General features: G+C 32.7%; 6 protein-coding genes and 1 long non-coding RNA gene across 11 annotated transcripts; all 7 read right to left on the bottom strand.

The window, feature by feature from the left end:
- Positions 1-10,759: 10,759 nt before the first annotated feature.
- Positions 10,760-17,579, bottom strand: LOC123226815 (receptor kinase-like protein Xa21). The gene is made up of 4 exons (XM_044651331.1): positions 16,901-17,579; positions 16,393-16,614; positions 11,387-11,426; positions 10,760-11,162 (listed from the first exon to the last, which is right to left on the bottom strand). Exons 1-4 carry the CDS (start codon positions 17,577-17,579, stop codon positions 10,760-10,762), a joined length of 1,344 nt encoding a protein of 447 aa, XP_044507266.1.
- LOC123226814 (putative receptor-like protein kinase At3g47110) lies at positions 16,406-18,769 on the bottom strand. The gene is made up of 3 exons (XM_044651330.1): positions 18,077-18,769; positions 16,901-18,041; positions 16,406-16,614 (listed from the first exon to the last, which is right to left on the bottom strand). The coding sequence occupies exons 1-2, from the start codon at positions 18,767-18,769 to the stop codon at positions 17,631-17,633; spliced, it is 1,104 nt and encodes a 367-aa protein (XP_044507265.1). The 3' UTR covers positions 16,406-16,614; positions 16,901-17,630.
- An 8,143-nt stretch (positions 18,770-26,912) lies between these two features.
- LOC123227981 lies at positions 26,913-27,988 on the bottom strand. The gene is made up of 3 exons (XR_006504581.1): positions 27,629-27,988; positions 27,460-27,531; positions 26,913-27,361 (listed from the first exon to the last, which is right to left on the bottom strand). It is a non-coding gene; the product is annotated as an uncharacterized LOC123227981 (long non-coding RNA).
- A 303-nt stretch (positions 27,989-28,291) lies between these two features.
- On the bottom strand, positions 28,292-29,242 carry LOC123226813 (LRR receptor-like serine/threonine-protein kinase RGI5). The gene is made up of 2 exons (XM_044651329.1): positions 28,615-29,242; positions 28,292-28,515 (listed from the first exon to the last, which is right to left on the bottom strand). Exons 1-2 carry the CDS (start codon positions 29,240-29,242, stop codon positions 28,292-28,294), a joined length of 852 nt encoding a protein of 283 aa, XP_044507264.1.
- Positions 29,243-56,058: 26,816 nt separating this feature from the next.
- LOC123227978 (probable LRR receptor-like serine/threonine-protein kinase At3g47570) lies at positions 56,059-57,052 on the bottom strand. The gene is made up of 2 exons (XM_044653152.1): positions 56,917-57,052; positions 56,059-56,411 (listed from the first exon to the last, which is right to left on the bottom strand). The coding sequence occupies exons 1-2, from the start codon at positions 57,017-57,019 to the stop codon at positions 56,074-56,076; spliced, it is 441 nt and encodes a 146-aa protein (XP_044509087.1). The 5' UTR covers positions 57,020-57,052; the 3' UTR covers positions 56,059-56,073.
- A 38-nt stretch (positions 57,053-57,090) lies between these two features.
- Positions 57,091-119,944, bottom strand: LOC123227977 (LRR receptor-like serine/threonine-protein kinase EFR). Of its 2 annotated transcripts, XR_006504579.1 has the most exons (6): positions 119,369-119,944; positions 119,150-119,221; positions 118,907-119,050; positions 118,515-118,806; positions 118,068-118,427; positions 117,097-117,783 (listed from the first exon to the last, which is right to left on the bottom strand). XR_006504579.1 is itself a non-coding variant. In XM_044653150.1 (3 exons), exons 1-3 carry the CDS (start codon positions 119,775-119,777, stop codon positions 57,467-57,469), a joined length of 1,911 nt encoding a protein of 636 aa, XP_044509085.1. In that variant the 5' UTR covers positions 119,778-119,935; the 3' UTR covers positions 57,091-57,466. The 2 variants fall into 2 exon arrangements, 1 of the variants encoding a protein (XP_044509085.1); XM_044653150.1 differs by lacking the exons at positions 117,097-117,783; positions 118,068-118,427; positions 118,515-118,806; positions 118,907-119,050 and adding an exon at positions 57,091-58,896 and having other exon boundaries at positions 119,369-119,935.
- A 502-nt stretch (positions 119,945-120,446) lies between these two features.
- Positions 120,447-139,745, bottom strand: LOC123227976 (receptor kinase-like protein Xa21). 4 transcript variants are annotated; one of them, XM_044653148.1, is made up of 9 exons: positions 138,996-139,744; positions 138,528-138,890; positions 126,871-126,942; positions 126,628-126,771; positions 126,165-126,527; positions 125,703-126,065; positions 123,436-125,415; positions 122,571-122,932; positions 120,447-122,433 (listed from the first exon to the last, which is right to left on the bottom strand). In XM_044653148.1, the coding sequence occupies exons 1-8, from the start codon at positions 139,663-139,665 to the stop codon at positions 122,571-122,573; spliced, it is 4,317 nt and encodes a 1,438-aa protein (XP_044509083.1). In that variant the 5' UTR covers positions 139,666-139,744; the 3' UTR covers positions 120,447-122,433. The 4 variants fall into 4 exon arrangements, 2 of the variants coding, with proteins under 2 accessions (XP_044509083.1, XP_044509084.1); XR_006504577.1 differs by having other exon boundaries at positions 122,514-122,932; XM_044653149.1 differs by lacking the exon at positions 120,447-122,433 and having other exon boundaries at positions 122,734-122,967.
- Positions 139,746-144,179: the final 4,434 nt, after the last annotated feature.

Here is a 144,179-nt window from a genome sequence, read left to right as displayed (position 1 = left end):
ATATGGATGTAGCTAATATGGATGTAATAAACAACTACAACATAAATATAAAAGTGATGCAGAAAACATGTGAAATATGACAGAACTCTTCTTTTATTAATAATTTATATGCAAGATATACAACCCTTGAAACCAACAAAGCGATTGGTTTTTAGGGCATATTCTAACAATCAACATAAACCATAACATAAATTTTGATTTGTTTATTAACCATGAAAAATAAGTTAGCATCTGCCACTGAGTTTACACACTGCTGAGTAAAGCTTGTCTGAGCTTTTTATATCAAATTTTCGAAGTCTATCTCAAGCCATATAAAGCTTTTGTAAGTTTACATAGTTTGATATAAAAGAATCAATAAATCCCTATGGTTAATTAAGGGTAGACAACTAATGGTATACTTGATTGTGTTTGAAATATCAAATTGCATCATAATCTTAAAAATGGATTTTCTAGGGAGATAAGATATGGAGCTGAAATTGATGACAGAAGGAAGAAAGTTAGGTTTAGTTTAAAGAATGAAGATTAGTTTGAATCTTATATAAGTCGAATTAAGAGTCTAATCATCAATTGTCTAAAGGCCCAGAAAATGTTGAAAAAAGGTTGTACTCACTACATTACTAAAAAAGTAACCAAGAAAAAGAAATCAGGTTCAAGAGTGGATAACACGCCAGTAATTCAAGAAAACCCTGATGTGATCCTAGAAAATTTATCAGGATCGACACCACAGAGAGAAGTAAAGTTAAACATAGAGTTGGCACTAGATCTGACACATATATCTAAGGCACCTTACATAATGACCCTAACAAAACTCCAAGAGTTGAAGAAACAGTTACAAGAACTATTAGATAATGGGTTTATTAGACCAAGTCACTCACTATGGGGAGCCCCGACTCTATCTGTGAAAAAAAAGGATAGGTCCTTATAGATATACATTGATTATAGAAAGTTCAACAAAGTGACCATCCAGAACAAGTACCCTCTCCCCAGGATTGATAACTTGTTTGATCAGTTGAGAGAGGGGGTAAAGGGCATCGATGTTCTCAAAAATTGGCTTGAGGTCAAGTTATTATCAAGTGAGGGTAGCTGAGAAGGACATCCTAAAGATGACTTTTAGAACCAGATATATACATTATAAATTCATAGTAATGCCTTTTAGATTGACAAATACCCTAGCCATTTTTATGGATCTGATGAATACAAGATTACCTTGATAAGTTTATTATGGTATTCATTGATGACATCTTGATATACTCAAAAAGTAAAGATGATCATGAGATCTACCTAAGGATTGTACTTCAGAGGTTAAAAGAAAAGAAATTATATGTAAAATTCTCTAAGTGTGAGTTTTGGTTGGATAAATTAACTTTTTTGGGGCACGTGGCATTAGTTGAAAAGGTGTTTGTGGATTTAAGTAAAATAGCTGCAGTAGTGGATTGGTAGAGGTTGAAAACAATTAAGGAGGTTTAAAGCTTCTCAGGTTTAGTAGGTTATTACTGAAGATTTGTCAAGGGATTTGTCAAATTAGCTAAGCCTCTGATTGTTTTCATAAAGAAAGAGATACCATTCCATTGGACAGATAAGTGTGAGAGAAGTTTTCAAAAGTTGAAGCACAAACTAACAACAGGCCCGAACGACGTTACCTAAAGATGAAGTGGAATTTAAGATTTACATAGAGGCTTTTTATAGTGGTGTTGGAGTAGTGTTGATGCAACGAGGTTGAGTGATTGTCTAACCCTGAAAATAGTTAAACAAATTCAAGTCTAGATATCCCATAAATGATCTGGAGTTAACAACTATAGTCTTTGCACTAAAAATTTGGAGACATTACTTGTATGGGTCCATTGTAATATCTTCACGAATCATAAAAGCTTAAAGTACTTCTTCACTCAGAAAGAGTCAAACATAAGACAACGTATGTGGCTAGAGTTGGTGAAAGATTATGATTGCGACATCAAGTAGCACCTTGGTAGAGCTAATATGGTTGTCGACACCATAAGTAGAAAGGTATACCTATCATAGATTTTCACTCAAAAGGAGATTCAAAGGGAGCTTAAGAGGGAGCAAATAAATTGGTCACTAGAGTATTAGTAAGATTTGAAATAAAGTCGACTTTACTAGAAGAAGTTCGCGTAAAGCAATCTTTGAATGAATAGTGCCAACAAATGATCCAATGGGTTAAAGATGGCTCTGAGAGAGATTTTGAAGTTGAAAAAGAAGTTGAGGCAAAATATATTAACCAAAGCCTATAGTTCCCTTTATACAACTTATCCCAAAGATGTAAAGATGTATTTAGATTTGACAAAGAGTTTTTGGTCATTAGGTATGAAAAGAAATATTGGGGAATGTATAGCTAAATGCCTCATGTGCCAAGGTGCTTAGCAGGGTTGTTACAACCATTAAGTGTGTCATAGTGGAAATGGAAACAAATCTTTATGGATTTTATTATAAGGCTTCCAAGGGTATAAGGGTATCACACTCTATAGGTCATAGTGGACAGGTTGACTAAGACAACCCATTTCTTACCTTTGAAGGATACCATTTTGACAGATTAATTGGGTCGTATTTATGTAAGAAAGGTAGTCAGGCTTCATGATATACCCAAGACCATAGTTCATATAAGGATATAAGATTCGCATGAGCCTTTTGAAAGAGTCTTCAAAAATCCTTGGGTACAAACAAAACCTTTAGAAAAACTTACCACCCTTAAACATATGGTCAGATGAAAAAGGTGAATGAAGTGGTGGAGGATATACTAAGAACTTGTTGCTTAGATTATAGATTGAGTTGGTTTGAGTTACTACCACTAATAGAGTTTGCCTATAATAATAACTACTTGACAATAAACCAAATGGCACCATACAAAGCCTTTTATGGATGGAAGTGTTATTCTTCTTTGCACTAGGTTAAGATTGGTGAAAAAGATGCATTAGCTTAGAGTATTTGGCTGGAGATGACTCAAAAGATGATCAATAATAACAAGAACATCAAAGGAAAGATGAAATATGCCCAAGACTGATAGAAACATTATGTCGACCAAAGACGACTTGAGCTTGAGTTAAACATGGGTGATAGAGTTTTTATCCGGGTTACCTCTTTCAAGCATGTCATAAGGTTTGGAAGGAAAAGGAAGTTGGCTCCCAGGTTTATTGACCCTTATGAGATTGTAGAGTGGGTCAGTAAAGTAGTCAACAAACTTGAGCTTCTAACGAGTATGGATATAATTCATAATGTATTCCATGTCTCGCTATTGTGTAAGTATATTGGAGATCTTTCACATGTGTTAGGAGTTGAGGACATTGAGTACTCAGATGACTTGAGTTATGAGGAGAGACCAATGCAGATATTGGACCGATGAGTCAAAGAGCTTTGAAACAAGTAGATTTTGTTAGTCAATCATGCATTTTAAAGCATAGGCATGCGTGATGTCTTCTTTAACTAAGATTGTAATACCCTCAAATACGTTTCAGGGGCATTTACGTCTTTTAACCTTGTTTTGAGATACTTCCAATTTTTTTTAAATATATATATATGTTATGTATGGGTGCATTTATATAAATATATATATGTAAATAAATACAAAAAGACAAAAAAAAAGAAGAGAAAGAGAAAAAAAGGAGATAAAGCTTAGATAAAGGGAGAGTAAAGTCAAAAAAGGCATCTCATCCCATTTTTTCCATCATTTCCGTCCATATTCCAGCAGCCACCATTCTTCAAGCTTTTTCTTTGCTTTCTTGAAGAAAAAGGAAGGATTTGAATGAGGTTGGAAGAGAAGAAAGAAAAGAAAAGAAAAGAAAGCACTTGGGAAGCTTTGGTAACCAAAGATCTCCTTCCTTCTCCTTTTATCTATGTTTATATGCATGTTATGTGAATATGTTAGTGTGTTTTGATATTGATTTAAAGTGATCTTGGTGATAAAGGAAGCAAAACAAAGAGGAGGAAGCCAACTTGCAAAGATTTGGCTTGAAACAAGGTAAGGGATATCATCCTTGATATGTGACATGTTTTAGGCCTTTGGTTCCTTGGATATATGTTATAAATGATGATTTTGATGTTGAGGAATATTGTTTTGCCATTTGGGATGTCTATGTATATGATTTTGTTCATGGCAGAAAGTTGCATAATATTTACAGTTTTTGCCACTGAGTTCGTCCCATGTTTTGGCTGCCTTATTTGATGAATTATGAGTTATATTATATCTTTTTGAAAAGCTCTTTGAATCCTCTTTCCAATGATATATAGCTTGTATGAATTAAAGATCATTTGGACTGTTAAAGATTTGTATGAACCGAAAGGACTGGTTTACTAAATAAACAGAGGAGACAGTTTTGTCACTGAGTTTATCTCACGTTTTGACTGCCTTATATATGGAATTATGAGTGCTATTATATCTCGTTGGAAATCTCTTTGAATTATAGCTTGCATGAATTGGGAATCATTGGGATTGTTAAATATTGCATGAACCACAAGGACTGCTTTATCAAATAAACAGAGGGGGTAGTTTTTGCCACTGCCTTTATCTGCTGTTTTGACTGCCTGATTGAATGAATTATGAGTGTTATTATAGCTTGTTAGAAAGCTCTTTGAATCCTCTTTTCAACGATATATAGCTTGTATGAATTAGGAACCGTTTGGACTGTGAAATTGTATGAAAAAGAAGGCTGCCCTGTCAAATGAACAGGGTTGTGAACAGTATTTCACAGTTTTGGAAAGGAAAAGAAAGAAAGGAAAGGAAAGGAAAGGAAAGAAAAAAAAAAAAAGAAGAGAAAAAGAAAAGAAAGAAAAGCAAGAAAAGGTTGGGACTCAAGATTTAGGGGTCGTCCCAAGAGTAATGTCTGATGAGTTATGAATAAATTTAAATGGAAGCAAAATTAGTAAGATATAAGACCCGCATGCATGCTATAAACTATGAGGGGACACTTTACACTATACCGCCCGCAGTAGGGCACGTTCGCAGTAGGACACGTTCGTAGTAGGATATAGACCCCCAGTAGGGTTCGCTCGCAGTAGAGCTCAATTCAGATTCAGAAATAGTGTAGTAAAAGAAAAAGAGCTTGAGCTTAGAAAAGTGTCAAATCCCTATAGTTAGCTTCCAGAAAGTATCAAATAAACACCAGATGAGACAAAGTATGACCCAAATAGTAAAGAGTGAATTAAATTATCCCTTCAATCTCTTATAGAGGTTGAGTCCCAAAAGTGAGTTAGAACAGGAAAAAAAAAAGGATAGTTTACTTGATTCTTTCCCCTTACTGAGTGTTCTTATCACTCACTCCCTTTTCTTTCCTGATTGCAGGTACAGGTGATCAATGTAGCTGCGAGGCAAGGTCAGGTCAGTGTAGGTAGATCCGGCTGGAGCAGGTTATCTCTGGTTTATATTACATGCATACAGTGGCATGTTCTTATCGACTTTTGACTTTTTGAGATTATGGTACAGTTACATATGATTACTCCTTGTTTTCAGATACTTTCAGATAAGTCTTCATATGAGTATATACATTTTTTGTTCGCTTCCAGATTTTCAGTTTTCTTGAAATGCTTCCTAAACACTTTTAATGATGCATTTATTTTAAAGTATTTTTAAAAAAAGAAAAAAAAATATACGCTTCGAATATTAATTTGTAACATTTCTCCTTCGATGGGTAGTACTTCTAGGGAGGGATGTTACAAAGATGCACGATGAGCAACATGCATATACATTTGTAGCAACCATAGGTAATTTCAAGGATAAATTAGTCATTTCATGTCTTTCTAATTGACCCTTGTTGACCGTGGACTTAAGTAAATCGGAATTATATAGGAAAAGTTAATTTTAACACTGGAACGGATGTTCATAGGTCCATGAACGTTTAGGCACGACTCTCCATGTCAACATATTAGATAAGAGCCACATATGAAATTTTAAACAAAGGATCGAACAATTCCCCGTGGGTGGAACGGTTATTCATGCCGTTATGGAAATTGCATTTAAAAGTGGCATGTTTTCACATTTTTGGGAGATATTCCAAATGCATCAAAACCAAAAACCTAGAGAGAGTTTCTTAACATCAAAGAGAAGAGATTAACCCTTCATTTGGCAACCACTGATGGTGAGTTTCGGTGACTCTCCAGGCGATTAAGAGAGAGAAGAATAGGCATGGCTATGTCTATTACAACAAATAACTCAAAAGACAAACTCATTCCACAATGTTTGGAGTTGGAATTGTTTTAAGCTAAAAAAGATCACAAAGAACAATCAAAAGGTCGAAGTCCATTCAAACATAGGGATTGATATTAGTGTTTGATACAAAAGGCTGGAGTCCATAAAGTTTTCCAATTAAAATCAAACAAGTGATGTTAAGTGTCCAACAAGTACATTCATAAAGATAATTGTATGCTCACATGTTATTTTGCTGACAAGAATTCGAGCCTTCTCAGCATGTTTCAGATTCTTTTGTGCTCTTCTACCAACACTATATCGATTTTCATCCTATGGATATGAGAAAGGAGAAAGAAAAGAATGAAATGAACAGAATAACAGTTTATTACTTCAAATAAATAGAGTAGCCACATTTCTTCCTCAGATGCCTGTTCTTGTTTCTCTACCTTGTCCAAAATTTCCTTCCTGTTTAAAAGACAATGATCATCCATGCTTGAAATTGAAGATTGGACAAATCAACATTACCTATGGAGACCAAAATAACTAGCCATTATAACATGGAAAATATCTACTTAAGAATTTCAGGGCAACCAAGGCAGAAAGTGACATTAGGTTATGTAATGAAAGCCTAGAATTTGAACAATACATATCATAAATGAAAAAAGATGAGAAGAACTCTTTGGTATAAATAAAAAATGTTGACTAAACACCACATGTGAAAGTTTTTCATACTCGTAAGTGACAAGATAAAATGTTCTATGTATAAACAAATTTATTGTTAAAGTAGCTATAAGTAAGAGATGGAACACATAAATATATTTGTGATAAGCTAACATTATGCTAATTAAAACTATAGATTAGTGCCAGAAATTTCAAACTCGTATAAAAGGTTAGATGTCTTCCAGGAGCCCTTATTTCGATAGTAGAAGCATTGATAACTTTCCATCACCAAAACTTTGAAGTACAGTAATGTGTTCAAAACTTTCTGACAATGAGAATCATATGTCCTTATAATTTAAACAAGCCGGATTCTTTCTTAGGCTCTTCTACTAAAATTCATGAAGCAACAACTCCCTTTCAATCTCTTCAAATTTAACACTCAGAAGACTTTCAAGGATTTAAGTTCTTAAACTAAGCAGGGAAGAGTCAGAAATTGAAAGGAAAATTGAAACCTTGGACATCAAGCCAAAAGTAAAGTTAACAAAAAGCATAAAACAATTAGTTCAAAAAAAAAAAAGAAAACACAAATCGGGAAGAAAGACTAATATGTGGTACATACAAATTTGAGCACTTAATTACTAACCAACTAACCCATTATCATTAAGTAAAAATCTCCAAAAAAAGTAAGACAAACTAAGAACATGTTAACAACTGCGTAGAAAACAACTTTGAATTATTCAACTCCAACCTTCCTCTTTAATTCAAACAAGAAGAACAACTCCAAACATACTTCATAGCTTTTTAACTTTGTCTTCAGTTAAGATTTTGGTCAAGATGATAGTTGGTTGGCCTACAGTTTTGCAATGCTGCAATTTAATTTCTCCTTTAGCAACAAATTCCTTGATGAAATAAAACCATGTCTCCGTGTGCTTGTTTCTTCCTCCATAAACTAGATCCTTTATGATATTGTTAGGATTCCAGTTGCAAGGTATGAGACTTAGATCTCATATTAAAAAGTATGAGTTTCTAGTGTGAGATTTATATGACTTTAGGCTTTCCAATCTCAATAGCTAGCTTTTGAAGTTTGATTTTTCTAAAATTCATATCATTTGGTATCAGAGCCAGCACTATCTTTCTTTGTTGCAATTGTACACCATGTTTCCTAGTTACAATAGCACGACTTGGGTGGTGACGTCGACATTGCAGTGTTTACATAGGGCTAGTAAGGAGGTATGAGACTTGAATCTCACATTGGAAAGTACAGACTTCTAGTGTGGGTTTATATGGCTTGGACTTTCAAATTTCAATAGCTAGTTTTTTAGGTGTAATTCTCCCAAGGTTCATATTAGATATCAATGGAGGATTGTTGCCACAAAAAATTGTTGTTGGTTTAACCTGCCCATGCTTCAAATCCTACAATATTCTTCTAATCCAAACTACATGACAAGTTATGGTTGTAGCAGTTATATATTCTGCCTCCATGCTAGATAAGGCTGTGACTTATTGCTTCTTTAACATTGATGAAATAGCTTAAACTCCAAAACAAAAAATATAGTTAGTTGCACTTTTCGTATCATCTATATAGCCAGCCTAATCACCATTAGTGAAGGTTAGAAGACAGTTCTTTGCACTGTTCTCACACCCGATACCATAATTGATTGTGTTGTTCACTTGACATATCTCAGAATTCTTTTGGCTGGTCCAAGATTGTGTTTGCTTGGGCTATGGATGTAAGTAGAGATGAGACTTACAACAAACATGAGATCTAGTCCCGTGTTTGTCAAAAACATTAGTCCTCTTATCAGGTTCTGAAATATGTTTCATTTGCCTTTTCTACTCCATCTTCTAAGAACAACTTATTATCTGCATTGAGAGGAGTCTTGACAGCTTTGCAATTGAACATACCAATTCTCTTTAAGAGATCTGTGACATATTTCCTTTGACATAGAAATATATCACTTGCATCTTGCACAACTTTTAATCCAAGAAAATAATGCAATGGTCCCATATTTGATGCATCACCAGATATCATTTAACTTATATTTCCTTTTCTGGGATACTAAAACATTAAAATAATCTTGCATGTCAATATAAATTCGGCATTAGTAGTTTAAAGATCAAATCTGTGAACTAATAGCCCAACCATATTGCACTGGCACATAAGTAGTTTATTAATGCTAATTACCATCAAGCCACTTTTCTTCCTTAGATGCAGCTTCCACTTCTCTACCTTGTCCAAAATTCCTTTAGGCTTAAAGCTTCCTCTTTGGCTTTCGCTATCTGATCATCCATGCTTGAAAGAAGATTGGACAAATCAACGTTGCCTGTGGAGACAAGTTTTAGCACAATAATCATGAAGCAATTCCAGGCTAGTTCTAAATGAATAGTGTGCGAATAGCCGTTTTCAAATATACAAAATTAGAGTCTACTTCTGAATTTAAAGAAAAACAAATAATTTAAAATCGTTTAGAATGTATTAAAGTTGTGAATCCAACCTTCTGTAGAAAGAAGGAATCTATAAAAGAAAACATTTTTAGTAAAATATATCCCTATATACAAACAAGAAGTAAAAACCATATTATTGAAACTGGAAATAAAAATTATAAATTGAACCCAAACACATAATTATTACTATAATTACAACTGCTCCCATTAAACAGGAATTTCTACAATCTAAAGGGCTACATGACTCTAAACCTTCATTCTACCTTCACCCAGGGGTACTTTAGGACTACTAACCATGACTTTGCTGCACTAAATGTCAACATCTCATAGTCAGGGTGGAGCTTAAAAGAAAAGAGACTATATGTTCCAAAGAAGTGCTATTGCCATGAACCAAGAAAATTAATTAATAAAAGTAAGCCAACTACTGCAAAATTGAACAAGACTTATAACAACAGGAAGACAGCAACCTCTAGTTTAAAAAAATTGGTATCATGATCAACGAAATCTGGCCATTAATTATTAGCAGTGTAGCAGACTAGACATTCCGTGGATATTGACTAGTTAAAAAATCAAAGGCTTGCAAAATTGAGAATGATTACCTTGATGTTCGCCAAAAGATTGCACATCCATCAATGGCATTTCCAGTTCGCATCTATAGAAAACTAAAACAAAGTTACACTCTGACTCTCGACAAAATAAAATATTTTTTCTAGTCTTTAAAACATCTAACTGTTATGATTAATGTCTAAGCTAGTTGAAAATGAGAGTATCAAATTCCCCAACTCTGACTCTAGATCTTCTGGGTTAGAAAACATAAGAAAATAAGGCAAAGATTGCATTTCAAAACTCGCTTTCCAAATGACACTATATCCTCTAATCCTCAACTCTGACTCTAAATCTTGAAATTTGTCAACCTTCTGAAAAAAAAGGAATTACAAATTGCTCATTATTAAAAAGGATAACATATTTACACATATTTGAAACAAAATGCAACCAATAAATTATGCAGAATCAAAATCATTAAGCATTAACAACTTCAATAATTCAAAGTTCGTAAATCTACAACAGAACAAAGAAAATTGCCAAAACAAAAAGAAAAGCATAAGAGAATAGAAAAAGAGGTCTTCATGAAGTAGCAGGTTGAAAACCTGAAAACACATAATGTCAGCCGATTATAATCCAAGTTCAAATATTATGCTTCTCTTCCTCCACTCCCAGTCTACCATGTGACGCGGTATGTGATAGTAAAGTTTGCCCCGGTGATCAATAGAAATGTAGTCGGCCAGTAAATTATATGAGGGAATTATAAACTGTTCTGTCAAGCAAACGAACAAACTAACAAAGGCAGACCAACAACTGGCTTTACTTTTGAAATGAACCATTAACACACTGAAAAAAAAAAATCATCTTTTGCACTAAGCTAAACGGTGTAAAATTTGAAGTTTGAACAAAAACATGCAAATTTATTTTTTCCCAAATTCAACATACGACAATGACAAAGCAAGAAGAAAATTACCAGAATTAGGTGGCGGCGGCACCTTGGCATACTCCCACGTCCGATAATCCAATGGCTTGCGACGGTGGGTCTGCACTGCTTTCTGGGTCGTCTGTGTCGTTGCAACGTAAATCTGAGCGTGATATATTAGCTTTCGCACCCGCTCTGATTGTAATGGTATTACGAAAGCGGTCGGGTCGTACCAGGGGTCTAAAGAACCTCACTTGAAGCTCAGCACCGGTGTTGTTTTCGAAAGTGGTAAGGCTTGCACCCATGGCTATGTTATCACACATGATAATATTAGGAGTTTTGCTTGGTTTCTTTATAGGCTTGCATAAACACGACGATACAGTTAGGAAAACCCTGAAATATCCCTTACATTCTCCAATGGACTCAGCTACCTCCCTTAATTGATGGATTTGAGGGTAACTGAGACAATTACAAAATATGAAAGGGGTGTACAGGAAGGTTCTCCGAAGCTTGGGCATGTGAAGATTACTGTTCTACGTCTTTCTTTTCAAAACTACTACTCTCTGATAGGAAGAATTCTCAACATGTTGAAGAAGGATTAAATTTTAACTGAATTAAAAATAAAATAATATGTAATTATATAATAATACATTTGTGAATTGTATGAAACTCAGAAGTCATACCTGTAATCACTAGCAAGGCGCAAGCCAGATTTTGGGAATACTGCATCATATATATTACTTAACAGATACTATGCTTAATGATTGAATTATCCTAAGCTTCCACTAGTTTAATAATATTAATTTTATCATACAATATGTGTCATTACCAAGACAATATGGGGCCGTCCGCCACATGATTTACAAGGAGGATTTAGGGATAAAAGTAAAAGGCCAAAAGTCTTGTTCCCACCCAAAGTTCGGTGTAATGTCACACTCCTATAATTTCTAACTTTGAAAAACCTAAACTCTCATTTATGAATAAAATTTCATTAAAATCTTCAAATAAAATTAAGGACAAAATTATCATTTAATAAGAAAATTTAAAAAATTAAAATTTTATCACATTTTCACCCTGAATTTGAAAACTAACAATTTTCTTCCACTCAAAGTTGGAAAAGTACTAATTTCCCATTTTTCGATGACAAAATCCACTTTGACAACTTTCTCCGAGATTGGCCATCTTTCTCTAGTGTGCATTGTCACTCTCGACAAGAAAAGGACTGATGAAATCAATTAAATCTTGTAGGACAAAAACGAATATTAGTCGAAAGTCTAGGAATCTCGTTCATCTTCGACCACTATCGAGAGACTTCTCAGTAGACCTCATACATAGTTAGCAAACTAAAATGAAATGAGTGATGGAGAGGGTTCATTGTTGAACGATGGAAAGGGCAACAGATCGAATCAATGATGAACCCATCTTTGATTTTTTTGATCTGTTGAGAATTGAATGAAAATTAAGATGCCAATGAACGACAAAAAGAGCGTCGATAGGGAGAGACTGAGCCAATCTTTGCTAGAGAGATGAAGATGTGAATGGATTTTGGTCATTGGTGGAGATGAAGATAAAAAGAAAACCCTAGTGGAGAAGAGGTAATTTTTCAAAACTTTAGTTTTTGAAAAAATTTGTTATTTTTTAAAACTAAGGGGGTGAAAATGAGATAAATTTTATTTTAATATTATTTATTAAATGATATTTTTACTCTTATTATTGATAGAAAATTTTAACAGAATTTGGATGATAGGCGGTGATGACTTTCTTCACCTTCAAGCCTTGCCTTGACTTTCGAGTGTTTTTGTCAATATTTAAAAAAGGGCAAAAGGACTAACTACCACCTAAATTTTAGTCTAATTTCAAAATCATACCCATGATAGATGAAAAATTCAAACACCAATCCATTGACTAATTGCCATCCAAATTTTCAGTTAGAGGTAGAGATAAAATTGTTATTTTGCCCATAAACCCTAAGACCTTAAAATTTATATCATTCCCTCCCCCCCCCCCAGGTTTTAAAAACAAAGAGTCATTCTTCGTCGTCACATCTAGACAACGTAACGAAGGATGATGAAGTGTTATTCTTCGTCTCTTCTTTTCGGTCTAGACAATGAAGGGTCGTTCATCATTTGAGAAGATTTTCGCTTCTTCCCGATCATTGGTCAGTTTCCTAAGGCATCCACATGAAACCTGGAAAGGGGGGAAAGTGAATTTTACAAAGTTTAATAATGGGGGGTAAATGTGAGTTTTCAAAACTAAGGGAAAAATATATAAATTTTCTCAGTTTTAGGATTTATAGGTAAAATAATGATCTTACCTCTGTTTCTAATTGAAAATTTGGATAACAGTTAGCCTATAGATAGATATTTGAGTTTTTTATTTGTCATGTATATGATTTTAAATTTAGACTAAAACTTAAGTAGGAAATTGTCCTTTTCCCTTAAAAAAAATTGTTCATTCGAGAGCTTTTTTTTTTTTTAAATTTCATTTGTGTCAAGCTACTTTTAAATTTTAATTAAATCACATATGCTTGACCGATTAGAGATCGAAGTCATGTCTATTGAGAATAATTACCTTGATGTTACCCCAAAGATTGCACATTCATTCTCGGTTGACATTTGAAAACTGAAAGAAGACGGTGCTAAAGATGCGAGATTGGTGGAGAGTTTAAGTTTAAGTTTTATGTGGTGTATTAAAATAATATTTTAGATTTATTTATTTTAATAATTATAAAATTTTATGTTTTATCAATTCAATATAATTAATTAAATTTAAAAAAAAAAGATTTAACTCAAATGAAAATTCTTGATAAAAAAATATTGGAGAGATAATTTGAGTAGAAAAAAAAGGGAATTTCCAAATATAAAAGTTAGATAATATATCAAGATTAAACTATTTATTTGGTTTTGTCAACTCTAAACGAAGGATGTGTTTTGTTTAGGTAATCTTTAATTACCAAAAATAAAATATTATCACAAGATAGATTATATTGAAGATTATTAGGTATAAATAATTACTATATTTGATAAAAATTGATAGATATAAATAATATGAATAATTATTGTATTTGGTTATATAATTATATTTAATAGAATTTTTTAATAAATAATTAGACGTATAATTTTGTTTTTTATATTTATATTATGTTTTAAAAAATTATAATTAAGTTAATTTTATTAAATAATATATATTTAAAAAATAAATAATTTTAATAAAGTTAAACCATATTTTTTAATTTAATTTGATTTAATTTAAAATCTAAAATAATTTGGTATGAATTGAAAATTTTTTAAATTATTTTTTTAATCTGGTTTAAAAAAATTTTGGTACCTCCACCAAACTGAATATTATACAACCCAGAGATGATCTAAATAGGCTGACATTTGTAAGAGAACAATGCAAAAGAAAAATCACGTGTTGTAATGATGAGACAGAAAAAATATTTACACAAAATTTTGAACAAAAAGAAAAAAATTAACAGGAAGATTAAACCCTAATTTGAAAGTAAAACGAAAAAGAGAGAGAAAAGCATTCTATTATTCTAGAATAAGAGACAGGAAGAATGTTATTAAAATGAGAAAAACACGTCAACTACTACAGATATTTGGGTCCTTCTAGATAAAGCAATAGAGATCACTAAAAAATTAATAATGTATTATAATATTTGTTATACTTAACGTTATAAGAATGTTTGATAGCATTTTAATTATATTATTTATATTAAACATTATGAAAAAAATAATAATAAAAATTTTTGGTGACATTTTTATTAATATATATATTAAAAGTCCTTAGCATTAACAAATTTTCTTATATTTTAACTCACTTTTCTTCATGTTATTTATAATTGCATAGCTTAGAGACGCTAGTGGATTGTGTTGGACTGATTTTAGCATGATCCATTATATGTATGGGTCATATCGGGCTCATTATCGACATAGTCATAGATCTTCATGTTGACCCAACTTGCAAAATTTTATAGACCCATGACTAAGTCCTATGGTTGTGTTGTGTCATGCTGGGTTCTTAACACCTGGACCTGTTAATTACATACAAAAAATAAGTAAAAAACAATTAATAAATTTTATTAATTTAATTTTTTTTTCAAATTAATACAATTGAGGATCGTATATTATAAATTGATTATCAAAATCACATTTTGTTTATATTTTTAAATAATATAAAATCATTTTATATTACTAATTGTAGTATCTAATTAAAAAAACTCTTTATTTTATTTGTGACTCTGTGATGAATTTATTTTCTCTAACTACCTCATTTCTTCTTGATTTATCTAATACTTGAGTTGGGATAAGTGTTTCTTATACACTCATCTATTAAGTAAAACCAAGTATCTCGCATGCGTGGTCATTCAACAGTGTGCCTTCTTGTATTTTTGCTGTATATGATACTATTACCATCCTCTTAATGTTTATTAATAACATAATTTTTATTTTTATTTTTTAATTTTGTTAATTATTATTATTTTTTAGAATATTTTGATAATGAAAAAAAATTAATATATTTTAAACTAAAAAAAGTATTCAAATAATTAAAATGACTTTGCTTTTGTACTCTTAATTAATTAAAATAACAACTACACTCCTGTAAAAGGAGAAATCAGTCCGTATTTTTCACTTTTAGGGGTTCAGGAGTTGCGTGGAATGCTAGAACAAATTCATGAGGAAGGCAGCGATATTAACGGAGAAACAAAGGGACAGAAATTATAACACCAATCAATCCAATTCTCATCAGTGTTAACAAGATTCTCATTAAGTTCTTCCATGTGCCTTTCTTTACCTGGACCACGCCTAGCCCACGATATGGTGCCAAAACACCCAATGTCATGATGTCAACCCAAATGTTCCCACCTTCCTTCCTCTCCAGCCGACATGCAATTGAACCGACACAGATATCGCTATAATATGCTGACTGAGCAAGAAAATAGTCACAAAGATGATGCATTAAAATAAACAAAAAGAATTCAAGATAGCAAATCCAATCATGCAGGCATAGATACAAATAATGTCAAAAAATGTGCTTCAAGAACCACCTACACATTATTACTTTATGATGGGCTGGTTTAAGGAGAAATCAATTGAGAGCTGCGCTCTAAAATCGATCCAATGCCAATGACAAACCATCCAATATTTTTTTTCCCAAAATTTACGCTTCAGTTGATGATTCAGATGGAAAAGTTTTTTGTGTTAGCTTTGTCGGTTGGTTTCATAGTTTGATTTTGATTTTGATTTTGGGAAGAGGAATCGTCTTCCCAGATGACGAAGATGAGATCGATCAATCTCATCTTCGTCGTCTGGGAAGATGAGTCGTCTCGTCTTCATCTGGGAAGACGATTCCTCTTCCTAGACGACGTCTCTAGACGCTAGAGGGGTTAGGGTGGAGGTGAGGCAAGTCGTTGAAGGAAGGATAGCCATCAGGAGAGAGAGACAACCAACGATGGCATCGAAGAAGGTGATCAGATTTTGAAACAAAACCCCTAAGGGAAAAATGTGATTTTTTTTAAACTTAGTTTAGGGAAGAAAAGTTAGTTTTTAAACTTTTAGGGGGGAAAATGAAATCATATTTAAGTTTATTTTTAATATTAAATATAAAATAACGATTTACCCTTAAAATTAACAGATTTAAACGATTATAGATGGGTAAATAGGATTTTCAAAGATAGATGACATACATTCTTTCTTGCTTGAGAAATGTTCATCATCCCTTATAAACAAATTTGTGTCCACTACTTGCGTCACTGTGCTGCATAATGATTCACCAACCCACCTCCTTAAGCTCATTTCTTCTGTAAACATTTCATTTGTTGGCTTCTTTTTTGTAAATGTTTCCATTAGCATGATACCATAGCTGTACACATCTCCTTTTCTAGATACTTTTCCTTCTCTTCCGTATTCTGATCATAGTAATCATGTATGTGCATTTGCATTGCCACATATTTAAACAGTAACAAATCAAAGTTTAAACAAAAAAAAATGATAACAACATGCGGAGAATATAGAGGTATTGAACTATCGCTTGTTTTTATTGAAGAAACTGAATTTTGTTTTTTTCTATTGAAAAAATCAAACTTTCAATTCCTTTAATATAAAAATCTAAGAATCAATAAGTTTTCAATTGAAAAATAAAATTCGATCAATTCAATAGAATAAGGTGATAGTTTGATATAATGAAACAATTACCTGGTGCCATATAACCAATGGTCGCAAGGGTTTTTGTTTGTGTCATGGAGTCTTCCTCACCTAAGAGCTTTGAAATGCCAAAATCACTCAAATGTGCAACCATATTTTCATCTAGTAGGACATTGCTTGGCTTTAAATCACAATGAACGATTGGGACTGAATAGCCAAAATGGAGATATTCCAAAGCTGAAGCAACATCAATCATTATATTCAATCTATGAGAAATGTCCAAAACATTGATCTTCTCATAAAACAACAATTTCCCCAGGTTCCCATTAGGCATGTATTCCATTATCAAAGATTTATATTCACCATTTGAACAGCTGCTGATGATTTTGACAAGATTTCGATGACGAAGACTTCTCATTACTTCACATTCAACTTCAAAACTTGTAAGAGCTCTTTCAAAATCCAAGTGGAATACCTTTACTGCAATCTCCATTCCCTCATCTAATCTTCCTTTGTAAACTGAACCATAACTTCCTTTGCCAAGTAGATTGTTCTCACTAAATTCATTTGTTGCCCTCATAAGTTCCAAGTAAGAAATTCTTCTCCATGTTCCTCCTGGAAAGATGTCAACATTGGTAGGTGGCCTTGTTCTCTTTTTTCGGATCATAAGAACTAGGACAACTAAAACGATTGCAATGCTTGTTGGTAGAAGAATCGACAGGAAAACCATTTTAGTCCTCAATTTTTGAGGATTGCTTTTTTTGCATGGTGGAACTTGTAGTTAAGGAGTTCCACACAATGCAAGATTCCCTATAAATGACTTAGCTGAGAAATTTTTGAAAGACCCTCCTCTGGGAATTTCGCCACTTAATTGGTTGAAAGATAAATTTAGATATTTGAGATATATGAGTGTCTCCAAAGACTTGGGAATCAATCCAGAAAGGTTGTTTCTAGATAAATCTAAAAGTTCCAGGCTTTTCATGTTGCCAAATGTTTCAGGAATGGAGCCTTCTAATTTGTTGTACTCTAAGGAGAGAGATTGCAGATTTTCTAGGCTTCCAATGACAATTGGAATCTCTTCTGAAAAAAGATTCCTTGACAGATTTATAGCTATGGCAACCTTAAGATTTTCGATGTCTAATGGAAGAAATCCATCCAGAAAATTTGATGACAAATCTAAGTACAAGAGATCCTTAAGATTCACAACATTGATGGTATAGAAAAAGTTAACCTGTTTGAACTTAAAGACAATATTCTCAGTGTAGTGAGATTGCCAATACATGCAGGTATGGCTCCATAGAAATTGTTTCCACTCAAATTCAACTCATTCAACACATTTAAATGACAAAATACATCTGGGATGAGTACTTCAAATTTATTATTTTGAAGATACAAACCTTGGAGGCTCTGCAATCCATCCATGGTAACTGGAACTGGTCCAGTTAATTCATTATCTTGTAATTGTAGTTTTAGCAATTTTTTCAAGTTTCCAATTTCTTTGGGAATTTTGCCACCAATGTTGCAACCATTTATGTAAAATTTTTTCAAAGAAATAGAAAGATTCCCTATGGAACCTGGAAGGACGCTATTTATTGGATTTTGGTCTAATGCTAGAGCTCTTAAACTCTTGCAATTTGTCAAATTGGAAATAAAGCTCAAATCAGGAGTAGATATGAGGTAATTATCTCCTAAATCTAGTATCTCAAGGTTTTTTAAATTGCCAAATGTATTAGGAATGAAGCCTGAGAATGAGTTAGATGAGATATCTATCCAGGAGAGCTTGGAAGCATTGGTGATGAAATTGGGAAACAGCCCACTAGAATTATTCCTCCACAAGTAAAGACCTTTAAGGTTTGGAAAGTCTGCAACTGATGGAAGAATTCCAGAGAGTTGATTGCCATATAATGAAAGTCCTTGCATTGTTGAAATGTTGAATACAGTAGCTGGGACAGAGCCAACTAGCTGGTTATGTGCAAGTACCAAGTGCTCAAGATTGTGAAGATTTCCAATTTCATATGGTATCTCACCTAAAAGTATGATAGCTCAATTTGTAAATCGAATTATTTTAACATCATAATATTTTCAGCTTTAAACACAAAGTTCATTATGATTTTGCACATCTTGACAACTTTTTAATTGACAAATTATTTAATTAATCTTATCTTAACATCTGCAAATGATCTAAGATGCTTATACATATCAAACAACTCCTTTATGTTTCAGTAATATGAGATATAATTAGAAGTGTTACATTTATAACAAAATGAAATAAATTTATAATAACATGAAAGTTTTGAGAGAGTTTTATTATTTACCTGTTAATTTGTTCCAACTTAGATATAGATCCTTGATTAATGTCCAGTTCCCAATTTCTCTCGGAATATGTACTTGCAATTGGTTGTTCGACAACAGAAGAAAACGAAGCATTCCACATAGCCCCAAGCTGTTTGGAATAGTTCCTATTAAGTTACTATTTACCAGAGATAATACCTCCAGCTTTGCAAGATTGCCAAGCTTTGTTGGAATTTCTCCTACAAAATCATTATAAATAAGCAATATATCCTAGCTAGTAAATACAAAATGGGAAAAAAATTATATGTAAATTATATGGTTATAATACGACGAATAATGAAACATACATTTATAAAAAAGGGCCCTTAAAATTTGTATGCGAGAAAAGTATGGAACGTGTATATATTGGTTTAATACGACACATCGTTAATAATATGTTTTTAAAAATACGACAATATCATAATAATTTTAATATTTTTCATGAATCTCTTATTGAAAATCAATATAATAATTCAAATGTAAAGTATTTAATTAACTATTAAATCTAATATGATATGATACATGATAAAAAATTTTTGTACAATAATTAATGTATCATTTAATTGGAAAAAGTAAATAAATTAATTAGCTTGGATCTCAGACTTCAAATTAGAGTGAATTTTTGTGTAGGCCATAGGGAAAGAAAATATAAAATTAGGGTTGGGAATTAAAAAAGAAATGTTGTTGGATTATTTTTAAATGGCAGTGGTATTTTCATAAATATTTGAAAATGAAAGGGACAATTTTGTATTTTAAATTTAGCTAAAAATTAAAAATTACGGTAAAAACATAGCAAATGTAATATACAACATATAATTCACTTTGATACGAGAAGATCATAAAATACATGTTTAATATATTATGGGTTTAAAATTTTTTTTAAACTTGTTTAATATACAAATAATATGAAAACAAGAATAATATGTGAATAATATATGTGTTTACTGTCTAGGCAATATATTATTGAATGACAAGGAATATAAAAAGAATATCAGTAACAACAACTAAAACAAAGCTTCATATAACATACCTTGGAGTTCGTTGAATCCAAGAAGGATCTCTCTAAGTTGAGTCAAGTTTCCAATTTCTTTCGGAATGGCTCCTATGAAATTATTGTGTGACAAGGATAAGTGTTGCAAGCTTCTGCATTTTGATAAGGTCGATGGTATTTTTCCTTCAAACATGTTAAAACGCAAATAAAGCAGTTGCAAATTGGGAATATCAAAAATGCTTGCAGGGAGTTCACTTGATAAGCTGTTATTACTCAAAACAAGGTATTTCAGTCGACGTAACTGAATGATTCCTCAGGGAGAGAGCCATAAAAGCTGTTGTTTGTGATGTCTAGCCTTGCAAGGAAAGATAAATTTCCCAGTTGAGGAGGAAGGGTGGCTGTGAGACCCAAGTGAGAAATATTCACAGCTGTTACTCGAAGGTAACGAGCACCACAAGTTATGCCTTTCCAATGACAAACAGAAGAACTTGTGGACCAATTGCTGGCCAACAAATTGCTTGGATCATGGCTTATACGAGCTTTCAGGGCAAGAAGAGCTTGTTTGTCTGTGGAAATGTCGGTTAATTGTGCATGGACGAAGGAAAGTGTCGAAAAATGAAGTAAGAAAGCTAAGAAAATGCAGAGAAATAGATTTTTCTCCATGAGAGCACAACTTAGATTTGTCAAGTGTGATCTTGGGGACCTGTATAAGTGCATAAAAATGATACTTATAAAGAAAACATTGACGTGATTATTTCCAGAACCCCAACTTGAACTTTGTCTTCATCTCTCTTATCACCACAGTCTGTACATATTAGTCAATTTCTACTAACACCTCCAAGTCGTTTTGCCCAACTTACATGCCCCTTCCAAGAGGTTTTGCAAAAGAAGACAATTGAAGGAAACGGTGACATTTCTGTTTCATTTAATTTTTCATAACTCTTCACATGGCTCGGTCGAAATCTATTGACTCATTCTTGAGATATTTTTTCTCTCTTTGAGGAAACTCTTTCTCTCCACAATCCAAGGCGAGGATCTGCAGATCAGACAGTATTTAATCAATATTCTTGTAGTTATTTAAGTGTAATTGAGATGCATTTTGACAGTTGTTATAGATCTATCAAATTATTACGGTTTTTTCTACCAAAAACATCTAATTTTGTATTTTTATTTTTTGTGCACATTTATAAAAAGATATTGAGGTATTTTTATTTTAAAGGAATTGTTATCTTCCAAGATAAATGAAAAAAAATGAAAAATATTGCGCCACTTCCAAAGAAAAAAAATGAAAACAAATGCAAAAGAAGACAACCTAAATTAAACCAGGATGTGAGATGAGAAGAATATAGAAAAAATAAAAAGCAAATTAGTTTAATAGAACGGTGCCCTTTAATGTTGAGAAGGCGGAAGTTTGGTAACAAAGTAGACGTTCCTGCTTTATTTCATTTTTCATAACTCTTCACAAAGCTTTATCAAAATATCTTGACTCATTCTTCAGATATTTTTTATCTCTCTAAGGAAACTCTTTCTCTCTACAATCGAAGGTTAGGATTTGTAAATTAGACGGTGTTTAATCAATATTTTTGACAACTGTTATTGATTTGTTAAGTATTTGTTATGTAAAATATAATTTGATCTTATTCAATTTGATTTAATATGATTCTAAATTGATATGATTCTGAATTTTTATATATTATTTTTCTTATTTCATAGGATTAAGATTTCATTTCAAATTACATTATAATATTATATATTGTATAATTAATAAAACCATTAGTACAAACAATGTGTACAAATAATGATATGTCATTATGTAATTGAATATTATTTTATTACTAATTTAAAACTATCTAATCACATGATAACATGTTATTGTTTGTGCACAAAGTTATGTATATTGTTTATACATGTAACATTACTCTTCTTCAATAATATTAATTCATTTCACAACCCAATTCACAATTCTTTATGGTATCAAAAAGGTTAATATCCTTCTGTATCTGTCAGTTTTTTTAATTTGTCTTTTTCCCCTAGTTCCATATTTTCCCTGTTTTAAAAAACCTACTTTTCCCGCTAGTCTAGGATTGCACATTTTTCTTTTTACCCCTTTTGTAACCACCCTCCAAACATTTGAAATGTTACAGTTTCACCCCCCATTCTTCAATAGTTAGTAAATCTCTTTCTAGCGACATTCTTCCTTTGTCTTCAACCATCTTCTCAATCGAAACCAAGCTGATGTCAGCCCAGTCTTTCTCTTTGACTCTCTTTCTCTCTTAATGCCACCACAATATATGTGTTCCACCTTTCTCTTATCACTATCATCAGATGTCTTTATTTCTCCCCTATTTTGCCATGAGTTCTTTCAGAATCACACACTTACTTGCCTCATTGGCAACATCCTCCCTCTCTATTGTGCCACGTCTTAAACCACCCTTTCATGCAATTGAGCACCTGCTCTTGCTGTGAATTCTTCCCTAAACTTTGCCCCTCTTCTGACTGAAAAACATGTGAGACCTTCTTACCTCTCGTTCATTGTTCTGCCGCCATCAACTTTGTCCTATCGGTGGTTTTCCTTCTTATACTGACAACGTCCTAACCTTTCTCTGTCCTCGGTTTTGATAGGCTTTTCATTCATCAAACTTGACCAAATTGTCTATTCATTGTTCTCATCTTTGTGGTTGATGGTTGATTCTTTCTCCACCTTTGTTGTCGTTGTAATCTCTATTTTTGGGAACCATCCTTGTTTTTTGATATGGTCCAACAATCTCTCATATCGCAACTATATTTACCAAGGGGTTGTCTAATGAGTGCTTTCTCTTATTCTATCTCCAACTACAACTCCGAGAGCTCTCACTGCAATTATAGGGGAGTGTTAAATAAAATATATTTTGATCCCATTTGATTTGATTCTGATTTGATCTAATTCAATATGATTCTAATTTGATATAATTCTAAGTTGATATAATTTTGATTTATTGTATATTATTTTTTATATTTCATAGGATTAAAATTTCATTTTAAATTACATTGTACAACATTTCTTCAATAATATTAATTGAGTTCACAACTTAATTCACAATTCTTCGGTTTTAAGTTGTACATATAAACTCTTGTAATTTTCTTTGTGATAATAAGTTTTTGAGGTATTTTTCAATACATATGTGGTTTCTAAGCTATTTTCCCTCTGAAGTTTCCGTGTTATGCCGTCAAAGCCTCTAACCTATGTCTAAAATAGATGTTGTTCATATGCCAATGAACAATCAGAGTATGTTGAAGAAAAATGCAACATTTGGACCTTTTGTATCTCAAAACTTGTCTGAAATGGGAGCTTTTATAGTCTTAAGTCTACAGGCGGTAAACCCTAAGTTGCCAAAAGACAATTATCGCTATAGGAGACAAGCATTTTTCTCGGTTGTACGCATGAATGTTCGTCACCTTTTATAACTGTGAAAGATGATTCTGTTTTAAACTTTATTAAACAACCTAATACTCAATATGCTAATTGGAAGAAGAATGATCAGTTACTTAAGAGTTGGTTGTTAGCCTCTATTTGTGAAAAAATGTTTAGTTTGATTTCAAAATGTACAACTTCTAATGACATTTGGGTTACATTACAAAACCGTTTTGTTGTTGAATCTAAGGTTAGAATGACCCACCTAAGAAATTATCTTCAGTCTTTAAAGAAAGGTTCTACTATGTTAGACAAATGAAAGAAATACATGATGCTACAGTTGCTGGTGATTAGTCCATTACAGAAGTTGAAATTATTAGTTTCATAGCAGATGATATTTGTCTAGAGTATGATCCTGTTGTTGTGCATATCATGCAATAATTAGATACATTAGGAGAAACTATTACTTTGTCAGAAGCTAAATTTTTGTTGCAAAAGTATGAACAAAGACTGAGTAAAAACTTTGCTTATTTGTTTGAGATGAAAAATACGTTTATAAATTTGGAGAAGAAATCAAGTGGTTTTAGTGTTGAAAGTAGTTTAGTACTGGAAATGTAGGAGTGTATCATGCAAATACTAGCACAAATATTAATCTATAGAAAAAAAATGAGACATAATGTCTTTAGGAACAGAGTTTGGATAGTAATCAACCAACCACAGGTAGAGGCACAGGTAGTTTGCCAGTTGTGTGGGAAGAATAATCACGCTACTATTCAGTGTTATCATCGTTTTGACATTACTTTAACTGGTAGGGTTCAAAATCAGGCTTCATTCCCACACAATTCACATCGTTTTGACAGTCACAACCATTCAACTCACATCCTCACCTTACAAATCCTACTCATAAAAACACCACTGATAACATTGCTAGGTCTAGTAATCAAAGTCATTTAGCTCATCCAACAATAGTGACAGTATTCTAAAAATCACGAAAATGTTGCTTTGCATTTCAAAACTTACTAGAGATAATGATGTTATAGTAGAGTTTAACTTTGAATATTATTTTGTTAATTAAAGGCACGAAGACTGAAACTAATATCAATTGTTTACTACTCCTGGTGGCAAAGCTGGTTTCAAAAATCATTCATTGTCATTGTTTTTAAATAAGCAATGTCAGATTAGTGCAATTTAATGTTTTTCACACTAAGTCCGTGGATTTTCCTATTTTATAAAGAAGACTTGATCCAAGTCTTTAAACATTAAAAAAAAACAATAAAACTAAGTATACTCACTTGGAATACACACATAGGTACACACTTAATATATGTCATCATGTGATTGAATAATTTTGAATTAAAGATAAAGTAACACCTAATCATGTGATGACACATATAAATGTGTTGTGTATTTGAAATAGGTATGTATAGTATTACTCTAAAAAAATGTACGTCAAATTCTAAATCTTTCTATTAAAAATGATGATAAAACTTTCTCTTGTGTTGATCGTCAATTTAGTAAACAACATCAAATTTCTTTTCCACCCTTCTTATCTAGAAGAGTTTCTCCCTTTGAACTAATTCATAGTAACATATGGGAACCAGATCCTAGGGGTACAACTAGGGGTTTTAGGTACCATATTCATCTTCTTAATGATTTTTCTAGATTTACATGGGTTTTGACTTTGAAAAGCATAGTAAAAGTAAAAGGTTTTTGTTGAACTCTTAGATATTTTGATGATAACAAAAACTAAGTTAAAATGACTAACTTGGCCAGGGCATGACTTAGTTCATGACCTAATCAGACAAAACTTGAAATATATAGATTCCTAAGTCATGCATGCCTGTGCACAATTCATTTTGGAGTCATACATGCAAATGAATGGGACCATGTGTGCTTCCTGTATATGGCCCTAGACTTTTTTGTATTCATCAAACATATCATGCACAACCATGCATGCTTGATACACGCTCATGCATAGCTCATTTTAGGCCAGTCACAAGCAAGACTTCCCATGCACAAGCACCCACACACACTTCAACTAAAGTCAACATGGGTTTTGGTCAACATTTCATGAACGCTCGTGCAAGCAAAAGATGCATGTAATATCTAATACTTGTTGTTATTATTATTATAATAATATTTTTTAATAGGAAAAATTATGTTTTGGGATGTTAAATATAGAAAATAAAATTTAATTTTGAAGGAAATAAGTTAAAACTTCCATTTGAAGGAAATAGATGTACTTTTAATTTTAATATTAAGAACGACAAGATAAACTTTAATTTTTGTAAAAGATTTAAATAACCAACAATAAGAATAAGATGTTATTTATAGTGAGAGATTTAAATGACAAAAATATTTAGGGATGATTCCTTCAAATTTATTATTTTGAAGATACAAACCTTGGAGATTCTGCAGTCCATCCATGGTAACTGGAATTTGTTCAGTTAATTCATTATTTTGTAATTGTAGTTTTACCAAATTTTTCAAGTATCCAATTTCTTTGGGAATTTTTCTGCTAATGTTGCAATAATTTAAATAAAAATATTCCCTACAGAACCTGTAAGGACGCTATTCAGTGGATTTTCGCCTAAAATCAGAACTCTGAGATTCTTACAATTTGTCAAATTGGAAAGAAAGCTCAAAATTGGAGTAGATGTGAAGTAATTATATTGTAAATCTAGTATCTCAAGAAATTTTAGATTACCAATTGTACCAGGAATGAAGCTTAAGTATAAGTTAAATGAAATATCTATCCTGGAGAGCTTGGAAGCATTTGTGATGAAATCGGGAAAGGGCCCACTGATAGGGCTGGATTCGAGCCGAGAGAAGCTCGAGCTCGGCTCGGTTCACATAGAGTTGGCTTGAGTTCGAGCTTGAGCTCGGCTAAGACTGGCTCGTTTCGGGCTCGACCGAACTGAGCTTGACTCATTTTTCGTTATCAAAACGACGTCGTTTTGTATCAAAAATTTTAATTAGAAAATCTGACGAGTAGCTTGAGCTCGAGCTCGACTAAGGCCGGCTCGTTTCAGGCTCGGTTCGAATCCAGCCTTACCCACTGAAATTATTTCTCCACAAGTAAAGACGCTCAAGGTTTGGAAGCTCTGCAGCTGATGGAATAATTCCGGTGTTTTGATTGTCATTCAATGAAAGTGCTTGCATTGTTGAAATGTTGAATTAGAATAGCTGGGACAGGGCCAACTAGGTGGTTATGCGCAAGATTCAATTGCTCAAGGCTATGAAGATTGCCAATTTCATATTGAAAGACTCCAAGAATTAGCAGAAATCAAAGTAGCCAAACAAGAAATGAAAAAGAAAAAACAGAGTAATTGAACGAAAGAATACACCAGTTACTGAATATTCCACCACACTTTTTCCTTAATCAATTTAGGTTTTTACACAGAATTTATGCAACAAATCAGCTGCCAAGCTGGCTATCTAAATCAGCACAGTTGAAACATAACTACTTTAACTAATCAGACCTAAACTCTGGAACGCCGTTTGATCTTTATCAAAAAGCTATGACACTTTGAAGTGAGAAAAATAGAAGAAAGAAGAAACGAAGTTAGGGGAAAGTACAATATCTTTTCAATCAGCAGTTTAACTGAAGCGTCCGGAAGAACCTTCTTTCTCTTCCCAAAACGCACAGCATTTGTTAAAAGTTAATATGGGCTGCAGCTTTTGGACTGCCACGCCTCGGCAACTCCTGCTCACGTCTAGCTGGCCTTCGGAACATCAGCAGAAATGGGCTTCAAGGAGACTCAACTACATTTCTAGTTTAACACATACAGTATCTCACCTAAAAATATGATAGCTCAAATTAGTGAATTGGATTATTATAACAAAACGAAATTAATACATTTTAACACGTTAATTTGAGAGAGGTTTGTTATTTACCTGTTAAGTTACAATTTCGCAGTGATAATTTCTCCAGTTTCGCAAGATTGCCAAGCTCTCTTGGAATTTCTCCTACAAAATAATTATAAATAAGCAATTTATTTTTGACTGACAAGGAATATAAAAAGAATCAGCAACAGTAACTAAAACAAAGTTTTATATAACATACCTTGGAGTTTGTTGTCTCCAAGATAGATCCCTCTAAGTTGAGTCAAGTTTCCAATTTCTTTGGGAATTTTGCCACTAATGTTGCAACCATTTATGGAAAAGTTATCCAAAGAAATAGGAAGATTCCCTATGGAACCTGGAAGGATGCTATTTAGTGGATTTTCACGTAAATTTAGAGTTCTTAAACTCTTGCAATTTGTCAAATTGGAAAGAAAGCTCAGATTAGGAGTAGATGTGAGGTAATTATATCCTAAATCTAGTATCTCAAGATTTTTTAAATTACCAAATGTATCAGGAATGAAGCCAGAGAATGAGTTAGATGAGATATCTATCCAGGAGAGCTTGGAAGCATTGGTGATGAAATCGGGCAGCAGCCCACTGAAATTGTTCCTCCACAGGTAAAGATCCTCAAGGTTTGGAAAGTCTGCAGTTGATGGAAGAATTCCGGAGAGTTGATTGCGATATAATGACAGTGCTTTCATTGTTGAAATGTTGAATACAGTAGCTGGGACAGGGCCAACTAGGTGGTTAGATGCAAGTACCAACTCCTCAAGATTATGAAGATTGCCAATTTCATACGGTATCTCACCTAAAAGTATGATAGCTCAATTAGTAAATTGAATTATTTTAATTCATAATAACATAAAGTTCTGAGAGAGGTTTATTATTTACCTGTTAATTTATTCCAGCTTAGATATAGACGCTTGATTAATGTCAAGTTCCCAATTTCTCTCGGAATATGTTCTTGCAATTGGTTGTTCGACAACAGAAGAGAACGAAGCATTCCACATAGCCCCAAGCTATTTGGAATAGTTCCTGTTAAGGAATTATTTACCAGTGATAATACCTCCAGCTTCGCAAGATTGCCAAGCTCTGTTGGAATTTGTCCTGCAAAATAATTATAAATAAGCAATATATTATTGAATCACAAGGAATATTAAAAGAATATCAGTAACAGCAGCTAAAACAAAGTTTCATATAACATACCTTGGAGTTTGTTGAATCCAAGATAGACCAGTCTCAGTTGAGTCAAGTTTCCAATTTCTTTCGGAATGACTCCTATGAAATTATTGTTTGACAAGTTCAAGTGTTGCAAGCTTCTGCATTTTGATAAGATCGATGGTATTTTTCCTTCCAATATGTTAGAATTCAAATAAAGCAGTTGCAAATTGGGAAGATTATCAAAAATGCTTGCAGGGAGTTCACCCGATAATTTATTAAAGCTTAAACTAAGGTATTTCAGTCGACGTAACTGAGCGTATTCCTCAGGGAGAGAGCCATGAAAGCTGTTGTTTGTGATATCTAGCCTTGCAAGGAAAGATAGATTTCCCAGTTGAGGAGGAAGGGTGGCTGTGAGACCCAAGTGAGCAATATTCAAAGCTGTTACTCGAAGGTGACAAGCACCACAAGTTATGCCCATCCAATGACAAACAGAAGAATTTGTGGACCAATTGCTGGCCAACAAATTGGTTGGATCATGGCTTATACGAGCTTTCAGGGCAAGAAGAGCTTGCTTGTCTGTGGAAATGTCGGTTACTCGTGCATGAACGAAGGAAAGTGTCGAAAAATGAAGTAAGAAAGCCAAGAAAATGCAGAGAAATAGATATTTCTCCATGAGAGCACAACTTAGATTTGTCAAGTGTGGGCTTTGGGACATGAATAAGTAGATAAAAATGATACTTATAAAGAAACCATAGACGTGATTATTTCTAGAAACCCAACATGGACTCGTCTTCATCTCTCTATATATAAGTCAATTTCTGCCGACGAACACAAGAGAAGGAAACCGTGATATTTATCTTTCAGTTAATTTTTCATAACTCTTCACATGGCTTGGTCGAAATATGTTGACTCATTTTGAGATGTTTTTTCTCTCTTTGAAAAAAGTCTTTTCTCTCTAGAATGAAAGATGATGATCTATAAATCAGACGGTATTTAATTAATATTGAACAATAAATGATATACTTTGACAGTTGTTATAAATCTGTCAACTGTCAAAGTATTAAGTCTTTTTCCTTTGGAACGGAAGACATCTAATTTATAGAATCGACTTTTAAATTTTCTAATTAAATAAATTAAATTGTTAAAATTTTTTAATTGAAGAGACTTAATATTTACTATTTTATATTAAAAGTATCATACTTCCAAAACAAAATAAAACATACAATCTTAATTATGTTTTTTAGTATCTTCGATTTTTTTTAAAAAATCTGAAAAATTGGTTCTTTCAATTGAAATATTTGAGAGTTTAATTTTTTAATTGAAAAGGTAAATAAATTTCGACCCCTTTATTTAGAAAAAAAAATGATAATTCGATACCTTCAAATGTTTTATCTCTTTTTATATATGTTATATTGATTATTTGAGGTATGTAAAATTGAGTGTGGTGTCTTTGTAATATTGTTCTATTATTTAAATTTTCCTTTTTATATATGGCGAAGTTGAGGAAAACAAGCAATGAATTATGTGTAAAATTTATAAATAAGAAATATAAAGAAATATTATTAGATATTTAAATTAAGTGAAAAAAAAACATTAGATGAACATATATATAGGTAAAAAGATATTTGGGGATTTTTATTTTAAAGGAATTTTCATCTTTCAAGATTAAGAAAAAAAAAACAAAGAAATAAAAAATATTGCCCCACTTCCAAATCCCTTCCAAGACGTTTTGCCCCACTTTCAAGTCCCTTCCAAGACGTTTTGCAAAGGAAGACAAACTTAATTCAACCAGGATGTGAAATGAGAAGAATATAGAAAAATCAAAAAACAAAGTCAACCAGGATTATTTCCCTTCAGCTTCTTATTTCAGATTTAATACGGCATTTTCAACCCCTACAAAGTCGTCTCTTCATTCTCCATCATTTCCAATTTTGACTGGACATTCTTCATCTAGACATACTCATTTCATACATGGTTGAATATTGTTTAGGATTTGATGAATATAATATTTTTCGCTTAACAATTGAATTAATTCTTCAAGTATTATTTTCTCTAAAATTTTAACTATTTTTATATCACATCTAACATAGTCCGTTATGTCTTCATCACTTTTGATCTATTCTCTTTCATATCGAACAAAAACATAACCCATTATTATTGATCCTACAATGGCCAATAGTGATAACAAAATTTATCAGAAAAATTCATATTACACTGTATCAACATTATCGCCTTTATTTGATGAGCAAAAATTCAATTTACCGATTTTTTTAGGTAATACGGATTGTAATGTTTTACAGTTTCAAACTTTCAAAGGGAGTTTGAAATACATGATTTATATGGTTCTAGGGGATTTAGAGTTTTATGGTAAAATATCTATTAATTACATCTATTCTAGTTACATGTGGTCCAAAATTTTACTTGAAATCGTAATTAATAATATAAAATTTATCCCTTACTTCATATCTATTATACTTGTTCCATTGGAACTCTAGATTTCGTAACTAATAGTATCTCACCTAAAAAATAGATGAAATTTATAAAATATCAATTTAATCCCCTAATTTTTGAGTAATATTTCATGTACACTTTAGATTGGCAAATATCATTTCACCCCATACATTATCTAATATTTTAATACTCCACATGATAAAATATTATTTCACCCTTAATATTATAAAATTGAAATACCCTTTATAATTTTTTAATATTACAATTTTAAATATAGTTCTATGCAAGTATTCAAAATATCACATAATTAATGGATAAATAAAATTTTAGGTTAAAATTCACATAAATGCCTTGGTATCATAATCTGATTTCCTTGTGGAATTCAAAAACCTTATGTGAGACCATTTTAAAAATATTTTATTTATTTTTGTGGATTTACACCGTGTTGCACCCTTACAATTCCGTGTACTTACCAGTACGGAATTGTGTTGGTGACCCCATGTGGAATTGACCAATTCTAAGCAAGAATTATGTTCCAGCTGCCGAGCGGGTTTGAATTAAAAAAAAAAGAAACTTCCTAAACCACTATTAAATGTCGGTCCTAATGATCTTGACCGTCGGATTAAGGCTGATTTTCCCATGTCTATCATTATAATGCAAGTTATCTTAATCATTCTTCACAAATTTATGCCGTGTAACAACTCTATTCGGAAGCATATTTTTAGTGGTAATTATCTCCAAATATCATGTTACGTGCTAATAAATATTTAAATTAACAACACCCATTTAATGTATGTGAATAAGTAACACCATATATTTATTGTTTGACTAAAAGACTTTTTCTTACTTAAGTTTTAGCTAAATTTTAAAAATATACTCATAATAGATTAAAAATCTAAACATTCACTTATTTGTAAACTTATATTAAAATTACATTTAAATATAAGGATAAAATTATTATTTGATAATAATATTAAAAAATATATAATTTTATCTTATTTTTCCTTTAGGCTTTGAAAATTAATATTTGAAAAGTGACTTTTCTCTCTCAAATCCGTAGTTTCGAACTTTGCTAGGCAATGACTCCTCACCAATGGAAGTGATCAAATTTTAAGTTTGGTATCTTAAGGGAGAAAAGTGAATTTTTTAAAATTTAATCATGAGAAAAAACTGTTAGTTTTTTAAACTAGAGAGGAAATTGAGATTTAATTTTTTATTATTTTAATATTATTAGTAAAATGATGATTTTACCTCTAAATTCTAATAGAAAATTTATAATTATGTCCTAATAGAGTAAAACTTGGGTAAATATTTAGGTTTTTCAACTGTAACAATTATATATTTGTCATTTTATCAAAACTTGGATAGAAAATAGTCATTTGGCCTCATTGATGTTAAGTAAGTGTGCCAGAAGGTGTTCCAAAAATGATTTTAGCAAATAAAATTAGTAATCCTAATTAGCATAATTTTATAAAAATTTAACTAAGACAATAAAATAATTATAGCCATATATGTAGCTTGGCATGTTGATCCACTCACCTCTTCACCTGCCCTGCCATCTCTCCTATCTGCAATTTTAGAACAAAGAACATGGTGAGTATAAATAGTTGGTATGAATTCATGATTTTCCTTCTATTGGTATTCCATATCAACCTTCCTCAGCAGAATCTTACTATCAAACGTGTTCTCGACGCATCTGATTAGACACCTATCTCAAATGTCTTCTATGCCTTTGTATTGGATGAGACATCCATCTTAGATAACCCCTTACACCCATACCTAACGAATTGGACATACACCTCAGGTGTTGTTTATTTCCCTCATGGAGATGGCCTGAAGGGATGTCCCTCTTAAACGTCACTTACATTATGATTCTCCATCGCGTAAAATTTTACTTCCCTTATTAAGAGCTGAGACATCTCGTCAATTAACCTATGTATATTCAAGATCAAAACGTCTCATCAATTGGTCTTTAACTCATAACCGCTTATACACATTTTATTCATATACGCAATTTTATCAATTGAATTCAAGGAACGACCCACTCAAGAAGGCACAATTCAAAGTAGTAAATCCAATTACAAAAATCTTGCATTAATTCTCCTAATTTTTTTTTTCAGACTCTCTCACGACATTCATGGCATGGTGTATTACTAGAATTTGAAATTTCACATGGTGCAGGTGCACCATAACATGTGTGGGTGCACAGATGCCACAAAACTCAAAAATATTCCACATACCTGTCACTGTTACTGTTCACAGGTAAACAAAAAGGAAGTTGCCGCAGTTTCCATTTTGCCAGGCATGTACACCTTCAGCCATGGCGTGCACGCCACCTCACAGCCAGTGTGTGTGCTGCAGGGCTGGGCGAAAGGCCAACCCGACGAGAGAAACGCATGGCGACGCTCAAATGGGTGCCAATCGTGCACCTTGCTATGAATCTGATTCCTAACGGCGTCAGACGGTGATCCAGCGAGGACATCATCGCGCGATTTCGGTGCATGAATCTGTTTAGTGGTCATCACCACGCATTCCCGACACCCTGATTTTGAAAGCCATATTTATAGACCCACCATTTTCTTATATAAACATTTAATCACAACATACTATATTCAATCCTCATGGCAGCCAACGAATCATCCAAGCATGTGAATTATGATTCGTCCGCATACATGATCATCCGATATTTGAATATGGGTACATGCATATAATTAAACCAAGATTTGAGCAATTACACATAGCATCAAATAATAGGAAATAACTAGAATACCCCTTACATTCACCCAAGGGTATTACATTTCCTCTTAAAAGTATATTGGCCTCGAAATTCATTGGAACAATTAGGGAAATCTTCACCTTATGTCCTCTTCTATCTACTATATAGCTTCCTCAATTTGATGATTTTGCAACTGAACTTTCATTAGGGGAATTCACCGTTGTTTGAGTATCTTGCTCTATTAATCCACAATCCAAACTAAGCGTTTCTCATATACCAAATTGTCTTCAATCTCTACATCCTTGAGTCTAACTACTTGAGATGGGTCACCTAGACACTTGCGTAACAACAACACATGAAACACATTATGAATATGCTACATGCTTGTTGCCAACGCAAGTCGATAAGCCACCCTCCCAATCCTCTCAGTGATCTCGTACAACCCAATATAGCACGATGCCAACTTTCCTTTTCTGTTGAATCTCATGACAGGCTGATAAGGGGCAATCCTAATAAACACATGGTCATCGATCTCGAACTCCAAATCATTCCTCCTCTAATTGGCGTAACTCTTTTATCAATCTTGAGCTTGTTTCATCCTTTCCCTACCCTAATTAGCCTTACCTAATCGATCATTTGCTCGGTCATCTCAAGTCCCAAAGCCCTGGTTAACTCATCCCTCTCTCTAATCTTGTCCTAGTGCAATAGTGATAGACATCTCCTCCCATAAAATGCCTTGTATGGAGCCATCTGTATAGTTACTTGGTAACTGTTATTATAGACGAATTCCATAAAGACAAGACGTTAATCCAACTTACCCCATGATCCAAGCAACACGCCTGTAGCATATCTTCAATCATTTGATTGACTAGCTTCGTTTGACCATCCGATTGGGGGTGGTATGTTGTACTGAAAGACAACTAGGTACCTAATGCCTTCTGTAGACCTTGCTAGAAAGCTTAAACAAGTCATGTGTCTCTGTCCAATATGATCTTTCTGGGTACCCTATGAAGCCTAACTATTTCTCCAACGTAGATTTGTCCTAACTGATTCGCGCATATATTATCCCTTACTTGAATAAAGTGTGTCGACTTGGTTAATCGATCCACAATGACCCACAGGATGTTAAATTCACCTCTAACCTTTGGTAGTCTAACTACAAAGTCTAGTGAGACTTCTTCTCATTTCCACTTGGGAATGGCCAAAGGTTGTTATAACTCTGATGGTTGTTGATGTTTAGCCTTGACTTGTTGACAAACCATGCGCTTTGACACAAAATATGCCACTGCTTTTTTTCATACCAAACCACCAATAAGTTCTTCTTAAGTCCTAGTACATCTTTACACTCTCGGGGTGGTTGGTGTAAAGTACACTATACACCTCTGTCAGAATTCAAGCCCTCAAGTCATCACTTTAAGGAACACTACTCTATTCATGAACCTCAAGACCCTATTAACCACTCAAAAATTCGGTTCAAGTCCATTAGCAACCTTTTGCGCCATCTGTACACACCACTCATTAGGAACAACTCCAAACATAATATTTTGGTCAAGATGATAACTGGTTAGTCTTTAGTTTACAATGATGCAATTTAACTTCTTCTTTAGTAACCAACTCTTTGATGAAATAAAATTATGTCTCCGTGTGCTTGCTTCTTCCTTGGTGAACTGGATTCTTTGTGATATTGTTAGGATCCTAAGTGCAAGGTATGAGACTTGAATCTTATATTGGAAAGTATATAATTCTAATGTGTGGTTTATATGATCTTAGACTCTTCAATCTCAATATCTAGCTTTTGAGGTGTGACTCTCCTAAGGTTCACATAATTTAGTATTAGAGCTAGTACTACGTTTCCCAATTGCAATCGACCACCACGTTTCCTAATTGCAATCATGCGGCATGGATGGTGATGCCAACATTGCAGTGTTCAACCAAGGCTAGCACATTGGAAAATATGGGCTTCTAGTATGGGTTTATATGACCTTTGACTCTTCAATCTCAATAGTTAGTTTTTTAGGTGTGGTTCTCCTAATGTTCATATTAGATATCAATGGAGGATTGTTGTCACAATAAATTGTTGTTGGTTGAACATAAATCCTACAGTATTCTTCTAATCCAAACTACATGACAAGTTATGGTTATAGCAGCTATATATTCCGCCTCTATGCTAGATAAGGTTGTGACTTGTTGCGTCTTTGAGATAAATGAAATAACTTCAGCTCCAAAACAAAAAATGTAGTTAGTTGTACATTTTCTGTCATCTATATAGCTAGCCTAATCATTGTTAGTAAAGGCTACAAGATAGTTCTTTGCACTGTTCTCATACCTAATACTATAATTGATTGCGTTGTTCTCTGGACATATCTTATAATTCTTTTGGCTGCTCCAAGATCATGCTTGCTTGGACCATGCATGTAAGTAAAGATGAGACTTACAACAAACATGAGATCTACTTGCGTGTTTGTCAGAAACATTAGTCCTCCTATCAAGGTTTTGAAATATGTTTCATTTGCTTTTTTCGCTCCATCTTCTGAGAAACAACTTATCATTTGCATTGAGAGGAGTCTTGGCAGCCTTGCAATTGAACATACCAAATCTCTTTGAGAGATCTGTGACATATTTCCTTTGACATAGAAATATCTCACCTGTATCTTACACAACTTTTACTCCAAGAAAATAATGCAATGGTCCCATATTTGATGCATCACCAGATATCAATTAACTTATATTTAATTTTCTAGGATACTAAAACATTAAAATAATCCTACATGTTAATATAAATTCGACATTAGTAGTTTAAAGATCAAATCTATGAACTAATAGCCCAACCATATTGCACTGGCACATGATATAAATAGTTTATTATTGGTAATTACCTTTTTATATTCATCAAGCCACTTTTCTTCCTCAGATGCATGCTTCCACTTCTCTACCTTGTCCAAAATTCCTTCCGGCTTAAAGCTTCCTCTTTGGCTTTTGCTATCTGATTATCCATGCTTGAAAGAAGATTGGACAAATCAACATTACCTGTGGAGACAAGTTTTAGCACAATAATCATGAAGCAATTCCAGGCTAGTTCTAAATGAATAGTGTGCTAATAGCCATTTTCAAATATACAAAATTAGAATTTAAAGAAAAACAAATAATTTAAAATCGTTTAGAATATATTAAAGTTGTTTATCCAACCTTTTGTAGAAAGAAGGAATCTATAAAAGAAAACATTATTTGTAAAATATATCCCTATATATGAACAAGAACTGAAAACCATATTATTGAAACTGGAAATAAAAATTATAAATTGAACCCAAATATATAATTATTACTATAATTACAACTGCTCCCATTAAACAGGAATTCCTACAATCTAAAGGGCTACATGACTCTAAGCTTCACCCAGGGGTACCTTAGGAGTACTAACCATGACTTTGCTGCACTAAATGTCAACATCTCATAGTCAGGGTGGAGGCTGAAAGAAAAGAGTAATTGATGAAAGTAAGCGGTATTGCCATGAATCAAGAAAATTAATTGATAAAAGTAAGCCAACTACTGCAAAATTGAACAGGACTTATGACAACAGGAAGACAGCCAACCTCTAGTTAAAAAATTTGGTGTCATGATCAACGAAATCTAGCCATTAATTATTAGCAGTGTAGCAAACTAGACATTCCGTGGATATTGAATAGTTAAAAAATCAAAGGCTTGCAAAATTGAGAATGATTACCTTGATGTTCGCCAAAAGATTGCACATCCATCAATGGCATTTCCAGTTCGCATCTATAGAAAACTAAAACAAAGTTACACTATAACTCTCGACAAAATAAAATATTTTTCCTAGTCTTTAAAACATAAGATTACACATAAGAAACAAATTGCAACCAATAAATCATGCAGAATGAAAATCATTAAGCAATAACAACTTCAATAATTCAAAGTTCGTAAATCTACAAAAGAAGAAAGAAAATGGCCAAAAAAGAAAAGCATAAGAGAATAGAAAAAGAGGTCTTCATGAAGTAGCAGATTGAAAACCTGAAAACACATTATGTCAACCGATTATAATCCAAGTTCAAATATTATGCTTCTCTTCCTCCACTCCCAGTCTACCATGTGACGTGGTATGTGATAGTAAAGTTTGCCCCGGTGATCAATAGCAAGGCAGTCGGCCAGTAAATTATATCAGGGAATTATAAACTGTTCTGTCAAGCAAACGAACAAACTAACAAAGTCATACCAACAACTGGCTTTATTTTTTAAATGAACCATTAACACAGAAAAAAGAAAAAAAATCATCTTCTACACTAAGCTAAAGGGTGTAAAATTTGAAGTTTGAACTAAAACATGCAAATTTATTTTTTCCCAAATTCAACATACGACAATGACAAAGCAAGAAGAAAATTACCAGAATTAGGTGGCGGCAGCACCTTGGCATACTCTTATGTCCGATTATCCAATGGCTTGCGACGGTAGGCTGCACTGTTTGATTTTGATTTTGATTTAATATATTTTAAGTGAAAAAAGTATTCAAATGATTAGAATATCTTCACTTTTATAAAACTCAGTTGTTAAAACAAATGTACAACATAAACATTATAAGAAAATCCTTGTAAAAACGCTTCTTCTCAACTAAAGTTTAAAAAATCAACATAAACATAAACAAATGTATTTAAAAATTCATTATATTTATCCTTCTCAATTTGAAAATCTCACAATTTCATCTCACTTAAAGTTTAAAAAATCAATATCCATACCAAAGGTTAGCAAACGTTTCATCATCCAGATTTAGATCATGAGTATCATCCTTCGAAGGAAAATACTTTGTTATCCCTAGGTTTGTGGTAAAGTTTCTGGTGGTTGGGTTTAGAATGAAGACTAATGATTGTGGTATGGGCGGAGAGGTGAAAAAAACCCTTAAAAATTTGAAGAGAAAAAGTTTAAATGAAAGTTTGAAAATATGTGAGTGTTTACATTTTTGAATTACTATTAATGTATTTTAAAATTAGGATAAAACGTGGATAGAAAATCTCTGTTGGCCTTTCTGTCTTCATAAGAATCTAAATTCCAGACGTTTGTTGAGCCACGTCATTCATTGGGGTCCTTTTTTTTAACTTTTGTGTCTTTGCCTTGGGAGGGGTTGTGAAAGTGGGGTCAGAATTCTTTTGTGGGATATTGTGATCACATCTTTGTCAACATTCTTTTCAATGTTGGGGCCGCCTGCCACATGACATATAAGTTCCACACGGTTTTTTTTTTTTTTTTAATAAGAATCTAAATTCCACACTTCTCCTTTTTTTTTTAATAAAACTCTAAATTCAACACGTTGAGTCACCTCACTCATTGGGGCCCTTTTTATGGTCTTTGCCTTGGGAGGGGCCTTCGAAAGTGGGGTCAGAATCTCTTTTATAACATATTATCATCATTTCTTTGTTATCATTCTCTTCAATGTTATGCTAGTTGAAAAGAGAAAAAACCTATGAGTCCGAATGTTGCTGTCTAAAAAGTTAAATATTTATATTTTGTTTATTTTTTAATTATTGGAATTTTACAGCTTGAACTTTATTAGTTTAATAATTAATAATTAATAATTTTAAATTTAATTTTAACATAATTAAAATATGTAGGATTTAATATCATCTTAATAATATTATAAATATTTTTAAAATTATAAATTATGTATACACCTCATTACATCCTTATTTCTCAAAAAATAAAATAATTTATAATAAATTACATGTTATATCATACGATTTATACAATATATCCATCAATTTTCGATATGAATGCATAATTTTCGTTTGTTTTATATTATATCAACGGTGCAGATGAGAGCGGCAAGGCCACATCTGTATAAGACAATAAAAGAATCACAAATTAAGCCATATGGGCAAATTCACTTAACAAACAAAATTTGAAAGAGCATAGATAAATATACCTTCATGCAAGGTCCTCTAAACCCCCTCCTGCGAAGCATCCACATCCCCTGATATGACGGAGACATCAGAAACATGATCAACGAAAAAGAAGAAAGTGAGGAATTATTTTTACAAACTGGATGCAGAAACCAAACCGTTTTCGGCTGCCCCGCATGACCAATCTTCCATCTTCATTTATGCTACAAATGACTCTCGAGAATTCAATGACTTGGCTTGGAGGAAGCAATGCCATGCTAGCCCTAACTCCATCGATAAATATCATTATAATCTCTTGCCTTTCTGGGTCGTCTGTGTCGTTGCAACGTAAATCTGAGTGTGATATATTAGCTTTCGCACCCGCTCTGATTGTAATGGTATTACGAAAGCGGTCGGGTCGTGCCGGGGGTCTAAAGAACCTCACTTGAAGCTCAGCACCGGTGTTGTTTTCGAAAGTGGTAAGGCTTGCACCCATGGCTATGTTATCACAAATGATAACATTAGGAGTTTTGTGTGGTTTATTTATAGGCATGCATAAACACGACGATACAGTTAGGACAACCCTGAAATATCCCTTACATTCTCCAATGGACTCAGCTATCTCCCTTAATTGATGGATTTGAGGGTAACTGAAACAATTACAAAATATGAAAGGGGTGTACAGGAAGGTTCTCCGAAGCTTGGGCATGTGAAGATTACTGTTCTACGTCTTTCTTTTCAAAACTACTACTCTCTGATAGGAAGACTTCTCAACATGTTGAAGAAGGATTAACTTTTAACTGAAATAAAAAAAAAAAATAATATGTAATTATATAATAATACATTTGTGAATTGTATTGAAACTCAGAAGTCATACCTGTAATCACTACTAGCAAGGCGCAAGCCAGATATTGGGAATACTGCATCATATATAACAGATGCTATGCTTAATGATTTTATTATCCTAAGCTTCCACTAGTTTGATAATATTAATTTTATCATACAATATGTGTCATTACCAAGACCATATGTTGAGAAAATTAGTTTCAGGAGGCCGTGCAACCTGCAGTTTCTTTGTATGTGAGGCCGAGTATATGTTTAGTATAGAGCACCAAATTTTACAACATACCCTATGATTGTCACTATCTTACGATATACGATACGTATCATAAAATATAATGAACTAATACAATATAATGAATGTATTATATGATACAGTTTATATTTTATGATACGATACATATTATTAGTACGAATGGACATATCTTTTTTTTAAATGTAATATAGTAGAAATATATATAAAAAATTATAAATTTTTAATAATATTTATGAAAATTTTCAAAATGATAATATAACAATTAAAATTTTTTATTGTTTTATTATTTTATCTTTTAAAAATTGCATAAAAAAATATATGATATAATACATAATTCAAGTACCATATAATAGACTTAGTGCATGAGATGCATAGAATGGAGTTGATTATAAATAAGATTATAATTGTGAAAGAAAGCGACAGAACCCACTTTAAAAAATGATTATTTTTATGGTATTTAATAAAATCATTAAAAATTATGGTAAATCAGATGTATAAGAATATTTGGTATTATTTTTATTATATTAAGTAAAAAAATAACATTTTTTTTTTATGATATTTATCGTAAAAATCACTGGCATTCATGAAAGTCAACAAATTTAATTTTCTTCTATCTAAATTCCACACGTTAAGCTACCTTATTGGGCCTTTTTTATTTCATTGCATTGGTTCCAATATGAGTTCCGAGGCCTTGTTAAAGTGGGTTCAAATGAATGTCTGATTTTGTCAACATTCTTTTCAACGTTAGGGCCGTCCGCCACATGATTTACGAGGAGGATTAGGGATAAAAGTAAAAGGCCAAAAGTCTTGTTCCCACCCAATGTTCGGTGTGAGGTCAAACTCATATAATTTCTAATTTTTAAAAACATAAACTCTTACTTATGAATAAAATTTTATTAAAATTTTCTGATAAAATTAAGAACAAAATTGTAACTTTATAAGAAAATTTAAAAAATTAAAGTTTATCACATTTTCCCTTCTCAGTTTGAAAATTTAACAATTTCCCTTTACTCAAAATTTGAAAAGTAGTAATTTTTCTCCGCTACAGTTAACTTAAAACCATCTCATTTTTCAACAATAAAATCCACTTCGACAAACTTCTCTGAGACTAGCCACTTTTCTTCGGTGTGCATTGTCACTCCCAATGACAAAAGGATCGATGAAATCAATCGAATCTTGTAGGACAAAGACAAATATTAGTCAAAAGTTTGGGAATCTTGTTCATCTTCAACCACAAACGAAAGACTTCTCAGTAGGACCTCGTACATAGTTGGCTACCGAATGAAACAAGTGACGAAGAGGGTCCATTGTCAAATGATGGAAAGGGTAATAGATTGAATCGAGCTTTGATTTTTTTTTATATGTGGAGAATCGAATGAAAATGAAGATGCCAATGAACGACAAAGAGAGCGTCGAGAGGAAGAGACTGAGTCGATCTTCACTGGAGAGATGAAGATGTCGACGGATTTCGGTTATCGATAGAGATGAAGATAAAAAGAAAACCCTAATGGAGAATAGGTAATTTTTTAAAACTTAAGTTTTTGGAAAAAATTGTTATTTTTTAAAACTAAGGGGTAAAAATGAGATAAATTTTATTTTTAATATTATTTATTAAATGACATTTTCACCCTTATTATTGATAGAAAATTTTAACAGAATTTGGGTGATGGGTGGATGTTTGGATTTTTGAAAGTTAGAGGGTATGAGTTTAAGATTTCTATTAACTTTGGGTGGGAAAAGTCTTTTGGCCAAAGTAAAACGATGACTTTCTTCACCTTCAAGCCTTACCTTGACGTTTGAGTGTTTTTGTCAATATTAAAAAAAGGGGAAAAGGACTTTCCCATCCAAATTTTAGTCTAATTTCAAAATCATACTTACGATAGATAAAAAATTTAAATACCCACCCATGGATTAATTATCGTCTAAATTTTCAGTTAGAGGCAAAGATAAAATCATCATTTTACTATAAATTCTAAAACCTTGAAATTTATATCATTTTTTTCCCAGGTTTCAAAAACGAAGCGTCATCCTTCGTCGTTGCATCTGAATGACTTGACGAAAGATAACAAAACGTCATTCTTCATCTCTTCTTCCCGATTTGGACTATGAAGGGTCATTCTTTGTCAAAAAAAAACCTTCACTTCTTCCTCATCGTTGGCTAGTTCCCTAAGCCACCAAAGATGAAACCTGAAAAAGTGGGAAAGTGAATTTTTTAAAGTTTAATTATGAGGGGTAAATGTGAGTTTTCTAAATTAAAATGGGGAAATGATATAAATTTTTTAGGTTTTAGGATTTATAGATAAAATGATGATTTTACCCTCACTTTTAATTAAAATTTTGGATAACAGTTAGTTCATGGATGGGTATTTGAGGTTTTTAATCTGTTATCGAATTTAGACTAAAACTTGGGTAGAAAATTGTCCTTTTTCCCTTAGAAAAAATTGTTCATTTGATTTTTTTTTTTATTTCATTTGTGTCAAGCTATTTTTAAATTTTAATTAAATCACATATGTTTGACTATTTAGATATCAAAGTCATGCCGTACTGAGAATAATTACCTTGATGTTATCCCAAAGATTGCACATTCGTTCCCAATTGACATTTGGAAACTGAAAGGTGACGATGCTAAAGATGAGAGATCGGTGGAGAGTTTAAGATTAAGTTTTTTTTTTTTGGTGTGTTAAAATAATAATTTTGATTTATCTATTTTAATGATTATAAAATTGTTATTAAATTTTATATTTTATTTATTTAATATAATTAATTAAATTTTAAAAAGATGATTTAGTTGGGATAAATTTTTTTTGATAAAAAAATATTGCAAGGATAATTTGAGTAGAAAAAAAGAATTTTCAAATGTAAAAGTTAGATAACATATCAAGATTAAATTATTTATTTGGTTTTGTCAACTCTAAATAAGGGTGTGTTTGATTTAGGTAATCTTTAATTACCAAAAATAAAATATTACCACAAGATAGATTATATTGAAGATTATTAAGAATAAATAATTATTATATTTAACAAAAATTAATAGGTATAAATGATATAAATAATTATTATGTTTGGTTGTATAATTATATTAAACAAAATTTTTTAATAAATAATTAGACGTATAACTTGTTTTTTTAGTATTTATATTATGTTTTAAAAAATTATAATTAAGTTAATTTTATTAAATAATATATATTTAAAAGTGAATAATTTTAATTAGTTTAAACTATTTTTTAAATTTAATTTGATTTAATTTAAAATCTAAAATAATTTTGTATGAGTTGAATTTTTTTTATTTTTTAGTCTAAATAGGCTGATACTTGTAAGAGAACAACACTGAAAAAAAAAGAAAGATAATGCATGTAAGAATGAGACAAAGAAAAAGTACTTACACAAGATTTTGAGCAAAAAGAAAAAAATTAACCAGATTAAACCCTAATTTGAAAGGAAAATGAAAGAGTGAAAACATTAGATTGTTCTAGAATAAGAGACAGGAAGAATGTTATTAAAATGAGAAAAATACGTTAACTATTATGGGGTATTAAAAATTATTTTGATAATCTATTTTTTATTATTTATATTATTTTATTTGATTTATAAATAACAAAAATTTTTAGTAATATTTTATTACCAATAGTGGTGTGACAGGTAATATAAAAGATAATCTGATTACCACTCAACTTTAAGTATTAAAATATTACTAAGATAATTTTAATTTTATTATACTTATATCCTTATTTATTAATTTTTTTATGATACAAATAATCTTATTTTCAATTAATATAATAAATAACATTAAAAAATATTTTAGAATAATTATACCTAAGAGTATTTAAATAAAATAATATATTAGTATTTTTTATTATCTTTAACTAAATACAATAATTATTTATATTTATCGAATTTATAAAATTTTGTCAAAATAATAATAATAATTTATATATAATAATATTTAAAATAATTTATCAATTTTGATAATAAAATATTATTAAAATTAAACGCCTTTGTGTAGAACAAATTCATGAGAAAGGCAGCGATATTAACGGAGAAACAAAGGGACAGAAATTATAACACCAATCAATCCAATTCTCATTAATGTGCCTTTCTTTATCTGGCCCACGGTATGGTGCCAAAACACCCAATGTCATGGTGTCAACCCAAATGTTCCCACCTTCCTTCTTCTCCAGCTGACATGCAATTGAACCGACACAGATGTCGCTATAATATGCTGACTGAGCAAGAAAATAGTCACAAAGATGATGCATTAAAATAAACAAAAAGAATTCAAGATAGCAAATCCAATCATGCAGGCATAGATACAAATAATGTCAAAAAATGTGCTTCAAGAACCCACCTACACATTATTACTTTATGATGGGCTGGTTTAAGGAAAGATCAACTGAGAGTTGCCTGCTATAATCGATCCAATGCCAATGACAAACCATTCAATATTTATTTTTTCCAAAAGGCCAAAGGACTATTTCCCACTTAAGGTATGCTTCAAGCTCAAGTTTCTACCCTTTATCTTTGATAATACAAAATACCCACTCATAAATAGTTAAAATTAACGGAACCCTAACCCCTTGAAATTTTATCTCTTTTTGCCCACTTAAACTTTAAAAACTAAAAGTTTCCCCTAGTCTAAAGTTTAAAAAATGGCAGTTTCATCCTAGGGTTTCGTTTTGAAATCTCTGACATCATCTTCGACTCCATTGCCCGTGGCCTCTCCCTCCCGAAGTATCCTCTTCCTTTAGCGGTCTTTTTCCTCCCATTTGGATGTCCGATCGGTGTCAGAAGAGCGGTGGAAGACGAAGAGCTTCGTTTTCCCAGAGGTCTTCTTCTGGGAAGACAATCATCTTCCCAAACGAAGACAACAACTTCGTTTTCGTCTGGGAGGAGAAAGAGCTTTGTCTTCCTCGATGAAACTCTTCGTCTTTCACCACTCTTTCGACGCCAATCAGACGTCCAAATGAGAGGAAAGAGACTGTCGAAAGGAGAGGATGCTTCGGGAGGGAGAAGCTACCGGCAATGGAGCCGGAGATGACACCAAAGATTTCAAAACGAAACCCTAGGTTGAAACTACCATTTTTTAAACTTTAGGTTGGGGGAAACTTTTAGTTTTTAAAGTTTGGGGGGGCAAAAAGAGATTATATTTTAGTTTATTTTTAATATTATAAAAAAAATAACGATTTTACCTTTACTATCGCTAATTTTAACTGTTCATGGGTGGGTATTTGGTATTAGCAAAGATAAATGGTGGAAACTTGATATTGCAGCATACCTTGGGTGGGAAATAGTCCTTTGGCCTTTCCAAAATTCAGGCTTCAGCGGATGATTCAGATGGAAAAGTTTTTTGTGTTAGCTCTGTGGGTTGGTTTCATAGTCTGATTCTGATTCTAATTAGGATTAGTTATTGGGTACATATTTTGGAAGCTTATTAGCTTCAACTGAAACACACAACAGACACAAAGCTAATCTCACTTTTACAAACCACACCTGGGACACGGACTCTATGGCCTCCATGAAATAATTTTAGCAGAAGCTTGTCCTGACACCTTATCTATAAACTTTGCAGACAAATCTAACAGAAGCAAACAATGCATGATTTGAATTCCTACTGTCATAATCATTGAAAACAAAGAATATACAATAAAGAAAAGGTTTTACCTTCTGCTCTGAAATAAAATTGTATAATGGACTCTGTCACAAAATCGGAAATGTTGTAGTAAGGGCTTCGAACTCAGAGCCTCTATAAAGACACGAGTTACAAAGCTAACTGAAGGTTTACTCGTGACATAATAATTAAGGCAAATGCACCTAGCCAGTTTAACTGATATGGGTGTAGATGTTAGTTCAGATCATACCTGGAGGCTGGCAAACTTAATTTTCCCTCTTTTGGGATTGTAAAGGACATGAATGTTACATGTGACAACCTTGCTAGAATCTATTGAACTGGAAATTTGATGATACAAACTAATGAAATGGTATCCCAACAACATTTGGACAACATTTTTGATGAGACTAACCCATATATGTTTTCATCAGTAATGTTTCTAATCAAACAGATCAACATGATTGAGTTGTTTTGATATCTAATAAATTATAACGTATATGAATTATTCGGGTTGGATTCAATTCGATTTAGGTTGAATTCGATTATCAATTTAGCTCAACGAACTCGAAATGAGCTGTCTTATCTCTGATCTTATACCCAAACTCGAGCTGTATGTTTTGGAGCACCTCTGTTCCACATCTAGTTACTTATAGTTTTTCTTTTTCTTATTTTGTTTATTGGGTTTTGCTTTTTCTGTTGATTTACTTATTGTCACCTTTGTATCCTTTACTTTTTAAATTTTACTTAAATTCGGTTGTTGGATTCTAATTTTGAAAACTGTTGGACATAGTTGGGAAGAATTAAATAAAAGTATAAGAAGATATTAGCAATTGTCTTACCAAAAAAATAAAGATATTAGCAATTAATATTTGTATTAAATGTTAAATACAATTCCTCTTTAAAAAAAAAAAAAATCGGAAGTGGAAGAAGAGAGAAAGAAATATTAAAATAAACGTGGCTCTCTTCCATCCATACAATTCCTCTTTAAAAAAAAAAAAATCGGAAACCTGGGGAGAAACCAAAAAAGGAGCCATCCATGACCTAAAGAAATGGATCAAGTAGCCTCTAGCTTGAGTAACAAAAGGATAAGTAGATATGAATCAAACTAAACCTAAATATCTCTTAGCTTAAGTTTAACTCTAATAAAAAATAGTTAGATTTGAGTTTGTCAAATCAAATTAAAAGTGGCTTGATTTAGACTCAAACAAAAAATAATTTAACTCAATTTAGTTCAAATTTATAACTTGAATTAATGTTTCAAATTTATGACTCTATTTTGAATTGATGGCTTAAATTTATGACTCCTTGATAAAACGATATTATTTTACCCTAATAATAGACAAAATCATTTATTCGAGTTATAAATTCCAACCGAACTGAGCCACGAATTTGAATCATAGATTCAAGCTATGAATTGAGCCATGAACACAGTGGGTGACCAAAAGTTTGAATCTTTGAAGATTTGCCATAACAACAGAAAAAATAAGAAACATTTTGAGTTGGATCACTAAGAAATCATGAAAGGAAGATCTGGGAGTAAATAAAAAGAGGGTGGCATTTGTTTATGTTTTTGTTTCGGTGGTGATGTTAAAGTTAGAGATGGGGATAGGGAGAGAGGAAATGAGTTTCTTAGGCAAGTTTTAAAAATATTGGAAAACATTAAGATTATAAAATATTAAAATCCTAAAAGAAAAAGGGTAAAATAGTCATTTTAGAAAAATCAAACAGAAGTCTTTAACATAAATGGATGATGGGTGGTGGGATTTTGAATGTTTGAAATTTAGCGTGTAGAAATTGTTATAAATTTAGCGTGTAGAAACCTTGGGTGGGAAAGAGTCAGTTGGCCCTTCCTGGGGCGGAGAGAGAACGTTGAGTCAACACATTAGATTCGGGAGTGTGCCTTTTGTGGAAAGACGGAAAAATATCCAGCATCTGATGTTCGTACAGCGGTATCCACAACTCCTTTGCGGGCTCCGTAGCAAGAAATGATATATTCTGTTAACGACAGTCCTTCGCGTAAATTTCTTTGAATGGGTAAATCAATCATAAATCGAGGGATTATCTTAAAAATATATTATTAAAAAAATTATTGAATATAAATAATTATTATGTTTGATAAAATTTAATAAAATTGATAGTATAAATAGTTAATGTATTTAGTTAACGATAATAAAAGAATACTAATAAATTATTTTACTTAAACATCTTTGAATATAATTATTTTTTAATATTTTTTATATTATTTATTAAATTAATTAAAAATAAATTTATTTTTATCTTAAAAAATTAATAAATTAAAATATAATTATAATAAAATTAAAATTATCTTGAAAATATTTTAATACCTAAGGTAAATATAATAATCAGATTACCATCTATATTACCTGTTATGTCAGCATTAATAATAAAAAATTACTATAATATTTTATTACTAACAAATTAAACAAAGAAATGTAAGTAATAAAAAATAAATTACCAAAGTAATCTTTAAAATACTACAACCAAACGACCCTTTTTAGTAAAATATATCCCTATATAAATACCATAGACAGTCTAAATAGCAGTCAAATGCAATTTGATTTCATCCAGAACAGAAAAGAGTGAAAGCTCTATAATAAGTGCATAACAAAAAATAGATACTTCAATTAATTCAGGTTAGATTTAATCAACTCCAAAATAGGATTAAGACCTGAACCTATCAAGTTGATGAGAATAATCTGTCATGCTGCATCACTTTCTACATCCATATGAACCCCTCAGTAGATTTCTTCAAGCTCATTTTGCCTCTTGAATACCAACTCTTTCATCTTCCTGGCTTTCAGATTATTTGCTCAACAACATCTAGAGCAAGGCATCCTTGTCTCACAACTTCGTCAACCGAGGAAGAAGCCAAACTAGTAACATGGTCAAATTTTCTTTGCTCAATGATAGGTGTCTCCGAGACGTTCCACAGCTTTATTAATGCACTAGCTGGACCTTGAAGCTATACCAAACAAAAATATCCAAAAAGGGGAAAGACTTATAGTGCCATCTGATAATTTGTAATTGCAAAAACAGAAATACACTATCTAAATAGAAAAGACGGTGAAAAAGCAAAGGAAATAAAATAAATAAGCCCCCACAACCATTAAAAATTATTTTAAAAAAAAAGTATGGGTCATCAATTGAACAAAACTTATTCATATTTTCATCAACAAACCAAAATAACTAGCAATTACAACACGGAAAATATACACTTAAAAATTCCAAGGCAGAAAGTGATGTTAGCTTATGAAAAGAAAGCCTGGAAATTGAACACCACAGATTACAGATGAAAAGAACTCTTTGGTTTTAATAAAAAATATTCAGAACTACAGATTAGTTGAATAAAAGTCACATGAGTTGTAAGGGACAAGAAAAACTGTTCTATGTATAAACAAATTTATTGTTAGAGTAACTATAAGTTCAGGATGGAACACATAAATATATTTGTGATAAGCTAATATTATGCTTATTAAAACCGCATATTATTGCCAGAAATTTCAACCTCATACAAGAGGTTGGATGTCTTCCATGAGCCCTTATGCTGATAGCAGATGCATTGATAGCTTTCCATCACAAAACTTTGAAGTACAGTAATGTGTTCTAAACTTTCTGACAACGAGGATCATATGTTCATTTTTACTTAAATTCATTTAAATTTCCACACTATGCAGAGTTGTCCTTATAATTTAAACAAGCCAGATTCTTTCTTAGGCTCTTCTACTAAAATTCATAAAGTAGCAACTCCCTTGACTTTTAGGGATTTTAGTTCTTAAACTCAAAATTTACACCAGCATAACCAGGAAAGAGTCGGAAATTGAAGGAAAAACAACAGCAAAATAATGCTTAATGTAAGAATTTGCAAGACAATAAAGCTATATCATAAGACAGCGAAATTACCACTTCAGAACCCAAAATATTAATCAAAGAGCGCAAAAATTTCACCCCAACCATGCTGTGAAACACAACAAATATATTACTTTTTCTTCTTTGGAAGTTAATGTTGAAGTATTTATCAAGTGAATGGATTGCCACAAATCTCCTATCAACTAATCCAATCAGAATGCCAAGCAAATAACTCATTGAATGTAAGAGAGACTTTTAGGAAAACGGAAGCGGGAATATTAAAAATTTGAAATTATTCTCCATCCAGATAGATTTGACCGATATAAAAAGTTACATAAACTGGAAACTGAGTCAATAATATATGCAGCCGATTAACAATAAATGACCAAACAATTCTATTTGTTGAGAACATCAGTTCTGTATACATTAAACCATGAGTATAGTTTATTTTAATGAACTTTTCAATAATTTCTCCTAGAAATTAAGATGAATAGATTAAAACAATGAACTGGGTAAAAGATGGTTACAGTTCACAACCTGGCATGTTTGAGACAAAGCCACCCCTATTCTCAACGCTTTCACAAATGAATGCAAGACAAAGACACTTATAAGTGAAGTCTAATACATCTGAGCATATATGCATCTGTCATTGCTAGAGAGGAAGCAACATTAGTATTCACAAATCAAAGAGGTCGTAGATAATTTTATATTCTGGGCGTAAAAATAGTGAATGCCCAATCCAAACAAAACACTCATTTTTAATACCCTAAAAATCGAAAACTTCTACATCAAGCCAAAAGTAAACCTAACAAAAAGCATAAAACAATTCGTTCAAAAAAAAAAAAACACAAATCGGGAAGAAAGAGAAAAAACTGCTATAAAGCACCAACACAGCTACTTACCGGCGAGTTAAATGACGATTGAGACAACGTTTCCACTACGCAACAGTTAAATGACGTTAGAATGAAGATTGAGACGGTGATTGAAGCCACAAAGGCAACCAACAGTGACGAAGATATGAGGTTTTCTGTCTGGCAAGGAAAAAATGGGGAAATTTTTTTTAGAAGAGAAGTGAACTGAGATATAGAGGAGTGTCGCCTCTTCACTGGCCAGGGAGAACGAGCGGTCTGCTGTTAACATAATGGCATAAGGGCGTGTTTTGTGGATGATGATTAGAATGAAGATTGAGACGGTGATTGTTATTTGATTTTTTATTTAAATAATTTATATTTGAATGTTATTTTTTATGTCATATTCAGTAGGAGTGGATATAAATCGAATCAAATTGAGTCGAATTTGAATACTTTTTAACTCAAATTTAGTTTAAATAAAAAATAGTTTAATTAGAGTTTGATTCAAATTCATCGAGACAATTTTGAGTCATAAAGCTCATACAAGCGGATTGAAGAAGCCCGAGTAATTTGTCAAATAAGGCATGTCCTAAACAGTGATGCCATAGAGAAAAAGGGAGGACACTAAAAGCAGTAAAAGCAAACATTGACGATGAGAGGTCGAATGATAAGACACGGTAGAGACCTCAATCAAGTGGATATTAAAAAAGAAATTGTCTAGTGCGTAAAAAAATAGCTTTAAAATGAGATGAATAAAATAAAAAAACATAATTGTTATCAAAGGAAAATTTAGAATTGAGATTTAACTTAAAGTTTAAATTTTAATATTAGATTTATTTGAGTTTAAATTCTGATATTGGATTAAATTTTATCTACAAAGCGTTTATAAATATCTGAAAAATCATTTGTAAACAATACACAAGAAGTCATAGAGAAATACATATGGTTTATTTGGTTATTCTTCCCTTCTTTATTCTACTTCTTAGTTGTAGCCCTTGTTTTCTTTTATTAATCATATTCTACTCTACTCAAGGCCCTTCCTAACCAACTCAGAACTCACTTCAAATGACCACTTCAATTTCCTCCACCCAATAAATATCGACTCTCCCTCTACATAACTAGACGTATAGTTAACTACTCCTTTGCTTTACCTTGTCATCTCCTTTCCTGTTGTCAAAAAAATTTTGATGGTTCGTATGGAAAACACTTCTTATTTTTTTTCTTGAAGTCTAACGCCTTATGTCTATTGTGGATGGCCTTGAGCCTCCACCAACACAACTTTTGCCCCTCCCATCTAACATCAATCCATTGTCAACCTTTCCCATCTCTAATCCCGCCTACACAACTTGAGTCACACGTGATTAGACCGCACTTGGTTGGTTACTTGCAACTTCTTTCAAATCCATTATAACCCAACTATCAAACCACACTATCTTTGTATTTGTTTAGTCTTACCTTGCTACGTCATATGCTACTCAATCTACCGCTCGAGCTGCATCTCTTTGAATACAACTTCAAGCCATTCTAAAGGGCAATCAATCAGTTACAAAGTTTATACAATAAGCAATTTTAGTTAGTGATCAACTTCAGGCAATTGATGAACCAATTTCTAACATTGAGTATCAAACCCACCTCTTCAGAGGTCTTGATAGTGAGTTTTTGCTGTTACCACTGTCATATCTGTCCATACCCAAATCCAACCACCGATAGCATATTATAGGCATTAATGTTGGATGCCATGGTCTTTCTTAGTGACCAATCTCAACACATTTCTCTCTCATGTTTTTATTTGTTGGACTCTCAACTTTCTATAAGAACCACTCACAAAGCACTTATTTTTTCTTTTTAACCTAACTCTAATACACCATCTTCAAAATATAAGAAACATTTCACTCAAACTTGGTGAAAAATAAAGACTGATTTTTATTTTTCTACAAAACAAATAGTGACATTAACTGCAAAAAGAATTTGACCACTTACTATCAGACTAACCCATTATTAATAACTAAAGAATCTCCAAAAAAAAAAAAAGTAAGACCAACTAAGAACATGCTAACAACTACCTTGGAAACAACTTTGAATTATTCAACTTCTGTAATAGTTCATAGGCTATTTTCTCCTTTGATATTTACCTTTTATGGTATCAAAGCCTTTGACCTACGTCTAAAAATGGATGTTGTTTATACACAAATGAACTATCAAAGTACGTTGGAGAAAAATGCAACATTTGGACCTTTGTATCTCAACACTTGTCTCAAGTGGGAGTTTTCTAGTCTCAAGTCTATAGGCGATAAAATCGAAATTGTCAAAAGACAACTATCGCTACTAGAGTGCACAAATCTTGTTCTTAGTAGGTGCTCATGAGTCCGACAATTCCAATCAATATGTCACATCCCAATTCTTTCAACACACAAATGGGGTCATCATACTTCTAATCGGATATTATATAATCGAAGTTCTTCTTCTTTGTTTTGTACATATAAATAACAACAGAACCTTGACTCTATACATAGATATAAATAGCAACAGTCACTTCCATACAAGCAAGTTCCAAAAAAATTTTCCTTCTTGAAATGTTCTCTACTTGATATACCATATAAATTTTAGGTTATCCCTTGGGATATAGAATTTTGTATAAGGATAACAACATCTGTAGTTATCGAATAATTGCCTTTTTCTATGTGAAACATTTTTTTTTTTAAACATTGAACTTTTACAATTTCTTATTAAGTTAACTAAATTTTCATTTTTTTTTTCTATTGAAGGAACTCAATTTTCATGATTCTTATTAAAGGTATTAAAGTAATCATCTTACTTCCAAAACAAAACAAAACAAATGATTATAATTGTGTTTATTAGTAATTTCAACAAAAAATATTGCAAGCTTGATCCCCTCCATAAGAAAATCCAAAAATTTGGTTCCTCTAATAGAAAAATATGGGAGTTTGGTTTATTTAATTGGAAAAAAAAAATTTAATCCCTTCAATATCTGCCGTTTTATAATGTAAATTAGCTCTACAAATAATCCTAATTTCAAAGCTATCCTTCTAGTCTTTAAAAACCATATTTCAAAATTTATTATAATTTTAAAAGTTCTTTTACCAAAAACTTTTATTGGTTGAATTGACAACTACTTCATCAATAAAGCGCATGAACACATGTCATGTTGCATAGTTAGTGGACAAGGCCCTACTCCCCGGATGAGATTTGTGGAAAGGATCAGGAGGCTAGTTAGAGATAGAGGGGCTGACCTCTCAAACTTCCCACCGCCGAATGCCAATAAAGCCAGTGCTTGGAATTGGGGCCTGTCGAACTGCATCTTCAAGTGTTGAGGCTTCAGCTCTTTGGAGGTGGCAGCCTTTTTGCTAACTGGGTATTTTTTTTCAGGCGCTTCTCCTTTCCTTTAGCTGGTTCCAACTTGGGTGGTTTCGTGCGGGTTGCTCTGGTCTTTTTGAATGAATGTCCCTCTTCACCGCCTCATCTCTTCTGCTGCTGGACTTTTTATGGGTTCTTCATCCTGCGTTCTCTGTTTTTGGCCTGTTTCCACCTCATGGTGTGTTTTCAGCCTTTTCTCTGAACTCCCTGGTGGTCTCTGGCTTTCTGTGGTTCTCCTTTGCATCGGCCTAGCTTCTTCCAATGTGTTCTTAGGTCCTGTGGAGGCGCCGTTATGCTACTGGTCTATTTTGGCTCGGGTTGGCTCTCTGCAGCTGCTTAGTGCTGGAATCCTCTCCTGTTCTTTTGCCTTTCTCCTCTGGAGTCCCTGATCCCTGCATCCCTCTCCCCTGTTGGTTTTCTCCTGCATTGGGGTTCATTGGATATGTTGGCCTTTGTCTGCCTTACTACTGCCGAATTTGTGTTCTTAGCTGCCAGTTTTGCTGGCACCTTCCTATCCTTTCTCTCCCAGAGTCTTTCTTGTCTGTCCTGGAGCGTTCCAGCAGTGTTTTGCGTGGATGGTTCTTGGTTGTGGTTCCACCTGGTGGTTTGCTGTCCTGTGCCTAGTTCAGCTTCGCTGTCTGAGTTGGTGTCCTCCATACCCGTTGCTGTGCCATCCTGATGTTTGCTGCTCTGTTCTTGCTGGAGCTCCCATCCCCGGAAAATACAGTCTGCATCTGCTAATCTCCTTATTTGTACTGCTGCCGCCCCTGTTGGTGGTTCCTGAGTGCTGCTTCTGTTCTTGTTGGTCCCGTCGTTTCTGCTCTCTGTTGTTGCTGTTTCTATCTTTTGGTGGGAGGTGCCTCCCTGGTTCTGTTTGTTTCGGCTGCTGCATCTGTCCTTCTACTTGTGCCTTCTTCTATTTTTGCAAGCTGCTCTTTTTGGTTTCTGGTGGGCAGTTCTGGTGGATTTCTTGGCTGCCTGGTGTGTGAAGGAGCTGGTGTTTCTGTGGCTTCCTAGGCATAGAGGATTGTTGTGTAAGTGAACTGTGTGGATCCAGTGGGCTCCCTGTAGTGTGGGTTTGAAGTGTTGTTTGATCGTGATTGTGTTGATCTTTATGTTGTTTCTCTAAATTGGTTTGATGGGCTCCTTGTAGTATGGGTTGCAACTGATTTTGCTATCCTCCATCTTGTGGATGAACTTAGGTTGTTTGCCCCTGGCTGGTTTTTGTTAAATGTATATATATATTAAGTATCCAAATAATAATAATAATAGACACTATAATTCATCTCTAGTGAAAATAGGAAAATTTCAAAACCCCTATACTTTATCATTACTAAGATCTATCAAATTAAAAAATTCATTGCAAGAACTTGTTTTTAATCAAAGTTGACCTTATAACATGCATATACTTGCCATCAAACTCATGGCAGAGGTAGAAGGTTGCCAAACTCAGGCTGTCTCATTGAAAGGACGTTGGCTAGCCAGTTCTTCCATTTCTATCTACGAATCAAAAGTAATTATTCATAGTTAAATAACATATCATAGACAAAAGAAAAGATTAAAGGTATGTGACCGATAACCTAGATTACAACTTTATTCTTATTGAAAATAGAAGGAAGTTAGCCTAAATTCAAAACCCATTTGCCTTTTCTTGTTTTGATTTATGCAAGTTGGGCTTTGATTTTGATGAGTCTTGTCACTACTTCTTTCATGGTAATCCTGTTCAGAGGTGATTCTCTTGTACACTCCAAAGCCAAGCTTAAGACAGACGACACACATTCTTCCTTGCTTGAGAAATGTTCATCATCCCTTCTAAGCAAATCTGTGTCCACGACTTGCATCACTGTGCTGCATAATGATTCACTAACCCACCTCCTTAAGCTCATTTCTTCTGTAAACATTTCATTTGTTGGCTTCTTCTTGGTAAATGTTTCCATTAGCATGACACCATAGCTGTACACATCTCCTTGTCTAGATACCTTTCCTTCTCTCCCGTATTCTAATCACAATAATCATGTATGTGCACTTTCATTTCTACACATAAATAGTAACAAATCGAAGTTTTAACAAAAAAAATTACAACAAATGAAGGTATCAAACTATCATCTATTTTTATTGAAGGATCTAAAGTTTGTATTTTTTTTAATTAATATAATTAAACTTTCAATTTTTTCTGTTAACAAACCAAATTTTCAAATTTTTTTATCAAAATGACTAAACTTTTACTATTTCTTATTAAAAATACCAAACTGAGGACGTTGTTTTCAAAATAAAACAAAACAAAATAAATTTAATTGTGTTTGTTTAATACATTTAATAGAAAATATTGAAGTTTAGTTTTTTATATAGGAAAATTTAAAAGTTTGGATCTTTCAATATAAAAATTTGAAAGTTAAGTCTCTCAAATAAAAAACAAACAAAATTCGATTGTTTCAATAAAACAAGTTGATAGTTTTGTATCTCCATATGTTGTCATCTTAGAAAAAAAAAAATGAAACGATTACCTGGTGCCATATAACCAATGGTGGCAAGGGTCTTTGTTTGTGTCATGGAGTTTTCTTCACCTAAGAGCTTTGCAATGCCAAAATCACTCAAATATGCAACCATATGTCCGTCTAGTAGGACATTGATTGGCTTTACGTCACAATAAATGATTGGGATTGAATAGCCAAAGTGGAGATATTCCAAAGCTGAAGCAACATCGATCATTATATTCAGTCTATGAGAAATGTCCAAAACATTCTTCTCATAGAACAACAATTTCTCCAAGCTCCCATTAGGCATGTATTCAAGTATCAAAGATTTAAAGTCATCATTTGAACAGCTGTTGATGATTTTGACAAGATTTCGATGACGAACACCTCTTATCACTTCACATTCAGTTTCAAAACTTGTAAGAGCTCCTTCAAAATCCAAGAGAAATACTTTCGCTGCAACCTCCATTCCGTCATCTAATCTTCCTTTGTAAACTGAACCGTAACTTCCTTTGCCAAGCAAGTTGTTCTCACTGAATCCATCCGTTGCTCTCACAAGTTCCTGGTAAGAAATTTTTCTCTATGTTCCTCCAGGACAAAAATCAACATTGGTAGTTGGCCTTGTTCTCCTTTTCCAGATAAACAAAGACATAAGAATCAGGACAACTAATGAGATTGCAATGCATGTTGGCAAAAAAATCAACAAGAAAACCCTTTTAGCCCTTGATTTTCGATGAGTGCTTTTTTTGCATGGTGGAACTTGCAGTTGAGGAGGTCCACACAATCCGAGATTCCCGATAAACGATTCAGTTGAGAAATTTTTGAAGGACCCTCCTCTAAGAATTTCACCACTTAGTTGGTTGAAAGATAAATTTAGATATTTGAGGTATATGAGTGCCTCCAAAGACTTGGGAATCACTCCAGAAAGGTTATTTCCAGACAAATCCAAGAATTCTAGGCTTTTCAAGTTGCCAAATGTTTCAGGAATGGAGCCTTGTAATTTGTTGTACTCTAAAGAGAGAAATTGTAGATTTTCTAGGCTTCCAATAGCAATTGGAATATCTCCTGAAAAAAGATTCCTTGAAAGATTTATAGCTATGGCAACCTTAAGATTTCCAATGTCTAATGAAAGAGATTCGTCCAAAAAATTTGATGATAAATCAAAGTACAAGAGATCCTTAAGGTTCCACATAGTTGATGGTATAGAAGTTAACCTATTTGAATATAAAAACAAATTTCTCAGTGCAATGAGATTGCCAATACATGCAGGTATGGCTCCATAGAACTTGTTTCCTCCCAAATTCAACTCATCCAATTCAGTTAAATGACAAAAAAATTCAGGGATGAGTCCTTCAAATTTATTATTTTGAAGATACAAACCTTGGAGATTCTGCAATCCATCCATAGTAACTGGAATTGGTCCAATCAATTCATTATCTTGTAATTGTAAAACTATCAAGTTTTTCAAGTCTCCAATTTCTTTGGGAAGTTTGCCACTAATGTTGCAACCATGAATGTAAAAATATTCCAAAGAAATAGAAAGATTCCCTATGGAACTTGGAAGCATGCCATTTAGTGGATTCTCGCTTAAGATTAGATATCTTAAAGTCTTGCAATTTGTCAAATTGGAAAGAAAGCTTAGATCAGGAGTAGATGTGAAGTAATTATATTGTAAATGAAGTGCTTTGAGATTTTTTAAATTACCAATTGTGCCAGGAATAAAGCCTGAGAATGAGTTATATGAGATATCTATAATGGAGAGCTTGGAAGCATTGGTGATGAAATTGGGAAATGGCCCACTGAAATTATTTCCCCACAAGACAAGACCCTTAAGGTTTGGAAGCTCTGCAATTGATGGAATAATTCCGGAGAGTTGATTGCCACACAATTGAAGCATTTGCATTGTTGAAATGTTGAATATAGTAGTTGGGACAGGGCCAACTAGGTGGTTTTGTGCAAGATCCAACTGCTCAAGACTATGAAGATTGCCAATTTCATACAGTATCTCACCTAAAAATATGATAGCTCAAATTAGTGAAATGGATTATTATAACAAAATGAAATTAATTCACTTTAACACGTTAATTTGAGAGAGGTTTATTATTTACCTGTTAAGTAATTATATGGCAGTGATAATACCTCCAGCTTCGCAAGATTGCCAAGCTCTTTTGGAATTTCTCCTACAAAATCACTATAAATAAGCAATATATTATTGAATGACAAGGAATATAAAAAGGATATTTGTAGCATACCTTGTAGTTTGTTGTATCCAAGAGAGATCGCTCTAAGTTGAGTCAAGTTTCCAATTTCCTTCGGAATGGCTCCTGTGAAATTATTGAATGACAAGGATAAGTTTCGCAAGCTTCTGCATTTAGCTATGGTCGATGGTATTTTTCCCTCGAATATGTTAGAACGCAAATAACGCAACTGCAAATTGGGAAGATTATCAAAAATACTTGCAGGGAGTTCACCCGATAAGCTATTACGACTCAAAACAAGGTATTTCAGTCGACGTAACTGTGCGTATTCCTCAGGGAGAGCGCCATAAAAGCTGTTGTTGTTGATGTCTAGCCTTGCAAGGAAAGATAGATTTCCTAGTTGAGGAGGAAGGGTGGCTATGAGACCCAAGTGAGAAATATTCAAAGCTGTTACTCTTGAGTGACGAGCACCACAAGTTATGCCCATCCAGTGACAAACAGAAGAACTTGTGGACCAATTGCTGGTCAACAAATTGCTCCGATCATGGCTTATACGAGCTTTCAGGGCCAGAAGAGCTTGTTTGTCTGTGGAAATGTCGGTCACTTGTGCATGAACGAAGGAAAGTGTTGAAAAATGAAGGAAAAAAGCTAAGAAAATGCAGAGAAATAGATTTTTCTCCATGAGAGCAGAACTTTGCTTTGTGAAGTGTGGGCTTGGTGAAGTGTAAGTAAATTAAAATGGTACTTATAAAGAAACCATTAACATGATAATTTCCAAAACCCCAACTTGATCCTGTCTTCATCTCTCTCATCACCACTGTCTCTATGTATTAGTCAATCTCTGCTAACACTTCCAAGTCCCTTCCAAGACAATTGCAGGAAATGTGTTGACGCATTCTTGAGATATTTTTCTCTCTTTGAAAAAACTCTTTCTCTCCATAATCAAAGATGAGGATTAAACACCGTCTAAATCAGAAGCTGTTTATTCAAGTGTAATCAATTGAGCAATAAATGATATATTTTGACAGTTGTTACGTTTTCTTTTTCTTTTTCCTTCTAATGAAGGCATCCAATTTGGTAGGGCTGGATTCGAGCCGAGCCGAGCTCGGCTCGCAGCCAGCTCGGGCTCGGCTCGGCTTTTTAAGGGCCGGCTCGAGTTCGGCTCGAGCTCGACTCGAGCCGAATTCGGCTCGGCTCGAGTTCGGCTCGTTTTCAGCTCGGCTCGGCTCGTTTTTTATATCAAAACGACACCGTTTTGTATATATATATGGATCAAAACGACACCGTTTTGTATAAAGAAATTTTTAAAAAATATACCGAGCCAACCCGAGCCAGCTCGGGCTCGGCTCGGCTTTTTAAGGGCCGGCTCGAGTTCGGCTCGGCTCGAGTTCGGCTCGTTTTCAGCTCGGCTCGGCTCGTTTTTTATATCAAAACGACACCGTTTTGTATATATATATGGATCAAAACGACACCGTTTTGTATAAAGAAATTTTTAAAAAATATACCGAGCCAACCCGAGCCAGCTCGGGCTCGGCTCGAGCTCGATCGAGCCGAGCTGAGCCCGGCTCGTTTCGGGCTCGAACCGAGCCGAGCCGAGCTCGAGCTCGAGCTGGCTCGGCTCGAATCCAGCCCTACAATTTGGTATTTTCATTTAAAAGATGTAATTTTATTTGGGAAATTGAAAATTTTAGCACTATTTTATTCCGTGTATACAAAATTATCACCTATCCTAAAACTTTCACAAATATACCACAACAATACTCACCTTTCCCAAAATACCCCTCTTCAATCTTTCATGCACAAATTCTCTCTCTTCTTCTCTGCAACATTTTTCTCTCTTCTTCCTTTTCTTCCAAAGTGATAAAGAAATCACTCTCTCTTCTCCCTTATCTTCAAAAACAAAAACAGGAAGGAAAAAACCGAATTTTTCAAATTAAGAATTTTTCACACTAAAGAATTTAAAAAAAAAAGGGAAAAAAAAAAAGCAACCTACAAAGATAAAAAATGACCATCAAAGAAATGACCATCTAAGATGATCATTTAGCAGTATTTAACTGGAAAAAGATAAAAAATTGGTATTTAAGGATTTGACTAAAAAAAAATTGGGCATTTAAGTGAAAAAAAAAAAGATTGGCGTGAAAGTTGCTGGGTAACGCCGACCCTTAGCATATTAATAATTATATATTATATATATTATATATTTTAATATATAATAATAATGTCAGGGTTAGCGGAAACGCCAACCCAGGCTTTATATATATATATGTTATAATATTATATATTATGCAATATAATATTCAATTATTTTATTATGGAAATTATATTATTAATATTATAATATAAATAATATATAATTATATAATATAATTATAATATTCTAATTAAAAATATAATATAAATAATATAATATATTATATAATTATAATTATATATTATAATATATTAAATATAATCTATTATATATTAAATATAATATATTATATATTAATATATAATATAATTATATATATATATAATTAAATAATTATATATATATAAGTCAAGGGTTGGCGGAATCGCTAACCCTGACAACAATATAATATTATATATATTATATTATAATTTATATTTTATATAATATATGTAAAGGGAGTCTGAAGCAATGGGTTGGCGATAAGGAAAATTAGCTTGTAGCATTAACGTATGGTGGGCCCACCCTTTATAAAGCAAACCAAGTGGTGTGGGAAAGGTTGGCATACGCCAACCCTTGGCGTTAACGCCAACCGTTAATAATTCTCAAAATTTTCAGTTTGCTTTTTTTTTTTCCGTTAATATATTATATAATTATATAATATAATTATAATATTCTAATTAAAAATATAAAATAAATAATATATTATATTATATTATATTATATATATTTTACTATGTATAATATATTATATATTATAATTAAATATTATAATATATTATATATTAATATATAATATAATTATAATTATATAATTAAATAATTGAATATTATATTACATAATATATAATATTATAACATATATATATATATAAAGCCTGGGTTGGCGTTTCTGCCAACCCTGGCATTATTATTATATATTAAAATATATAATATATATAATATTATAATAATATAATATAATATATTTTAATATATAATTATAATATTTTAATTAATATATTATATAATATATTTATAATATATAATTATATATATTATATATGTAATATATAATTACCAAGGGTTGGCTTGGGGTCGCCAAGGGTTGGCGATGCCGCCAACCCTTGGTAATATTAATATATATTATTATATATAATATAATATATTATATATAAAATATTATATTATATATAACATATTATAATATAAAATATTATAAATAATATTATAATATATATAATATTATAATAATATTATAATGTAATTATATAATTATAATATATTATATATTATAGTATATAATATATAATATATTATATAAATATAATAATAATAATATTATATTATTATTATAATATTAATATGCTAAGGGTTGGCGTTACCCAACAACTTTCACGCCAACCTTTTTTTTTTTTCACTTAAATGTCCAGTTTTTTTTTAGTTAAATCTTTAAATACCAATTTTTTATCTTTTTTCAGTTAAATAATGTTAAATGATCATCTTAGATGGTCATTTTTTATCTTTGTAGGTTGCTCTTTTTTTTCTTTTTTTTTTAAAATTCTTTACTGTAAAGAATTCTCAATTTGAAGAATTCGGTTTTTTCCTTCCTGTATTTGTTTTTGAAGATGAGGGAGAAGAGAGAGTGATTCCTTTATCACTTTGGAAGAAGAGGAAGAAAAGAGAAAAATGTTGCAGAGAAGAAGAGAGAGAATTTGTGCATGAAAGATTGAAGAGGGGTATTTTGGGGAAGGTGAGTACTGTTGTGGTATATTTGTGAAAGCTTTAGGATAGGTGACAATTTTGTATACACGGAATAAAATAATGCTAAAATTTTCAATTTCCCTTTTATATTTACGTTTTTTCTAATAGTTATAAAGCACAAGAGAAGGACAATTTTGTGTATTATTAATTTATATATAAATATTAATATATTGTTACGTAATTACATATTATTTTATTATTAATTTAAATTAACTTAATTATATTATAATATATTCAAATGGTATATATTTAAATATAAAAAATATGCATACAAAATTTTATTGATATAATATTTTATTTTTATGATAAACAAGAGATATTATTAGATAAATAAAAATTATTATTTGATATTTAAATTAAATAAAAAAAATTTGGTGAACATGTATACGTAAAAAGATATTGAGACATTTCTATTTAAAAGAAATTGTTATATTTCAAAATAAAGAAAAAAAATGAAAAATATTAATTCTATATAATAGAAAATTAATAAAATTATCATACTGATTTTGATTTGGTGTGGCTTGGTGACAGGTGTAATGCAATTACACAAATAATGATACCTGATAAGAAAGAAAAGTAATTAAATGAAATACCATTAAGGCTGGTATTAGGTATGTATGATATGATTAATTAAATGAAATGCGAGTCTTTTACCACTTTCTCTTTGCCCCACTTTTATAAAAAAATAAGCATCTAAATTGAAATTCCACAAAGTGATCTAGCGAAGAGACGAAATTGGTGGAAGGAAAGACTAGCTGATATCGACTTCTCACCAACCAAGCTCTCTCCTTTTCTTGTTAAACTTTTATACTTACACCATGCTTTAGTAAGAATTATGAGTTCTGATACTCCAAAAGCTACATGTTCTCTGGCATAATGAACATCCAACTCTCATCAAATCTAAAGTTGGTTTGAAAGTAACTCTATTATCCAAAGTACCCTTAATGTATCTCAAAACTCTCTTACAAGTTTGCCACTGCCGTTGTGAGAGTGCCTTAAAAAATTGGTTAAATTTGTTTACGAAATAAGACAGATTAGACCTGATTAATCTGAGATGTTACAGTGCCCCTATATAATATTGGATTTTTAAACACCTCACTATATAATATTGGACAACTCAATTGTGTTTTTGTAAGTAAATCAGAAGCATATTTTGACTGACATAAAATTAATAAACAAATCACCAGTTTTGTGAGCATTCCAACCAATAAATAACTCAACATTCCTAAGTTCTTTATAGCAAACAACAAACTCATAAATGATATTAGCTCCTAAATATATCCCCTATCAGTTCCAGTCATGAGTATGCCATCAACATAAACCATGACATAAATTTTGATTTATTTATTAACCAAAAAAAATAAGCTAGCATTTGCCACTGAGTTTACACACTGTAGAGTAAGGCTTGTTTGAGCTTTTCATATCAGACTTTCGGAGTCTGTTTCAAGCCATATAAATCTTTTGCTAGTTTACATAGCCTGATCTAAAAGAATCAATGAATCCCTATGGTTGTGTCATATAGATATCATTTTTAAATTCTCTATTTACTTGCCCAGTTAACATCCATCTAATAAGCAAGTCAATCAGAATTAAAATTACCCTAATTATGACACATTTCCATATTCATTAATTATAAGGAAAAACAGTATAAAGAGCTTTTATAATCATTATCATAAGGAAAAACAAGTATAAACATTTTCATATTTATCAATCATAAGGACAAACAAAATTCATCATTTTTCATAAAATAATCTTAAATGAACCTATAACTGTTACTCATAAATAGAATTTATAAAATTTATACTTAGATTTCATCATGTAATGTCACTTGTATCTTCAGTAATCTAATTGTAGACTTTTTATCATTCATATTCATATGGGTCTTGAAATGAATATGAGATGTACATCCAATCACACCATCATTTTATATTTTGCCGATATAAGATTTGCATAAGAGTGTCACAAGCTAGTTTTGATTTGTCTTACATTATAACAAACTTAGTCAAATTTTTATGGCACCTTCGCGGTTGCATTGGCAAGCTTGTAAGAGTTTTGAGGTATATTAAGGGTACTCTAGATTATGGTTTCTTTCAAACCAATTTCAGATTTAATATGGAAGCATAAATATTTTGTGTTTATATTTTTTACATATAATTAGGTATTATTTTATTATTAATTTAAATTTATTTAATTATATTATGATACATTCAAATTGGATATATTTAAATATAAAAAATATTTATACAAAATTTTATTGATATAATATTCTATTTTTATGAAAAACAAAAGATATTATTAGATAAATAAACAAATAGAAAAATATTATGAAATATTTAAATAAAATTAAAAAAATGATTTGATGAACATATATACGTAAAAAGACATTGAGGGATTTTTACTTTAAAGGAATTGTTATGATTCAAGAAAAATTAAAAAAAAAAAGAAATGAAAAATATTAATTTTATATAATAGAAAAACAATAAAATTATGTGTATTTATTTTAGGTATATAAATATGTATATACTTATATGTGTCATTATATGATTGGATGATCTTAAATTTAAGATAAAATAACACCTAATCATGTGATAGCATGTGTAAATATATATATATTTATATATCTAAAATAAATACGTATAATATTTCTCAATAGAAAAAATAATAATAACAAATCAAAATTAAATCAAATAGACGGATATCTTCAATAATAGAGGAGCTCTAATATGCCTTATGTTATGAACAAACTTAGCCAATTTTTAAATGCACTCTCACAGCTGCAATGCAGGCTTTTCAGGGAGTTTTGAGATACATTAAGGGTACTTTTGATTATGGATTTACTTTCAAACCAACTTTAGATTTGATATGGAAAACGTTGATTGGGCTGATAGTGTAGCAGATAGAAGATCTAAGAGCGGTTTTTGTGTGTTTTAAGGGTAACAAATTGGTTCAATGGACTTTTAGAAAACAGATTGTAGTAGTTCTCTTTCACAGAATCTGAGTATAGAGCATTAAGCCAAGTAGCTGCAGAAGTGGCTTGCATCAGGAATCTATTGGAAGAAATTCAGTTTCCTTGCGCTAAGCAAGATGCCTTGTGGCGTGATAATTTAACTGTTGTTGGAGTAATTGTTATTCAATATGTTACATTTGAGAATCAGAATTCATCAATAACAAGTATTCTCACTAAGCCACAAACCACTGACAGATTTGTAATGGTTAGAAATAAATTGAACATCAGTAAACATAGCAGCAGTATGTGTTCAGAAGAAAATAATGAGACTGATGGAGTTGTAACAGAAGAAATGCAGCATAAAACTCTACTGAAGAAATGGAAAAGTTGGATGATGAATAAGGCAGGCATCGGAAGAGGGAAAGAAGAGAGAGTGTCCTCCTATAATAATATTCATATTTGCTTTTTTTTTTTTTTTTTAGGTTGGTAAATATATTTGCTTTCACTTTAGAAAAGAACTTATATAATATATATATATATATATGATAAAATTGAAGGGAGAGAAAGAGAGAGAGCTTAGTTGGTCAGAAGTCAATATTAGCAAGTCTTTCCTTGCGCCCTTTCCGCCAATGTAGAATTTGTATCTCTCCGCTAAATTGCTTTGTGGAATTTCAATTTAGATGTTCCATTTTTTCTAAAAAGTGGGCCAAATATTCTTACTAAACCACAGACCACTGACAGATTTGTAATGCTTAGAAATTAATTGAACAGTAGTATGTGTTCAGAAGAAAATAATGAGACTGATGGAGTTGTAACAGAAGAAATGCAGCATAAAACTCTACTGAAGAAATGGAAAAGTTGGATGATGAATAAGGCAAGCATCGGAAGAGGGAAAGAAAAGAGAGTGTCCTCCTATAATAATATTCATATTTGCTTTTATTTTTATTTTTTTAGGTTGGTAAATATATTTGCTTTCACTTTAGAAAAGAACTTATATATATATATATATATATGATAAAAGTTAAACGAGAGAAAGAGAGAGAGCTTAGTTGGTAAGAAGTCAATATTAGCAAGTCTTTCCTTACGCCCTTTCCGCCAATGTAGAATTTGTGTCTCTCCGCTAAATCGCTTTGTGGAATTTCAATTTAAATGCTCCATTTTTTCTAAAAAGTGGGGCAAATTGACTTGCAAATGGGATTAGAGATTGATTAATAAAGAGAAAGTGGTAAAAGAGATAAAGACAAATTCGGATTTTGGAAATAATCATGTTGTTAAGTCAAGATATTATCCATTTTTTATTGACAATTCATTAGTTTTGTTTTCTGAGTTTATTTGTCAAATCTTAGTTTTCCACTATATATACACATCTAACGTCTTTTGACTTAGATTTGTGGGTGATACTGTCTCTTTTTAAGTATCAATAGTTGTGTAAATTACTACTAAAATTTGGGATGGGAATGAGTTTAGTATTGGAAATGTAGGAGTGCATTATGCAAATACTAGCACAAATATTAATGAGTAGAATAAAGGAAACATTATGTCTTTAAGAACAAGTATGGATAACATTCAACCATCCATGAGTTTTTATCTCAAACGAAGCCGAAGACGACTAATTTTTGTCTGATGAAGACTTCTCGAAGGAGCCTTTATTAGACGAAGACTATTCATCTTCATCTCTAATGAAAACGGTTGGAGAGGAGAGGGAGAGTGGTTGGGAGGGAAGATGGAAGGGAGAGAGCCAACAAATAGTCGCTAGAGATCAGATCTGGAAAATGAGGGAGAGAGAAAGGGTGAAACTGAAATGTTTTATAAAGTTGGGGGGCAACTGTAAGAAAAAGATTATAATTTAAAACCCTAGACGTGGAGGGGAAAAGACAGTTTTTAAATCTGGAAAATATGAGATTAGTAGGTAAAAATAAACATTTCATAACTTAAGGGTGATATTAAAATATGAGTTTAAATATTTCTAAATAACAATTTTACCTCTGACAAAAGTACCAAAATTTAACAAATGAGTGAATGTTTGGATTTTCAAAAGTTAGTGAGTATGAGTTTGAGTTTACAATAAACCTTGGACGGGAATAAGTCTATTGGCCTTCTAAAAACTAATTTCTTATTTATATTTATTTGGTAGGAGAAATTCCAGAAGAGCTTGGCAATCTTGCAAAACTTGAGATTTCAATCTTTGATAATTTGATACTTTTAAATACTGCTATCCTTCTTTATAAATGTTATTTGGATTATTTGAGGTGTGTGACATTAAGCATGGTGTCTTTGTAATATTGTTCCATTATTTTATTTTATTTATTTTTATATATGGCCAAAGTTGAGGAAAACAAGCAATAAATTATCTCTAAAATTTATAAATAAATTATGAAATTATATATGCAATGAATTAAACGTTTATCTAAGTGCATTTTGTAATGTAGAGAATTATATATGGGTAAATATGTCATTAGATTTACAAATAATCTCAATTTAATAAAATTATGTGTACATACTTTTGATACAAAAATATCTATACACATGAATGTATCATAATGTGATTGATAATTTTAAATTAATGATAAAGTAATACCCAGTTACATATTAATACATTTATGCATGCATATATTTGTGTATCAAAATTGTACACACATAACATTGCTCATCTCAATTTCAGGAGCTAATCTTATTAATTTTGATTTGGGGTGGGCTTGGTGATGTGTAATGTAACACTAATAATGATACTTCAAAAGAAAAGTAGCACCCACAAATCCAATCACCAGAAATGTTAGGTATGTATGAACATGAAATATTAAGATATAATTAATTAAATAAAATGTGGGTCTTTAAACTATCACCAATTTTTAAATTGGAAAACTCAAAACACAAAACTATAATGAGTTGTCTATTAAAAATGGTTTGTCTTCCTCTCTTTCACCACTTTTTCTTTATTAGTCAATCTATAATCTCATTTTCTAGTCCCTTTGCCCCACTTTTTATAAAAAATGGAGCATCTAAATTGAAATTCCACAAAGTGATTTAGCAAAGAGACAGAATTGGCCGAAGGAAAGACTTGCCAATATTGACTTCTCACCAACTAAACTCTCTCTTTTTCCCGTTAAACTTTTATACTTAAACACCATGCTTCACTCCATTCATATTATATATATATATATATATATATATATATATATATATATATATATATATATATATATATATATATATATATATATATATATATATATATATATATATATGAAAATAAATATAATTATTATTGATAAGATTATTGTGATTATTATTATTATGGGACAACAACACTCCTTTCTTTCCCTCTTCCAATGCCTGCATTATTCATCATCCAACTTTTCCGTTTCTTCAGTAGAGTTTTATGCTGCATTTCTTCTGTTACAACTTCATTAATCTCATTATTTTCTTCTGAACACATACTACTGCTATGTCTACTAATGTTCAATTTATTTCTAAGCATTACAAATCTGTCAGTGGTCTATGCTTTAGTGAGAATTATGAGTTCTGATGCTCCAGCTATATGTTCTTTGACATAATCAACATCCAACTCTAATCAAATCTAAAGTTGGATTGAAAGTAACTCCATTATCCAAAGTACCCTTAATGTATCTCAAAACTCTCTTACAAGTTTGTCACTGCTGTTGTGAGGGTGCCTTAAAAAATTGGCTAAATTTGTTTACGATATAAGACAGATTAGACCTGATTAATGTGAGATATTACAGTGCCCCTATATAATATTGGATTTTTAAACACCTCACCATCTTCTACAAACAATTCCGTTCCTGCAACTAGGAGTAGGACAACTTTTGCACCCACTCAATTGTGCTTTTGCAAGTATATTTTGACTGACATAAAATTAATAAACAAATCACTAGTTTTGTGAGCCTCCAAACCCAATAAATAGCTCAACATTCCTAAGTTCTTTAGAGCAAACAACAAATTCATATATGATATTATCTCCTAGATATATCCCCCATACTCATTTTTATTTCTTAGTACACACAATCATAATCTAAATGTTTGGGTTCCTAAAATCTAGACTTTGATACTAGCTGTAACATCCCACCCCAAAAGTCTTATCTTTTGGGGTAAAGTGCTACTATATCTAATCATACATGTTTCATAATCTCAATATACATCTATAACATTCCATCCCGAATATCCTATTATTCGGGGTTATAGCACTACTACAATCTATTATGCATGGATGACTATCTCAATTTAAACCATTTAATCTAAAATTAAACATGCATACATCTACATCATGTTTGAATAATTCTTCAGAAGTCTTTATTAATGAAAATAAAAACGGTCTCAAAATAATCCTAAACATCATTAACTAAAATCTCAATCACACGGTACTAGAAATAAAATCAAAGTCTGTTAATTATAAATCATAATCTCAAATCATGGCTATCTAACGCCTATAAGCCTATCACTGAACCATTGCCTCACCGTTGTCTCCTCTAATCCTGCCACCTACAAAACGCAAAGGAAGGGAATGAGTACAAAATACTCAATAAGCAAGAATGTTTTATCTTACATCTCTTCATCAAACATACTCCGCTTTCCTTTACCAACCCAGCTTATTTTTGTCTCAATCTAAGGCTATTGATATCTCAACCAAATATAATGGAATCGACATACCCACTCTAGTAAAAATCTTGGCAAGTGTTTCTCAATCTAAGGATACTAATCGATGGACTTCACCCTAACTACGAGTTGCCTAGGTCATGGGTACTCCCTCAATTAGCCTATAATCTGATCATCCATGTCTCATAAGTATCATCTCATCTCATATCTCATTGGCTTGAGTTTGATCACAGTCCCATAGTGTTGTAGGGACTAGATTGCATAGTATGAAACTCACATAACCAAGGTGTCAAATCCCTGTACCAACTCAATCCGATTAGTAAGTCAGTGATGGTTCCAATAGTTAAGGGAGCTTTCATTATCATGTACTTATGGCTCATGATACGAAGGTAGGTATTGAGGCAAACATAAGAGACTTGTTCAAATAAATAGGCACTAGTTTATAACAACTGAAAGGGAGTAATAGTTACTCTCGATGATCAATAGTGTTAGCAAGTTTAAGGACAAAATAGGAATTTAATAAAGTTACCACGTTCCTATTTATTAAGCGTTTACCACTCACCCTATCCTATTTTGTCTATTTTGCAATGCAAGGTTATGAAGGCCGTGGACAAAGGAAGGCAAATATGCCATTTATATTTCTCATTTGTAATAATGTTTTGATGATTTATGTTTAAAAGCAATTTTTAGTTTCCTTTATTTCATTTCATTACCTTGAATCATGAAGATTTTATTTTCATTTTTGTTTTTGTTATAGACATCCTTTGCATGTCTTCTACTTTACTTTTTTATAAAATGTTTGAATGAGTTACATTTCATTTAATTTTCATTGCAATGATGGTCAATATTAGTGGCACTTTCCTTTGGAGGACAATACTTCTAGAAGGGGTGTTATTGTTGGTATCAAAACATGATTTAGTTACCCAAAATATGTTTTAAAAAAGGCATATATACCCTTCACACCAAACCAACTATACTCGCAACTAATCACTGTAAGTTTAGTTTATATACCTTACTAAATTAAGAAATGTTAGTAACTTATATGAGTTTTAAAGACTGATAATGAGAAGATCCAAACATTTAAATGGTAATGGCCAAAGCAATCAGTCGGAGACCTAAGCTTTAAAGACTACTCCTTCAGTCTCTCAGTCTAGATTGAATGCTACAGACATCCAAACTTTGATCAATGAAGTGTTCAGGAAGCAACAATAGAAATGTGCTCCAGTTTAGGGAAGTGAAATAATACAAGTTCCAATTACTCAAAGAATTAGTGAGAAGGTGTTAAAAGAGACTCCTACCTTGAGGAAGACATAGTTATCTGATCTATAGTCTGCCAAGCATACACCAACCTCAGAAGTTTGCAAGTACTAAACACCCTACCATGGTTAAGGAGTGGTTAGAATCAGTGGAAAATGTTATGTCCTTGTTTGAGATGACAGACATAGAAAATGTGAGATATGCCATCTATATGTTGAAATTAAATGTTAATAACTGATGGAACCTTACTTTGAGACCATGAAGATCACAGATGTAACTTCGATAGATTTTAGGAATTTGAGGTTGAGTATAAGACAACCGATATGACCTATTTGAGGACTCATAAGTTTATTAACCTCACTTAAGGGACCATTTTAGTGAAGGAGTACTCTGTTTGATTCAATGCATCAGCTTGATATGCACCTGGTATGGCAAAGACAAAATTGGGGAGGATAGAGAAATTTGTTCACTAGTTAAATCCAACAATAGCTCATGATGTGTTGATGGGATCAACACCACTATAGACCTATAGTGAGGCACTAAATAGGGCATAGGGCTAGATTCGAGCCGAGCCAGCTCGAGCTCGAGCTCGGCTCGGGTTGGTTCAAGCCCGAAATGAGCCAGGCTCTGCTCGGCTCGATCGAGCTCGAGTCGAGCTTGAGTTGGCTTGGTTGATTTTTTTAAAAAATTTTTTATACAAAACGGCGTCGTTTTGATTTATATATATACAAAACGATGTCGTTTTGATATAAAAAATGAGCCGAGCCGAGCCGAGCTGTAAATGAGCTGAGCCACAAATGAGCCGAACTCGAGCCGAGCTGAGGTCAGCTTGAGTCGAGCTCGAATCAAACTCAAGCCAACCATAAAAAAACCGAGCCTAGCCCGAGCTGGCTGCGAGCCGAGCTTGGCTCAGCTCGAATCCAGCCCTAATAAGGCACTTAGATAAGAAGTGCTTGTGCAGAAGATGATCTAGGAACTTCTACCAATTGTCTCTCTTAACAATATACCAATCTTAAGGACTAAATCCAACAAGAGAAGTCAAGTAAAGGTAAGAGGCCTTTATAACCAGAGGGAAAGAAAAACTGGAGGGTTAACAAGAAACAAAAGAAGTCAGATGCATTGTCATGTTAGAAATATGGTAAAAAACATCAAAAATAATGTCTCAGTGGTCAAGGAGTGTGTTTCAGATGTAGGCAACCAAGGCATTTGCCCAAAAACTACATAAACCAACTAAAAGCATATTAGACTATGGGGTGTGCTATAGGTAAGGTCTATGCCATTGCCTAAGGATAAGCATAGGCTAACCCTTCAACAATAACTGATTAGTTACTATTCCTTAAAACACCTTTATATGTACTAATTGATTATGGTGCAAATTACTACTTTGTAGCTAGAGGCATAATAGAGAGGCTATGAGTTAAATTGGTCACAGTGGCACAAATGTTAAAACTGAGCTACTCGATGGTAATATAGTCATTGGTGATCAGATTTTACTAGGATAGACAATGATAATTAAAGGTAGACAACTAATGGTATACTTGATTGTGTTTGAAATGTCAGATTTTGACATGATCTTAAAAATGGATTTCCTAGAGAGATATGAAGCTAAAATTGACCCTAGAAAGAAGAAAGTCAAGTTTAGTTTAGAGGATGGAGATTAGTTTGAATTTGATATAGGTCGAATTAAGAGTCTAATCATTAATAGTCTAAAAGCCCAAAAAATGTTGAAAAAGGATTGTACTTGTTACACTGCTCATAGAGTAACCAGGGAAGAGAAATCAAGTTCAAGAGTGGATAAAATGCCAGTAATTCAAGAATACCATAATGTGATATTTAAAGATTTATCAAGATTGGCACCAAAGAGAGAAGTAGAGTTAAACATAGAGTTGGCTTTGGGTATGACACGCATATCTAAGGCACCTTACATAATGATCCTAACAGAACTCCAAGAGTTGAAGAAACAGTTACAAGAATTATTAGATAATGGGTTTATCGAACTAAGTCACTCACTATAGGGAGCTTCAATTCTATTTGTGAAGAAGAATGATGGGCCTTTATGGATGTGCATTAATTATAGAAAGTTTAACAAAGTGACCATCAAGAATAAGTACCCTCTTCTTAGGATTAATGACTTGTTTGATCAGTTGAGGGGAGGTGGAGGGCATCAGTGTTCTCAAAAATTGGCTTGAGGTTAAGTTATCATCAAGTGAGGGTAGTTGAGAAAGACATCCTAAAGACGACTTTTAGAACTAGATATGGATACTATGAATTCGTAGTAATGCCTTTTAGATTGACAAAAGCCCTAGATATTTTCATGGATCTGATGAATACAAGAAAAAGACACCATTTTATGGATAGATAAGTGTGAGAGGAGTTTTCAAGAGTTAAAGCGCAAACTAACATCAGCCCCCATACTGATGTTACCTAAAGATGGAGTGGAATTTAAGATTTACATAGAGGCTTCTCATAGTGGTGTTGGAGCAGTATTTATGCAATAAGGTCGAGTGATTGGCTAACCCTTAAGACAATTGAAAGAATTCGAGTCTAGATATCCCACACATGATCTAGAGTTAACAATTATGGTCTTTGCACTGAAAATATAGAGACATGTATGAGGTCCATTGTAATATCTTCATAGATCATAAAAGCTTAAAGTACTTATTCACTCAAAAAGAGTCAAACATAAGACAACATAGGTGGCTGGAGTTGGTGAAAAACTATAATTGCAACATCAAGAACCACCTTGGTAGAACTAATATGGCGATCGATACCTTAAGTAAAAAGGTGTACCTGTCACAGATTTTCACTTAAAAGGAGATTCAAGGGGAGTTTAAAAGGGACCAAATAAAATGGGTCACCAAGGTATTAGCAATATTTGAAATAAAGTTGACTTTATTAGAAGAAGTTTGGGTAAAACAATCTTTCAATGAATAGTGCTAACAAATGATCCAACAGGTTAAAGATGGCTCCGAGAGAGACTTTGAAGTTAAAGAAGAAGTACTAAGATTTTAGGTTAAGTTATGTATACCCCAAGATTCTAAGTTAAGGAAAAAGTTATTAAACGAAGCTTATAGTTCCCTTTATATAGCTCATCCTGAAGGTGTAAAGATGTATTTAGATTTGAGAAAGAGTTTCTAGTGATCGAGTATGAAAAAGAAACGTTGGGGAATGTATGGCTAAATGCCTCACGTGTCAATGAGGTATTGGTCTTTGGTGTTTAGTAGGGTTGTTACAACCATTAAGTGTGCCAGAATGGAAATGGAAACTTATCTTTATGGATTTTATTATAGGGCTTCCAAGGGTACAAAGGTATAACACTATATAGGTCACAATAGACAAGTGGACTAAGACAACCTATTTCTTACCTTTGAAGAATACCACCTCGACAGATTAATTGGGTCGTATTTATGTAAGGGAGGTAGTTAAGCTTCATGGTGTATCCAAGACCATAGTTTTAGATAGGGATACGAGATTCGCATGAGCCTTTTGAAAAAGTCTTCAAAGATCCTTAGGTACAAACAGAGCCTTTAGTACAACTTACCACCTTTAAACAGATGGTTAAATGAAAAAGGTGAATCAAGTGTTAGAGGATATGTTAAGAACTTGTTGCCTATATTATAGATCAAGTTGGGTTGAGTTGTTACCACTAATAGAGTTTGTCTATAATAATAACTACCTGACAACGAACCAAATGGCACTATATGAAGCCTTTTATCGATGGAAGTGTTGTTCTCCCTTGCACTAGGATAAGATTGGTGAAAAAGATACCCTAGCTTTGAGTATTAGGCCATAGATGACTCAAAAGATGATCGATGATATTTGGAAGATCAGAAGAAGGATTAAACATGCCTAGGACTGATAGAAAAGTTATGCTGACTAGAGACGATGTGAGTTTGAGTTAAATATGGGTGATAAAGTTTTTATCCAAGTTACCTATTTCAAGCATGTCATGAGGTTTGGAAGAAAAGGGAAGTTGGCTCCTAGGTTCATTGGCCCTTATGAGATTGTAGAGTGGATCAGTAAAGTAGTTTACAAACTTGAGCTTTTAACGAGTATGGATAGAATTCATAATGTATTCCATGCCTCATTGTTGTGGAAGTATATTGGGAATCTTTCACATATGTTAGGAGTTAAGGACATTGAGTTCTCAGATAACTTGAGTTATAAGGAGAGACTAGTGCAGATACTAGATTGACGAGTCAAAGAGCTTTAGAATAAGCAGATTTTGCTAATCAATCGTGCATCTTAAAGCATGGGCATACATGACGTCTTCTTTAACTAGAATGCACAACGAGTAACATGCATATACATTTGCAGCAACCACAGGTAATTTCAAGGGTAAATTAGTCATTTCATGTCTTTCTAATTGACCCTTGTTGACCGTGGACTTGAGTAAATTGGAATTATATAAGAAAAGTTAATTTTAACACTGGAACAGATGTTCATGGGTCCACAAACGTTTGGGCACAACTCTTCATGTCAACATATTAAATAAGAGCCAGAGCCATATATGAAATTTTAAACAAAGGATTGAACATTTCCTTATGGGTGGAATGGTCATTCATGTTGTTATGAAAATTGCGTTTGAAAGTGGCACGTAATTTAATATGTTGCACGTATAAAACAACAACTCCCTTTCAGTCTCTTTAAATTTAACACTCAGAAGACTTTCAAGGATTTTAGTTCTTAAACTCTAAAATTTACACCAACATAAGTAGGGAAGAGTCAGAAATTGAAAGGAAAATCAAAACCTTGGACATCAAGCCAAAAGTAAACTTAACAAAAAGCATAAAACAATTCATTCAAAAAAAAAATGGCACAAATAGGGAAGAAAGACTAATATATGGTACATACAAATTTGAGTAGTTAATTACTAACCAACTAACCCATTATCAATAACTAAAAATCTCCTAAAAAACTAAGACCAACTAAGAACATGTTAACAGTTGCCTAGGAAACAACTTTGAATTATTCAACATCAACATTCCCTTTTAATTCAAACAAGAGGAACAACTCCAAACATAATATTTTGGTCAAGATGACAGTTGGTTGGTCTTCAGTTTTGCAATGATGCAATTTAATTTCTCCTTTAGCAACCAACTCTTTGATAAAATAAAATCGTGTCTCTATGTGCTTGCTTCTTCCTTGGTGAATTGGATTCCTTGTGATATTGTTAGAATCTCAAGTATAAGATATGAGACTTGTATCTCACATTAGAAAGTATGAGCTTCTAGTGTGGGATTTATATAGCCTTAGGCTTTTCAATCTCAATAGCTAATTTTTTAGGTGTGGTTCTCCTAAGGTTCATATTATTTGGTATTAGAGTTAGCACCATGTTTCCTAATTGCAATTGTACACCACGTTTTCTAGTTGCAATCGTATACCACGTTTCCTAGTTGCAATCATGCGGCGCAGGTGGTGATGCTGACATTAAAGTGTTCACCCAAGGCTAGCACATTAGAAAGTATGAGCTTCTAGTGTGGGTTTATATGGCCTTGGACTCTCCAATCTCAATAGTTAGTTTTTTAATTGTGGTTCTCCTAAGGTTCATAGTAGATATCAATGGAGGATTGTTGTCACAATAAATTGTTGTTGGTTGAACCTGCCCGTGCTTCAAATCATGCAATATTCTTCTAATCCAAACTACATGATAAGTTATGGTTGTAGCAGCTATATATTCCGCCTTTATGCTAGATAATGTTGTGACTTGTTGCTTCTTTGATATCGATGAAACAACTTCAACTCCAAAACAAAAAATGTAGTTAGTTGTACTTTTCGTGTCATCTATATAGCCAGCCTAATCACTGTTAGTGAAGGCTACAAGATAGTTCTTTGCACTGTTCTTATACGTAATACCATAATTGATTGCATTGTTCCCTGGACATATCTCAGAATTCTTTTGATTGCTCCAAGATTGTGTTTGCTTGGACTATGCAAGTAAGTAAAGATGAGACTTACAACAAACATGAGATCTAGTTATGTGTTTGTTAGAAACATTAGTCCTTGTATCAAGGTTCTGAAATATGTTTCATTTGCTTTTTTGCTCCATCTTCTAAGAACAGCTTATCATTTGCATTGAGAGGAGTCTTGACAGCCTTGCAATTGAACAACATATCATTTGCATTGAGAGTTGCAATTGAACAACTTATTTGCTTTGACATCTTACACAACTTTTAATCCAAGAAAATAATGCAATGGTCCCATATTTGATGCATCACAAGATATCATTTAACTTATATTTAATTTTCTGGGATACTAAAACATTAAAATAATCTTGCATGTCAATATAAATTCAGCATTAGTAGTTTAAAAGTCAAATCTATGAACTAATAGACCAACCATATTGCACTGGCACATAATATAAATAGTTTATTAATGCTAATTACCTTTTTATATTCATCAAGCCACTTTTCTTCCTCATGCATGCTTCCACTTCTCTACCTTGTCCAAAATTCCTTCCGGCTTAAAGCTTCCTCTTTGGCTTTTGCTATCAAATCATCCCTGCTTGAAAGAAGATTGGACAAATCAACATTGCCTGTGGAGACAAGTTTTAGCACAATAATCATGAAGCAATTCCAGGCTAGTTCTGAATGAATAGTGTACTAATAGCCATTTTCAAATATACAAAATTAGAATCTACTTCAAAATTTAAAGAAAAACAAATAATTTAAAATCGTTTAGAATATATTAAATTTGTTTATCCAACCTTTTGTAGAAAGAAGGAATCTATAAAAGAAAACATTTTTAGTAAAATATATCCCTATACACCAACAAGAAGTAAAAACCATATTATTGAAACTGGAAATAAGAATTATAAATTGAACCCAAATATATAGTCATTACTATAATTACAACTGCTCGCATTAAACAGGAATTTCTACAATCTAAAAGGCTACATGACTCTAGGTTTCACCCAGGGGTACTTTAGGACTACTAACCATGACTTTGCTGCACTAAATGTCAAAATCTCATTGTCAGGATGGAGGTTGAAAGAAAAGAGACTATATATTCCAAATAAGCGCTGTTGCCATGAACCAAGAAAATCAATTGATAAAGCAAAATTGAACAAGACTTATAACAACAGGAAGACAGCCAACCTCTAGTTTAAAAAAATTGGTGTCATGATCAACGAAATCTGGCCATTAATTATTAGCAGTGTAGCTAGGCATTCCGTGGATACTGAATGGTTAAAAAATCAAAGGCTCGCAAAATTGAGAATGATTACCTTGATGTTCAACAAAAGATTACACATCCATCAATGGCATTTCTGGTTCGCATCTATAGGAAACTAAAACAAAGTTATACTATGACTCTCGACAAAAACATATTTTTCCTAGTCTTTAAAACATCTAACTGTTATGATTAATGTCTAAGCTAGTTGAAAATGAGAGCATTAAATTCCCCTTTTCTTATATCCAACTATGTAATTCTTGAAATAGAGTCAACAGACATCATTATTAAAATGGATAATAGATTTACACACATTTGATCCAAACTTCTTGGTTAGAAAACATAAGAAATTAAGGCAAATATTGCATTTCAAAACTCGCCTTCCAAATGCCACTGTATCGTCTAATCCTCAACTCTGACTCTAAATCTTGTAATTAGTCAACCTCCTAAAAAAAAAGGAATTACAAGCAGTGGGCCCGCACTGTTTGATTCTGATTTTGATTAAACGATGGATGAGGATAACGGGACGGTTGATTTTGATTAGACGGCGGCGGTTGCTGAAGTGGCTGGTTAGAGCAGCTTCCTTGACGGACAGAACGTAAGTGCGAGTCTCCGGTAATGAACTGGCCTCTCCCGCCGTCGTTCGGTCCATTTGAGAAGCTTCTAGTTCCACCACCTCCCTTATTCTACAAAAATAATAACTTGTATCACAACCGAGACGCTTTTAATAAGAATGAAAGGCATGTAAGCAGAGAGAAAAGACAATGACGAAGAAGAGTACAGCAGAGCGACACGACGTGGTGGCGAGGAATTGGAATCGAGAAAAACGGCTCATCGAGTCGCAGCGGCGAGAGAGTAAGCGCGTTGAGCACGCTCTTTGTCAGTCGCGCGTGTGTAAAAAAATAAACTGGATTGGGTCAAACCAGTTTCAACACCCTCTATTGTGTGTCTCTCCGCTATATCGGGTCAAGAGTCATACCGTTACTAGCTTTGTATATCGGATAGACTCATATAATATTAAAAACCTATCACATGACCTTTTATATATATATATATATAAGGTTGTGTTGGATCATCAGAGGGTCTTATGACAGGTCATTCGATAATTATATTAAAATATAAATAAAAAATAACTTTTAAAACTTATTAATTTATATTTTTTATTAAATTAATACAACTAATGATTATAAATTATAATACAATTTTTCAAATAATATTTTATTTATATTTTTAAATGATGTAAAAATATTTTTATTACTAATTATTGTATTTAACCAAAAAAAACTCTATATTTTATCGTTGATATTGTGTTAAAACTTATTTTCTCTAAATACGTCTTGTTAGCTTTTCCGATGCTTGAATTAGGATAACTGTTTTTATACATTACACCAACAAGAAAAATCGAGTCACTTGGTGCATGGTCATCAAACAATATCTCTTCTCGTATTTGTGTTGTACCTGTTACTATTATTATTTCTTTAATTTCTATTAATAATTTAATTTTTAAAATTTTATTAATTGTTATTTTATAAAAAGATTTAATATACTTTAAGTAGAAAAAGTATCCAAATGATTAAAATATCTTCACTTCTATAAAATTCATTTGATAAAACATTATAATGTTCCGCTAGCTCATTAGCCCTTTTTTTTTTTAAGGTAAAAGATTATTTTTTATTCAAATTAAAATATTTTACTCACCATTGTGAATTTACACTGTATTGCACCCTTACAATTCCGTGTACTTACCGTTACGGAATTTATAACTATAACAAATAAATAAATAAACAAAAACAATAAAATATTAGAACATAGCACAACATAAGATTAGTATTAGTTTAATTGTGTTGCTGGCCCATGTGGAATTGATTAATTCTCAGCAAGAATTATGTTCCAGCAGCCGAGCAGGTTTGAATTCAGACACAAGCGACTTCCCAATGATCATGACTGTTGGATTAAGACTGATTTGCCCATGTGATGACAGCATGTTTTTCAGTGTCCATCATTGCCATTAAAGTACTCCCAATCATTTTTCTCTATTATCATCAATCACATGTTGATCCCATACTTTTCATGAATTGTATTGTCTAGCGGAAGAGTCCATTAAGAAGTTTGCAGTGGAATGAACATTTCACACCACCCAAATATTTGTATAAACCCTCTATCACAGTTATTAGTATCTTATGATATACGATTTATATAATATAATATTATATGATATAGATAAAAAACAATACTATTATAAGAGTATGGAAAATTAGTATAATGTAATAGATATATTATACGATATGATACATATCATTTATACGGGTTAATACACTATTTTGAAGAAATGATGGCATGGCCAGGATGTATTTGGGAAATTTTAGAATTTTACAAAGTGTTTGTGATTGTTTTCAAGATTATAATGTGATAATTAGAAAAATATTTATGTATGTTATTATTTTTAGAAAGTGTATCCTACAATACAATATAATGCATAATAAATACTTTTCTTTAATATACATTTTTTAATATATGATATAACACATGATTCGATTACTTTTCTATCTATATATATTCTATTAATTATGAAACGTGTAGCTAGAGAGGCAAATGCAAATAGTATATTTATGCATAGAAGGTGTGTTTGATTGCAGATGGAGAATAAAGATTTCTTGCTTTACCTTATCTGAAAAGAAAATTCCTTTTTTGTTCGACTTACAAAATGACACATATGAAGCAACAAACTATATGTACAACAACCACTCACAAAAGAAAAAAAATCCTATATGTACAAGAACTAGACATATCACCTATTAACTAATCATCTCAAAGTGTGGATAGAGTCTCTTTATCCAAAAGAGAGAAAGAATATCATCATAATTTCTATAAGAGTACCTTCATATTTCTTCATATCTACAGAGAGAAATAATCATTTCTTACTAAAACAAGCTAAGATGTTGTTAATGTAATGTCTTATACTTACATACTACTCTATTGTTGACATGTTGAATATAGTAGCTAGGATACGGCCAACTAGGTGGTTATTTACAAGATATATGCATTGGAGATTATGAAGATTGCCAATTTCATACAATAGCTAACCTAAACATATAATAGCTCAATTAATAAATTAGATTATTTTAATATCATAACATTATCTATTTTAGATATATAGTTCATCATGATTCATTACATCTTGACAATTTGATAGCATCACGTATCGTATCGTATAACAAAAACCTAATTTGCAGGTAGTCTATTCGTCTTAGCCCTCAAGAAAATCCAGGAAAGATAGCATCGTTGAATGGTCAGAAGGAAGATGATAATGAGATCACAAATCGACAAGAGGTCAATGACAGGTGCCTCCATTCCCAAAAATCTTCTAAAATAGCTGAATCCTCTAACCGTTGGGACGAGACTCAGCTAGAAGAAGAAGAGATCTATGATCAGGGCCAGTCTGTAAATCCCCACTCTGACTGGATAAGCGAAATATCGTGCCCTCGAAGTTATTGGGAAGATCGCAGAAGAGAATGGTACCAGGAGATGCTAAGTATTAGCTCAGGCAATAATGAGATACGCCAACACATTGAAAGGTAAAATGAGTGTAACTTGGACGGAAAATCTTATACAATTCTATGCTTGTGATAGCCTGAAAATTTCTAATTGATGTATGCAGAAGAAGAGTGTCAAATTATCTTGCCAGTGACGAGAAACAATGGATCGATTGGTGACTACTCGTGTCAAAAGACAGATTGAGCTAGAGGCCCATGAAAAAGAAGAACAGGAGGAGTTGATTTGTGAGCGAATAAGTGAATTGTAGTTGGTTCATTTACAGAGGTACATGCATTCAGCAGCTTCCCAAGAAGGGAACAAGTAGTACAAGGAAATGAAGTTGAACAAGTAGACGAAGAAGAGCAAGAAGAGAAGGAAGCAGAAAGTTCAAGAAGTCACGAGGAACGTGAAACAAGTGATTATTTTGAACAATCCTCCTCACAAACAATACAAATTACTTCTACCTCTGCAAGTTATCAAGGTCAAGAAGTTGGTGACGAATCTGAATCAACTCCCCAACCTTTATAAGCTCAGGCTCCCTATCTAGATAGTCAGCTGTCCTCTTTCTCGACAACTCGTCTTTCATTGATGAGTTCTACTTCACTCATTTTCTTCGTATGTAAGTATGAGGAAAAACCTCGCTCTTTAAACTAGCTTTTTAGGTGTGAGAGACCCAATAACTTCTTAAACTAAACATTTTCTGTCTCTCACAGGAAATGAAACTTATATATGAATTAAGAGGACAACTGGAACAACTCCGCCATGAGATGCATGAGTTGAGAAGCTCTATAAACAGTTGCACGGGCACGCAAGTGAAACCGCAACATTCCAATCCACAAGAACTTCATTCAGGTGAATTGAGTGACTCAGAATTTAGTAATAGTTATTGCTAATTTCTCTGTTTCTCACTACAGTTCTTATTTTCAGTACGAGGAACGGGGAATAATCCACCAGATGGAGCACTAAAGAAACGTAGTTGTATTTATTTGCCATGAAATGCAGGTGGACTCACTTCTTTACAGGTAAGTCCTTTATCGAATTCTAATCGAAATGACAACACTTGAAGATATTAAACTATTTCTTATTAAACATGCCAAACTAATTAACTTGTTCAATCCTTTCCATAGAAAAATACGATAATCCCCATTGTGTTAAAATCTCGACCAGATGTTGGCATATGTGCACCTGCCTGAAATGCGCCCATGAGTTGCAGTGGAGCAGTGGAAAGTGTCTCATACGCCGCGCTCCTATAGAAGATGTTGTGCGCGCATATATGGATTCATAGACGACCCTCAAGACCTCTTGAACGGCCGTCCTTCTAAAAACTTGATACAAGAAGCAAGAATCGTAAAACATGTATATGGTATCTATCTAAACATATATATACTGAGTATGTAAGATAGAAACCAAAATTAAAATTTACGGAATATTAATCACTAACCTCCAGCCATTACTTGACGATTTGAAGCAGAATAATCCTCTGGAAATTGGTTGTAAACTTTCATCTTCCAGGTGATTTCTTTTTCTCACAGAATAGTGTATGTTTTTTTTTTTTTTTAGAAAAAGCTCACCTGGGGACCCTTTTGCAACCTTAAATAAGCATTCTACCATCAAGAATGCAACGAAAATGTGTGGAGTTATGACATGGGAGTTACAAACCATAATACATGGGAGTTACAGACCATTAATCCATGAAGAAGTAACTGCATGAAGCAGTTACCAGGAAACAAAACTGACATTCTCCCATTTGGTCTGTAACCCATCAATCCACATATTGAAGTAAAGAAATAAAATACACGAACCATGACGATAAGTCCTCTAAGAACGAGTATTATCTTCCATGTATCATGATGTATTCATTCTTTTATAACTTAATGAATAAACCTTATGTTTATTCTAGGTCCAAATTTGACTATTTTTTCAACCAAATGTGCACATAAAAATGAGAAAAACTAATCAATTTAAAAAACTGAATAATTTTATTATAGAAAATGTATATACATCAAATCACATGATGGAATCAACTCCCATCACAATTACAACATGAGACCAACTCCCATTCGTTCTACATGATCTTTAAAACTCTTTGGTGGCATGCCTTTTATCAAAGGATCGACAATCATCTATTCAGTGCTAACGTGTTCAATGACCACTTTATTCTCTTTTACACGTTCCTTAATGGCTAAATACTTAATATCGATATGTTTACTTCGACTAATACTTTTATTATTTTTAGCCAAGAAAACAACAACTGAATTGTCACAATAAATTTTTATCGGCTTAGAAATAGACTCCACAATCCTAAGCCCAGATATGAAACTCTTCAACCATACGCCATGTGATGTAACCTCAAAACAAGAAACGAACTCAGCCACCATGGTAGATGTAGCAATCAATGACTGCTTGACACTCCTATAAGATATGGCTCTGTCGGCAGACAAGAAAATATATCCAGATGTTGATTTTCTTGAATCAACACAGCCAGCAAAATCCGAATCGGAGTAACCAACTACCTCTAAATTATCAGTCCGTTTATATATAAGCATGTATTCTTTGGTCCCTTGAAGGTACCACATCACTTTCTTTGCAACTCTCCAATTGTCTATACCTGGGTTACTCTGATATCTTCCTAACATCCCAACAACAAATGCAATATCAGGTCTTGTGCAAACCTGAGCATACATAAGGCTTCCAACAGCTGAAACATAGGGAATGTTCTGCATTTGTTCCTTTTCAAATTCATTTTTAGGGCATTGGTTCAAATTGAACTTATCACCCTACACAATTGGTGTTATACTTGGTGAACAATCTTTCATTCGAAATCTCTCTAAAACTTTGTTGATATAGATTTCTTGAGATAGACCTAGTATGCCTTAAGGTCTGTTCTTATGAATCTTAATGCCAATGACATAAGACACCTCGCCCATATCTTTCATATCAAAGTTTTTAGAGAGGAATTGTTTCACCTCATAAAGCAACCTTTTATCATTAGTTGCAAGTAATATATCATCCACATATAGAACAAGGAAACAAATTTTACTCTTACTGACCTTCTGGTATATACATTGATCCATGATATTCACTTCAAAACCAAATGAAGAGATAACCTTATGGAATTTCAAATACCATTGACGGGATGCTTGTTTCAATCCATATATGGACTTCTTAAGCTTGCACACCAAATGCTCACTATCACTAGAGGAGAATCCTTCAGGTTGTTTCATATATACCACTTCCTCTAGATCTTCATTGAGGAATGTTGTTTTTACATCCATTTGATGCAGTTTCAAGTCAAAATGGGCTACTAATGCCATTATAATACAAAAAGAATCTTTTTTAGATATAGGAGAAAAAGTCTCTGTGTAATCGATTCCCTCCTTTTGAGTGAAACCTTTAGCAACGAGTCATGTTTTATATCTCTCGATATTACCTAATGAGTCTTTCTTTGTTTTAAAGACCCATTTACATCCAATGGCCTTTGCCTCATTAGGTAACTTGACAAGATCCTAGACTCCATTACTCTTCATAGATTCCATCTCATCTTTCATAACATTGTGCCACAAAATAGATTTATTGCAATCCATTGCTTGTGAAAACATAACAAGATCATCTTCGGCTTCTACATTATGGCCAATTTCTTGTAAATACACTATATAATCACTAGAAATAATTGATTTCTTTATTCTAGTTAATCTTGTTAATGTTGTAACACTATCCTCTTGTGGAGTAGAGTGTACAACTGGTGGTTCAACAGTATCTAAAGGTTGTTAAACAGTTTGATCTACTAGAGTATTATCAGCAACTTATGGAACTTCATTAATTAGTTGTTCAACGTCCATTTGAACTTGAGGGGTGTTGTAAATAACAACCAATCTGTTACTCAAAATGGGTGATTGAGTATCTGAATGATCTTTCTTAGAAACTAAATCCTAAGATTGATCGCTCCCACTAATTAAGTCATTTTTAAGAAATTTTGCATTTCGAGATTCCACAATTCTAGTGCTATGTGATGGACAACAAAATCTATAACCCTTAGACTTTTCGACATATCCAATGAAATAACCACTTATAGTCCTTAGGTCTAATTTCTTCTCATGTAGATTATAAACTCTTACTTCAGACGAGTATCCCCAAACGCATATATGTCGAAAACTCGGTTTCCAACCTTTAAATAACTCAAATGGTGTTTTAGAAACAGCCTTGGTTGGAACTCGATTCAATATATACACTGTCGTTTTAAGAGCTTCTACCCATAGTGATTTAGGAAGTTTGGAGCTGTTAAGTATACTCCACACCATGTCCAATTGAGTTCGGTTTCTTCTTTCCACTACACCATTTTGGTCTGGAGAACTAGACATAGTGTATTAGGCAACAATCCTATTTTCTTCAAGAAACCTTGCAAATGGACTAGGTGTTTGTCCATCATGAGTGTATTTACCATAATATTCTCCAACTCTATCTGATCTCACGATTTTAATTTGTTTTCCAGATTGTTTCTCTACTTCTGCCTTGAAAACCTTAAAGGCATCTAATGTTTTATTCTTGTTATAGAGCATGTAGAGATACATGTATCGTGATTAATCATCAATAAATGAGATGAAGTATTTTTGACCATAAGCGTTCATATCACGACAACAAATATTTGTATGTATGATTTCTAATATGTCTGAACTTCTCTTAGCACCTTTCTTTGACTTGTTGGTTTGTTTTCCCTTCATACAATCCACACAAGTATCAAAGTCAGTAAAATCTAGAGTATCTAGTACCCCATCATTCACTAACCTTTTAATTCTTTCTATAGCGATATGTCCCAATCTTCGATGCCACAACATAAAGGAATTTTCATTTATAACACTCCTTTTAATACTAACATTACTTTGAACATGCATCAAATTAAATGAAACATTGTTTTGTAAATGAATTCGGAACAAACCATCAGATAATATACCATTTCTTACAACTGCAGATTTATAAATAAAACTAAATACAGTTTCATTAAATGTAAAGGAAAATCCAAAGGGTACAAGTCTTAAAACAGAAATCAAGTTTCTAGAGAAACTTGGAATATAAAAAGTCTGTTCTAAATACAAAACAAAACCAGAATCTAAAACTAATCTACACGTTCCGACCGCTTCCATTTCTGAACACATCTTATTTCCCAAATAGATGCTTTGTTCACTGGCCATCAGCTTCCTTTGGTTTAGAAAGCCCCGTAAGGTATTTGAAATATGGATTGTAGAACCAGAATCAATCCACCAAGTGTTATGACAAACATCAACCATATTAGACTCATAACATACAAGTGAGATTGGATTACCTTTCTTTTCAAGCCAAGCTTTAAACTTAATACAATCCTTTTTCACATGTCATTTCTTTTTATAGAAAAAACACTTGGATTCCTTCTTAAATTCGGGCTGATTGAATATTTTATCTTTTCCCTTATACTTAGCTTGGTTCTTCTTCTTCCCTTGTGTAACCATATGTGCACTTTCACTCATTTCAATCAACAGCCTTCCTTCCTCTTGTACACACATGGTCAGAAGTTCATTGATTGACCATTTTTCTTTATGTGTGTTATAAGAGATTTTGAAAGGTCCATATTGTTGTAGAAGAGAATTTAGAATGAAATGCACCAGGAAAGATTCAGACATCTCAATCTTAAGAGCCTTAAGCTAAGCCGCAATATCTCTTATTTGTATTATGTGCTCACGCACACCTTTTAACACTAGTGAGCTTCATTGATGTAAACTTTGTTATAAGAGTGCTGGCAAGTGCTTTATCTGAAGACTCAAACTGTTCATCAATAGCCTTCAGTAATTGCTTGACATTATTACACTCAGGGATTGAACCACAAATACTAGCAGATATGCGTGTCCTGATGAACATCATACTCAAGAGATTAGATCGCTCCCAACGTTCATATAGGGCAATTTCAGTCGAGTGCTAGTTTTTGTAGCTATAGGTGGTTCATCCTTTCTAATAGCATAATCAATATCCATACACCCTAATTGGAGAAGAATTCTCTCCTTCCAAATTTTATAATTGTCACCACTCAAAATAGGAACATCACATACATTATCAGAGAAATTCACAGGTTGAATAATTGCAAATACATATTAACATACACGCTTAAGTCACAAAATTTTAAGCAATCAAAATTTATATCATGTTCTACCAATGTATAAACATGTTGCAAATATATAAACCACATAACATAAAAACTGCCTGTGGGCTAAGTTTTTAATTTAAATAGGTTTATATACAAATATAAAAACCGTATGATGAAACTACCAAATTATATTTCTTTTCTTAATTCCTGTGGGTAGATTAAGAAAAATAATTTGTTATTTCACCCTAATTAATCACATAAATATAATAAAAATTCCTGTGGGATAAGATTTATCATACTTACAATAATTAATTGCAATTGATATCATATAACTAAATGTGATCCCAGGATACTCAATGTATAACTTTGATATAATCAAATATGCTGTGGCTACTCTAGGATAAATCAAAATTAGACTAATCACATGACATCTAATTTTATGCATATAATCCTTAAGAAATTATTTAAATTATAATTTCATTTAAACCAAAATTATGCATAAAATTAACCATATAAATAATATTGAATTATTTAATAAACACTAAAAATTGGATAAATGAAACTTAAATTATCCAATTAAAAAAATAATAATAATAATTTTGGCAATCACATACTATAAAAATATATTTTATTAAGGCCAAAATGTATAATATATTAAAAACTGAACCCTAACAGCTTTTATTTTGGCCAAAGGACTATTTCCCACTCAAACTATCCTGAATTCTCAAAGTTCCCCCCGTTAACTATAGAAATACCGTTTACCCATCCATGAACAGTTAAAATTAACAGTAGTAAGGCTAAAATCATCATTTTATATTTAATTTTAAAAATAAACTTAAATATGATTTCATTTCCCCCCTAAATTTAAAAAACTAACTTTTCTCCCCTAAGCCAAGTTTGAAAAGATCACATTTCCCCCCCTAGGGTTTAGCTTCCAAACGCGTTCACTTTCTCTAGCGCCATCGTCAGCCGTCTCTCCCTCCCAACGGTTTCTCTTCCACCGACGGTCTGCCTTAACTCCACCTTAACCCATCCGGTGCCGAAAGACATCGTTTGGGAAGAGAAATCATCTTCCTAGATAAAGACGAGACTACTCGTCATCCTCTGGAAAGACGAGTCGTCTTCATCTGGGAAGACAATCGTCTTCATCTGGAAAGATGATCGTCTTTCCAAACGACGAAGACGAGATCGATTGATCTCATCTTCGTCATCTGGGAAGATGATTTCTCTTCTCAGATGACGTTTCTCGATGTTGGATGGGTTGAGGTGGAGTTAAGGTGGGTCGTTGGTGGAAGAGAAACCGTCAGGAGGGATAGACGACCGACAATAGCCCCGGAGAAAGTAAACGCGTTTGGAAACAAAACCCTAGGGGGGAAATGTGATTTTTCAAACTTGGCTTAGAGAATAAAATGTTAGTTTTTAAATTTTTATGGTGGAAAATGAGATTAAATTTTCAGGGGTTAGGGTTCTGTTAAATTTAACCGGCTATGGGTGAGTAAACGATATTTCTATATTTAATAGGGAAAACTTTGAGAATTCAGCATAGTTTGGGTGGGAAATAGTCCTTTGGCCTTTTATGTTTCATAGCAGAGGAAGGTCACGGGTTCCATCAAACTAAAATTTTATGAAAACTAAACCTAAAATGTATAAGAGAAAAAGTTGTCTCAAACTCCCAACAAAATGAAACTGGCTGGGCGGCAAATCCCTCACTCAGAATCTGGGTTCAAAACGCGGGAGTAAAGTAATTTTACCATTTTTATTGAAGCAGATGAACGACATGCCATCCGCTGCAAATGAATGCAGATGTCATGTCGGCTGGCAGTGCAACACAAAAGAGGTAGAAGTGACGCGTATGACACGTCGTCTGTAGAAACCAAAAGCAAATGACATGTCGTCTGAAGATCGTCCCTGACCTCTAACCGGGTCAAGATTCGGGTCGATAGACCCGTATACATTTTGCACTCTAAATCAGCCTACAAAACTCTGATTTTGACGTTCCATATATCAAAATTCTCAGTTTTTGATTTAAAATTCATCTAAAAAAAATTTTTAAACAAAAAAATGCCAACAACCAATTTTCTCTTTCTAAAGAAATTCGGGATAACATAAAATTTTGCATATAATACACATCAAAGCAAGGTAGAGGCATAAAATAGCTCTGATACCAAATGTAATATATGTATATGGTCTCTATCTAAACATATATATACTGAGTATGTAAGATAGAAACCAAAATAAAAATTTACAGAATATTAATCACTAACCTCCGGTCATTGCTTGACGATTTGATGCAGAATAATCCTCTGGAAATTGTTTGTAAACTTTCATCTTCCAGGTGATTTCTTTTTCTCACAGAATGGTGTATGTTTTTTTTTTTAGAAAAAACTCACCCAGAGACCCTTTTGCAACTTTAAATAAGCATTCTACCATCAAGAATGCAACGAAAATGTATGGAGTTATAACATGGGAGTTACAAACCATAATGCATGAGAGTTATAGACCATTAATCTATGAAGAACTAACTGTATGAAGCAATTACCAGAAAACAAAATTGACAGGAATTGGACGTTATATATATGGAAGTTCTTCTTCTTTGCTTTGTACATATAAATAACAATAAAACCTTGACTCCATACATAGATATAAATAACAACAATCTCTTCCATACAAAAAAGTTCCAAAAATTTTTTCCTTTTGGAAGTGATCTTTGCTTGATATACTATATAAAATTTAGTTTATTTCTTAGGATATTCATTTTTGTATAAGGATAATAACGTCTGTATCTATTGAACTACTACTTTTTTTTTTTTCTAAACGAAGATATTTAAATTTGTTTTGTTTTTATTGAAAGGGTTGAACTTTCAAATTTTCTAATTGAAAGAACTATATTTTCAATTTTTTTTATTGAATGAACTCGATTTTTATTATTTTATATTAAATATATCAAACTAATCACCTTATTTCCAAAAAAGAAAACAAAACAAATAATTATAATTGTTTTTATCAGCATCTTCAACTGAAAAAATTGAAAGTTTGATTAATTTTATAGGAAAATCTAAAAATTGGTTCCTTTAATAAAAATCCAAGAGTTCTGTCTCTATAATTGGATAAAAAAAAAAAAATTCAATCATTTTAATTAAAAAAAATGATAATTTGATTTTTTTAAATGTTGTTATCCCTTTTTTGTATATGTTATTTGAATTATTTGAGGTGTATATCTATGTGATATTAAGTGAGGTGTCTTTGTAATATTGTTCCATTATTTAAATTTTCCCTTTTGTACATGGCCAAAGTTGAGGAATACAAACAATGAATTATGTCTAAAATTTATATTTATTCATGCAATGAATTAAATGTTTATCTAAGTTCATATTGTAATTTGGAGAAATATGTATGGGTGTATTTGTCGTTTTGTAATGTAAATTAGCTTTACAAACAATCCCAATTTCAAAGCTAATCCGTACTAGTTTTTAAAACTAATTTTCGAAAAGCTCTTTACCAAAAACTTTTATTGTTAGAATTGACAACTACTCATCAATAAAGTAGCATGAACACGTCATGTTGCATGGTTAGTGGACAAGGCCTTGCTTCTTAATGAGAAGGTCGAGGTAGTACCTTTAGGCCTTTAATGGTTTGGATTTAATCCATAAAAAACCATTTTAGGATTTCTCTTCAAGATAAGAAGTCAAATAAGTTTATTTTAGGAATAAAAATTCTAGTATATAAATATATTATTCTCTTTTAAGAGTGATAGAACAATTGATTAACATATACATTCATTATAACGTGAAAAATTATAAATATTGAAATATTATTAATTATAAGTATATGATTGTCTGTTTTAGGATGTAACATTGTTTTGGGTCTTTATATTTATTGTTTATATGTGTGATTGTCTTTGTTTTATTGATTTTAATCATACCTTAATTTGTTCAATCAAGTTGTTGTCTCTATTCATTTCACATCTTTTTCTCTCAATCTATGCTTTCTTTCATCTTTGACAAACTAAAAGAATTTGAGATGGCTGTACTTTGAAAGGAAGTCCATTGAATAGCACATACTTTCAAGTTCCATGGGAAATCTTTCTATTTCTTTGGAAATAGGGTTTAATTTGAGCTGATTTGTCTAGGCTTGAATCCATATTTAACTCGAATTTAAATACTAGTTTGGCTTGAGTTTGAGGGTTTGCTGATATCGCTTCATTGAAGCTCACCTTCACAAGTGATTTTTTTTCACTTGCAATTTCTTCTTCTTTGACGATTTTCTATTTCTTCAATGATTCTTTTTCTCTAGCTACTCTTTTTCTTCTACAATGACTCTTCATCTTCTTCAACAATTATTGTTCTTCTTTTCCAATAACTTGTCTCTTCTTCTCTGGTGTTACTATTCACCAATCGATTGAGCCAAGCTCGATCTTGAGTTGGCCTTTATTTAAAATTTGCTCAAATCCATTCCTAGTTAGAAGATGTTTACATAAGCAGATGCAACATTAGTGGGAACATTCCCAAAAAAATCAAAACTTAAAATACTTGATAGATTTACAGTTAGAAGACAATGAATTGAATGGATTGTATCCTGTTACCACTAATGCATTACAAAAACTTCAAGGTTTGCATTTTGATAATAAATTAGAAGGGTTTATCCTTGAGAGTTACGTCATTGTGTTATATTTTCTATTGTTCAAGCAACTCAAAAGATTATGTTCCTGTTTTATACCTAGACTCAAAGAAATTAATAGGTAAATCATAAACCTCTCTCAAAGCATTATGTTATTATAGAATAATTCCATTTTGTTATAATACAATTCACCAATTGAGCTATCATATTTCTTGGTGAGATACTTATGAAAATGGCAATCTTCATAATCTTGAGCATTTAGATCTTGGATTTAACCACCTAATTGACCCTATCCCAGCTACTATAGTCAACGACATCTTATTAACACTAGAAACTTTAATAAATTCTATAGAATTTATAAAAATACAAAATTTGACAAAATCAGACTAGACACATTAATGGTTTTTCTTAATTCAATTAAAATTTGATTTAATAACCTCTCTAAAATTACTTTCTTTCACAAACCAATCCAAATGTTAAAGATGTTGTGTTATCATTTGTTAGATGATTTTAAATAAAAAATAAAATAATATTTAATCACATGAAATCCATAAATGAATAAGATATTACTGTACTGTAAAGGAATGATATAGATGTTAAGTCATTTTTATTAGCAAAGCAATAAAATATAATAATAATAAAAGATATTATAATTCATATCCAGTAAAAGTAGGAAAATTTAAAACCCCCTATAATTTATCTTTATTACATTAAGGTCCATCAAATTAACTTTTTTTGAATCAAAGTTGACCTTATAACATGAATGTACTTGTCATCAGACTCATGGAAAGGTAGAAGGTTACTAAACTCAAGCCTTCCACTTGATAGGATGTTCGTTACCCAATTTATCCAGTTCTCTGTACAAATCAAAGCAATTGTCCATAGTTAAATAATATAGCATAAGAAAAAGAAAGGTTTAAAGGTATGTGGCTGATCACCTGGATTAAAACTTTATTCTAAATGAAAACAGAAAGAAGTCTGCCTCTTCTTGTTCCAATTTTTGTAAGTTCGACTCTGATTTTGGTGAGTCTTGTCATTACTTCTTTCATGGTAATCCTGTCCTGAGGTGATTCTCTTGTACACTCCATAACCAAGCTCAAGAAAGAAGACACACATTCTTCCTTGCTAGAGAAATGTCCATCATCCCTTGTAAGCAAATTTGTGTCCACCACTTGCATCATTGTGCTGTATAATGATTCACCAAGCCACCTTGTTAAGCTCATTTCTTCTGTAAACATTTCATTTGTTGGCTTCTTCTTTGTAAATGTTTCCATTAGCATGATACCATAGTTATACACATCTCCTTTTCTAGACACTTTTCCTTCTCTTCCATGTTCTGATCATAGTAAATAACATGCATTTTCATTACTACACATATAAACAGTAAAATATCAAAGTTTTAAAAATAAAAACAAGATAACAACACATATCTAACTATCATATGTTTTTATTGGAAGAACCAAATTTTATTTTTTCTATTAAAGAGATTGAATTTTTCGTTACTTCAATAAAAAATCTAAGAGTTAATAAATCAATTCAAAAGAACAAATAAAATTCGATCACTTTAATAGAATAATATGATAGTTCGAAAGCTACAAGTGTTGTTATCTAAAAAAAATAAAAAATGAAACAATTACCTGGTGCCATATAACCAATGGTGTCAAGGGTCTTTGTTTATGTCATGGAGTTTTCTTCACCTAAGATTTTGTAATGCCAAAATCACTCAAATGTGCAACCATATTTTCATCTAATAAGACATTGCTTAGTTTTAAGTCACAATGAATGATTGGGACTAAATAGCCAAAATGGAGATATTCCAAAGCTGAAGCAACATCGGTCATTATATTTAGTCTATGAGAAATGTTCAATACATTCGTCTCAGAAAACAACAATTTCTCTAGGTTCCCATTAGGCATGTATTCTAGTATCGAAGATTTAAAATCATTATTTGAATAACTGTTGATGATTTTGACAAGATTTTGATGATGAAGACTTCTCATTACTTCACATTCAACTTCAAAACTTGTAAGAGCTCCTTCAAAATCCAAGTGGAATACCTTTATTGCAATGTCCATCCCTTCATCTAATCTTCCTTTGTAAACTGAACCATAACTTCCTTTGCCAATTAGGTTGTTCTCACTGAATCCATCTGTTGCTCTCACAAGTTCCAGATAAGAAATTCTTTTCTATGTTCCCTCTGGAGAGATATCAACATTGGCAGATGGCCTTGTTTTGTTTTTCCAGATTGACAATGACATAAGAACTAGGATAACTAATGAGACTGCAATGCATATTGGCAAAAGAATCGACAAGAAAACCTTTTTAGTCATTGATTTTTGATGAGTGCTTTTCTTGCATGATGGAACTTGTAGTTGAAAAGGTCCACACAATGCAAGATTCCTTATAAATGATTCAGTCGAGAGATTTTTAAAGGCTCCTCTTTTAGGAATTTCACCTCTTAGTTGGTTGAAAGATAAATTTAGATATTTGAGGTACAAAAGTGCCTCCAAAGACTTAGGAATCAATCCAGAAAGGTTGTTTCCAGACAAATCCAACCATTGATAACATATTGTACACATTATTGTTGAATGCCATGGTCTCTCTTAGTGACTGATGTCAACACACTTCTCTCTCTTGTTTTTATTTGTTGGACTCTCAATTCCTAACAAGAACCACTCATATGGAACTTTTTTTTTTCAACCTAACTCTAATACCATTATTGAAAATATAATAAGCATTTCACTCAAACTATGCGGAAAATAAAGACTTCATTTTTATTTTTTTGCAAAACAAATAGTGACACTAGTCCCTTATATAGACTTGTACACCTTACAAAATATGACACTAATTACATAAAAATTTGGCCTCTTACTAACAAACTAACTTGTTATCGATAACTAAAGAATCTCCAAAAAAGGTAGGGCCAACGAAGAATATGCTAACAGTTGCCTAGGAAACAACTTTCAATTATTCAACTCTAACAATGGTTCTTAGGCTATTTTCTGCTTTGATATTTCCATTTTATGGTATCAGAGCCAACGACCTAGGTCTACAATGGATAGTGTTCATATGCAGATGAACTATCAAAGTGCAACATTTGGACCTTTTGTATCTCAATACTTGTCTCAAATGGGAGTTTTCTAGTCTTAAGTCTACAAGCGATAAAACTGAAGTTATCAAATGACAACTATTGCTACTAGAGGGCACAAATCTTGTTCTCAATAGGTACTCATGAGTTTGAGTGGTGCATAATTATCCAAACATGCAACAATCAACCAAAGAATCAAAATTGTTTTTATTATTCATTTGACAAGTGCAGTTTTTTTGTTTATTTAATTTAACCAACCAAATCAATTTCAAATCCAACTGAATATTTATCATCATAATCACAACACAATGAACTTTCTTTCAAGCTATGGTAGCCCTCAAGATTCAATAGATAAAATAGTCAAAATGCTAATCAAAATCAATGGCAGAAAACATAATTATAATGCAACTCTTTACCATAAGCAAAATTAACAGACATATATATTCTAATTTGGATTTCTAAGGAAACATAAAATGTTGCCAAGGCATAAAGGAAAGTTCCACCAACCTTGGGGTCTTCTACTATCAATTCTTCTACCAAGAATGAATTGATAAAGGAAAATGAAGAAAGCCAATAAAGCTTTGCTTCAAACTTTCATTACATCAAATTGTCTAACCTTTACAAGAGTATGACCACCCTCTTTTATAAGAAAGAAGTGGTGGCAGGATACAATATTTTCACACAAAAGTCAACTAAAAATGGCATGTATTAAGTTAAGTTATTCATTCTAAACCAAGCCCATACATAGTAATTAACTAAAGACAAAAATTAGTTGTTTTTTCCTTAACTTTAGGAATTATATTTCCTAACTAAAACAACCAAATTTTAATTTAGTTCCAATGTAATTTAAAACCAATTTTGGGCTTTTTGGGCTTCTCAAAATGATGTTTGGACATTTAGGCATTTGATGGACTTCCAAAGTCACACTTTTGGATCAATTGGAGCAAGTTATTCACTTGGACCTTGGGTGCATGAAATGAGACCATACCCAAAAGTGGTTTTGGGCCAAATTTGAAGGTGCAATGCTTCCTTTGGTTTGCGATTTGCTAGAACTTCATTCTTCTTAGCTTCAAAGGCTGCATGGAGACTTGAGGATGGCTTAGAACCCAAAAATGATAATAGAACTGCGTATACATCATCCTTCCCAGGTTGAGAAGGATTTGCCCTCAAATCCTCAAGATGGTTATCCTTCACTTGCTGACCATTCATAAACAAGCCCTCTTTCTTGACTTCTTTTCCCTTAATAGCTTTATGAATTTGTTGTGGACTAAGAAAAGTTAAAGTGATAGTCTTGTCATTGAATTTAAAGGAGTAAGTGTTCTTCTTGCCATCATGCTTCACTTCCCTATAAAATTGTCAAGGTCATCCCAATTACAAGTGATAAGCATCCATAAGAATCACATCACACAAAATCTCATTATTGTAATGCTTGTCATTAGAGAAGGAAATAAGCACTTGTCTTGCAACATGTAGGCTAGTTCTATTACTCAACTATTGTAGTTTGTATGATTGAGGGTGTGGTATGATGAATAACCCAAGTTTGTCTACTAAGGTGGATGAGACCATATTTGCACAACTCCTACTGTCAATCATTAAAGAACATACTTTACTTCCAATAATACACCTTGATTGAAAAATGTGGAGTCTTTACTCTTCATAAGGAAGAAGCTTGGCATGCAAAGCTTTTCTAATAACTAACAACTCTCCTTTATTAGCTTCTTGTAGAATTTCTTCTTCTTCCTTGTTGGCTTCATCACTTTCATGGTTAGAAATTTCAATTTCTTCTTCTTCTTTAAGGGACACCTCAATGGCTTATATCTTTATCAAGGATAAAACTCTCCTATTAGGGCATTCAGCTTGGAAGTTCCATAGCCTTGGCATTTAAAGGACTTTTTGTTGGAGAGGTTGGTCTTCACCATAGTAGGCTTGTCTTTAGTTGGTTCTACCACTTTTTCCTTACCTTTCTCTTTGAAAGAAAAATTAGCAGCATTTGTGTAGGATAAGGAACCTTTATGGAAGGTAACCTTTGGTAAAAGATGTGCTTTTGTTAAATAATGTCCCTTTGGAGAATGACTTGGAAACCATAGGCTTAATGACCTTCTTTTGCTTCTCTACTTTAATAGCCAATTTACACACATCTTCAAAAGTGCAATATGGTTGCAACTCTATCATATGAGCCATATATTGATTCAATCCTCCAATAAATCTTGCAGTGGTTTGCTCTCTTACTTCTGATAACTCACTCCTCATCAATAGCTTTTCAAACTCCCTTATGTAATACTCAACACTATTGCTTCCTTGCTTGAAGGTGTGCAATTTGAGGTAAAGGTCTTGTTTATGATTGTCGGGAAGAAATCTCCTCTTCAAAAGCTTTGTAAGTTTCTCCTAAGATCTAACTTTCTCTTTACCATCCCTTTATCTTTTTTTTTTTTAATTTTCCCATCACAAAGAAGTATAGTCTTTAAATTTTAGGGTGCACTTTTTCTCATCTGAATAGCCTTTGTACTCAAAAACCCTTTCTATGGCATGCAACCAATCAACAAAGTCATCCAGATCTATATTATCCTTAAATTTTTGAATTTCAATTTTCAATCCCCTATCATCATCTTTATTTCTCCTAGGTGCTATCTCTTATTCTTCTCCACTTAAGTCATCATAAAGCATCAATTCCTCCCTAGTATGTCTAGGAGGAGGAACGGAAGTTCTAATATATCTTCTTGGGTGATGTAGTTGGGTTGGTTGAGGTGGAGGAAGGGGTATTTGGCTTTATATTGAAGTTTGGGGTTGTGATAGGGGTGCTCGGCTTTGAGTGAGGGCCAATTCTCTCATCATTTGTGTCATTTGATTCATTTGGTCTCTAATTGTCTTAAGTTCTCCTTTGACCTCTTCATTTAGTGCCATATGAGCAAATTCCTAAGGATGAGGAAGTGAGAAGGATGAGGATGAAGTTCTTTTATGAGACATTTTTGGTAATGGCTAATGGTTATAAGTGTTTAAAGGTGGAGTGAGTATTGGTAAGTGTCTAGGTTAAATAAAGTTTGTGTTTAGGCAAAATGAAGGTTTTGTAAACAGTAACTGTAGATGAATAATAACTTTCAAAATTGAATAGTAATTTTGAAATAGAGAACAACACAAATAAATCACACCAACAACCAAAGTGCTGATACCAAATGGTGCATATTTATCCAAATATGCAATAATCAACCAAAGAATCAAAATTTTTTTTATTATTCATTTGGCAAGTGCAGTTTTTGTTCATTCAATTTAACCAACCAAATCAACTCCAAATCCAATTGAATTCATATCATCATAATCACAACACAATGAACTTTCTTTCAAGCTATGGTAGCCCTCAAGATTCAATAGATAAAGTAGTCAAAATGTTGATCAAAATTAGTGGCAGAAAACATAATTATAATGCAACTCTCTACCATACGCAAAATTAACACACATACAAATTCTAATTTGGATTTCTAAGGAAACGTAAAATGTTGCCAAGGCATAAAGGAAAGTTCCACCAATCTTGAGGTCTTTCACCACTAATTCTTCTACCAAGAATGAATTAGATAAAGGAAAATGGAGAAAGCCAACAAAGCTTTGCTTCAAACTTTCATTACATCAAATTGTCTAACCTTTACAAGAGTATGACCACCCTTTTTTATAGGAAAGAAGTGGTGGTAGGATACAACATTTTCCCACAAAAGTCAACTAAAAATGGCATGAATTAAGCTAAGCAATTCATTATAAACCAAGCCCATACATAGTAATTAACTAAAGACAAAAGTTAATTGTTTTTTCCTTAACTTTAGGAATTATATTTCCTAACTAAAACAACCAAATTTTAATTTAGTTCCAATGTAACTTCAAACCAATTTTGGGCTGTTTGGGCTTCTCAAAATGATTCTTAGACATTTGGGCCATTGATGGACTTCCAAAGTCACAGTTTTAAATCAATTGGAGCAAACTATTCACTTGGACTTTGGGTGCATGAAATGAGACAATACCTAAAAGTGGTTTTGGGCCAAAATTGAAGGTGCAATGCTTCCTTTGGCTTGAGATTTGCTAGAACTTTATTCTTCTTGGTTTCAAAGGCTTCATGGAGACTTGAGGATGGCTTAGAATCCAAAAATGACAATAGAACTACGTATACATCAAAAAGTATCTAATGGGTCAGCTCACGTGTCCATCACCTTTTATGAATGCAAAAGATGATTTTGGCTTGAACTTTATTACATAGCGTATTACTCAATATGCTTATTAAAAGAACAATGATCAATTACTTATGAGGATGGCTTGGAACCCAAAAATGATAATAGAGTTGCGTATACATCAAAGAGTATCTAATGGGTCTGCTCACATGTCCATCACCTTTTATGAATGCGAAAGATGATTTTGGCTTGAACTTTATTACATAGTGTATTACACAATATGCTTATTAAAAGAACTATGATCAGTTACTTATGAGTTGGTCATTAGTCTTTATAAGTGAAAGAAATTTTAGTTTTGATTTCAAAATGTACTACAAATGAGATTTGGGTTAAATTACAAAACTATTTTGTTGCTAAATCTAAGGATAAAATGACGCTCTTAAGAAATAATCTTCAGTTTTTAAAAGAAAGGTTCTCTATCAATTCATGAATATGTTAAATGAATGAAGGAAATATATGATGCATTAGTTGTTGGTAATTAGTTAATTATAGAAGTTGAAGTAATTAGTTTCATAGTAGGTGATACATGCCCAAAGTATATTCCTGGTGTTGCGTATATCATATGAAAATTAGATACATTAGGAGAAACTATTACTTTGTCTGAACACTACTTACGTGTTTGAGATGAACAATAGTTCTGTCAATTTGGTGAAGAAATCAAGTAGTTTACTGTTAGAAGTTGGAATGGGAATGAGTTTAGTACTGCAATGTAGGAGTGTACTATGCAAATACAAGCACAAATATTAATTCTGTCAAAAAAAAGAGACATAATATCTTTAAGAACACAAGTCTGAATAGTAATAAACCATCCATGGGTAGTGGTAGAGGTAGCGTACTAATTGTGTGGAAAGAATAGCCACACTACTATTCAGTGTTATCATCGTTTGACATCACTTTTACAAGTAATGTTCAAAATCAGGTTGCTCCTAATAAAGTGAGGCTAGTTTCAACTTTGATATTTAATCATTGGTTTCAGTTCAATTCAATGGTTTCTTCCCAAGTTAAATTCACTTTCTCTTCGCCATTTTGTTGTGTTTTGAGAGACTTTAACAGCAGGGTAAATAGATGCAGAGAAAGCAATGCCAGAGCTGCCGAGTTTCAAAATAATCTTAAAGAGCTTGTCCGGGGTCATTTTCAGAATCATATTAGCGTCTCTGTAGATGAAAATTTGAAGAATCCAGTGAGTAAAATCGATTCCTGTGTGGCTGAGGAACAGGGGAATGGTAATCAGAATCAAAACTATCATAAAAATTGACGGTTTCCAAGTAGTAATAATAGCAGGAGTAACACGATTAACAGGAGTAATGGAGATTCTAACAGAAATTCTTCCTCCAAGCAATCTTGGATTCGTGATAAGTGGGCTGCGATACCGGCTCTAGTTATGCAGTCAAAAATGGAGAAACAGAGCCGGAAGGCAGAGCTTTTGGGTTCTTCATCAGGAACACCATCAATGTATAATGGAGAAAGCTCAGAAAATATTGGAGGTTCTTGTCAGCTTCAGAAGTCTCCAAGTGTTGGAAAATCTGGCACTTCTTCTCTTATTCAGATGTGGGAGGCAAGCTTAATCAATCCAACAGTGTGAAAATGAACGAGAGCTCAGAATGAAACTTGAGCAGGACACCTTCAAAACAAAACTGCTAAGATATTGCAGCAGAAGTGGAGAAGTGGAGAGATATTTTAGGAACGCTTCATCAATTAATTGTTGATATTTTGCAGGGAGAAGTGGTGAGATACTTCAGAACCACTTCAGGAGTTAGTTACTGAGAAATTTCAGAAAGAAGAGAAGCCACATTTGAAGTGTGTATTCAGTGTAATCTCTTTGAGTGATTTGTTCTCCTGTATACCTATTCAGAATCAATAAAATACTAGTAAAAATTTCCTGTGGACGCAGGCCAAATTGGCTGAAACACGTAAATCAGTGTTGTCCCTTTTGAATTTTTGTTAGTATTTTTTTCTGTGTGTCTATTTGTGCTCTGTTACTTTCTATTTGTTATTCCTCAATTGAAACACCCTGATATCAAAAACATCATTGATATTGGTGAAAATCCCGAAAATGTTGAGAAAAATATTGAAAATAAAGCTGAGAATGCATCTTCTGGTGTTGATGAACCAATACAGCAATCTGAAACCAGGGATGCTTCAACTTATTCAGAGCAGCAATCTGATAAAACAACCATGGATGAACTGCCTGCTGGAACTGCTTTGGATGCTGGAGAGAGGGAAAGGCTTGAGTCGCCGATCTTATAAAGAAATTATCAAGTGGTCCTGATGAAAACGATGGTGAAACACTTGCCAATGCAAGCGAATCATCATCGAAAGAGCCAAAAAGCATTTCACTGCCAGATCAGGCAGATCAAAAAGAGAAAAATTCCTTTCAGTAGCTGTGAAATGCGCCATCGTTTGCATTCAAGACAGTGTTTCGCCATCGTTTTCATCGGTACCGCTTGAATCATCATCAATTTCTATGTGAAACAATTTTTCTTCTAAAGGATAGAACTTTTACAATTTCCTATTGAGTGAACTAAATTTTAATTTCTTTTTCTATTAAAGGAACTCAATTTTTTTTCTTATGGAAGGAACAAAACAAATGATCATAATTGTGTTTATTAGTACTTTAAAGAGAAAAAATTGCAAGTTTGATCCCCTTTATAAGAAAATCCAAAAATTTGTTTCCTTTAATAGAAAAATATGGGAGTTTCGTCTCTTTAATTGGGAAAAAAAACAAAATTCGATCCCCTCAATAGAAAAAATATGATAATTCGATAATTCAAGTGTTGTTATTCTTTCTTTAGATATGTTGTTTAAATTATTTGAGTGTGTGACATTGAGTTAGGTGCCTCTATAATATTGTTCTATTATTTAAATTCTTTTTTTCTTTATATATGGCCAAAGTTGAGGAAAACAAGTAATGAATTGTGTTTGTAGATGTTTATCTAAGTTCATTTTGCAATTCAAAGAATTATGTATGGGTATATTTGTTAATTTTAAAAGTTCTTTACCAAAAAATTTTATTGGTTAAATTGACAACTACTTCTTTAATAAAGCGCGTGAACACATGTCATGTTGCATGGTTAGTGGGCAAGGCCCTACTCCCCGATGAGATTTGTGGAAAGGATCAGGAGGCTAGTTAGAGATAGAGGGGTTTGACCTCTCAAACTTCCCACCGCCGAATGCCAATAAAGCCATTGCTTGGAATTGGGGCCTGTTGAACTGCATCTACAAGTGTTGAGGTTTCAGCTCTTTGGAGGTGGCAACCTTTTTGCTAACTGGGTATTTTTTTGCGGGTTCTTCTCCTTTCCTTTTGCTGGTTCCAATTTGGGTGGTTTGGTGCGGGTTGCTCTGGTCTTTTTGAATGAATGTCCCTCTCCACTGCTTCATCTCTTCTGCTACTGGACTTTTTATGGCTTCTTCTTCCCCACGTTCTCTGATTCCGATCTGTTTCCATCTCATGGTGTGTTTTCAGCCTTTTCTCTATAAGTCCCTGGTGGTCTCTGGCTCTCTGTGGTTCTCCTCTGCACCGGCCTAGCTTCTTCCAATGTGTTCTTGGGTCCTGTGGAGGCGCCATTATGCTACTGGTCTATTTTGGCTCGGGTTAGCTCTCTGCAGCTGCTTTAGTGCTGGAATCCTCTCGTGTTCTTTTGCCTTTCTCCTTCTCTGGAGTTGCTGATCTCTGCATCCCTCTCCCCTGTTGGTTTTCTCCTGTATTGGGGTTCATTGGATATGTTGGCCTTTGTCTGCCTTATTGCTGCTGAATTTGTGTTCTTAGCTGCCAGTTCTGCTGGCACCTTCCTATCCTTTCTCTCCCAGAGTCTTTCTTGTCTGTCCCAGAGAGTTCCAGCAGTGCTTTATGTGGATGGTTCTTGGTGTGGTTCCACCTGGTGGTTTGCTGTCCTGTGCCTAGTTCAGCTTCGCTGTATGAGTTGGCGTCCTCCATACCCCGTTGCCATCCGGATGTTTACTGCTCTGTTCTTCCTGGAGCTCCCATCCCTGGAAAATACAATCTGCTTCTACTAATCTCCTTATTTGTACTGCTGCCGATCCTGTTGGTGGTTCCTGAGTGCTGCTTCTGTTCTTGCTGGTGCCGTTGTTTTTTCTCTCTGTTGTTGCTGCCTCTATCTTTTGGTGGGAGTTGCCTCCCTGGTTCTGCAATTTTTGCAAGCTGCTCCTTTTGGTTTCTGGTGGGCAGTACTGGTGGATTTCTTGGCTTCCTGGTGTGTGAAGGCGCTGGTGTTTCAGTGGCTTCCTAGGCATAGAGGATTGTTGTGTAAGTGAATTGTGTGGATCCAGTGGGCTCCCTGTAGTATGGGTTGGAAGTGATGTCTGATCGTGATTGTGTTGATCTTTATGTTGGTTCTCTAAATTGGTTTGATGGGCTCCTTGTTACTTAGTGATTTTGCTATCCTCCATCTTGAGGATGAACTTAGGTTGTTTGCCCTTGGCTGGTTTTTGTTAAATGTATATATATATATTTAAATATCAAAACAATAATAATAAATACTATAATTCACCTCTAGTAAAACAGGAAAATTTCACATCCCCTATACTTTATCATTACTACATTAAGATCCATCAAATTAAAAAATTCATTACAATAACTTGTTTTTAATCAAAGTAGACCTGATAACATGCATATACTTGTCATCAAACTCATGGCAGAGGAAGAAGGTTGCCAAACTCAGGTTGTCTCGTTGATAGGACATTGGTTGGCCAGTTCTTCCATTTCTCTCTACAAATCAAAAACAATTATCTATAGTTAAATAACATAAACATAGATAAAAGAAAGGTTCAAAGGTATATGGCTAATCACCTAGATTACAACTTTATTCTCATTGAAAATAGAAGGAAGTTAGCCTAAATTCAAAACCCATCTACTTTTCTTGTTTCAATTTATGCAAGTTGGGCCTTGATTTTGATTAGTCTTGTCACTACTTCTTTCATAGTGATCCTCTGCAGAGGTGATTCTTTTTACACTCCATAGCCAAGCTTAAGATTGACGACACACATTCTTTCTTGCTTGAGAAATGTTCATCATCCCTTGTAAGTAAATCTGTGTCCACGACTTACATCACTGTGTTGCATAGTGATTCACTAACCCACCTCCTTAAGCTCATTTCTTCTATAAACATTCATTTGTTGGCTTCTTGGTAAATATTTCCATTAGCATAACACCATAGCTGTACACATCTCCTTGTCTAGATAACTTTCCTTCTCTCCCGTATTCTAATCATAGTAATCATGTATATGCACTTTCATTGCCACACATAAACAGTAACAAATCGTAGTTTTAATAAAAAAATTACAACAAATCAAGGTATCGAACTATTATTTATTTTTATTGAGGGAACTAAACTTTGTATTTTTTTAAACTGATATAATTGAACTTTCAATTTTTTCTTATTGAAGAACCATATTTTCAAATTTTCTTATTGAGTGACTAAATTTTTATTATTTTTTATTAAACATACTAAACTAAGGACATTGTTTCCAAAATAAAACAAAACAAAATAAATTTAATTGTGTCTGTTTAATACATTTAATAGAAAATATTGAAGTTTGGTTTCTTATATAGGAAATTTTAAAAATTTGGATCTTTCAATATAAAAATTTGAAAATTAAGTCTCTTAAATAGAAAAAACAAAATCCCATCATTTCAATAAAATAAGTTGATAGTTTTATATCTCTAGATATTGTCATCTTAAAAAAACGAAACAATTACCTAGTGCCATATAACCAATGGTAGCAAAGGTCTTTGTTTGTGTCATGGAGTTTTCGTCACCTAATGTGCAATCATATGTTCATCTACTAGGACATTGCTTAGTTTTATGTCACAATGAATGATTGGAACTGAATAGCCAAAGTGGATATATTCCAAAGCTGAAACAACATTGATCATTATATTCGGTCTATGAGAAATGTCCAAAACATACTTCTCATAAAACAACAATTTCTCCAGGCTCCCATTAGACATGTATTCAAGTATCAAAGATTTAAAATCATTATTTGAACAGCTGCTGATGATTTTGACAAGATTTCGATGATGAATACCTTTTATTACTTCACATTCAGTTTCAAAACTTGTAAAAGCTCCTTCAAAATCCAAGTGGAATACTTTTGCTGTAACCTCTATTCCCTCATGGAGTCTTCTTTTGTAAACCGAATTGTAACTTCCTTTGCCAAACAGGTTATTCTCACTGAATCCATCCATTGCTCTCACAAGTTCTTGGTAAGAAATTTTTCTCCATGTTCCCCCAAGACAAAAATCAACATTGATAGTTGGCCTTGTTCTCCTTTTTCGGATCAAGAAAGACATAAGAACCAAGACAACTAATGAGACTGTAATGCATGTTGGCAAAAGACTCAACAGGAAAACCTTTTTAATCCTTGATTTTTGATGAGTGCTTTTTTTACATGGTGGAACTTGTAGTTGAGAAGGTACACACAATGCAAGATTCCCTATAAACAATTTAGTTGAGAAATTTTTGAAGGACCCTCCTTTAAGAATTTTGCCACTTAGTTGATTGGAAGATAAATTTAGATATTTGAGATAGATGAGTTCTTCCAAAGACTTGGGAATCACTCCAAAAAGATTGTTTCCAAACAAATCCAAGAATTCCAGGCTTTTTAAGTTGCTAAATGTTTTAGGAATGGAGCCTTGTAATCTGTTACAATTTAAGGAGAGAGATTGTAGATTTTCTAGGCTTCAAATAGCAATTGGAATCTCTCCTAAAAAAAGATTCCTAGAAAGATTTATAGCTATGGCAACCTTAAGATTTCCAATGTCTAATGATAGAGATCCATCCGGAAAATTTGATGACAAATCATAGTACAAGAGATCCCTAAGGTTTCACAAAGTTGATGGTATAAAAGTTAACCTGTTTGAATGTAAAAACAAATTTCTCACTGCAGTGAGATTGCCAATACAAGCAGGTATAGCTCCATAGAACTAGTTTCCCCCTAAATTCAACTCATCCAATTCATTTAAATGACAAAAAGTATCTAGGATGAGTCCTTCAAATTTATTATTTTGAAGATACAAACCTTGGAGATTTTGTAGTCCATCCATAGTAACTGGAATTGGTCCAGTCAATTCATTATCTTGTAATTTTAGTTCTAGCAAGTTTTTCAAGTTTCCAATTTCTTTGGGAATTTTTCCACTAATGTTGCAATTATTAATGTTAATATATTCCAAAGAAATAGAAAGATTCCCTATAGAATCTGGAAGGGTGTTATTCAGTGGATTTTTGCTTAATCTTAGGACTCTTAAACTCTTGCAATTTGTCAAATTGGAAAGAAAGCTCAGATCATGAGCAGATGTGAAGTAATTATATTTTAAATCTAGTATCTCAACATTTTTCACATTACCAATTGTACAGAGAATGAAGTCTGTGAATGAGTTAAATGAAATATCTATCATGTAGAACTTGGAAGCATTGGTGATGAAATGATGGGTGTCGAATCCACTAAAAATAAAATTTTCTACTCTCTCAATGAAAACTTGTAGATAGGGCAAGTAGAGTCGTATCCACAAAGATTGGCTTATTTATCTGAAATCTAACAAAATAAAGTAAGGGGGATTTTGTTGTTTCGAATCCTGTCAAATAAACAAAAATAAATTAATTCAGAATTAAATAATCAAAATAATTAGAAAATTAGATTGAAATAATAATAAGGCGAGTTCTAGCCAAGTAATTTAGGTATGGTTCAGTTCAATTGATCATCGATAAAAAGATTAATCTTTCATTTTAAATAAACTAGTTATGAAACATCAAGACACTTGTTGTTCTGTTTTTCTTTGGGTGTCGATAATTAAGAAACATCCTTTAATTATTTCTCTTGTTTTTCAATCAGTTCTAAATATGATCTTAGAATTTAAATTGAAAACAGAATTAAGAATTAGAAAAGCCACCGATTCTAATCAACAAAACACAGATGTTGTTTTTGTTTAAATTAGATTAACTTATTCCACTAACATACAGTAGCTATTCTACTTCACCAAGCATGCTAGTTTAGCCACTTATGATTAAATCATCAAACAATTATGAATTCAATAATTTAATCTAGCAAAGTTGTTTTTAATCCAAAGAAAATAAGACGTCTCCTATTTAATTGAACAAGACAACAATAAATAAAATCAGAAATAGATTAAATATTTAAAATAAAAAAACGGGTAAAAAAGATCTCACAATTGTCGTAGAACCATGATCCCGATTATTCGACTAAAGAAAAGAGTTAGCCACTCATGTTCATGTTCATGGTTTCACAAAAAACTAAAATAAAAAATCTTATGCTAATTGAAGAAGAACCAACCAAGGGCTATGTCTGTGTTTATTTTTTGAAAGAAAAGGATGCTAAGCAGATCCCTAAAATAAGGAGCAGTTTTCCCTTTTATAGTGCCAGGTTTGCATCAATCATTGAGAAATTTTTTTTTGTGCCAAATATCATCCAAAGGCCCTGAACTTCCTCCAATTGTCAATTAAGTTCCTAACTGTGAATTTCTCAACAAATAGAGAGATTCTTTCCTTTCCACAATCACCCATCTCTTATGTATTTCATTGTCTTTCTGTCTTGATACTTGACAACTCTAAATTCCTTTTATTCTGTATCTTTTCTCAGAATAATGCAATTAATGCCCAATTCCCTAAAACAAACAATTAATCGAATAATTAATGAATTAAATACCACAAATCAAGGAAATTAGCTGCTGAAAAATATGAAATTTCACACACTAACAAATTCCCTCACACCATTCCTTTGCTTGCCCTCAAGCAAACATCAATCAGTCTTTTCTTCACCCTTTTCCCTCTTTCCAGTATATCCTCAAATAACTCAAAGTTAAGATGCATTAGAATCCCAAGTCCAAAACAACAATCAAGAGCACAAGTCTTCATAGCATGAATTTTTGGAAAAACATAAGCATCTCATCAATCTCAACAATCTCATCAAAATCAAATGAAACAAGATTCAACACCGCATATTGGTTTCACTCTATACTTTCAAAGCGTTTAGGGTTTCATTTAGCTCTCAGATCAAAACTTAGCAAGTCATTACCATAAGTTTACTCATATATCATATCTCCACCACTAATAAATATGAATACGATGCGAAAATCAAAAGGTCTTAAGTAAGGTTGTAATAGGGCTTAGGTGAAGGTAAAAAAAGAAGGAAAATGTAGGTGTAAAGATCAAGATATGAGTAAGTTCCCTTGCATGATATTTAAAGAATAACGAAAATAACTCCTTTAACCACACTTCTCTCTTCTTTTTTTTTTTCTTCATTTTAGTGAAACTCATCCCTTCTTCAAAGATTTTTTTTTTAAATTTAATATGCAACATGTAGGAATAATTGGAATTCTTTCTATACAATTATGGATACTTCACTTGTCCAAACTTCCTATTCAATACATAGGGATTAATATCTTACTTCTCTTTCCCTTTTTTTTTCTTTTTTTTCTTCATTTCTTCTTTTTTTTTTTTCATTTTTCAAAATTTTATTTCCACTCCTTATATCTATCCATCTACCCATTTGGTTCTTTATCATGCAATTCACTCTCACAATATCTTGATACAAGGGTTAACAAGATAAAACAAAAGGCTTAAGGGTAAATATTTATGGGTTAAAACAAAGAAAAGGGATTCGGCTCAAAATTGGCTATCTACTAGAAAATATAGCTAAGGTTGGCTTTTTAAGAGTTTCGAAGTGGTTAATCCTAAATGCCCTTATCATCTTAATGCATGAATTCAAAAAAATGTGGTCTCGAAATGCATAACAGAGCAAATTCTAGAATAACAAGTCATGTTTGATAAACACTCAATAAAGAAGATAATTAGAGCAACGTGTAATGAAATGCTCATGGGCTCAAAAGCTAACATAGGTGTTCAACTTGTAGCAAACCTTGCACATTTTCATTCAATTCAGTCATTAAAATCAATGAGACACTCGAAACATTTGAAGTAAAATCACTAATCATACTTGCCTCTTTCATGCATTCAAACTCGAACCAATAATGCATACTAACTTAGAGCAAATTCTAGGATAGCTTTCAAGAGAGTCAAAGGTTCCAAAGAGATTGAAAATTATACATTCCCTCCCTTACACCTGATCTTTACCTTGTCCTCAATGTAGAAAAATTGAAGCTCACATATAAAAGAAAGAATGAAAGGAAAGTTAAGAGGACTTCCCTAAAAAGGAGTGTTAGTGTGGTGAAGGAGTGATTGAAGTTGTTGACGTTTGATTTGGGCCTGTAGAGATGAAAAGACATTGAACAGGGAGGAAAAGAGATTCGAAAATTGAAAGCAAAGACACAAAAATGAAATTTGCTTTTTTTTTTTAATTTATTATTTTTTTTGGTTTTTTTTAATTTAAACCTTAATTAAAGACACAAAATGATTAAAAAGAATGAAAAATAAGATCAATTGGGTTGTCTCCCAATAAGTGCCTCCCAATGCATCAATTCGAGGGAGCCAAAGATATTTCGTCTACATTGTAGGCCTCAAATCCTTCATAATAAGGTTCAGACGATGTCCATTAACCTTAAAAATTTTATTAGTAGATGTACTTTGAATTTCAACTGCACCATGAGAAAAGACATTAGTAACAACAAAATGACCAATCTAATGAGATTGTAATTTTCCTGAAAACAATTTAAGTTTAGAGTGATATAGGAGTACTTTTTGTCCAACATGAAAGGTTTTCCTAAAAATCATTTTATCATGGAAAAGTTTAGTCTTTTCTTTATAAATTTGGGAATTTTCATAGGAATCATTTCTGATTTCCTCCAATTCTTGAAGTTGTAACTTCCTAAGATTACCTACCTTGTCCAAGTCTATATTGCATTGTTTAATTGCCCAATAGGTCTGGTGTTCTAATTCAATTGGGAGATGACACGATTTACCGAATATTATGCAATAAGGAGACACACCTATTGGAGTCTTGTATACGGTTCTATAAGCCCAGAAGCAACATCCAAGCGGAGGCTCTAATCCATTCTATTTGGATTTACCATTTTCTCAAGTATAGACTTAATCTCCCTATTTGAAACTTGGCTTGTCCACTCATTTGCGGATGGTATGCAGTGGAGACTCGGTGAGTGGCATTGTATTTTTTAAGCAACGCTTCCATGACCTGATTGCAAAAATGGGTTCCTCGGTCATTTACAATGGCTCTTGGTGTTCCATACCTGGAAAAAATGTAAGTCTTATTAAATCTTACAATAATTTTAGCATCATCAGTTCTTGTTGCCTTAGCTTCAATCCATTTAGAAACATAATCAACAACTAAAAGAATATAGGAGTTACCAAAAGATAATGGAAAAGGACCCATAAAATCAATTCCCTAAATATCAAAAATTTCACAAACCAAAATTGGGGTTAGTGGCATTTGATCCCTATGTCCTAAATTCCTACTCCTTTAACAATTAGCACAAGACTTACAAAACATGTATGCATCTCGAAACAGAGTAGGCCAACATAGCCCACATTCTAGCACCTTTTGTATTGTTCTTTTCGGGCCAAAGTGACCCCCATATGCATAAAAGTGGCAAAACTCCAAGATAGATTGGATTTCACTATCATGTACACACCTGCGAATTAATTGGTCAGAACATTGCTTCCATAAATACGAAGCATCCCATACATAGTACTTAGAATCACTTTTAATTTTTTCTTTTTGGGCTCTAGTGAGATCATTTGGAAATGACTTAGTGACCAAATAATTAACAATATCAGTATACCAAGGTGTAATAATATCTAAGTAAAAGAGATTCTCATATGGAAAAGCATCTTGGGAGGCATGGGGTCTTTATCTGTTACCAATCGACTTAGATGATCAGCAACAAAATTTTCGACTCCATTTCTATCCCTAATCTCCAAATCGAATTCTTGCAGCAATAGTATCCATCTAATTAGCCTAGGCTTTGATTCCCTCTTAGAAAGCAAATACTTTAGAGCTGCATGATCAGAATAAACAATTACCCTAGTGCCCAATAAATAAGAGCGAAACTTTTCTAAAGCAAAAACTACTGCCAACAATTCTTTTTCAGTTGTGGAATAATTTCTTTGAGTATTATAAAGAGTTCTTGAAGCATAATAAACCACATAAGAAGGCTTTCCACTAATCAAAAGCTTTCTTGTATGCTCTATCAAACTCAAATTGGACATCCCTTTGTAGTAGTCTTGAAAGCGGTTGGGCAATTTTCAAAAAATCCTTGATAAATCTCCTATAAAAACCTTCATGTCCAAGAAAAGAATGCACTTCCTGAACACAAGTTAGGTGAGGTAAGGATTTAATCAAATCAATTTTTGACTTATCTACCTTTATCCTTTAAGAAGACACTATATGCCCTAATATTAAACCTTGATCAACCATAAAGTGACATTTTTCATAGTTTAGCACAAGGTTTGTTTCAATATACCTTTTCAGAATTTTAATCAGATTATTTAGATAAGATTCAAATGAATTACTGTAAATAGTAAAGTCATCCATAAATACCTATGATATTCTCCACATAATCTGAAAATATACTAACCATACATCTCTAAAAAGTGATCGGGGCATTGTAAAGTCCAAAAGGCATGTGTCTATGCGAAAGTACCAAAAGGACATGTGAATGTTGTCTACTCTTAATCCTCGGAAGCAACTGAAATTTGGTTAAAACCTAAATATCGATCAAGACAACAATAGTGAGATTGACCAACTAATCTTTCTAACATTTGATCAATAAAAGGTAAAGGGAAGTAATATTTTCTAGTAGAAGCATTCAATTTTCTATAGTTAATATAAACCCTCTATCCATTTTGAACTCTAATAGGAGCATACTCATCATTATCGTTCTTTTGAATAATGAAACCGGTTTTCTTAGGTACTACTTGTACTGGACTTACCCAATCACTATCTGAAATAGGGTAGATCATACCGGCGTTCAAAAGCTTTATTAATTCTTTCTTCACAACTTTCATCATTGAAGGATTCAACCTTCTTTGAGCTTCCCTCAAAGGCTTAGTGTTCTCCTCCAGCAAGATTCTATGCATACAAAGTGATGGGCTCAAACTTTTGATGTCTGTGATGGTCTATTCGATAGCTTCCCTATAATCTCTAAAGACTCTAATGAGTTTTTCTTCCTTAAGAAGAGTGAGTTTGTTAGAAATTATCATAGGAAGGGTTTCATTATCTCTCAAATATACATATTTGAGATGGCTTGGTGAAGGTTTAAGTTCCAATTCAAGTGCTTGCATAATTGATAGAAGTAATTTTGAGTTAGATACAGGTAATGAAATATAAGAAACATCATACCTGGTTATTTTGAACGATTCCAGCTCATAAACTGTATCACTAAATCCGTCATCTACCATAAGCTTCTACTCAATTCCCTGCAATGTTTTTGTTTTAAGTCCTTTATGAAGGACTACCTTCAAATTATCAAAATCCTACAACTCAAAAATTTGTTGAGATAGGGAATCGATTACATCAACAACAAAAATTGAATTGACATCACTAAGGAATCTCATGGCTTCATAAATATTGAATCTAATTACTTTACCATCAAATTCCATAGTTAAGATACCTTTCGAAACATCAATTTTTGTTCTAGATGTCCTAAGAAAAGGTCTTCCTAGCAAAATTGGGACTGATTTAGATGAGTTATCATCTTCCATGTCAAGCATATAAAAGTCAGCAGGAAAAATAAGTTCATTAACTTGAATAAGAACATTTTCTAACACCTCTTTGGGATATGCATTGGACCTATTAGTTAATTGGATTATTACATCGGTGGGTTTAATAGATTTAAAGAATGATAAATTGAGCTAGGCATGACATTAATAGATGCTCCTAGATCTATCATAACTTTCTCAACTTTAACATTACCAATCTTGTAGAGGATTGTGAACATACCTGTATCCTTACACTTTTGAGGCAATTTTCTTTGGAGAACGGCTGAAACATTCTCACTGACATGTACTTTTTCATCCCATTTTAGTTTTCTTTTTGACATGAATAATTCCTTAAGGAATTTAGCATATCTAGGAACTTGCTTAATAGCATCTAAAAGACGAATATTTACCGCAACCATGCAGAAGACCTCAAGGATCTCTTATTCTTGTTATTCCTTTTTGTTCTTTGCAAGTCAGCTTGGGAAAGGAGGTGGAATGACCACAGAGGGTGGCACTTCTCTATAGAAGGGGACGATTTTTGGGCTTCTTTTGGCTCAATTTCATGTTAGATTTCCTTTTCTTTAGCATATTTTTGGATCTTCTTTTTAGGATCCTTCAACTCTTTACCACTCTGCAGGGTGATTGCATTGATATTCTCAGTAAAATTTGCATCTTGCTTTGGATTCACCACAATCTGAGATGGCAATCTACCAGAATTCTGAGTTTCCAATCTTCTTACAATAGTAGCCAATTGGTTTACTTGATTTTCTAGATTTTGAATGCTAGCTCTTGTCTCCTGTTGAAATTGTTGTGTATTATTAGCAAGTGTAGTAATAATTTGTTCAAGAGACATACCTTTTGGCTGAGGTAGGGGTGTTGGATTAAATGCTTAAGGAGGGGGTGACCTATTTTGGTATCCGAACTGTTGGAAGTTGTTGTTTCTTTAGCCATAACTAAAGTTTGGGTGATATCTTCATCCCTGATTATAGGCATTTGAGTATGGATTATATCTCTTTTGGTTCTGATAACCTCTTATGGCATTGACATCCTCATATGTGTCCTCTTAAAGTGTAAGGCATGCGTTTGTAAAGTGCTCTATGTTTGAACAGATCCCGCAAGCCTTCATTTGTTGATGATTTACTATAAATTTTTCTAACAAGGATGTGAGTTCATCAAGTCTTTAGTCAAGAGGATTATTATTGCTTAACTCATTAACCCTTCTCTCAGTTGCATCCTGTCTGATACCAAATTGCTAAGTATTAGTGGCAATTGTTGAGATCAATATTTTTGCTTCAATTAAAGTTTTATTAACCAAAGCTCTACCACTTGTTGCATCGATCAAATTCCTATCAGACGACAATAAACCTTCATAAAAATATTGAATTAATAATTGATAAAAAATTTGATGATAGGGACAACTGGCACAGAGTTGATTAAACCTCTCCCAATACTCATAAAGTGTCTCCCCACTATATTGTCTAATCCCACATATTTCCATTCTAATTGAGGTGGCCTTAAAAGTAGGAAAGAATTTTTCAAAGAATTGTCTTTTAAACTCATCCCAACTATTGATAGAACCTGATGGTAAATAATATAGTCAATCCTTAGCCTTATCAGTTAAAAAGAAAGGGAAAGCACACAGTTTAATTTGCTCTTCACTCACCCCTTGTGGTTTCATGGTGGAACAAACAACATTAAATTCTTTCAAGTGTTTATGAGGGTCCTCACTTGGTAATCCTCGAAAAGTAGGCAATAAATAGATCAAACCTGATTTAAGTTCAAAACTGGCATTAATGTTTGGATAGGCGATGCACAGTGGTTATTGATTGACGACAAGTGTAGCCATCTCTTTCAAAGTAAGCTCTCGTTCGACCATTGTTGCTACTTTCGTATTCGTTAAATCCTCTCCTAAATTAATTCTATAAGATAAAGAAGAAAAAGGTTTACTTAATTTAGTTTCCTTGCAGAGTTGTCTCGCAGTCTTCTCAATTTCGAGATCAAACTAAAGTTCTCTTACAGGGTTCAAACAAGTCATAAAAAAAATTTAAACAAAAATTAAAAAAAATTTCAGACAAATTATCAACACCAACCCTCGAAAATGGTGCCAAAATTTGATGGGTGTTGAATCCACCAAAAATAAAATTTTCTACTCTCTCAATGAAAACTTGTAGATAGGGCAAGTAGAGTCGTATCCACAAAGATTGGGCTATTTATCTAAAATTTAACAAAATAAAGTAAAGAGGATTTTGTTGTTTTGAATCCTACCAAATAAACAAAAATAAATTAATTCAGAATTAAATAATCAAAGCAATCAGAAAATTAGATTGAAACAATAATAAGGCGAGTTCTAGCAAAGTAATTCAGGTATGGTTCGGTTCAATTGATCATCGATAAAAAGATTAATCTTTCATTTTAAATAAACCGGTTATGAAACATCAAGGCACTTGTTGTTCTGCTTTTCCTTGGGTGTCGGTAATTAAGAAACATCTTTTAATTACTTCTCTTGTGTTTCAATCAGTTCTAAATATGATCTTAGAATTTAAATTGAAAACAAAATTAAGAATTAGAAAAGCCACCGATTCTAATCAACAAAACACAAACATTGTTTTTATTTAAATTAGATTAACCTATTCCACTAACATACAGTAGCTATTCTACTTCACCAAGCATGCTAGTTTAGCCACTTATGATTAAATCATCAAACAATTACGAATTCAATAATTTAATCTAGCAAAGTTGTTTTCAATCCAAAGAAAATAAGACGTTTCCTATTTAATTAAACAAGACAACAATAAATAAAATCAGAAATAGATTAAATATTTAAAATAAAAGAACGGGGTAAAGAAGATCTCACAATTGTTGTAGAACCATGATCCTGATTACTCAACTAAAGAAAAGAGTTAGCCACTCATGTTCATGTTCATGGCTTCACAGAAAATTAAAATAAAAAATCCTATGCTAATTGAAGAAGAACTAGCTAAGGGTTGCGACTATGTATATTTTTTGAAAGAAAAGGATGCTAAGCAAATCCCTAAAATAGGGGGCAGTTTTCCCTTCTATAGTGTCAGGTTTGCTTCAATCATTGAGAAAATTTTTTTTTGTGCCAAATATCATCCAAAGACCCTGAACTTCCTCCAATTGTCATTAAGTCCCTAACTGTGAATTTCTCAACAAATAACGAGATTCTCTCCTTTCCACAATCAATCGTCTCTTATGTATTTTGCCGTCTTTCCGTCTTGATACTTGACAACTCTAAATCCTTTTATTCCATATATTTTCTTAGAATAATACAATTTATTCCCAATTTCCTAAAACAAACAATTAATCGAATAATTAATTAATTAAATACCACAAATCAAGGAAATTAGATGCTGAAAAATATGAAATTTCACACACTAACATGAAATCAGGAATGGTCCACTAAAATTATTTTCCCACAAGACAAGAACCTTAATGTTTGGAAGCTCTGCAATTGATGGAAGAATTCTGGAGAGTTGAAATGTTGAATATAGTAGTTGGGACAGGGCCAACTAGGTGGTTATATGCAAGTTGCAAGTGTTCAAGATTATGAAGATTGCCAATTTCATCCAGTATCTCACCTAAAAATATGATAGCTCAGTTAGTAGATTGAATTATTTTAATATCAATATATTATTCACTTTGGACATAGTCCATCATAGCTCTACACGTTTTGATAGTTTGAGAACTGATAAACTATTTAACTATTCTTGTTTTAGCATCAACAAATGATATGAGATACTCAAGCATATCTAACATTTCTCGTGTGTTTTGGCAATACGAATTTAACTAGGGGTGCTATAATTATAACAGCATGAAATTAATTTATAATAACTTGAAGTTTTGGGAGAGGTTTATTATTTACCTGTCATTTTGTTCGAGTCTAAATGTAGATCCTTGATTAATGTCAAGTTCCCAATTTCTCTGGGAATATGTCCTTCGAATTGGTTGTTCGACAATACAAGAGTGCGAAGGATTTTGCATTGCCCCAAACTGTTTGCAATTGGACCAGTGAGATCATTATCTTTCATACATAGTTCTTCAAGATTGGGAAGATGTTGGCACATGTTTTCCGGAAGGCTCCCAAGCAGGCTATTTTCTGAAATGTCCATGGAAATTAAAGAAAGGTTGAAGATAAGTGAGGGAATAGTTCCTGTTAAGTAACTATTTGGCAGTGATAATCGCTCCAGTTTTGCAAGATTACCAAGCTCTTTCGGAATTTCTCCTACAAAATCATTATATATAAGCAAGATATAGATTAGTAATATATTATTGAATGACAAGGAATATAAAAAGAATATTTGTAGCATACCTTTGTAGTTTGTTGTATCCAAGATAGATCTCTCTAAGTTGAGCGAGTTTCCAATTTCTTTTGGAATAGCTCCTGTGAAATTATTGAATGACAAGGATAAGTTTTGCAAGCTTCTGCATTTTGATATGGTCGATGGTATTTTTCCCTCGAACATGTTAGAATGCAAATAAAGCAATTGCAGATTGGGAAGATTGTCAAAAATGCTTGCAGGGAGAGAGCCATAAAAGCTGTTGCTGCTGATGTCTAGGCTTGAAAGGAAAGAGAGATTTCTTAGATGAGGAGGAAGGGGTGACTGTGAAACCCAAGTGAGAAATTTTCAAAGGTGTTAGTCGAAGGTGATGAGTTCCACAAGTCATAATAACATGAAGTTTTAAGAGAAGTTTATTATTTACCTGATAATTTGTTCGAGCTTAGATACAGATACTTGATTAATGTCAAGTTCCCAATTTCTCTTGGAATAGTTCCAGTTAAGTAATTATATGGCAGTGATAATAGCTCCAGTTTCGCAAGATTGCCAAGCTCTCTTGGAATTTCTCCTACAAATTCATTATAAATAAGCAATATATTATTGAATGACTAAGAATATAAAAAGAATATCAGTCACAGTAACTAAAACAAAGTTTTATATAACATACCTTGAAGTTTGTTGAATCCAAGATAGATCGCTCTAAGGCGAGTCAAGTTTCCAATTTCCTTCGGAATGGCTCCTGTGAAATTATTGAATGACAAGGATAAGTTTTGCAAGCTTCTGCATTTAGATATGGTCGATGGTATTTTTCCCTCGAATATGTTAGAATGCAAATAAAGCAACAGCAAATTTGGAAGATTATCAAAAATACTTGCAGGAAGTTCACCTGATAAGCTATTACGACTCAAAACAAGGTATTTCAGTCGACGTAACTGTGCGTGTTCCTCAGGGAGAGCACCATAAAAGCTGTTGTTGTTGATGTCTAGCCTTGAAAGGAAAGATAGATTTCCTAGTTGAGGAGGAATGGTGGCTATGAGACCCAAGTGAGAAATATTCAAAGCTGTTACTCTTGAGTGATGAGCACCACAAGTTATGCCCATCCAGTGACAAACAGAAGAGCTTGTGGACCAATTGCTGGTCAAAAAATTGCTTGGATCATGGCTTACACGAGCTTTTAGGGCAAGAAGAGCTTGTTTGCCTGTGGAAATGTCGGTTACTTGTGCATGAACGAAGGAAAGTGTTGAAAAATGAAGGAAGAAAGCTAAGAAAATGCAGAGAAATAGATATTTCTCCATGAGAGCAGCACTTAGATTTGTCTAGTGTGGGCTTGGGGACATGTATGAGTACATAAAAATGATACTTATAAAGAAACCATTGACGTGATTATTTCCAGAACCCCAACTTGAACTTGCCTTCATCACTCTTATCGCCACTGTCTCTATATATTACCCAATTTCTACTAACACTTCCAAGTCATTTTGCACCACTCAAGTCCCATCCAAGACTTTTTGTAAAAGAAGACAAGTGAAGGAAATGGTGACATTTCTATTTTATTTCATATTTCATTACTCTTGCTTGACATTTTTTTTCTCTCCCCGAGGAAACTATTTCTCTCTACAACAGACGGTGAGGATCTGTAAATCAGACGGTGTTTAATCAATATTTTAGTAGTAATAGTCTATGTTTTTTGAATTATTTGAGGTGTGTGACATTGAGTGAGATGCCTCTGCAATATTGTTCCATTATTTAAATTTTTTTTTTATACATGGTCAAAGTTGAGAAAAACAAGTAATGAATTGTGTCTATCGTTTATAAATAATTTATGAAATTATTTATGCAATGAATTGAATGCTTATCTAAGTTCATTTTGCAATTCAAAAAATTATGTATGGGTGTATTTGTCGTTTTGTAATGTAAATTAGCTTTACAAATAATCCTAATTTTAAAAGCTAATCCTACTAGTCTTTAAAACTATTTTTCAAAATTTATTATAATTTTAAAATTTCCTTACCAAAAACTTTTATTGGTTGAATTGACAACTACTTCATCAATAAAGGGCATGAACACATGTCATGTTGCATAGTTAGTGGACGAGGCCCTACTCTTTGATGAGATTTGTGGGAAGGATCAGGAGGCTAGTTAGAGATAGAGGGGCTGACCTCTCAAACTTCCCACCGCCGAAAGCCATTGCTTGGAATTGGGGCCTGTCGAACTGCATCCACAAGTGTTGAGGGTTCAGCTCTTTGGAGGTGGCAACCTTTTTGCTAACTGGGTATTTTTTTTGCAGGTGCTTCTCCTTTCCTTTTGCTGGTTCCAACTTCGGTGGTTTGGTGCAGGTTGCTGTGGTCTTTTTGAATGAATGTCCCTCTCCACAGCCTCATCTCTTCTGCTGCTGGATTTTTTATGGCTTCTTCATCCCTGCATTCTCTGTTTCCGGCCTGTTTCCATTTCATGGTGTGTTTTCAGCCTTTTCTCTGTAACTCCCTGGTGGTCTCTGGCTGTCTGTGGTTCTCCTCTGCATCAGCCTAGCTTCTTCCAATGTGTTCTTGGGTCCTGTGGAGGCGCCTTTATGCTACTGGTCTGTGTTGGCACGGGTTGGCTCTTTGCAGCTGCTTTAGTGCTGGCATCCTCTCATGTTCTTTTGCCTTTCTCCTTCTCTGGAGTCGCTGATCCCTGCATCCCTCTCCCCTGCTGGTTTTCTCTTGCATTGGTGTTCATTGGATATGTTGGCCTTTATCTGCCTTACTACTGTCGAATTTGTGTTCTTAGCTGCCAGTTCTGCTGGCACCTTCCTATCTTTTCTCTCCCAGAGTTTTTCTTGTCTGTCCTGGAGCGTTCCAGTAGTGTTTTGCATGGATGGTTCTTGGTTGTGGTTCCACCCGGTGGTTTACTGTCCTGTGCCTAGTTCAGCTTCGTTGTCTGAGTTGGTGTCCTCCATACCCGTTGTTGTGCCATCCTGATGTTTGCTGCTCTGTTCTTGCTGGAGCTCCCATCCCTGGAAAATACAATCTGTTTCCGGTCTTCGAAACAGGGGTGTTGGAAACTTAAATAAAATGAAAAGAAAAAGAGTCTCACATCTAATGAATAGAACATAAGAGAATGATATATAAGTATGTAGATTGGATTTTAACACTAGCCAATTGATTTTGTGTAATATGAGTTTCAATCTTCACACTTGTAAGCCCAATATATATTTTTGATAGTATTGTTGCCACTCCTGTTGGTGATTCCTGAATGCTGCTTCTATCTTTTGGTGGGAGGTGCCTCCCTGGTTCTGTTTGTTTCGGCTGCTGCATCTATCCTTCCACTTGTGCTTCCGCAATTTTTGCAAGCTGCTCTTATTGGTTTCTGGTGGGCAGTACTGGTGGATCTCTTGGCTGCCTGATGTGTGAAGGCGTTGGTGTTTCAGTGGCTTCCTAGGTATAGAGGATTGTTGTGTAAGTGAATTGTGTGGATCCAGTGGGCTCCCTGTAGTATGGGTTGGAAGTGTTGTCTGATCGTGATTGTGTTGATCTTTATGTTGGTTCTCTATATTGGTTTTATGGGCTCTTTGTTACCTAGTGATTTCGCTATTGTCCATCTTGAGGATGAACTTAGGTTGTTTGCCCCTGGCTGGTTTTTGTTAAATGTATATGTGTTTTTATATATATGTGTGTGTATGTGTATGTGTGTGGATGTGGGTGTGTGTGTGCGTGTGTCAAAATAATAATAATAATAGATACTATAATCCATCTCTAGTGAAAATAGCAAAATTTCAAACCCCCTATACTCTATCATCGCGACATTAAGATCCGTCAAATTTAAAAATTCATTACAAGAACTTGTTTTTAATCAAAGTTGACCTAATAACATGCATATACTAGTCATCAAACTCATGACAGAGGCAGATGGTCGCCAAACTCAGGCTGTCTCATTGACAGGACGTTGGCTAGCCAGTTCTTCCATTTCTCTCTGCAAATCAAAAGCAATTATCCATAGTTAAATAACATAACATAGACAAAAGAAAAGTTTAAAGGTATGTGGTTGATCACCTAGATTACAACTTTATTCTCACTGAAAATAGAAGGAAGTTAGCCTAAATTCAAAACCTATTTGCCTTTTCTTGTTTCGATTTCTGGAAGTTGGGCCTTGATTTTGATGAGTCTTGTCACTACTTCTTTCATGGTGATCCTATCCAGAGGTGATTCTTTTGTACACTCCATAGCCAAGCCTAAGATAGACAACACACATTCTTCCTTGCTTGAGAAATGTTCATCATCCCTTGTAAGCAAATTTGTGTCCACGACTTGCATCACTGTGCTGCATAATGATTCACTAACCCACCTCCTTAAGCTCATTTCTGCTGTAAACATTTCATTTGTTGGCTTCTTCTTGGTAAATGTTTCCATTAGCATGACACCATAGCTGTACACATCTCCTTGTCTAGATACCTTTCCTTCTCTCCCATATTCTGATCATAGTAATCATGCATATGCACTTTCATTGCTACACATAAACAGTAACAAATCGAAGTTTTACTAAAAAACATTACAACAAATGGAGATATCGAACTACCATCTATTTTTATTGGAGAAACTAAACTTTGTATTTTTTTAACTGATATAATTGAGCTTTCAATTTTTTCTTATTGAAAAATCAAATTTTCAAATTTTCTTATTGAATGAATAAACTTTTACTATTTCCTATTAAAAATACCAAACTAAGGACTTTGTTTCTAAAATAAAACAAAACAAAATAAATTTAATTGTGTTTGTTTAATATATTTAATGGAAAATATTGAAGTTTGGTTTTCTATATAGGAACATTTAAAAGTTTGGATCTTTCAATATAAAAATTTGTAAGTTAAGTCTCTTGAATAGAAAAAACAAAATTCCATCATTTCAATAAAACAAGTTGATAGTTTCATATCTCCAAATGTTGTCATCTTAATTAAAAAAAAAATGAAACAATTACCTGGTGCCATATAACCAATGCTGGCAAGGGTCTTTGTTTGTGTCATGGAGTTTTCTTCACCTAAGAGCTTTGCAATGCCAAAATCACTCAAATGTGCAACCATATTTTGGTCTAGTAGGACATTGCTTGGCTTTAAGTCACAATGAATGATTGGGACTGAATAGCCAAAGTGGAGATATTCCAAAGCTGAAGCAACATCGATCATTATATTCAGTCTATGAGAAATGTCCAAAACATTCTTCTCATAAAACAACAATTTCTCCAAGCTTCCATTAGGCATGTATTCAAGTATCAAAGATTTAAAATCATCATTTGAACAGCTGCTGATGATTTTGACAAGATTTCGATGACGAAGACGTCTTATTACTTCACATTCAGTTTCAAAACTTGTAAGAGCTCCTTCAAAATCCAAGGAGAATACTTTTGCTGCAACCTCTATTCCCTCATCTAATCTTCCTTTGTAAACTGAACCATAGCTTCCTTTACCAAGCAGGTTGTTCTCACTGAATCCATCTGTTGCTCTCACAAGTTCTTGGTAAGAAATTTTTCTCCATGTTCCTCCAGGACAAAAATCAACATTGGTAGTTGGCCTTGTTCTCCTTTTCCAGATCAACAAAGACATAAGAACCAGGACAACTAATGAGATCGCAATGCATGTTGGCAAAAGAATCAATAGGAAAACCTTTTCAGTCCTTGATTTTCGATGAGTGCTTTTTTTGCATGGTGGAACTTGTAGTTGAGGAGGTCCACACAATGCAAGATTCCCCTTAAACGATTCAGTTGAGAAATTTTTGAAGGACCCTCCTCTAGGAATTTCGCCACTTAGTTGGTTGAAAGATAAATTTAGATATTTGAGGTATATGAGTGCTTCTAAAGACTTGGGAATCACTCCAGAAAGGTTGTTTCTAGACAAATCCAAGAATTCCAAGCTTTTCAAGTTGCCAAATGTTTCAGGAATGGAGTGTTGTAATTTGTTGTACTCTAAAGAGAGAGATTGTAGATTTTCCAGGCTTCCAATAGCAATTGGAATCTCTCCCGATAAAAGATTCCATGACAAATTTATAGCTATGACAACCTTAAGTTTTTCAATGTCTAATGGAAGAGATCCATTAAGATAATTTGATGACAAATCAAAGTACAAAAGATCCTCCAGGTTCCACAAAGTTGATGGTATAGAAGTTAACCGGTTTGAACCTAAAAGTAATTTTCTCAATGCAATGAGATTGCCAATACATATAGGTATGACTCCACAGAACTTGTTTTCCCCCAAATTCAACTCACCCAATTCATTTAAATGACAAAAAAATTCTGGGATAAGTCCTTCAAATTTGTTATTTTGAAGATACAAACCTTGGAGATCCTGCAATCCATCCATTGTAACTGGAACTGGTCCAGTCAATTCATTATCTTGTAATTGTAGATCTATCAAGTTTTTCAAGTTTCCAATTTCTTTGGGAATTTTGCCACTAATGTTGCAATCATTTATCTTTAAATGTTCCAAAGAAATAGAAAGATTCCCTATGGAACTTGGAAGGATACTATTTAGTGGATTTTTGCCTAAGCTTAGAACTCTTAAACTCTTGCAATTTGTCAAATTGGAAAGAAAGCTCAGATCAGGAGTAGAAGTGAACTGATTATATGATAAATCTAGTCTCTCAAGATTTTTTAAATTGCCAATTTTACCAGGAATGAAGCCTGAGAATGAGTTATATTGGATTTCTAGAAAGGAGAGCTTTGAAGCATTGGTGATGAAATCAGGAAACGACCCATTGAAATTATTTTCCCACAGCCAAAGACCCTCAAGGTTTGGAAGCTCTGCAATTGATGGAATAACTCCAGAGAGATGATTGCCGAACAATGAAAGTATTTGCATTTTTGAAATGTTGAATGTTGTAGCCGGGACAGGGCCAACTAGTTGGTTATATGAAAATACCAACCCTCTGAGATTATGAAGATTGCCAATTTCATTTGGTATCTCACCTAAAAATAAGATAGCTCAATTATTAAATTACATTATTTTAATGTCAAAATATTATTTGCTTTGAACACACAGTTCATTATAGTTATGCATGTCTCAATAGCTTGAAAGCTCACAAGCTATTTTACTAATCTTGTCTTAACATCTGTAAATGATGTGGTATGTTCATACATATCTATCGTCTTTCTCATGTTATAAAAATATGAGATTTAACTAAGGGTGATACAGTTATATCAAAATGAAATTATTTCATAACAACATGAAGTTTTGAGAGAGGTTTATTATTTACCTGTCATTTTGTTTGAGTCTAAATATAGATCCTTGATTAATGTCAAGTTCCCAATTTCTCTAGGAATATGCCCTTCGAATTGGTTGTTCGACAACACAAGAATGCGAAGCATTCTGCATTGCCCCATACTGTTTGGAATTGGACCAGTGAGATCATTATCCTCCATATATAGTTCTTCAAGATTGGGAAGATTTTGGCATATGTTTTCCGGAAGGCTACCAGTCAGGCTGTTTTTCCAAAAGTACATGGAAATTAAGGAAGAAAGGTTGGAGATAAGTGAGGGAATAGTTCCTGTTAAATAACTATTTGGCAGTGATAATAGCTCCAGTTTTGCAAGATTACCAAGCTCTTTTGGAATTTCTCCTACAAAATCATTATAAATAGGCAATATATTATTGAATGAAAAGGAATATAAAAAGAATATCAGTCACAGCAACTAAAACAAAGTTGCACATAACATACCTTGAAGTTTGTTGAATCCAAGATAGATCTCTCTAAGTTGAGTCAAGTTTCCAATTTCTTTCGGAATGGCTCTTGTGAAATTATTGAATGACAAGGATAAGTTTTGCAAGCTACTGCATTTTGATAAGGTCGATGGTATTTTTCCCACGAACATGTTAGAATGCAAATAAAGCAATTGCAAATCGGGAAGATTATCAAAAATGCTTGCAGGGAGTTCACCTGATAATCTATTATAACTCAAATCAAGGTATTTCAGTCGACGTAATTGACCATATTCCTTAGGGAGAGAGCCATAAAAGCTGTTGTTCCAAATGTCAAGCCTTATAAGGAAAGATAGATTTCCCAGTTGAGGAGGAAGGGTGGCTGTAAGACCCAAGTTAGAAATCTTCAAAGCTGTTAATCGAAGGTGACGAGTTCCACAACTCATAATAAAATGAAGTTTTGAGAGAGGCTTATTATTTACCTGTCAATTTGTTCGAGTATAGATATAGATACTTGATTAATGTCAAGTTTCCAATTTCTCTTGGAATGGTTCCTGTTAAGTGACCATCTGGCAATGATAATACGTCCAGCTTCGCAAGATTGCCAAGCTCTTTTGGAATTTCTCCTACAAAATCATTATAAATAGGCAATATATTATTGAATGACAAGAAATATAAAAAGAATATCAGTCACAGCAACTAAAACAAAGTTTCATATAACTTACCTTGTAGTTTGTTGAATCCAAGATAGATCTCTCTAAGTTGAGCCAAGTTTCCAATTTCTTTCGGAATAGCTCCTGTGAAATTATTGAATGACAAGGATAAGTTTTGCAAGCTACTGCATTTTGATAAGGTCAATGGTATTTTTCCCTTGAACATGTTAGAATGCAAATAAAGCAACTGCAAATCAGGAAGATTATCAAAAAATGCTTGCAGGGAGTTCACCCGGTAATCTATTATGACTCAAATCAAGGTATTTCAGTCGACATAATTGAGCATATTCCTCAGGTAGAGAACCATAAAAGTTGTTATTCCAAATGTCAAGCCTTGTAAGGAAAGATAGATTTCCCAGTTGAGGAGGAAGGCTGGTTGTAAGACCCATGTCAGAAATATTCAAAGCTGTTAACCGTGATAAAGCCATGGAACAATGAAGTTGGCTACTAAAAAATTCTGAATTTTTGAAGGTGGTTCTGGTGCAGAAACTTGAAGCTGATGTGTATTATTTTTTCAGCCTTAAAATGATGACAAACTTAACCATTTTGTAATGTTTTAGGTTAGATTGCAACCAAACCAAATTGTAGTAGTTGTGTTTGATGTACTTTGATAGTTAAGGTTTGGTTAACTCGTAAGAAATTGTATGGGTAAGCTTAATTGAAGCTATTATTGCACATGGATTTAGTGAAACTGATGTAAATATTAATGTATGGAAAAGAATAGAAAATGTTAACTTTTCACAGCAACGAAAATCTTCTATTCCAGCTCTCCAATTTCTCTCTGTTTTTTGAATTTTTTCATGCTTTCTTTGCATACAAATCTCCATTAAAAATAAACAATTGATATTAGAGCTTCCAATTCTTTGTAAAGGCCTATGCCAAGAAAGAAGTTTGAAGCAAAGGAAGGCTAAAGCATGCAATAGGGAAAAGAAACTAAGAATACAAACCATGGCCTCAATTAATTTTATAGGGGTTTTTGAACCAGTTTTTTCTAGTGAAAATTTTGCAGTTTAGGCAATGAAGATGAAAGCTTACTTAAGAGCTTTTGATTTGTGGGATGTGGCTAAGATACATAAGCAACCGAATCCACTGCCTAATACCCAACATTGAATCAAATTAAGCACCATTCCGAAGAAGTGGCTAAGAGGTACAAGGCTTTGTCTTGTATCCATTCTGCTATATTAGAGGTGATGTTTGCAAAGATCATAGCCTGTAAGATAGCAAATGAGGCATGGGATAAGTTGAAATTAGAATTCCATGGAAGTGAAAAATCTAAGCAAATGCAAATTTTCAATTTAAAAAGGAGTTTGCCTTGCTTAGAATGAAAGAGGGTGAATCGGTTAAAGATTACATTGATAGGCTAATAAAGATTGTGAACTAGCTTACTCTTCTTGGAGAAGTGATTTTTGAAAATAAAGTTGTGGAGCAAGTGTTGGTAAGTTTGCCACAAAAGTTTGAGGCAAAGATCTCCTCCTTGGAAGATTCGAAAGACATGAGCACCATGACCATTTTAAAGTTTTCAAACTCCTTAAAAGGTATGGAATTAAAACAAGCATTCAGAGATGGAGTTCTAATATTTGAAGGGGCTTCTGTTGCAAATCAAACAACAAAAATGCATATTAGTTCTAGTTTAAATAAGTAGCAATTTGGCAAAAAAGAAAAAAAAAAAAGGAGAGCCTTGATAGAAGACAAAAAGGGAAGAAAGGCATATTTCCACCCTACCAGCATTGTAAAAAGACCAGCCACACAAAGAGGTATTACTAATATAGACCTGAAATACAATGTAAAGGGTGTAAAGAATTTGGTCATATAGAGAAAGTATGTAAGAACAAGAGCAAAACAAATCAGTAGTAAGCTCAGGTTGTTGAAATGTTATAGATGAAGGAAGAGTAACTTGAAGAGCAGTTGTTTATAACAAGCTAACATGAAGCTTAAGTCTATTCTCAAACCTGGTTATTAGACAATAGATGCACCAACCATATGACTTCAGATGAAAGTCTTTTTGTCAACTTAAAGAAAAGCAAAATCTCCAAAGTTAAAATTGGAAATAGAGAGTTTATGTAAGTGAAAGAAGTTGGCACAGTTTCTATGAACACATTATTAGGTACAAAAATGATTAATGATGTCTTATTTGTGTCTAGCATAGCTCTTAATTTATTGAGTATTGGTCAGATGCTAGAGAATAATTACTCTTCACAATTTTCACAATAAAAAATGTTTTGTATATGATTCGGATAGGGTTGAATTAATGGTAGTCAAAATGACGCATAGAAGCTTTTCTTTAGAGTAAAGTGAGTTGAATGCTCAAGCACTTGTTAGATGTGATTAGGAGTCAATTAAATGGCATAAAAGACTAGGCCACTTTCATGAAAAAAGGTTGAAACTTTTGCATGAAAAGGAGCTCACTGTTAGGGTGCCAAAAGTGGCAATGATAGGAAAAGTATGTCAAGATTGTCAATTAAACAAGCAAACCAGACTCTCATTCTCAAAGAATGAAGCATGGAAGGCCAAAGAAAAACTACAGCTAGTACACACTGATATGTGTGGTCCTATGAAGGAGAGTTTTTTAAGTGGAAGCAAATATTTTGTTCTATTCATTGATGATCTTAGTAGAATGTGCTAGGTCTATTTCATGAAATTGAAATTTGAAGTTTTAGATTTTTTTTCTAAATTTCAAGAGACTCGTGGAGAATGAAAGTGGATGCAAAATAAGAATAGTAAGGAGTAATAATGGAAGGGAATATATTATGAAAATTTTGGAAATATTTGTAAGGAAAATGGCATTAAACCTCAACTCATAGCTCCTTACAACCCTCAGCAAAATGCGGTGAGTGAGAGGAAGAACATGATAGTGATGGAAATTGGCTAGATGTCTTTTGTTAGAAGCTAATTTGCCAAAAAGCTTTTGGCAGAAGCTATGAATACAACAGTGCATTTACTCAACAAATTACCAATAAGAGCCTTGAAGGAAATGACACCCTATAAGGCTTGGTTTGGTTCAAAGCCAAATGTGAGTTATGTGAGGATATTTGGTTGTGTTTGCTAGACATATATACCAGAAATAAAGAGAGAAAAACTGAGTAAGAAAGCTAAATTAGGCAACTTTGTTGACTGTAGTGACTTATCAAAAGCATATAAAGTACATCATCCTTTTACTAGAAAAATTAGCATCCATAAAGACTTAAAATTTGATGAAGATTCAGTGTGGAATTAGGAAACCAATGAAGTTCATGTGAAGGTGAAAGATGAGTCTAACTTGCAAAGTAAAAAGTGGCAAAAGATGAGCTGTAAGGTAATAGTGATGATGAAGATAGATTACCCAAAATGAAATAACTTGCTGATATTTACAATAGGTGTAATATAGTTGTATTTTAGCCTGCAACATATGAAGAAGCATCAAGGTTTCCTAGTTAGAAGGCTGCAATACAAGAGGAGATAAAGATGATTGAAAAGAATAAGACTTAGAGGCTTGTAGAGAGACCTCCAAATAAACATGTAATAGGGGTTAAATTGGTGTACAAAACAAAAATGAATGTTGATGGTTTTGTAAACAAGTTAAAAGCAAGGCTTGTAGTGAAAGGGTATGCTCAAAAATAGGGTAAAGACTACTCTGAAACCTTTGCTCCAGTTGTAAGTTTGACACTATCAAACTTCTTATTGCATTAGTAATACAAAAAGGTTGGATCCTCTATTAACTTGATGTTGAATATACATTTCTCAATGGTGAATTAAGTGAAAAAGTATACATTGAATAAGCTCTTGGATTTGTAAAGAAAGGTGAAGAAAGTAAAGTGTGCCTACTCAAAAAGGCCTTATATGGCCTAAAACATGCTCTAAAAGCCTAGTATAGCAAGGTGAATGCATACTTGCTAAAGCTTGGCTTTGTAAAGAGCCTAAATGAGGCCACATTATATGTGAAAGTTTTTGAAAAAAATGTGTTAATAGTATCCATTTACGTGGATTATCTTTTGGTTACAGGAAGTAATGAAGAATTGGTTGCTTGGCTAAAGTTAGAGATACAAAGTGCATTCAAAATGATAGACTTAGGAGAGCTTAGTTTCTTTTAGGCATTGAAGTAATTCAATCTAATGTTAGGACTTCTATTGGTCAAGAAAAATATGCAAAGGAGATACTAAGAACGTTTGGCATGGAAAAAATGCAAAGGGAGTTGACTACCCTTTATTGTTAAACCAAAAGTTAGAAAAGAATGATGGATTTCTAAAGGTTGAACCATCTATCTACAAAAGCTTGGTACGTTGCTTACTTTATCTAACAATAACTAGACTAGCTATAATGTATGTCACAAGTTTGCTTTCCAAGTTTATACAAAAGTCATGCCAACAACATTTCAAAACAACCAAAAGGGTACTTAGATATGTCAAAAATACAGTTGATCTTGGTATTTTTTATGGCGGAAAATTAGAGGTGAATTTACATTGCCATGTTGATAATGACTGAGGTGGTTCTATTGATGATTTCAGAAGCACTTCTAGTTACATATTTTCTCTTGGATCAAGTGTGATATTTTGGAATTCTAAGAAGCAAAGTGTTGTTGCCTAATTTATAATAGAAGTTGAATACATAGTTGTTGCTTCAGCTGTAAATCAAACCATTTGGCTGAGAAAAAATTTAGATGATTTGCATGAAAAGCAAGCAGAAGCTACACCTATTTATTGTGATAACAAAGCTACAGTAGCTATAACAAAAAATCCTATTCTCCATGGTAAAACAAAGCATATCAACATCAAATATCATGTTATTAGGCAAGCAGAAGAAGAATTGGAGGGGAGGTTAATCCATTTTAGCTTAGTTAAGCAATGAATCTGTGACATAAAAACTAATGGCAGTCTTGTAATAAGGAGAAAAAGTTTGAGCAAAGTTTGGGTTGTAGTTATTGTCTAAGGGCAATTTAGTCTTTGCTTGATTAAGTCTTTTAACTAATGGCTATAAACCATTAGTTGGTTTATTGAGAAAGTGAAAAAGAAAGGCATTTTTCATTGGCTATTTCTTAGAAGAAAAATAGGGTGTCTTTGGGTGTGAATATATATATTTTCTCTGGTTTCTCATATCTTCTCTGCTAGGGTTTATAAAAAATGCATAAATCCACTATTTTTCTTAGATCTAGTTGTCTAAACTCTTGAGTCAGTGTACAAGGTCGCTGTGGTGCTCTAGTTTAAGAAGGATTTAAGTCGACAAGGCTGGATTCGTTTCCGTTTGTGTTTGTAATGCTAGATTGGTTTCTGAATCTATAAGTTGTACTATTTTTCTTACTAATTAATGGATTCGCTAAAGAATTCATCTGCCTTGGATGCAGGGTTCTAACCTTTTGAACCCGAACCAAGTAAATTTGGTGTGTTGATTTATGTATGGTTTATTATATGGTTCTTGTATAATTCTTGACTGAAATTGGTTCGAATCTCTGACCAATATTCGAACTCGATAAAATAAAACATTAACAAGTGGTATCAGAGCACTTTTGAGTTGGATATTGTTATTCTTGTTTAAGGAAAATTGTTTGGGGTGTTTCTTGGTTCAAGATTTGTTTATCTTGTAGTTCTTTACATTTTATTATTGCTATTTTGAAAGAGTTGAAATTATTTGGCTTGTTATTTGTTCTCTGTTTGCCTATTGTGACTATACTATTCATGTGTTTGATATTTTATCACTGTGGCTTAAAGAAATTAAAAAAAAAAATAGCTTGCCTTGTTCTCTTTCTGTTATTGTGGCTTGTAAAGAACTGGGTTAGTAAACACTTGAATAACAATGGCTCAAACAAAAATTAATGTTGAGAGATTTGATGGGAAGGGTGATTTTAATATATAGAGAAAGAAAATGTATGTTGTTCTTGTTCATCAAAAATGTGTTGAGGCATTGGGTGGTGAATCTGCTCTCCCTGAAAATATAAACCCTGATATGAAATCTGAAATTTTAGAAATTGCATATAGTTTTCTTGTCTTGCATTAATCTGATAATATCTTAAGACAGGTTAATAATGAAAACACTGTTGTAAAGATTTGGTTGAAATTAAAGTCATTGTATATGACTAAGTCCCTAACTAATAAAATTTACCTGAAGGAACAATTGTTTGGTTTTAAAATGGATTCTACTAAATCTCTTGATGATAATCTAGATGAAGTTAATAAAATTGTCATTAGTTTGGCTAATATAAAAGAGAATATATCTGATGAAAACCAAGCAATAATCACTTGAACTCTTTACCTGATTCTTTTAAAGATGTTAAAGCTACAATAAAATATGGTAGGGAGTCTGTCTTTAGATGATGTATTGGGTACCTTAAAATCAAAAGATTTAGAACTTAAATTTGAAATGAAGGCAATCAATGAAGGGCTTCAGGTTAGAGGTAAGATTGAAAAGAGAATAATCAGAAAAATAGGAAACCTCTAAATCCAAATCTAAGAGTAAGAAAACTTGTTGGTAATGTCATAAAGAGTGTCACTTTAAGAAGAATTGCCTAGAGAAGAAGAAACTATGTAATAATAATAACAAGTATGAAAACCATGACATAGTAAATTTCCTATAAAGGTATAAGAGTACTGAGGTTCTTACATTAACAGAGAGAATGTTTAGTGAGTAATGGGTTATGGATTCAGGCTGCACTTTTCACATGACAACTAGGAAAGATTAGCTAACGGACATTAACACTTGAATAGAGGTAAAGTATTAATGGGAAATGATGAGTCATGTGATGTTATTATTGTTGGTAATGTCAAATTTAAAATGCATGATGGTTCTATTAAAATCCTTGAAAATGTGAGGTTGGTGCCTAAACTAAGGAGGAATTTAATCTATTTAGGTTCGTTAGACTCAAATGGATATGCTTTTAAATCTGCAAATGGTGTTCTTAAGGCAATGAAAGGGTCCTTAGTGGTTATGAAAAGGAATTGAATCAGGGGTTGTATATCTTGGAAGGTTCTGTTATGTCAGATCCTATGAATTTTAATCTTAAATCTGATGAAACTATTTTGTGGCATAAAATACTTGGACATATAAATGTTGTTGGATTGCATGAACTTTGTAAACAGAAATTGATTAATCTTGATAAGATTGGTAATTTAGATTTCTGTGAAAATTGTGTCCTAGGCAAGTCACATAAACTTAGATTTGCCTCTGCTACTCAAAGAACTAAAGATGTTTTAGAGTATATACACTTTGATTTATGGGGATCTTCACAGATCTCTAATTCTTTGGCTAATTCCCATTACTTTATAACCTTTATTAATGATTACTCTAAGAATTTTATGTCAGATTCTATGAATTTTAATCTTAAATCTGATGAAACTGTTTTCTGGCATAAAATACTTGGACATATAAGTGTTGTTGGATTGCATGAACTTTGTAAACAGAAATTGATTAATCTTGATAAGATTGGTAATTTAGATTTCTGTGAAAATTGTGTCCTAGACAAGTCACATAAACTTAGATTTGCCTCTGCTACTCAAAGAACTAAAGATGTTTTATAGTATATACACTTTGATTTGTGGGGATCTTCACAGATCCCTAATTCTTTGGCTAATTCTCATTACTTTATAACCTTTATTGATGATTACTTTAAGAAGGTATGGGTGTCTTTTTTAAAACATAAGGATCAAACCTTTGATTGCTTTAACGAATGAAAAACACTTGTTAAGAATCAAACTAACGAAAAAATAAAGGTTTTAAGAATAGATAATGGATTGGAATTTTGTAATAAACCTTTTTCAGATTTTTGTAAGAAAACAGGAATACTTAGGCATAGAACATGTACTGAAACACCTCAACAAAATGGGTTAGGTGAAAGAATGAATAAAACCATTATGGATAAAGTTAAGTGTATAATGGCATATTCGAGTTTAAGCAAAAGATTTTGGGCAGAGGCAGTTGTCATTGCATGTTACCTGATTAATAGATGACATTCATCTACATTGAATTTTAAAACAGTTATGGAACTTTGGAATAAAAAACCACCATCATTAAGCCATTTGAAACCCTTTGGATGTCTTACATATGTTCATGTGAATCAGGGAAAATTAAATCCTAGGGCTTTAAAAGCTGTTCTTTTGGGTTATCCTATAGGCATAAAAGGCTATATGTTGTGGTTGATTAATGATAAAAAATGTGTAATAAGTAGGGATGTAGTCTTTAATAAATCAAAACTTTATAAAGACTTGTTTGTTAGTAGTCAGTCAGGATAGGTTCAAATTGAGGTGGAGACAACACAGTCTAGTTTTCATAGACAATCTTAAGAGTCTAATGGTGTACCTGAATTGGGTTTGGATTCAATTTGTGCTTCAAAGTACCAAATCTTAACTTGAATCAACAACCACCACTATCAAATCAAGAGAAAAGTCTTTAATCTGATAGTAGTCCTAATTTTTCCAATTATCAACTTACTAGAGATAGGGTTAGAAGGGAAATTAGATTACCTTCTAGGTATGCACATGTAAATCTCATTTCATATGCATTATTGATAGGTGATGTGATATAAATGGATAAACCTATTAATTTCAAGCAAGTGTGTAAAAGTAAATGCAGAGATGATTGGATGAAAGCTATGAAGACTGAGATAACTTCTCTACAGAAAAATCACACATGGTCACTTATAGATAGACCCAAGGGTAAAAAGGTAATTAGATGTACATGGGTTTTCAAAAGAAACCTGGTATACCCGGTGTTGAACAAGCAAGATTTAAAGCAAGAGTTGTTGCTAAAGGTTTCTCACAAAGAGAATACAATGATTATAATGAGGTATTCTCTCCTGCGGTAAAGCATACATCTATTAGACTAATGTTATCTGTTGTTGTTTTGTTTGATTTAGAATTAGAACAAATGGATGTTACTACTGCCTTTTTGCATGGAAAATTAAAAGAACAAATATACATGGAACAGTCGAAGGGTTTGTGAAACCTGATAATGAAAATAAGGTTTGTTTACTTTATAAATCTTTTTATGGTCTTAAACAGTCACCTAGACAATGGTACAAAAGATTTGATGATTTTGTTCTTTCAATTGGATTTTCCAGATGTAACTATGATCACTATGTTTATTTTAAGAAAATTAAAAATGGAAATTTTGTATATTTGCTTATTTATGTGGATGGCATGCTTATAGCTTCTAAGGTTATGAATGTTTTACTTGATTTGAAATGTATACTGAATTCTGAATTTGAAATGAAAGACTTGGGCCCTACGAAGAGAATACTAGGCATGGATATAAGTAAAAATAGATTGAAACAATGTTTGACTTTGTCTCAGTCTGTTTTTATTAGAAAAGTACTTGAACTATATCATATGAACAATGCAAAGTGTGTGAATGTTCCTATGGGTGCTCATTTTAAATTAAAATCTGTTGGATTGTTGTCTTTTGATGAATCTAATTTCATGAAAAATATAGTATATTCTAATGTGGTAGAAAGTCTAATGTATGCAATGATAGGTACTAGACCTGATATAGCATATGCAATTAGTCTTGTTAGCAGATTTATAAGTAATCCAGGTAAAGAACATTGGAATGCAACAAAATGGTTATTGAGGTATTTGAAGGGTACATCTGATTATGGCTTGTGTTATACTATTGATGCTACTAACCTATTTTCTATGAAAGAATTTTGTGATAAAAGGAGATCCCTCACTAGTTATATTTTCACCTTTGGTCGAAATGTTGTAAACTGGAAGTGTAATTTGCAACACATTGTGGCACTTTCAACAACTGAGACTGAATATATGGCATTAACTGAAGCAGTTAAAGAAGCACTATGATTAAAAGGAATTATTTCTAAGTTAGGGCTAAATATTGATGTTCCAAAAGTCTTCAGTGATTCACATAGTGCTATTCACTTGTCCAGAAATTCTACATTTCATGAGAGGACTAAACACATTGATGTAAGGTTGCATTTCATCAGAGATATATTGGCTGCTGGTAAAGTTAATGTGAAGAAAATATTAACAGATGTCAATCCAGCTGATACCTTAACAAAGTCTATGCCATTGAGTAAGTTTAAGGATGCCCTGAATTTACTCAAAATTTATTCAGTGTAAGTGTGTTGTGGTTTGTAGTGGAGTCCTTAGATATGTTAGTTTTTTTGTCAAGGTGGAGTTTTGTGAATCTATGACATAAAAACTAATGGTAGTCTTGTAAATAAGAGAAAACGTTTGAGCAAAGGTTGGGTTGTAGTTACTATCCAGGGGTAGTTTAGTCTTTGCTTGATTAAGTCTTTTAACTAATGGATATAAACCATTAGTTGGTTTATTGAGAAAGTGAAAAAGAAATGCATTTTTCGTTGGCTGTTTCTTAGAAGAAAAATAGGGTGCCTTTAGGTGTGAATATATTTTCTCCCTGGTTCCTCATATCTTCTCTGCTAGGGTTTATAAAAAATGCATAAATCCACTATTTTTCTTAGATCTAGTTGTCTAAACTCTTGAGTTAGTGTACAAGGTCATTGTGGTGCTCTAGTTTAAGAAGGATTTAAGTCGACAAGGTTGGATTCGTTTCCGTTTGTGTCTGTAATGCTAGATTGGTTTCTGAATCTATAAGTTGTACTATTTTTCTTACTAATTAATGGATTCGCTAGAGAATTCATCTACCTTGGATGCAGGGTTCTAACCTTTTGAACCCGAACCAAGTAAATTTGGTGTGTTGATTTGTGTATGGTTTATTATATGGTTCTTGTGCAATTCTTGACTGAAAATAGATCCGAATCTCTTATTAATATCCAAACTCGGTAAAATAAAACATTAACATGAGCAATTAGCTGACATTTTGACTAAGGCAGTAAACACCAGAAGGTTTGTTCAGATGAGAAACAAGTTGGGAATGGTAAGCAAGTTTATTAAGGAGGAGTGATGAAGCCATGGAGCAGTGAAGTTGGCTACTGGAAAATTTTGAATTTTTTGAAGATGGTTCTAAAGTAGAAACTTGAAAGATTCCTTATAGAACCTAGATGCTATTTAGTGGATTTTTGCCTAAGCTTAGAACTGTTAAATTCTTGCAATTTGTCAAATTGGAAAGAAAGCTCAGATTAGGAGTAGAAGTGAAGTAATTATACATTAAATCTAGTCTCTCAAGATTTTTTAAATTGCCAATTGTACGAGGAATGAAGCTTGAGAATGAGTTATATTGGATTTCTAGAAAGGAGAGCTTTGAAGCATTGGTGATGAAATCAGGAAACGACCCACTAACATTATTTCCCTATAACCAAAGGCCCTCAAGGTTTGGAAGCTCTGTAATTGGTGGAATAATTTCGGAGAGTTGATTGCCAAACAATGAATGTATTTGCAACTTCGAAATGTTGAATATAGTAGCCAGGACAGAGCCAACTAGTTGGTTATATGAAAATACCAAATTCCTGAGATTATACAGATTGCCAATTTTATTCGGTATCTCACCTAAAAATAAAATAAGCTCAATTAGTAAATTGGATTATTTTAACATCAAAATATCGTCTATTTTAAACACACAGTTTATTACAGTTATGCATGTCTTAATAGCTCGGAAGCTCACAAATTATTTTACTAATCCTGTCTTAACATCTGTAAACAATGTCATATACTTATATGTGTCCACCATCTCTACCGTGTTTCAAAAACATGAGATTTAACTAGAGGTAATACAATTATATCAAAAGGAAATTATTTCATAATAACATGAAGTTTTGAGAGAGGTTTATTATTTACCTGTCAATTTGTTGGAGTCCAGATATAGATGCTTGATTAATGTCAAGTTCCCAATTTCTCTCGGAATATGTCCATCGAATTGGTTGTTCGACAAACCAATAATATGAAGTTTTCTACATTTCCCCAAACTGCATGGAATTGGACCAGTGAGATGATTATAATCCATATATAGTTCTTCAAGATTGGGAAGATGTTGGCACATGTTTTCCAAAAGGCTACCAGTTAGGCTATTTTTCCAAAAGTCCATGGAAATTAAGGAAGAAAGGTTGAAGATAAGTGACGGAATAGTTCCTGTTAAGTAACTATTTTGCAGTGATAATAGCTCCAGTTTTGCAAAATTTCCAAACTCTTTTGGAATTTCTCCTACAAGATCATTACAAATGAGCAACATATTATTGAATGACAAGGAATATAAAAAGAATATCAGTAACAGCAACAGCAACTAAAACAAAGTTGCACATAACATACCTTGGAGTTTGTTGACTCCAAGATAGATCTCTCTAAGTTGAGTCAAGTTTCCAATTTCTTTCGGAATGGCTCCTGTGAAATTATTTAATGACAAGGATAAGTTTTGCAAGCTTCTGCATTTTGATAAGGTCGATGGTATTTTTCCCGCGAACATGTTAGAATGCAAATAAAGCAATCGCAAATCGGGAAGATTATTAAAAATGCTTGCAGGGAGTTCACCCGACAATCTATTATGACTCAAATCAAGGTATTTCAGTCGACGTAATTGAGCATATTCCTCAGGGAGAGAACCATAAAAGCTGTTGTTCCAAATGTCAAGCCTTGTAAGGAAAGATAGATTTCCCAGTTGAGGAGGAAGGGTGGCTGTGAGACCCAAGTGAGAAATCTTCAATGCTGTTACTCGAAGGTGACGAGCACCACAAGTTATGCCCATCCAATGACAAACAGATGAACTTGTGGACCAATTGCTGGCCAACAAATTGCTTGGATCATGGCCTATACGTGCTTTCAGGGTAAGAAGAGCTTCTTTGTCTGTGGACACGTCGGTTACTTGTGGATGAACCAAGGAAAGTGTCGAAAATTGAACAACAGAAGCTAAGAAAATACTGAGAAATAGATTTTTCTCCATGAGAGCAGAACTGTGTTTTGTGAATTGTGGGCTTGGTGACATGTGTAAGTAAATAAAAATGGTACTTATAAAGAAACCATTAACATGATAATTTCCAAAACCCCAACTTGAACTTGTCTTCATCTCTCTCATCACCAGTCTCTATGTATTAGTTAATCTCTACTAACATTTCCAAGTCGTTTTGCCCCACTTCCAAGTCCCTTCCAAGACTTTTCGAAAAAGAAGACAATTGAAAGAAACGGTGACATCCTGGTTTCATTAAATTTTCATAACTCTTCACATGACTTTGTCGAAGTATATTGACTCATTTTTGAGATATTTTTTCTCTCTCTGAAGAAACTCTTTCTCTCCACAATTAAAGGTGAGGATTAAACACCCTCTAAATCACCATCTAAATCAGACGGTGTTTAATCAATATTCTGATAGTTATTCTAAGTGTCATCAATTGAACAATAAGTGATGTATTTTGATAGTTGTTATAGATCTATCAAGTTTTAAATAAATGATTTGATTTTCTTTGCGATAATATGAAGTTTTTGACGTATTTTTCAAAAGATAAACAATATGTGGTTTCTAGGCTATTCTCTGTTCTCATTTTTCCCTTTTATGAAAATCTACAATCATGATCACCAAAAGCAAGAAAAAAATGTAAGAAAAACTGAAAAATTCCTCTGTATTTTTTTTAATTATCTTTCATTTGACAAGATACAAAGTATTCATACAATATAAATAACTGTCAGACCATGCAACAGTCAAGATTCATCATAACAGTTTATCAATACACAAAGATTAATATAATACATACCCATTTTTTATTCATAATTTGGATATATACATTATGTATCATTATATAATTGAGTATTACTTTATCTTTAATTTAAAATTATCTAATCACATGACGAAACGTCATCTATATATACAAATTGTATATAAAAAATATACACATATAGTTTTATTGATACACAAATTAGAACAAGAAGTGATACTTATCTTTGACCGTCAGACTGATTGAAGCTTGCTTGAATCTCTAGTTGCAGAGGAAAGAAGACAGAAGCAAACCACCAAGCCCTAGCCTCTTCGATTTTTCTGGAATGTGAAACAGCAAAGGATATTTTCCTTTTACTTGCTATTTTACCACACAAGTGAAACGAAACATTTTTTTATAAAACGCACAGTTTGCACTTTAGTTCTTAACATCCTCTCTCAAGTCAAACATTATAGAATGTTACGGCAGACATGCAATAAAAAAGAAAACTCCATACCTTCAATTGAACAGTAACCAGAGTTCATTATTTTAAAAATGACAAAAGTTGTTATGTTTATTTGCTTATATATGTTGATTGTTTCAAAAGATACAAATGAATTAATAAAATTGAAACAACCTGTGCGTTTTATAAGTACAGACTTTGTTAAAACATTTGCAAGGTTTATCTCACATAAATCTTTTCTAGTTTAACTTAACTAGTACCTATAATCTCTCTCACAAAGGCAAAGTTATGATGTTTATTTGCTTATAAAACACACAAGTTGCACCTTATGAGAGAGACTATAGGTACTAGTTAAGTTAAACTAGAAAAGATTGCATGTGAGATAAACCTTGCAAATATTTTAACAAAGTCTGTACTTGTTAGCGAGTTTAAGTCAACCTTAAACTGTTAAATGTTGGTGATGTCTAAAGCAATAGGATTGCAATAAGGTATTCTACTGATTAATGGTTTAAGTTTGTTTTCACTAACGTGGAGTTTGTTAAGTGTGTCTTAAATAGTCAAAGGGTAAATAGGTTTTGTTGATGTCTTTAGCAATCTTGTAAATTTATGAATTGGTCATGGGCATTTGGGTTATTGCGCGGTTATGAAATTATTGACCTAGCATATAAACGTTGACTTTTTTGCTTGGGTTACTTATTGTTTTACGCAGTTTTTCATTCTCTCTTCTTTGACTCCAATGTCTCTGTCATGCGGTGCTAAGGTTGCATCTGCATCTTGGTCTTTCGAGTTTTGTTCATCTGGTGAGAAATTTTTAGCTTCTCCTTTTAAGCTATTCTCAGTTCAGGCTAATTATACATTAATCTTGTATCTGGAAGAATAATTGTTTAAACTATTTGAATTAGTGAATTGATTAGAGGAATACTTTTGCCTTGGATATAAGACTTAATTTAAAAAATTCGAACCAAGTAAATGGTGCGCCCTATTTTTCTTATGATTATTTTATTATTGACTGTGTAATTGCTAAATCTTGGGCTAAAATTTCAGTAGGCTTCATACATGTTTCCAACTTATCCTCAAACTATATGAAAATGATCCATCTACTTCAAACATGCAATATGAAAAGGCTCTCTCATACAGAATTCCTATTTATTTTTTTAAATATTTTTCATGCCACAACTATGATAAAAGCAGAAACTAATATATGGCAGCATCAAGGTCCACCTCTTGAGGCATAGTGCCATATGCACAATAAACCTCTCTCAAAACATTATGTTATTGTAGAATAATATCATTTTGTTATTATTCAGTCCACTAATTGAGCTATCCTATTTTTAGGTGAGATACTTATAAAATTGGCAATTTAGTCCACTAATTAGCTCTATTCCAACTACTATATTTAATATCTCAATTCTAGAAACTTTAATAAATTCTCCATGAGAGCTAAGAAAATACTGAGAAATAGATTTTTCTCCATGAGAGCAGAACTTTGTTTTGTGAAGTGTGGGCTTGGTGACGTGAAAGTAAATAAAAATGGTACTTACAAAGAAACCATTAACATGATAATTTCCAAAACCCCAACTTGAACCTGTCTTCATCTCTCTCATCACCACTGTCTCTATGTATTAGTCAATCTCTACTAATACTTCCAATTCGTTTTGCCCTACCTCCAAGTCCCTTCCAAGACTTTCCGAAAAAGAAGACAATTGAAGGAAACGGTGACATCCCGGTTTCATTTAATTTTTCATAACTCTTCACATGACTTTGTCGAAATATATTGACTCATTCTTGAGATATTTTTTCTCTCTCTGAAGAATCTCTTTCTCTCCATAATCAAAGGTGAGAATTAAACACTGTCTAAATCAGAAGTTGTTTAATCAAATTGAGCAATAAATGATATATTTTGACAATTGTTATAAATCTATGAAGTTTTAAATAAAACGATTGTGATTTTCTGTGTGATAATTTGAAGTTTTTGAGGTATTTTTCAATAAATAAACGATGTGTGGTTTCTAGGCTATTCACTCTTCTAATTTTTCCCTTTTATGAAAATTTACAATCTTGATCACCAAAAGCAAGAAAATAATGTAAGAAAAACTGAAAAATTCCTCTGTATTTTTTTAATTATCTTTCATTTGATAAGATACAAAGTATTTATACAATATAAATAACTGCCAGACCATGCAACGGTCAATATTCATTCTAACCGATTACCAATATATAAAAAATAATATTATATATACATATTTTTTTTCATAATTTAGATACATATATTATGTGTTATTATATAATTGAGTATTATTTTATTTTTAATTTAAAATTATCTAATTATATAATAATATATTATCTATATATATAAATTATGTATCAAAAATATATATATATATAGTTTTATTAGTACAAAAAATAGAACAAGCAGTGATACTTAACTTTGACCGTCAGATTGATTGAAGCTTGCTTGAATCTCTAGTTGCAGAGGAAAGAAGACAGCAGCAAACCATCAAGCCTTATCCTCTTCGATTTTTCTGGAATGTGAAACAGTAAAGAATATTTTCCTTTTACTTGCTATTTTACCACCCAAGTGAAACGCGACTTTTTTCGTGAAACGCACCGTTTGCAACTTAGTCCTTAACATCTTCTCTCAAGTCAAACATTATAGAATGTTATGGCTGACATGCAACAAATAAGAAAACTCCATACCTTCAATTGAACAGTACAGCAGAGTTATTTTTTAAAAAATGACAAAAGTTATGTTTATTTGCTTTTGTATGTTGATAATATGCTAATTGTTTTAAAAGATACAAATAAATTAATAAAATTGAAACAACTGTTGAGAAATGAGTTTGAAATAAAAAATAGGCAATCTTCGTAATCTTGAGAAATGAGGATTTAACCACCTAATTAGCTCTATTCCAACTACTATATTTAATATCGCAATTCTAGGAACTTTAATAAATTCTATAAAATTTATAAAAAAGCAAAATTTGCCATAATCAAACTGGACATATTAATGGATTTTATAAAAATCCAATTAAAAACCGATTTGAAAACCTTTCTAAAATCAATTTCTCTCACAAACCAGTATAAATATAAAAGATGATATATTCTTATATAATTGAATAATTTTAAACGAAGAATAAAACAATATTTAATAACACGAAGCCAATAAATGAACAATACATTACTATATAGATGATGAGTTATTTTTATTAACTAAAAAATGAAATATAATAATAATAATAATAATAATAGATAATATAATTCATCTCTAGTAAGGATAGAAAAAATTCAAACCCCCTATACTTTATCATTGTTGCATTAAGATCCATCAAATTTAATAACTCATTACAA

Source organism: Mangifera indica, chromosome 10 (genome assembly GCF_011075055.1).
Source record: "Mangifera indica cultivar Alphonso chromosome 10, CATAS_Mindica_2.1, whole genome shotgun sequence".
Taxonomy (NCBI): Eukaryota; Viridiplantae; Streptophyta; class Magnoliopsida; order Sapindales; family Anacardiaceae; genus Mangifera; species Mangifera indica.
The sequence above is the reverse complement of the archived record's forward strand: the minus strand, read 5'-3'. Positions and strand labels throughout refer to the sequence as shown.

Bases quoted from the DNA above. Each gene is read 5' to 3' on its own strand.
- LOC123226815 (XM_044651331.1), bottom strand. From the start codon at position 17,579: ATGGTTTTCCTGTCGATTCTTCTACCAACAAGCATTGCAATCGTTTTA. The intron at 16,615-16,900 runs GTAATTGTTTCA...TACTATGATCAG, and splicing joins CATTGGTTATATGGCACCAG to AATACGGAAGAGAAGGAAAA. The intron at 11,427-16,392 runs GTATGTCATCTA...TATATGATGCAG, and splicing joins TTTCTCAAGCAAGAAAGAAT to TATTCCCAAAATCTGGCTTG.
- LOC123226814 (XM_044651330.1), bottom strand. From the start codon at position 18,769: ATGCAAGGACTTTCATTATATGGCAATCAACTCTCTGGAATTCTTCCA. The intron at 18,042-18,076 runs ACTTTTTCTATA...GTGAATCTTAAG, and splicing joins CTTTAAGTTCAAACAGGTTA to GATCTCTTGTACTTAGATTT.
- LOC123226813 (XM_044651329.1), bottom strand. From the start codon at position 29,242: ATGGAGAAATATCTATTTCTCTGCATTTTCTTGGCTTTCTTACTTCAT. The intron at 28,516-28,614 runs GTATGTTATATG...ATTATTTTGCAG, and splicing joins TGGATTCAACAAACTCCAAG to GACAAATTCCAACAGAGCTT.
- LOC123227978 (XM_044653152.1), bottom strand. From the start codon at position 57,019: ATGGTTGCATATTTGAGTGATTTTGGCATTGCAAAGCTCTTAGGTGAA. The intron at 56,412-56,916 runs GTAATCGTTTCA...TATTGTGATTAG, and splicing joins CATTGGTTATATGGCACCAG to AATACGGGAGAGAAGGAAAG.
- LOC123227977 (XM_044653150.1), bottom strand. From the start codon at position 119,777: ATGGAGAAATATCTATTTCTCTGCATTTTCTTAGCTTTCTTCCTTCAT. The intron at 119,222-119,368 runs GTGAACTTCCTG...ATAATTTCACAG, and splicing joins GAGTCGTAATAGCTTATCAG to GAGCCATTCCGAAGGAAATT. The intron at 58,897-119,149 runs GTATGTTATATA...TCATATTTTTAG, and splicing joins TGGATTCAACAAACTTCAAG to GTGAGATACTGTATGAAATT.
- LOC123227976 (XM_044653148.1), bottom strand. From the start codon at position 139,665: ATGTCACCAAGCCCACAATTCACAAAACACAGTTCTGCTCTCATGGAG. The intron at 126,528-126,627 runs GTAAATAATAAG...TGGGTCTTACAG, and splicing joins ATACTCGAACAAATTGACAG to CCACCCTTCCTCCTCAACTG. The intron at 122,933-123,435 runs GTAATTGTTTCA...TACTATGATCAG, and splicing joins CATTGGTTATATGGCACCAG to AATATGGGAGAGAAGGAAAG.